The sequence below is a fragment of the Enhydra lutris genome, unplaced genomic scaffold (assembly GCF_002288905.1).
Source record: "Enhydra lutris kenyoni isolate GAN:26980312 unplaced genomic scaffold, ASM228890v2 scaffoldscaffold12, whole genome shotgun sequence".
NCBI classification, from domain to species: Eukaryota; Metazoa; Chordata; class Mammalia; order Carnivora; family Mustelidae; genus Enhydra; species Enhydra lutris.
This window is the reverse complement of record NW_019154096.1, coordinates 48,571,967-48,709,307: the sequence shown is the minus strand read 5'-3', so window position 1 is coordinate 48,709,307 and position 137,341 is coordinate 48,571,967. Positions and strand designations below refer to the sequence as shown.

At 39.8% G+C, this 137,341-nt stretch overlaps 1 protein-coding gene across 3 annotated transcripts; it reads right to left on the bottom strand.

Annotated features, from left to right (window-relative positions):
- Positions 1-42,682: 42,682 nt before the first annotated feature.
- Positions 42,683-102,955, bottom strand: LOC111145332 (ectonucleoside triphosphate diphosphohydrolase 1). 3 transcript variants are annotated; one of them, XM_022500171.1, is made up of 10 exons: positions 102,940-102,955; positions 97,265-97,392; positions 78,042-78,159; positions 75,569-75,719; positions 73,570-73,729; positions 72,435-72,674; positions 70,868-71,125; positions 57,961-58,077; positions 46,527-46,664; positions 42,683-44,427 (listed from the first exon to the last, which is right to left on the bottom strand). In XM_022500171.1, the coding sequence occupies exons 1-10, from the start codon at positions 102,953-102,955 to the stop codon at positions 44,221-44,223; spliced, it is 1,533 nt and encodes a 510-aa protein (XP_022355879.1). In that variant the 3' UTR covers positions 42,683-44,220. The 3 variants fall into 3 exon arrangements, with proteins under 3 accessions (XP_022355879.1, XP_022355880.1, XP_022355878.1); XM_022500172.1 differs by having other exon boundaries at positions 70,868-71,005; XM_022500170.1 differs by lacking the exon at positions 102,940-102,955 and adding an exon at positions 102,778-102,829.
- Between the last annotated feature and the right edge of the window lie 34,386 nt (positions 102,956-137,341).

The following is a 137,341-nucleotide window of genomic DNA, read 5'->3' as shown; positions in this document are numbered from 1 at the left end:
GGTACCTGTCATCAAGCAATATTGAAAAAAATTAGTCCCTTACAAACAAAACATTTCATATAGGTTTAGAGAAGGGAGAGGTGACTATAGGCTTTAGTGATTGGAGATTTCTTACAGGGTTGAATTAGGGCTTGAAGTGAGACTGGATTTAGATCAGTAGTTCTTAGCCAGGGGTGATTTTTGCCCTTCAAGAAATATTTGGTTATTTGGAGTTACATTTGGTTATCACAACTTGGGGTTGAGGGTGCTACTGGCATTTAGTGGATAAGGCCAGACATACTGCTAAGCATCCTGTAATGCACAAGACAGCTCCCCACAAGAAAGAATTATTCAGCCCCTAACTAACTGAGTTAGTGCTCAGTTGAGAAACCATGATTAGACGGTCAAAGAGCCTAAGGAAAGGCACAAACACAGAAAGAGGAATGAACTTCTGTATTTGTGGGATTCTGAGGAGATCTGCTGGACTGAGACACAATTTCCAGGTGGGCTCCATGGTGAAAGGTATGATTTAATATACAGGATAAGGCTGTCTAAAATACAGATTTGAAATTTATCCTGTAATGATGGTATTTACTAAAGATTCTATAACAGTGACATTTAGAAAGGGATAAATGGGGGAGAATCTGAGGGCAAAGGGGACACATTATCAAAGACCATCACAGTTACCCAGTGTTGAAGTAGTAGGTGGAGAGCACTGTGGTAGGAACTAAAAAGACCTAGATTTACAGTTGTTTCAACAGCTAAGGTTAACAATGGGATTTGAGGGCTTAAGGAAAGGAAGGAGACCTAAGTGACTTTTCTTTTGATCTCAAGCTACTTTCCAGTGCTCTAATCACTGAATTTCATGATCTATCCCTCTTTAATACATCAGCAGTGTCATTGCAGGTGCTATCCCTGTTCTGTGACTAACCATCTCTTTCTCTACCTACTCCTTTATCCAGTGAGTAGAAAACTTACAGAACATTTTAACTAAGGAGGTGGTACAGACTAAAAATGTACAGGGTTTCAAGAGGGACTCAGAACTTGGCAAGTAAAGTTTTAATGTTAAGACTGGTTTTCTGCCCTTGAAAACATCCGCTCCTACCACCGACCCAGTGTTTGTTTAGATGGAAAATTGATCTCTTTATACACTAAATTACTAGTGATTTGGGTAAAATATTTGGGGAAAGAAATCTTAGTAGTTCTTATTCTCTTTATTTATTTATTTTCAAAGATACTATTTGTTTATTTATTTATTTGAGAGAGAATGAATGAAAGAGAGCAGAGCACAAGCCTGGGGAGGGGCAGAAGGAGAGGGAAGAGCAGACTCTGAGCAAGGAACCTAGTCACAGGATCATGACCTGAACTCAAAGGCAGACACTCAATTGACTGAGCCACCCAGGAGCCTCTTATCCTTTTTTAAAAGTATAGCTACTTGGGGAGCACCTGGGTGACTCCACTCTTGATTTCAGCTCAGGTCATGATCTCAGGGTCCTAAGATCGAGGCCTGCCTCAAGGCTCCACGCTCAGTGGGAAATAGATTCTCTCTCCCTCTCCCTTTTCCCCTCCCCACCCTGTACGCACACATACTCTCAAATAAGTAAATCTAAAACAAAAGTATAGCTGTTTATGTAGGATAGAACAGTTAAGGAGATTTTTTGTTTTTATGTTACAGCTTGGAAGTTGGACACCATTGAAATGGGAGTACTTTGGATTCTGTTTTATCTTTTTCAACTACTGAGGTGTATAACTTTGAATAAATAATTTTATAATAATTAACTTTAGCTTCCTTTTCTGTAGAATGGGAAAAATATGTGCATTTAAGCATAGGTATGTGATGAGATCTAGCAAGGTAGGTAAAAATTTATTCAAAAATATGTATCCTTTATGTGTGTGTGTGTGTGTGTGTGTACACACTGTTTATGAATGCAAATTACCACCAAATTTCATTTACATAGGGGTCTGTAATAAGATTATGATGTGGGGAATTTTTAAAAAAATAGAATCAAGGTGCCCTAGGAGACTCAAAGTGTTTGCCCTCAGCTCAGGTCATGATATCAGGGTCCTGCAATTGAGCCCCACACTGGGCTCCCTGCTTATCAAGGAATCTGCTTCTCCCTCTCACTCTGCCCCTCCCACCTGACCATATACTTTCTCTCTTTTTCAAATAAATAAATAAAACCTTTAAAAAATAAAAATAGAATCAAGCTCAGAGTCCTAAGAAAAAAAGCACAGAAATCAGGAAGAAACTCTAAAAAGCTTAAATTTCCACCATGGAGTAGAGGCTTCATCTTTTTTAGTTCCTGCTCATTGCCTATAGAGTACACTGTTCTCTTTAAAAAGCTCAAAGCCCAAGTGTAAAATTCACCCCCCCCCCACTTTTGCCTTTGGCTCCTAAACAAAAAGTTACCTATACTATCCTGCCTCTTTTGCCCCAAATATAGAATATGCCTTAAAGGAGAAGCAACAAGACTTAGCTTCAAGTCTTGACTTTACCAGTGGTACACTGGGATACTAAGCAACTCCAACTCTTGGCCTCATTTTTTTCATTTCTTAATTGGGTATAAATAATACATACCTCTATATGTCTATCATATAGAGTCATATGAAGCACAAAAGAGATAATGAAAATTTCTGAAAAAATTCAAAGTCTAGGAATGTAAATTGTTATTACTACGACCTTATAATTATCACCAGAATGTTGTTAAGCTCTGGTTCCAGAAAGGCTAATCAGTATTAGTAAAATTACTTCATTTATCTGTACTTTCATTTACTTTTCTACAACTTTCTGTTTAATTTCTCCTAGAATCACTGTATTTATTTGTTATTTATTTGATGTGTACAGATACTATTTCAGTTAGGTAAGATATTGTTACATGTCATTTTTAGTGGGGTTTATGGCTCAGGGAAATATTTGTTCATATGTTTTTATGGCCCCATCCTAATCTTTTATTAGCATAGAGTTTATTGAACATACACTATATACCTACTACCATACCAAGTGCTTTGTGAGGGTAAGACTTACCAGAAGAAATTTAGAGACTAAGACATAATAAGAGCTTGCTGAACTCTGTGGTTCAATGAGTTAATAGAAATGGCAGTTCAGAGAAGAAAGAACTCAAAGGAGATTTTTTTTTTAGGGCAGAGTATAACTAATTATATTTTTTATTGTGCCATTGTTTGTTTCCTGTTTTTATTTTTAAAAATTTCAGAACTTCAGAAAAGTAGGAATAATACAGTAAATATTTTGTAACCTTTGCCCTAGAATCTAATTTGCCACATTTGCTTGATCTTCATATGTGTACGTTTGCACTTATCCCACTTTTTTTTAACCACTTGATTTAGTTGCAGAGGCCATAATAGTACACTCCTGAATACTTCAACATGTATCTCCTAAAGACAAGATAATTTCCTTTTTAACCACATATAATCATCAAACTTTGGAAATTATACATTGACACAATATTCTTATAATCCATATCCAGGTTTCCCAATATAATTATGATGGAGTTGTTTTTGATCCCAGAAGGGTCATGTGTATATTTAGTTGTCTCTCCAGTCTCTATCTACAATAGTCTTTATTTGGTCTTTCATTATATTGTCATTTATTCAGAGTCTAGACCAGTGTTTGGCAAAATATGGCCCATGGGCTGACCCAACTGTTTCTATAAATAAAGTTTTTTTTTTACAAATAGCTGTACTCTTGATGCACAGACTGCCTGTAGCTGCTTTTGCGCTGCAGTGGCAGAGTTCTATGGTTGCAACAGAAACTGTGTGATCCACAAGCCTCAAATGTTTACTATCTGACCTTGGAAGTTTGTTGATCCCTAATCTAGGCAGTTTGTTATGTATGACCCTCTTTTTGAGTTTGCTGATCATTTCCTTAATTATATTCAGGTTAAACTTGTTTTGTTTTGTTTTTTTTTTGGCAACAGCGCTCCTTTGGTATTGTTATCTCCTTCTCAGTATACATCAGGAGGTACATGAGGTCAATTTGTCCTATTCTTTGCGATTTTAAGTCGTGAGGGTGTTTTGTAATAAAGGATGACTTTATGAAAGAAATGATGTTTTAAACTAATCCGCAAGGATAGGGTAGTATTTCAATAGGTGGAGATATTTTTCTAGTAGACATTGTCTATAGCCTTCTTCTGTTCCTGCTTTTATTAATCCTAAATTAGTATTTTCATCCATTCACATGGCTGGCATGATTGATAGCTCAACAACTTACTGCTCTGTTGGTAGCAGTCAGAACATTATAGGTTTTCTCCATACACTCTCTACCTTTTATTTCTTTGTTTAATTTTGCAGTGGTAATTGGCTTTTATCTTACATTGTGGCCAAGAATTCTGTAAGCAAGTTTTTTTGGATTTGTGTAGAGTACTCTAAAGATTTCTGTCTTCTCTTGGAGTGTAATAAAATTTTATCTGTCTGAAAACCAGAATCCCAAAAGTACTGTGTTCCAGAAGCAAATCTTGGGAATGTATATAGATTCACTTACTTTTCTTTTAAAAATAAAAGTAGCTGAACAGATAATTTAAATGAAGTACTAGTTTATTTAGATACCATCATTTATGTCATTATGGAAGCATTAGTTGTGGAAATAAATGGATTGAAAAAAGTGCGTGTTACAGTAATATATGTAATAATGTTGCAATATTAGCAGACGGTCCGATATTGCTAGCATATGGTTCCTTTGTATTGTTAGTACAAAAAGTACAGCTTCCAGCTGGATATCAAAACAAAGATGAACATATTTATGGAATTATTGTAGTATAATTGAATGCCATTCGTAATAGTAGAATTAGATGTGCTGTTGAGGAAAGGATAAATGTCAGAAGTATTCAAGGGCATCTTATTCCACAAGTGAAGAATTCCATCAAAGAAATGATCTTTTAAAAAAGTCACAAGCAAAAATCTAAGAGTTAATGAGTTATTTAAAGGTAAAAATGAGGCCTTTTTATTTGTAAGTAAAGCCTTTTACTATGCTAGAAATCATTTTCTAATTTTTAAAGAGAAAGAAACCTAGTCCAACATCATTGCTTTGTTATTGGATTATGGTAGCATTTGGATTGTATTTAAGATCTTGAGAAACTATATTTTTCAACTTCAGATAAATTATCAGAATCAAATTTCTGTTCTTACAAAGCAAAGGACTAGAACATATTTATCACTCCTTTTTTGAAGGATAGTTTTGCCGGATATAGAATGATACAGAATTCTTGCTTGGCTATATATTTTTTTTCCACATTTGAATGTCATCCTATTACCTCTGACCTTCATTATTCTTAATGACAAGTCAGCTGTTAATCATGTATAATCAGTACGTTAAATAGTGATTTTATGAAACCAAACTTATTCAACATTTATTTAATATTTATGGAGTATCTGGTGTGGCAGGCATTGTACTGTGAGGAAAGACAGACATGGTCAATCTCACAGTTTATGATGAAGAGAGAAACATGATTTGCCCAAAAAAAAAAAAAAATCACATAATCATGTGTATAGTTACAAACTGTTAAGTGCCAGGAAGGAAGGTGAAGGGTATGTCTAATGGGAATGGGTGATAACAGAGACATTCCTGAGAACTAGTACTGGAGCTGCAAGCTGAGGGTGACTAAAGGAGTGAAATGGGAGAAGGAATAGTATGGAACATTGCAAGGACTAAGGAAAGGAAACAGTGTGCATCCAGAGCCTGGAGAAGAAAAGGATGGTACAGAAATGAAGCTGGAGGAGTAAGCAGGGAATTAAAGTGCTCATTTTAAGAAATCTTCATGTGTTATAATTGGGATTTATCAAAAATAACTTGGGAATAAATTATATGACTAGGAGTTATTTTTAATACCAGATTTCTCTTTGTTATTCATAAAAAGTCATCATAGATAAATCAAAATATTTAAAGTTAATGAGCTATAGTTCTTAATTCAAGATTAATCAGAAATTAAAACAAGACGTATCCAAAATAATCATGTTGAGAAAATGATTTGTTTCCTACTTACTAAAAACACCGTAGGTTTTGGGCACCTGGGTGGCTCAGTTGGGTAACTGGCTGCCTTCTGCTGAGGTCACAGTCCCAAGGTATTGGGATCAAGCCCCACATCGGGCTCCCTGCTCAGCAGAGAACCTGCTTCTCTCTCTCTCCCTCTCTCTGCCTGCCACTCTGTCTACTTGTGCATTCTATCTCTATCCCTCCGTCAAATAAATAAATAAAATCTTTTTTAAAAAACCACTGTAGGTTTTCATATTTTACTTTTATTATTCCCACATTTAATACCTTTTACCGCTTTTTACTTAAAATATAATCGGTGACAGTGATGCAAAATTCATAAACTATTTTCCTTCTCTTACTGTTGCCCAAGAAAAACAAAGACAATATCATTTTGGGCATTGGAAGTTTATCAGGAAGGAATGCTGCCTTATTTACTGTAGAAGTGCTGTACCTATGTAAAACCTTCCATTGTTTTTGTGTTTTTTGAGGGAGGAAGCAGTAAATTAAAATTCATGCATGATAGCACTCAAAAAGCAACTAACCAACAAGTGAAGCTTTATTTATTAAAAAAAAATAGTCTCTTTATTTACCATCTTGAGTTATTAAAATATTTGTATTATAATTTAGTTGTTTATTTTCATTGCAGGTGGAGGACTGTGACGCCAATTGGACATCCTCTACCTGGAACGCGATTTATTGCTTTTAAAGTTCCTTTAAAGGGAGTATGTATATCATTTTCTCATCTGTCTTATAAGGAGAATTGGGACTAATGTGATCCATGTTTACTTAATATTATGCTTTTTTTTTTTCATAAAAATATGTGAAATTTCCAGCAAATGTTTGACAATATGGAAGGAACAGTTAATTTTTCATACATGTAATTATCAGTTGTTCACGCTAGTGTAAGGGAGTAGTTTTGGACTAATTTTTTAATAACAGCTTTATTGGTATTTAATTCACCTATTGACATTTACCTATTTAAAGTACACAGTGGTTTTTAGTATGTTCATGGAGTTGGGCAGCAGTCACTACAAATTTAAAACATTTTCATCACCCTTACTTCCTCCCAAATGCATAGTAGCAGTCCCTCCCCTTTCTCCCTCATTCCCACCCCCTGCCTCCTAGACAACCACTAGTCTCCTTTCTGTCTTCATAGATTTGACTGTTCTGGACATTTGCTGTGGATGGAATGATAATATCTATGACTAGCTTCTTTAGCATAATGTTTTCAAGGTTTACCGATGTTAGTGTGTATCATACCTTATTTCTTTCTGTTGCCAAGTTGAATTAATTTTTTAAGGGTTCAACTTGCTTTATTGAAAGCATTTAACAAGATTAAATACCTTTTTGAGAGAAAATATCTTGAATCCTAATGTTATTTTTGCTTTTTATATTTTGATCTACTTAAAAGTTATAATCCAAAAATAAAGATGGATAACTTTCGAGTAACCACCCCCCCCGCGAAAAAATCAGCATTCCTTTACTAATTTGTGAAACCCTTTGCATAGAATTTCCTAAAAAAATCAAAAGATACTTGAAACCCATGCCATATTTTACATGGCCTCAGATCTGTGGCAGCTTTAGTTTCTCCTACTTGCTCTGACATTGGGAATGTGTGAGCGCACAGTTCAGAATCTTTTATACCGGCCTCCTAATTTAACTCAGATTTTTCCCTTTCACAGGTCTTTTAGTTTTTTAATATATTGAAAAGTAATTTAAAGTTACTTTTTAAATATATTTAATATAATTAATACTTTAATACACATACCATAAAATTCACCTTTTTAAAGTATCTTAGTAGCTTTTAATATAGTCATAGAGTTGTGTAATCAATGACACTAATTTCAGATCATTTTCATCCCCTCAAAAAGAAACCCTGTACTCATTGGTAGCCACTCCCCATTTCCCCTCCCCTGGCCCCTGGCAGCCATTAATCTACTTTCTGTGTAGATTTACCTGTTCTGGACATTTCATTTAATAGAATCATTAAGTCTGTGACCTTTTGTGACTAGCTACTTTCACTTAGCATGTTTCAAGATTCATTCATGTAGCATACAGTTCATTTCTTTTTATTCCCAAGTTGAATTAATTTTTTAAACTTGAACATTTTTAAACTTATTTATATTCGGCTTTGTAGTGCATTATGTTAACTGAGTTTTTTCTTATTAATCATATAATACAAAAATCAAATCTGTTATACCATCAGCACATACCACTGAGAGCAATAACAAATACACCAGAAGAATGCTGGTAACATCTATAAATGTTGACCAAAATTAATTCTCACTCTACTTTATATAAATATGGAAACTAAGAACCTTCATATCTGGGAGAAAGTGAACATTTAATCAAATGAGTCAGACTGGTATCATGAGCTGGATAAAAGTAAAAATTTCTGGGTTAAAATCTTAACTGCCATCTAGCCTGTGATGTTGGGCAAGTAATTTAACTTTTCAAAGCCTCAGTTCAAATGAGAACTCTACTACAAAACTATTTTTCACTCATGGTTAATAACTTTATTTTAAAGTGAATCTGGTGTAAGAAAATTCCAGTGGATCCAAGCAGGATAGTCCCTTTTTAAAGTGTTCTGAGTCCTTGGTGACAAGGACATATATAAAATCACTGAAGCAGATGATGTAAATATGTTTAGGCTCTTCTCACAGCTCCAGTTCATTATGAGATTTGCCAGTGTTCTTAAAGCTATGACACTTTTCACTGATTCTTTTTGTCTTCTTATGTTTTTTCTCTTCCTTCTTTATTTTATGTTAGGTATATTTTATCTGTATTTCATAACCTTACTGTTCATTTTTCATTATAGGCAGTTAATCAGAGGCTTACTCCAACCCAGAAGTTTACACCAAAAGATTTGATAAGTGCAATAAAAGCACTAAATGTGGAACTTGGATTAATTATCGATCTAACATACACCACAAGATATTATGAAGTTAAGGTAAAGTTACAAGTGTATTTTGTTATCATAGATACATCTTGAAATAGAAAAGATTTTTTAATATTGCATTTTAAAGAAAGCAACTCTATGGTTATTTTAATACAAATTTCAGAATTTCCCATGTGGAATTTATTAGAGATCTTCTTAATCCTTCACATAATCATATAGTACCTTTTTTTCCTAAAATCATGGATTATGCAGAGAGGAAAAAAATGGAATATTTTTCTTCTAAGAGAACAAATATATAGAGTAAATTGAGTGTACATAGAAATAAAAAAGGAAAAGCACAAAAGGGAAGAAGGAAACTGAGGGAAAGAGTAGCATGGTGGAAAAGAAAGCAACAGAAAAAAGAGAAAAGAAAAAACATGAGATACATATTATTGTACAACAGTGTTTTTTGAACTTTTTTTTGCAGCAAAATCTTCAATTAAATCTTGATCTAAAGCCCATTATAAAAAGCAGATAAACAGGGAATTGTGCTGGCTGAAGCAGGAGATTAGGATCCACTAGGCCTCATCATCCTCCAGTCCTCCCCTCCCTGTCCCAAGTCTTAGTGACATGACTTAGCTAAGGGCTGTGGAGAGCAAGAGAATTTTAAAACTTTGTTACAGAGGAAAATAACTCTTGAGCCTTGCAATTCGATTGGATTGGTGCCATCAAAGATGTCATCTGTCATTCCTGCCCTGATTAGGTGACATATAGTCTTTGATATCTTCAATGTACATGTAACTAAACACACCATCATTTCTTTACTTCCATACCACTGCTTCCCAAAAATACAAATTTGCAGTCTCTTCAGCTGCCCTGTTTCACCTGAGAGCACCATTACTGAGCGTATTGGGTTTAAATCGTTTGAGTCCTCTGTCTTCAAACCCTGTAGATTTTTTTCCTTCTAAAATGTATCTCATTTTCTCCAGATCTTTTACCTTATTATTCAACAGCTAGCCTTTTTTATATATCTTTGACTAGTTGTGCCTAAACATAATTTTCATGCCCATTCCAGGTCCTTCCTAAAAAAAAAAAAAAAATATCAGGTCTCTCTGCCCTCCCCACTGTTTGAATGCATCACATCTAAACTCCTCTCTCTGTTTTTCAAGGCCCAATTTAATCTCACCCCCTTCTCATCAGGCTCTTCTCTGTTTCACAAAAAACCATCTCTTCACTATCTCATGAACATTCTTGATTCTGCGTCTTAAGTCATTCCAGAAACTTGGAATTTTTTCCTCTCTCTCCCTGTCCAAAACTCTACCTATTCTTCAAGGCCTAACATTTACAGCTTTTGCTGGACTATTATGTGTATTTTTTTGGCATATAACTGTTCAAAGGTCATTATCCTTATTTTTCCAAAACTATTACCTTCTCCTAGGATCTGACCATAAACATTTATACTCATCACCTTGATATTCTATAAATGAATATTGTTAGTTGATTAATTGATTTTACTTAATTGATTAATTGATTTTACTTAAATGATTAAATTATCCCTTCCCTTTGTAGGGTCTCCACTTTAGACTCCCTTGCAAACTTAAGAATGAGTCAGGAAAATATTAAAATAGGCTTACTACATAACCTAAGCTGATATCTAGAATTGTAACACCAAGTATGGAGTTAACACTTTATCTTTTTTAAGATCTTTTATTTATTCGTTTGAAAGAGAGAGCACATGCAGGCAGAGAAGCAGAGGGAGAGGGAGAAGCAGACTCCCCACTGAGCTGGGAGCCCAATGTGGGGCTCAATCCCAGGACCTGGAGATCATGACCTGAGCCAAAGACAGATGCCTAACTATCTGAGCCACCTAGGTGCCCCTGGAGTTAACACTTCAAGCTAGTATATTAGGTTGACACTGTGCCTGCTTTATCACTTGAATCCTTATCATTGGCCTCTAGGAATTAGGCTTATTTTATAGCCTCTTTTTATGTAGACTACAAAAGAGTTCCACACAAATAGGGGCACGTAGATGGCTCAGTCTGTTGAGCATCTGACTCTTGATTTAGATCTCAGGGTCATGAGCTTAAGCCCTATGTCAGGCTCCATGCTTAGCAGGGAGTCTACTTGAGAGTCTCTTTCTCCCTCTGCCCCTGCCTCCACTTCTACACAATGCTCACTGTCTCTTTCTCTCTCAGAATAAATAAATAAAATCTTTAATAAAAAACAAAAGAGTTCTGCACAAATTGATCTGAAGTGTGCCTTCAGTATAATCATTGTACCTGATCTAAAAAATACTGAATGGTAAGTTTCATTAGGTTGAAGAATATGTTTTTTTAATGACATAACTGTTGCATTCTATTTTCCTTTGTTTCTAGGATTTACCTAAAAGCATTCATTATAAAAAACTTTATACTGTTGGACTCGAAGTCCCTGACAATGCTACTATTCTGCAGTTCAAAAAGTGGGTCAGAAAGTTCCTGTGGGAAAATGCAGAAAATGGTAATTAATAACCTTTAATGTAATCAAAATGTTTCTATTTAATTAATAAATATTATTTTAATAGAAATTATTGTAGATCACTTAAAGATGATATAATATACATATTTCACTTAAATACTTCTAGTTAAAAGGACATTATCAAAGATTTTCTTTAGATTATAATCTATGCATGCCCCTCACTTAAAAAAAACTTGGTTTGGGGGCGCCTGGGTGGCTCAGTGGGTTAAGCCGCTGCCTTCGGCTCAGGTCATGATCCCAGGTCCTGGGTTCAAGCCCCACATCGGGCTTTCTGCTCAAGCAGGGAGCCTGCTTCCTCCTCTCTCTCTGCCTGCCTCTCTGCCTACTTGTGATTTCTGTCTGTCAAATAAATAAATAAAATCTTAAAAAAACAAAAACAAAAAAAACTTGGTTTGAAAAAGTAAAGCATACAGAAAAGGTACATGGAGGGATGATTCTTTGCTTTACAGGTGGATTTCCTACAGCATTCCTTAAATGCTGACAGCCCAGGACAGACAAAAATATAACTCAGTATTTTAAAATTGACTTAGAAATAGCTTTTGAGAGATTATGTAGCATCGGGGCACCAGGGTGGCTAGTCATTAAAGGTCTGCCTTCAGCTCAGCTTAAGATCTCAGTGTTCTAGGATCAAGTCCCATATCAGACTCCTTGCCTGGTGGGAAGCCTGCTTCTCCCTCTCCTATTCCCCCTGCTTCTGTTCTCTCTCCCACTGTGTCTCTCTCTGTCAAATAAATAAATAAATAACCTTTAAAAAAAAAAGAATATGTAGCATAAAGGAAGGTACATCTTAGTCTTTTTGATGTACAGTTTGGCTTCATACAGAAAAGAAAGATAAAGTCTTATGTAAACCTTTTAACTCCATGAATGTATTTTGGGGGATGTCTTACCTAAATAAATTTAATAATAAATAATAGAATTATAAGTAACAGAATAATAAATTTATTCTATAAATAGAAGTATATATAAACATGTGAACAAGAATATTCACTGATATGTTTAAAATATTGATATCTTGGAAGGACCCTAAAGGATCACTAAACATGAAGTTGATTAAATTATAGCATTTACATACACATGGAATAATAGGCAGTTGTTAAAAACCAAGTAAAAGAGAAGTATTCAGTGATTTGGCAAAATGCTTGTGAGGTATTTTTAAGTGACAGTGTCACTACATAATTATATTTATAAATAATAAATATGAGTAAGCACTCAGAAAGATAAACGTCACAGTGTTAATAGTGGCATCTGATTGTGATTTTTGTCTTCATATTTGTACTTCCTATGTTTTAGGTGTTATTTTTTATAATGGACATGTATTTTATAGTTTTAAAAGGCTGCTTTAAAAAACAAAGTGTTATCCAGGTGTTCTTAATGCTTAGTGGTCAAGGACTTACCTTTACCTCTGGTAGAGGCTTCCCCTTAGACTGGAAGACCTCAGAGGTGATCTGAGGTGATCTGACCACATGAGCATCTTCACTCTAGTGATTTCCTGTTTGGGTTACAAGAGCTACTAAACTTAAACATTTGTAAACTAGACTATACCTAGGATTAGTCCCAGTGGCTAATAAATACTGCTTATAGATAGCATGTCTATAGAATAGATTTCTCTGATGACATCTACACTCTTCAGATTTCTTGTTCTCTTACTCTCACTAGATCAAATGATCTCTGGACGCCTTCCTTTCTCTCCCTGCCTATTAGTCTTCCAGGGTTTTTTGTTATGTCTCTTACCCTCCCTGCCCCACTGGCTGACAAAATCAATTCTGTTTTCCCTTTTAGTTTTCTTAACTTCTCTCTTCTCATTGTCCTTTTCCTGTACCTGAGCTAAGTAATTACAATAAAAATCAATTTTCCTTTACTTTCCTGCGTCAGTCTCCTGAATTAAACAATTTTTTTATACCCAGAAATGTAAAAAAAGGGCAAGGAACCCATTTTGGGGGTAAATGAACAGAAAGAAAAGGATGAGATTGGTACTGCCTGCCTAGTTTCTTGGACTTAGGGAAGAATTTCAGGTGACAAGACCTACTTCTTGGAAAGTGGCTTATTTCTGATGTATTGCTAATGGCTCCTTTTTAACCAACTGTTCTGTTAGAGCCTGAGAAGTAGAATTGGTTTCACGGTTTCAGGGTGATTGCAGTGGTTACAATGCCAGCTGCCCACAGCAGCCTTATTCTGAATCTACAGGTTTTACTTTTTATTGTATCTGTCCCAGCAAATCAAAAAATAGCTTCATAAGCTTATTTTCCCCAAAGACTAGGCAGAGGGGAGAGGGGCTAATTGCTGTTAAACTGTTTATCTTAGGAAAACAGACTTAATGAGTCAAAACATTGTTCCTTCTAGATACTACTGAGCAGAATAAAGTTACATTTTAGTCTATGATACCAAAAGTTTGTGATGCGTTGGGTACTAGAACATTGATATGATCTTAAGTTCTTGATTTTAAAAACCAAGTGGAGAAAAAAAATCTGTAAAAAGAAGACTTCCTATATAGACTGAAAAGATACTATTAACATAACAAAAATTCAACTGAGTAAATTAAAGATCAAATTGGTTTTATTCAGTGATTCATGAAATGGGCAGCATCCCATCTAGCAAATAAAAAGGAGCTCCATCCAGAAAAGAAAAGATTTTTAAAGGCAGAGAGGAAATTATTGGTAAAGAACACATTGTTTTAGGTTAAGGTCACCCTCCTATGGGGAACGCAAAGGGTCTATTAGATTATCTCCTTGAGCTGCCCAGGAAATTCCAAGTTGGCTGGTTAAAAGTCACATTTCTGGGAGAAGCTGAAGCTACACTTAAGTTAGGTATTAAGTCTTGGTGGGGTTTAGTTAAGTGATTCCAGTTTGGGCCTGCTCTCTCCTTTTTAACAATACATATCCCTTTTTTATCTTTATTCCAAAAGTTAGTCTCTAGTAGATCTTTAAGAAATACTTTCTAAATTCTAATGCAAAAATACTCATCCCTAGTTTAATCCAACAGTCCTCCTTCTCTTCTCTTGCATGTTAGAGAGAATACCTCCACAGTGTTATCTGGGTGCCACCGTGGTTTGTCGGTTAAGAGTTTCAGTTGGGTTCTTACTGCTGCTTTGCAGTCCTCTCCCTATCCCCAACCAATTCACTCATCTGCTTCTGAATTTTGCCTACAACACATTCCTTCCTCAGTTCATATAGCATAGCTCCCCACTTCTCAAGAAAAACAGAGGTCTCTTTCTTACTTTCACCTGTATCCATACTCGCATATTCTTCCTTTCTTCTGCTTTCCTAAGAAAAGCAGACCAGACCTCTACCTCTCCTCCAATCCTGCCTTCTTCAGGACATTTTCTTTATTTATTCTCAACTCTGTAATACCAACATATAAACAATCATGGCTCTCTCCTATGTCTTAAAATAATCCTCTCTTTTCCCTCTTGCAACCTTAATTCTTTCTTTCATGCTCTGTTTCCCTCCTCTGCTGATTACACTTTTGGAAGAGTTGTCCCTGTTCATTGTGCCCATTCCATTACTGTTCACTAAAGAGATTCTTATTGACCACCCATAATCTGATTTCTATAGCTCTCTAATTATAGTTCAATTGGAAGATTGTAGAAATTGAAAGAATAGTTTTCTATCCCTATCTTGCTTAAATCTCTGTAAGCTTAACCTCTGCTGTTCATTCCTTCCTTAAAATTTTCCTTTTGGCTTCTTTGATATTGTTTTCCTCAATTTTTTCCTACCTAAGTGTTTTTCAGTTTTCTAGCTAATATTTTTTTTTTAAGTTTTCTTTTCTTTACTAATAATCCCCCTCCCCTGCTTCCTCTCTGCCTTTTGTCCTGCTCAAATCCTTGATGCCTACTCTTCTTAAGAATCTGTCCTGCTTTTGGCAACTGCAAAGCTGGGGAGATCCTGGATGTCAGATCTCATTGTCCTCCCAGTCCTTCCACTCCTTCTCTAATCCCCTCAATACAATGGTTTGATTTAAAAAAAAAAAAAAAGTCTTTTCACTTTACTTTGTCTCATCTTTTCCTATTTTTAACTTTGGCCCCCTAAATCAGTATCTCTAGCACAAACCTTTCTCCTGAACTCCATGTCAGTGTTCAGGGTTCATCTGGCACCAATAAACTGAACACATCAAAAACTGAACTCTTAGTCTTCCTTCTCCTGCCCCTACCTCCCCAGATCTACTCTTGCCCTCTCTGATCTGGGTTATTTTGATGGCCTCCTGCATAGATTTCTTGTCTCTCCTTCCACCAGTCATTCCTCCAGACTTCCACAAATTTATCTGTCTAAAATGCATATCTGGGGCATGTGGGTGGCTCGGTTAAGCAACTGCCTTTAGCTCAGGTCATGATCTTGAGGTCCTGGGATTGAGCCCCGCATCGGGTTCCCTGCTCATGCGGCAGCCTGCTTCTCCCTCTTCCTCTGCAGCCTTCCTGCCTGTGATCTTTCTCTCTGTGTCTCTCTCAAATGAATAAATAAAAAGAAATAAAATAAAATGCACATCTGATTATGTCATTTTCTTGCTTAAAATCCTTCAGTGGTATCCCATCTAATAAGCACCAGATTCCTTAACATGATGCTTCATTACTTGATTCTTGGCGTCCTTTCTTTCTTTTTTTTTTTTTTTTTAAAGATTTTATTTATTTATTTGTCGGAGAGAGAGAGAGGGAGAGAGAGCAAGCACAGGCAGACAGAATGGCAGGCAGAGGCAGAGGGAGAAGCAGGCTCCCTGCTGAGCAAGGAGCCCGATGTGGGACTCGATCCCAGGACGCTGGGATCATGACCTGAGCCGAAGGCAGCTGCTTAACCCACTGAGCCACCCAGGCGTCCCACTTGGCGTCCTTTCTAAAAACCTCTTTTTTATATAAGTTTATGTATTTTTTCAGTAACTGCTGCACCCAGCGTGGGGCTCGTGCTCATGACCCCAAAATCAAGAGTTGCACACTCTTCTGACCGAGCCAGTCAGGTGCCCCTCTAAAAGCCTCTTATATTTGTTTCCCATATGTCTCACATGTCTATTTCCCACACAAGTCCTATCTATCCTCCTAGTGTTTGTACACTCAACTCCTTTATTGAAATGTTTTCCATCTTGTTCTTGGTGAACTTCCTCTCATTTCTCTGGATTATCTCAGTGTTTCTCTCAAACTACCTCTGAAACCTCTGTCCCAGTGCAAATTTTTTTTTTTTAAGATTTTTTTTTTTTTTTTTTTTTTTTTTTGAGAGAGAGACAGTGAGAGAGAGCATGAGCAAGGAGAAGGTCAGAGGGAGAAGCAGACTCCCCATGGAGCTGGGAGCCCGATGCGGGACTCGATCCCGGGACTCCGGGATCATGACCTGAGCCGAAGGCAGTCGTTCAACCAACTGAGCCTCCCAGGCGTCCCCCAGTGCAAATTTAAGGGCTCTTTCTTATGCACTCACATAACACGTTGGTGTGCATTCATCATGTATTATGTATTATGGCAAATGCTTTGTTTACTTATGGCTCTTCCCATACTAGACTCTGAACTCATTGAGGTGCCAGATAGATTCAGCTGGAATTACCTGAGCTATCATTGCTCAAATGAAAACCTCACCCTTGTGTATGTGTGTGTCTGTGTGTGTATAAAGCCATATGGAGATGTTTGAAAAAATATGTACGTATTGAGAAAAGTATTTCAGAAAATGATCATTCTTCATATAAAAAGGCCATAAATCAGTTCTGTTATTTTTTACAAAAATGAATTCCATTTCATTCAGACCGCAAAATAATGAAAATAGATTTCTAAAATCTCTTACTATAAATTGATTCTAAATATGTTCACCCTAAAATTTATAGTATTTGAAAATAATTTGAAGACTTGGAAATGTGGGTGCCAGTTGAAAATTCAGTGCCAGTTGAAAACAATGTCCTAACAAACACTAAATGAATGCTTCCTGAATCTTTCTTCACACATGGTCCTGAAGAAAGGTCCCAAATCAGCTCTTTTGAGAAGTTCTGGCAATTGGCAGGCTAGGAAAGGTGAATGAATACAAGTAAAGAAAAAACATCTAGAGCATGAATCTTACTGAAAAATTTCCTCAGAATTGGTACCCAGAAGATGAATATGGCTGTCAAAATCCATCTTCTCTAAGGAAGTACTCAAACTTTAACCTCACTATAGGGAAATTTTTTAAGATAGGTCATTTCCACCATGCAAAAAAAGGTTCCTGGCCCATCCACAAAGATCAGTAGATTGATCTTACTTCTAATTATTCAACTGTGGTTTTAAATAATGTGCCTTAAAGGAGAAATGACGTCATAGGTGTTTATATTAACCAGAAAGTATTAGTACATTTCACTGAATGCAGAGGCAATTAAGATCAAAGAAGTAAGTTTAAAATTATTTCTTTCTGAATAATGTTTGAAGCCTGTTATTCATGATCATGACACAAACTTTGTCCTTCGTATGGTTATCCTTAAAAATTCACCTTTTGATACAGTAGGGTCAACATAAAAAGCCTGTTTATTTTCTGTATCTTTGATAGTGTCCTTTTAGCATAATAGATTTAAATTTAATGACTAAGAATTCTAGTGGTAGAATTTTTATAAAAATTCTAAATTACTTATAAAACATGTTATACTTTTCCATCTTAAATTTTTTCATACTTTTTAATATTTCTTCACATTTTATAGATAAACTGATTGGAGTTCATTGTACCAATGGAATTAACAGAACAGGATACCTTATATGTAGGTAAGAATGATATAGGTGCTAAATTTTCAAGTCTGTCTTTTTGGGAAGAAAATTTTAAAGTTCAGCCTTACCTATATTGTAAAATTAAAATGATATTTTTAATTCAGGTACCTTATCGATGTTGAAGGCTGGGATCCAGATGCAGCAATTCAAGGTATTTTTAGAAAGTTTAGCTAAAAGCAAGGACCAATGTTATGAAAATATCTAGTGCCATTTAAATGAATTAAAATATAGAAAATAATGATTTATTTCTTTTTTATTTAGTTATTGCCTTTCTGTTAATACCTTTTCATCTTAATACATTTTTAATTAGATTTTTCATATAGCCATTTATTTTAAAAAATGAAAAAAGAAAACACAGGAACATTAAAAATTAAGGTTGTGATGTTTTTATATAAAATAAATATTTTTTGGATCTCATCACTGGTACCACAATAAATCATTTTATTGTATAATCTGTTAGTTGGTGAACAAAATCCAAGGATCTTGTCACAAAATTTACCTCATTAATTTTATTTGACCAACATTAATCCTTCATTGATTATTCTTAGCTTTTGGTGAGGCCCGTGGTCATCGAATAGATGGATGTGTGTACTTAAAGGATCTCAAAACTCGACCCATGAGAAGGTAAATTTTAAACTGGACTGTGAGTTGTATCTTATCCAAGGATCTTATTCCTTTAGTAGATTTCTTTCTTATCCTTTGTAGGTTTCTTAAATTAAAAACCTTTGTTATAATTCATACTGTAAAATATAAAAACCAAAAGAAAACTAATATATATATCGTTAGGACACTCTGCTGGCTCTAACTGATTTTTGTGTTAAATATATTCAGAAGTTTTAGGAAACTTTTAAAGAATGTTGATCATAGTTAATTAAAATCCACTCTTGTTACCCTGTCAAAAAATTCAGACTTTGTCATCTCCTAAATTTAGCATCAGAGGGCATGGACTAAATTATTTTGAACTGGAAAAGCTTTAAGTATACAGGTATTATCAGTCAGTCGCCCTTACCATATCAGAGGATCCTTGAGATGCCGCTCCTAAACCGGTAGTTTTTGATTTGGCAATATAGTAGATATAGGTGGAATATGTTTTAAAAAGACAGATTCCTAGGGCCCCCCATATAAAGCTACTAATTTAGTAGGTTTGGTGTGGTGTTTAGGGAGAGAAATGTCAGAAACTTGATTTTTAAATCTCCTCATAATTGGGGGCTAGTGTGCTAAATCATATAAATCGACTAAGTAATTCGTGGACTGCCAACCTGAGTAAACTGAAATATGTACCCTTTAGTAAGTAAATGATTTGACTTCCTTGACAGAACTTTTGATCATCCTCTATTATAATAGTTTGAGATTGCCTTTTAGAAATAGCAACTCAGGAACACCAGAGCCCAACTCTTAGTTTCAGCTGAGGTCGTGATCTCAGGGTCATGAAATAGAGCTTTGTGTGGGGCTCTGTGCTGAGTGTGGAGTCTGCTGGTTTCTCTCTCCTTCCTCTGCCCCTCCCTGCCTAATGGGCGCTCACACTCTCTCTCTCTCTCTCTCAAATAAATAAAGAAGGGACTCTTAGAAAAAATAGAAATAGCAGTTTATTTTAATAGTAATATGCAGTTGCTTCTTGAGATGTATACTGATTCGTGATACTAAGACTATGTATCGTCATAGAGAAGCATATTTTTCTTTGGCAAGAAATCCTATGCCCACTTTATTTAAAAACTACATCAAGCAGAACGTGTGGGTGGCTCAGTCGATAAGCATCTGACTTTTGATCTCAGCTCTGGGCTTGATCTTGGGGTCGTGAGTTTAGGCCCCACATTGGGCAGAGCCTACTTAAAACAAACAAACAAACAAAGAAAAAAACCCACTTCAAGCAGGGACACCTGGATGGCTTAGTTGGTTAAGCCTTCGGTTCAGGTCATGATCTTGGGGTCCCAGGATCGAGCCCTGTATCAGGCTCCATGCCTAGTGGGGAGTCTGCTTTTCCCACTTCCTCTGCCTCTTCCACCCCAGCTCATGTTATTTCTCTCTCTCTTTGTCTCAAATAAAGAAAATCTTGAAAGAAAAACTGCATCAAGCAAGTTACTCGGACAAAAAATTTAAGACGGGCCAGGATACAGCTTGCTTGTTTATTCACTTTGAGAGTGAAATTTAGTAATTCAATAAATGTTTATCAAATAATCTGATATATTCTAGGCACCATTCTAGATGCTGGTGATATAGCAGCTAACAGAACAGACTAAAATATAGAGCTTACATTCTAGTTGGAGGCAAACAATAAACAATTTAAATAAGTAAGATATGTAGCTTGTGATTCAGAGTTAATTACTGTGGAAGACAGTAAACCTGGAAAGGGGAATAGAGGATGTTGAGATGATGGGGAAGGTTAAGATTTAGAAGGATCACCAAGGAAAGCCTCACTAAAAAGGTGACGTGTGACTAAAGCCCTGAAGGAAGAAAGAGAGCAATCCATGTGATTAGGTTTGACATTTGACCCTACCCAGCGTGGACTCTGTTGTCAGCCATCTTCAGTGTCCTTACCAGGAGCCTAGATTCATTCATTCTGTTGACTTTCCATTCTGCCAGTATGGTAATTCCCAATTTGGAGAATTTTCAACAGCTTCCCTTCCTGAGCTGGTAAGTATCATAGTCAAACTATGTTCAGCTTAGCTATGAATTAAAATTATTTAACACTGCTTTACTGCTGATGTTTGTTAAACTAGACAGATTAAAGAAAATTAACTCGAGAGAAAATGCAAAGGTAAGAAAAGGGGCAGTTAGAGCCCACTCATTAGAGAAATTTGGCAAGAAATGGAAAGAGGATGAAAATCAATAGGAAACTGTAGGATCTGTTTGCTCATTACTATGACCACACGACAAATGTGATACCCTAACCATTCCATTTTATATATACTACATTGTATATATACTACAATTAGTTGACATTTGGGCTGTTTCTACCTTTAAAAAATATATATGTTTTATTATTGTTAACATATAATGTATTATTTGTTTCAGAGGTACAGGTCTGTGATTCATCAGTCTCACACAATACATACCGCTTACCACAACACATACCTTCCCCAATGTCCATCACCCAGCCACCCTATCCCTCCCACCACCCCTCCACTCTAGCAACACTCAGTTTGTTTTCTGAGATTAAGAATCTCTTATGGTTTGTCTCTCTCTCTCTGGTTTCTTCTTGTTTCATTTTTTCCTCTCTTCCCCTGTGATCCTCTGCCTTGTTTCTCAAATTCCATATATCAGTGAGATCATATGATAATTTTTTTTCTCTGATTGATTTATTTCACTTAGCATTAATATCCTCTAGTTCCATCCACATCATTGCAAATGCCAAGATTTCAGTTTTTTGATGGCTGCATAATGTTCTATTGTATATATATGCCACATCTTTATCCATTCATCTTTCTATGGACATCTGGGCTCTTCCCATAGTTTGGCTATTGTGGATGTGGCTACTTATAAACATTGGGGTGCAGGTGCCCCTTCAGATCACTACATTTGTATCTTTGGGGTAAATACCAATAGTGCAATTGCTGGGTTGTAGTGTGGCTCTATTTTGAATTTTTTGAGGAGCCTCCATACTGTCTTCTATAGTGGCTGCACCAGCTTGCATTCCTGCCAACAGTGCAGGAGGGTTCCCCTTTCTCCACATCCTCGCCAACACCTGTCATTTCCTGACTTTAGCTCCACCTTTTTTTAAACTTCACTTTTTATTTTTTTGTGATAATTATTTTTTAATTCAATTAATTAACATATAATGTATTATTAGTTTTAGAGGTAGAGTCATTGATTCATCAGTCTTATATAATACCCAGTGCTCATTACATCACGTGTGCTCCTAAATGTCCATCGCTTAGTTTACCCATCCCTCTACCCCCATTTCCACCATTTTGCTATTGTGAATAGTGTTGCTGTGAATATGTGTGTATTTGTATTTATTTGAGGAGCTGTCTTCAATTTTGGATTAATGAGTATGAGAGAACAGTGATTCTCAAATGTGGCTATTTGGGGGTCACTTGGGGGCTTGTATAGAAGTGTAGACTTCTTTGGCTCACCTATACCTAGTGAATCAGACTGTCTGAAGAGGGGCCTCGGAATTTTTTATGTGTTTTTTTTTAATGCATTCAGAATGATTTCTGTTGCTAATAGTTCACATTTGGGAATCACTGTAATAACAAACCAGGTTTCAGAATTGAAATTAATAGGATAAACTGCTGAGCTGAAACCAATATGATGAGATTTATGGAGAAAGAAGTATAATCCTACAATTGTTGATTTTTTTTTTTTTAATTGCACTGACAAGATGTGGAAGTAGTTCAGATGAAAATAGCAGGAATTTTACTTGATGTAGTATGATGCAGCTGATTAAAAACTAATCTACTTTAAAGGTCAGCATTTAAAGTTTCAGATCACAGTCAAAGGAGTTAATAATTTTACTATACATACGGTTTTGCCACGTTTCAAGTATTGAGTTCAGTTATGTGTACACATTTTAAATCACTGAGAAACCAAGATAAGTGATAACTGAGCCCCAGCTCTCCTTTAACATAGCACTGGGACAGTTAAATTCTCTCAGAAATAAATTAGTAATAGATTTTTCAGGTGCCCTTTGCCTCCCAAGTGCAATGAACAAAATTTTCATTGACCTTGATTATTACTTTTATAGAAATGAATTCCCAGCATGCAAGAAGGGAGTGTGGGAAATGTTAAATGGGACATAAATATGTCAGGTGTTTATTTTTGAAGCATACAAGTAGAGATGTAGCTCCAGAGCCTAAAGTTAGAGCCAAGGGCAGCAAGACTTTAACAATTTATAAAATTTAATATTTGTATAATATTTTAATATGTAACTATATTGAGGAATACTTTTATATTATAATTTCAATATTTATATTTTAATTTTATATTTATAAATTTTATTTATACCAATTTTATATTTGTTTAATTTTATATTATAATTTTAATATATAATATAACTTTATTGAGGAGTACTTTTCAAATACTTGTATATATTTAAGGTATACAACATTGTGATTTGATATATGTATATATTCTGGAATGATTACTAAGATCAAAATAATTAACATCTCTACCACCTCGCTTAACTCTTTTTTTGGGGTAAGAATGCTTAAGATCTCAACATCTTTGAAGTTTACAGTACCATATTATTAACTCTATTCACCATGCTGTACATTAAATCCTTGGAACTTATGCTGCTTATAATTGACAGTTTGTACTGCGTTTTCCTTGTTCCCCCTGCCACTATCCCTACTGGCAACCACAATTCTATTCTTTGAAATGAGTTGGGGTTTTTTTAGATTCTGCAGAAAGTATTTGTCGTTCTCTGCTTGGCTTATTTCACTTGGCATAATGCCCTTCAGATTCATCCATGTTGCAAATAGCAAGATTTCCTTCCTCCTTGTGGCCAAGTAATATTCTGTGTGTGTGTGTGTGTGTGTGTGTGTGTGTGTGTGTATGTTTGCCACCTTTTCTTTATACTCACACATTAAAAGACTTTTAGGTTGTTTTCATATCTTGCGTATTGTGAGTAATGCTGCAGTGAACATGGGAGTGCAGAGATCGCTTCAAAATGATGATCTCAATTCCTTTGGGTAAATACCAAGGAGTAGGATTGCTGGATTATATGGTAGTTCTATTTTTAGTTCGTCCAGGAACCAACATACTGTTTTCTGTAATGGTTGTACCAATTTACGTTCCCATTACAGTGAACAAACAACTACACTGATAAGATTTGCAGGGGTTCTCCAGCTTTCCTTTACCTCTGTGGGGTGAAATCCCTCCAAGGGGATCCCTCCTGGCACTGAGCTGCTCTGAACTGGGGGAAGGGGTGATTCAGGTATAATGCTTGGTTTTCTGAGCTCCACAAGGTTTCTTCCGCTTCCTCATTGTGGTCCAGAGCTTTCTTGGGCTGTTTTTATTAGTTTGTAGTTTGTTATTGCTTTGTTGTTTTGGGGAGAGATGAACATTGGCAGCTCCTATCCCTCCATCTTGCACGTGTAATACCTCTATACAATATTAACTTTAAGGATGAAAGACTGTTTACAGCTTAGATGGTTATATGTTAGAATTTTTATGTGTGTTATTATAAAGGGATTTTCGTGTAAAATTGGACATAGTAGTCACCATACTTGATACTTACTTTTGCCAAGAATTTCTTACTGAACTATTTATATTTAAAAATTTATAAGAAGGACGCCTAGGTGGCTTAGTTGGTTAGACATCACACACTTGATTTCAGCTCAGGTCATGATTTCGGGGTTGTGGAATCAAGCCCCACTTCAGGTTTTACACTGGGCATGGAGCCTGCCTGAGATCTTCTACCTCACTCTTGGCCCCTCCCCCCATTTTCTCTCCCTCTCAAAATAAATAAATAAATAATTTATTAGTTTAATTGTGCTTCTAATTATTGAAAAATAAAAGTAGGGGTGCCTGGATGGCTCAGCTAAGCATCTGCCTTCGGCTCAGGTCATGATCCCAGGATCCAGGGATCAAGTCCCACATCAGGCTCCCTGCTCACTGGGGAGTCTGCTTCTCCCTCTGCCTCTCCCCCTGCTTGTGTGCTTTCCCTCTCTCTGTCAAATAAATAAATATTTTAAAATAAAACAAAAGGCTATTAAAAGAGAGGAATTTTTTATTGGCCAGTTCATAAAGTAGGAGAGTTCTTAGACCCAAGATTTCAGAGCAGGAGAAAAATGATAGCACCAGACCTTCTGCTTTCAACCATGACAGAGTAACAGGAACCAGATTTACTCTCCCACCTAAGTAACAAACAACTAAACAACTTAAAAAGTAGAGAAAATATATGAAAAGATAATTTTCAAGAAATTGGATAGCAGGGATAAAGGACAATTATCTCCGAGAAATGGTGAACCATGGACATCGATGACCCAGGATTACTCCAGTTTACTGCCTTAGAGTTTCCAGGCCATGGCACAGGAAAGAGGGAGTCATGGCTGAGCCAGATGGATACCGTAAGTTAAGGAGAAAGAATGATCAGAGAGACTGACCCAGCTAGTGCTGGAGAGGAGAGAGCTGCACAGAGAGAGAAGTCTCTAGATCAGTAGAGAGGCACCCTGCATATAAGGAAACTGTAACTACTGGAAGATTAGAGGGAATGTTTTTCACACAGAGCCAGGAGTAGTGCCTTTTCCCACCAGCCAGATTGGAAAACAGACTAGTTGATAGGATACTGGGTAGTACTTAGAAGGGTCTTATTTCACTGGTGGGGAATACTTAGCCCTGGACTGAACACTACTCTTAGTTTACCTAATAATTCTTAAAATCAACATGTAAGAGGATCAAATTATTTCCAAACAACTTAACTGCCTCCTAAAACAAATCTCAAGAATATTTAAGTCAATACCAAAATACACAGCACAATGAATTTGGTTTTTTTCCCCCTAATTTTTCTCAGTTTCTGTTCTGAAAATGTGGGAGGTTGCACAGTATAATGAAAATAATATTAGATTGAGGGGCATCTGGTTGGCTCCATGGGTTAAGCCTCTGCCTTCAGCTCAGGTCATGATCTCAGGGTCCTGGGATCAAGCCCTGCATTGGGCTCTCTGCTCAGCGGGGAGCCTGCTTCCCTCTCTCTCTCTGCCTGCCTCTCTGCCTACTTGTGATCTCTGTCAAAAAAATAAAATCTTAGGGACGCCCAGGTGGCTCAGCTGGTTAAGCGGCTGCCTTCGGCTTGGGTCATGATTCCAGGGTCCTGGGATCGAGCCCCACATCGGGCTCCCTGCTCAGCATAGAGCCTGCTTCTCTCTCTCCCCCTCTCCCTGCCGCTCTGCTTACTTGTGCTCTCTCTCTAGCTCTCTGTCAAATAAATAAATAAAATATTTAAAAAATAAAATAAAATAAAATCTTTAAAAAAAAAAGCTGAAAAATATTCCATTGTGTGTATTTACTATATTTTCTTTGTCTATTAACTTATTGATGGACATTTTTAGGTTGTTTCCGTATCTGATGTATTGGGAATAATGCTTCAGTAAACATAGGAGTGTAGGTACCTCTTCCAGATCCTGATTTTCAATACCCAGGTGCCCCTACTTACTTGAAATTCTTAACACACGTTTGAGCACACATTTTGTGAAGTATTGCATATGTTAATTGGCTTAATTATAACAATTATTTCACAATGTATATGTATATCAAAACATCAAAATGTATACCTTAAATATACAGAATTTTAAAAATACCTAGAAGCATTCCATTGATTTCTACATCTTGTACAAACTACCATTCCATTCTCTTGATACATTATCCAGTTTTTTAAAAACACTTGTCCAGGATCACTGCCTCCATTTCTTTACCTTCTTATTCTCTGCCTAAATGTATCCAGTTTGTTTTTACCACTTAATTAAAATTTCCTTGTCAGAGGTCAGCAACAACCTAGCCACATCCTATAGCTTTTCTTTGCAATATCTGGCATCATTAACCACTCTCTACATATACTTTAAATTTTTTTTTAAAGATTTTATTTATTTACTTGACAGACAGAGATCACAAGTAGGCAGAGAGGCAGGCAGAGAGAGAAGGGGAAAAGCAGGCTCCCCACTGAGCAGAGACCCCGATGCGGGACTCGATCCTAGGACCCTGGGATCATGACCTGAGCTGAAAGCAGCAGCTTAACCCACTGAGTCACCCAGGTGCCCCATACTTTAAATTTTTTATTTTGCACACAGTACTATCCAGGTTTGCCTCCTAATGAGGCAAATGAGAATATATGAGAATATAGCTCCATTCACCTTAGTTGTCTCCTCTTCGTCCTTCCTGTTGTAGATGTTTGATAAGACTGTCTTTGGCTTTTATTCCTGTAATCCCATTTTCTTGTCACTTCAGCTCTTATTTTTACCGTACGACCCCCAAATCTTTCTCACAACTGAACTTCATACAAAATCTCACACTTATGTAGGGAACATTTTCTTTTCAAATTATAGGTGTTTTGGCAAGTTTATATAATAGCTCATGAAAAGAATGACTTTTGTATTTTTTTTTTGAAGACCATGTCTGTTTTTTTTTTTTTAATTTTTTTTTTAAGATTTTATTTATTTGACAGAGAGAGAGAGAGATCACAAGTAGGTGGAGAGGCAGGCAGAGAGAGAGAGAGAGAGGAGGAAGCAGGCTCCCCACTGAGCAGAGAGCCCGGTAGGGGGCTTGATCCCAGGACTCTGGGATCATGACCTAAGCTGAAGGCAGAGGCTTTAACCCACTGAGCCACCCAGGTGCCCCAAAGACCACGTCTGTTTTATAATGCACTAAAGCATTATCGTCTTTCAGAGTTTAAGAGGCTAAATAAAATTTAACCAAAAATTGAATTAGGCCTGTGAGCTAGGAATTTCCTCCTTAGTACTTATTCAAGTACCCTGGGAGGAAGACTTACTGGATATTCATTTCTCACTTTTTACAGGAGCTATTCAATTAAATTTTCTCTCGTGTTTTTCTTCCATTTGAAGCCTTTTCCATGTGCTTGTTTATAGCCTTTACCTGAGGAAATGTTATTACCAATAGATAGCATATGTACCAGAACAACAGTAGCATCCTTTTTACTAGAATTTAGAAAAATAATTTTTGAACTCAATATTAATATTCTCCTAAGGTATAATGATGGTCATTTATAGACACTGAGATATAATTCTTCCTGCCTTCTTCTCTGCCCTCTATCCCTGAAAAGATTGCCTTTGTAGCATGTTCAGATAGTCATTTTTCTACTTTTTGAAACTAAACAACATTGTAACAGTATAAAAAATCTTAAGTGTCCTTTAGCATAAATTCAGTGAGGCATTCCTAGAGAATATCTTCCACTTTATTTTATCTTCTCCAATAAAGATACAGTATTCATTTAGCATCTCTGATATACTGCTCAGGAATTCTGTTAAGCATTTCTGTATGCCAGGCATAGTGCTAAACAGCTGTAGAGGCTGGGAAGAGGCCTTGCCCTCAAGGAGACAGGTGAGTAAAGCCAGCAGATACAACAAAGTGTTAAATGTTATGATACAGAACACACTACTCATCCTTTTCCATTCCACAAGTATTTATGGAGTACCTACTGTGTCACAGCACTCTGCTTGACTGAGAATTCAGCAGTGAATAAGACAGACTAGTTCCCTTTCCTCATGAAGCTTTTAAGTCTCTGTGCAGTCTCACAAGGCCATATATGAGGGAATTTTGCACTGATATTTTCTCTACTTGGAATGGTCTGTCCTTGCCTAACTGATTTCTTTGTTCAAATGTCACCACCTCAGAGAGTCAGTCTTTCCTGTCTTAATATTGTCCCCCTCTCCCAGTTACTGTCTATTATACTACCTTGGAGTTCCTACAAAGTGCTTATTACTATCAGAAATTATATAATTTATGTACTTGTTTATGGTCTGCCTCTCCTTTGAGAGCAGGGACTTGCCTGATTTTGATCATTACCATTATCTTTAAGTGTTTGAATGGTGCCTGGTGCATTTTGGACACGTAACAAGTATTTGCTGCATGGAAGAGTCAATGATTGGATGTATGGTACTGGGGAAAGGCATTAACAAGGTAATTTCAGATAGTGGAAGTGGGTAATCTGAGGAGGTATACAGAAGGGGAGAGTTAGGGAGTTCTGGTGTCTGACATTATTCCCACTCCCCCTTTACCTCACCCTTCATCATAAGTGCCTATGCCTAAAGCCCTTAATTTTTATGATTTCTTGGCCACAGGAGATACTGTTTACATCCTCAAAGTTGGAAATCCGAACATCCTAAAATTTTGCTTGACTGATGACCTCTCCCTTATGGTTCTTAAGCTTTATTCTTTTCACTAAGGCAAAATGGCAAAATATCCACAGATTTTTCTGTGATGCAAATGGTGTGCAGTTTTGCTTTTTTTTCTTCCTTTTTTTGTGCTCAGCTTATGTGTTTAAAAGCATATGATCTTATTTTTGATAGAATCTTTAAAAATTTATTGATATTTTTCCTCTAGTAATCTTGGAATGGATGTCTGGGATTCTGATGAAGATGCAAATCTCCCACCTAATTCTATGGAAGAATCTGGAGATTGGTCCCCAAATGAAGACTTTCATGGGTAAAAGCAACATAATTGTAGATGAATATTTTATGATAGTTTAGATACATATTAATGATGATAGAGTAGGGGAGAAAATCCATGGGATTGGGTGTCAGGAAGTCTGCATTCAAATCTTGATTCTGCCACTTCTAAATTGTAGGTAATACAGAGCCAATGACATAACGTTTTCAGGCCAGTGTTGTTTAATGTATAACATAAAGCATTGGACAAGATGAGTTAGCCTTTCTTAAGTTGTATTTTAAGGACATATGAAACTAGTATTTTATGAGGTATTATTAATTTTACAGGAATAAAAAGTGTTAAGTCAAATAAATTTTGGAAATGCAGGCTGATGTCACCATGAATACTAGCTTATTAGAAGCCCTTCAAATTCCTGAAGTAAAGAAATTTATTAAGTTTTATTGAACCCAGCATTTCCCTAACTTATTCAAGCACAAAACTGCTTTCCCCCCTGACAGAACTAGCATTAACATGATATGGAAGACTAATGTTATCCAAGCTATTTGGCAAATATTGAATTAGGTAATCTCTGTGATCCCTTCAAAATTTAAAATGCTATGATTCTAAGTAATAATTTGTATTTATTCTACCAATATATCAGGAAGTGGATTAAGGTTATCAAATGTTACTAGAATTTCCTCTGACTTACATATATATATAGATATATATGTATATCTTTTATATACATATATATATCATATATATTTATAAATTGATAGGAGAGAATTTAAATTTTCTTACAACCTTTTTTTCTCTATCTTTCCAAAAAAATTACACTCTTTTCTTGGCATTTTTTTTTAAAGATTTTATTTATTTATTTGACAAAGAGAGAGAGAGAGAGAGAGATCACAAGTAGGCAGAGAGGGAGGAAAAAGGCTCCCCACGGAGAGGAGAGCCCGACGTAGGGCTCGATCCCAGGACCCCGGGATCATGACCTGAGCTGAAGGCAGAGGCTCAACCCACTGAGCCACCCAGGCGCCCCTGGCATTTTTTTTTTTTTATAATCACAGGATACACAATACTATTTTAAATCAAGAGGAATATTTGGCACTTGAATTTTTTTTTTAAAGATTTTATTTATTTATTTGACAGAGAGCAAGAGAGATCACAAGTAGGCAGAGAGGCAGGCAGAAAGAGAAATGGAAGCAGGCTCCCTGCTAAGAAGAGCGCGTGATATGTGGCTGGATCCCAGGACCCTGAGACCATGACCTGAGCTGAAGGCAGGGGCTTAACCCATTGAGCCACCCAGGCGCCCCTTGGCACTTGAATTTTTAAACTGAAATATGTAGCAAGAAATTGATATGATCTACTGTGAACTGACTTAATACAAGCTGGACTAGACAGTAGTCTCCCGTTCTCCTCCTTTTTTCAGCTTCAGATCTCACCCCAAAACATGAAGCATTTTGCCACCTGAGTGGTACAGCTTTTTCTCTCTGCCCTACCTGCCTAGAAGGAGTCCTGACTTGAGCAGGGCCAGGCACTGGGGTAGGCGTTAGCTAACATCACAGGATATGCGTGAGCCGCGTGAAGAGCTGTACAGAGCTCTTCTGTTTACCCTGGCAGCGCCTGTCTGCTCTGACACAGGCTCTTCCTGCACATAATGTCTATACCCCCATTCCAAGGAAGCATTTGTTTATCTTCAGTGAATAAAATCCTTGTGAAAGTCTCTCAGAATTTGGTGCCAGTAATTTTGTTTTTAGACACTGAAGGGTTTCGTTGTTAATCTTTGTTTAGGTTGTGTTTTGTTTTTATGAAACTTTCCTTTTCTTGTTGCTAGGAAACAAAGTTGTAACTTTTTAGTCAATTATAGTATCTCATCCTGGGTTTTTAAATACTTATTTCTATTTTAAATGCTATCTGTTCCTCTTCTCGACCCTTTCAAATTGGTGTGTTTTCCATGTTATGGAAGTTTGGCAGTTCCTTATGAAACTAAAATTGGATTTAGCATACAACCCAGCATTTGCACTCTTGAGCATTTATCCTAGAGAACTGAAAACTTGTTCACACAGAAATGACATGAATGCTCATAGCAGCTTATTTATAAAACTAAAAAACTGGAAATAATCAAAATGTATTATTTATACCAAATTATTTTATACCATAAGCTCCATTAGTAGTTCTTAGGAGTAATTATATAAAAATCAATATATATTTTCTTACTTCTTCCCACATGAAGTCGGTACAATAATCTAGCGTGTCATCAGCCAGTAATTTGTAGGATTACTTCTTTAACCCATCAGATAGATTATGATAAAAGTGAACTGGTTATGACATTTCTGTAAATGAAAAAATGTGAAATGTGTTGTGGTCTAGTTTTTAGGGGAAAAAATTACTGTTTAACACCAACACACTTTTGTTTGGAAATCTACAAGTTAATAGTTACAGGAGAGAGTTTGGGGCTCATAAGCACAAACAAAGGAGAAAAATGAAAATGTGGCACAATTCAGTTCGGGGGGAGGGGGGGGACATCACAACAATTTATGTCCTGTTGAGCTGAACAAAGGGAGGTTTTGCTAATGGCATAGATTTATCCTTTATTATTCAAATACTTAGTATTTATAGCCTGTTTTCCCCCCCAGCAGGACTGGGAAAAGGTCAAGGCTTCTTAATGACCAGCACCCTCGAAGTGATGTACAGATAAAGGATTATGATTATGTCAACAATGGACGTTTCCAGAGGCATGGGGATTTGTATAAACACAGGTGTAGTGACAGCATGCCAGAAGAAAGACACGTGAGAAATTGGGATTTGGGTAACAAAGGACCAGGACCAAGATGTTCATTCTTTGCTAATCACCAGTGTTATGATGTCTCTCAAGAGGAAACAGATTTCAATAACAAGATACATGGAACCAGACCGAGACCATTTCATGATCTCCAGCCTCACAGTGACTGCCATGAACCAGATGCTGGAGGTGATTTTGATTTTGTTAGCAAAGTTGATGGACAAAGGAGACATTCCATTCAGAATCATCAGGCCTATAGCAACTGTTGGGAAAATTTTCCAACAAAAGATTATGGTTTTATCAACAGAAGCTGGGGACAAAAACGACGGCCTTTCTATAACCACCATGAGTACCCACTTCGTGGTGATTTTCAGGACCAATTACTTGTACAGACTTCTCATTTTCTCAACAGGGGTGGTGGTTTTCAAAGGCAAAAACCCTTCTACCAGAACTATTTTCATGATGAAATGAATTTGGAAGATTTAGAATATACCGATGTCATATCAGAGCACACACGAGGATCTCTACATGACCATTCCAACAATGATTTCTCAGAGAAAATGTCATTGAAAAAATATGTTAATAGAGGTCATGGACAAAGACTACCACCTTTTCCAAAGTTTAAAAAGCAAAGGCATTTAAGAAATTTTGATTTCAACAGTGGAACAAAACCATGGCATATATCTTCCTGTAACCACCCACGTAATGATCCACAAGAACAGGTTCTTTTGGAAGACTTGGATTTTGAACAGGAAACATCCTCACAAAGACCACGGTCTTTTCGGGACTCCCCACTTCCTGATAACATAAATCCTGACTGGCATTTAGATAAGTGAGTCATTTTGTTTTGCACAGTAAGAAACGGTACTTGACTCCAACAAAACACTCAGACTTCTTTCAGATTAGGTATTTGTATAAAAGTTGTATAAATTTATCACCCAAAGCTAAAATTCAGATTTGTTCTTATATAGATTCAGTTTGTGATGAAGGTTTATTTCTGATGCTGTGAATTATAAATTTACCTTTATTTCCTACAATTGCAGTAAATATACAAATTAGATTTAAATGGTTTAGCTTTTCACTGTAAGCTAGTAGTAAAAAACAAAACAAAAAACAAGAAACCGATTTCTCAGAGAAAATGTAAAATACATTTTACAGTATAGTACTGTAAATGTATTTTCTTTTATGATTTTTGAATAACATTTTCTTTTCTCTAGCTTATTGTAAGAATACAGTATATAACACATGTAGCATAGGACCACATGTTAGTCAACTGTTTATGTTACCAGTAAGGCTTCTGGTAAACAGCAGGCTGTTCCTAGTTAAGTTTAGGGGAGTCAAAAGTTACGCGTGCATTTTTGACTACACAGGGATCAGCGCCCCTAACCTCCAGTTGTTCAGGGGTCAACTGAATTCCTTCTAGCTGTCCTACAAATTATTTTTTCTTTAATTTTAATTCCAATATGGTTAACATACAGTGTTAAATTAGTTTCAGGTATACAATAAAGTGCTTCAGCAATTCTGTATATTACTCAGTACTCATCAAGATAAGTTTAGTTTTTTTAATCCCCAACACCGATTTTACCCTGCCCCCCACCCACCGCCTTCCTGGTAACCATCCCTTTGTTCCGTTTTTTGGTTTGTCTTTGTTTGTTTGCTACAGATTACTTTTTTTTTTTTTTAAGATTTTGTTTATTTATTAGACAGAGATCACAAGCAGGCAGAGAGGCAGGCAGAGAGCGCGGGGGAAGCAGGCTCCCTGCTGAGCAGAGAGCCAGATGTGGGCTCGATCCCGGGATCATGACCTGAGCTGAAGGCAGAGGCTTTAACCCACTGAGCCACCCAGGCGCCCCTACAAATTACTTTTTAAAACACACACGCAGTAGTCCTCTCTCTGCCATGCAGTAATCACCTCTCGGTGCCGTTAGTTGGGAGCGTCTTCAGGAGAGCAGGGACTGCAGTGAAACTGAAGCGCAAGGCAGGAAGAGGGGAGGCCTGCCATCTGAAAGGGAAAGAACGAGATAAGGAAGGATAGGAAAAGGGATAGAAATAAAAGGACAATCCAGGAAAATAGAGCACTGTGCTGGGATAGAGAATAAGACCACAAAAGAGGGGAAGGTTTGAGAAAGGAGATGAAGAGTGGAGAGTTACTATGTGCCTTCCCTTTCAATTCAGAATGTTTCCTCCAGTTGTACATTATTCTACACGTACCTGGAGAGATGTGAATTTTACCTGTGGGCTATGGGCTGTCCTGGTTTTATTCAGAAACTTCTTTTTTTCCTCTTCTACCTTTCCTACCAGCAGCTTCCCTGCCTTCCTCACTTTCCTCACGTCGCAGGGCCTATGGCACTGAGAACTGCAGAGACAATGTGGTCAGAGGCAAATACTGATTTAGCCACAAAACCATCCTTTTCAGTCCTATCCCTGATTGCTACCAGTGACATGTAAACATATTAGAAAACAAGCATTTCGTGAATCCACACGTATGCAGGGTTTATATACCACCTTGGCAGATCCTGGCCACTGCCTTTAGAAGTGATTGTCACTTCTCCCTTGTGGTTTGGGGATTCTAAAACCAATCAGTTCATCTTCACCTGGGTTACCAGTGGCTACTAGTTGGTACTAGTTAAGCTAGAACTTTGTTTCATTTCCTTTGTAATAACTTCACTCTATTCCATGATTATTATGTCTTCTATTGGACAGGGTAAAAGACAAGATTGGTCAATAGAAATCTCTCACTCTGGGGTGCCTGGGTGGCTCAGTGGGTTAAAGCCTCTGCCTTCGGCTCTGGTCATGATCTCAGGGTCCTGGGATCCAGCCCTGCAGCGTTGGGCTTTCTGCTCAGCAGGGAGCCTGCTTCCCTTCCTCTCTCTCTGCCTGCCTCTCTGCCTACTTGTGATCTCTGTCTCTCCATCAAATAAATAAATAAAATCTTAAAAAAAAAAAAATCTCTCGTTCCTCTTAGGACAGCTTCTCTGTTACTGATGATGCTCTGGATTAGGAGGATTATAGTATTCAAAAGAGGGCGTGTTTGGCTTTCTTTTTCTTGTTCTTGTCACTCAGTACCAGATTTGGGGTCAGGATTATAAGCATCCTATGTGAAAGAATAGCAGTTTCAGTATAAAAGGATATTCCATACTGATTTATATTTAACTACTCAACAGAAATCAGATTGGAGTTTTTGTTTTAAATTACCTAGTTTTTCTTAATTTACTAATTAGCCATTGACAGGATGAACTTGGCTCAAAGGTATTCGATCAAATGGAGACACCTAAAGGAAAAATTGAAATAGACCAAAAGAGACCTTGGTTTGAGGGGGAGAAGGGCAGATGACATCCAAGACAGGATTTCACCTGACTCTTCCTTTCCACTTACCCATTACTGACAGGCCCAAGTATAACAGCATATTAACAACTTGGAGAAGGGACTATAGTAGGAAAAGAAATAAGAATTCTTTACAAACACTATCAAATATTTACATTAAAAATATGCTGGAATTATCCCACAAATGTATATTTTAGTAGAGGTTAATTGGAAGATTTGAAATTTTTAATTGTATACCTGAAACATACATGAAAAGCAAAACTTACAATTTAGAACAGGTGAGTTGTTAGCCTTCAGCTTCTCAGTGTCAAAGAAATATTCTAAAAGAGACTGTCTATAAGCTACATAACCCACTGATTTGCTGCTATACTGAAATGATTCTGCTAATCTAATGGTCCTAATTCTCTCTGCAGGGTAAAGAGGGCCCTACCTCCTTTCATGGGAGATGCATTCTTACTTTTACCATGTTGCATCATGCAGGGATTCTCCTCCCCCCTTCACCATTTGACTGTTGGTGAAAGGGTATACTCACTTCTTCTAGCACAATGCCCCCCATAAAGTCTGAATCCTGTTCTGTGATTATAATTAACCACTTGCTTCTGCAACACTGGCAAAATGATGACAAGTGTTGAATGTTCTGTAATGGGCACATGGGTGTGTATTTTTCTATTGTTGTTTATGTTTGAAAACTCTAATAATAAAAAATTAAAAATAACTGTTTCTGTTACATTATTAGACTGGTGTATCCAGAAGATAACCAAAGAATACATTCTTCACATGGATTTAACCGCAGGAGACAGAACAGACTGACAGCATATTCTTCACAGGAACTCCCATCTTCATGTGTATTCCAAGAAGATGGTTCAGTTGACTATTGTGGAGGCAGAAATCCAAGAGATATGGAACAGCACAAAAGGTCATATTTTTAAGCTACTGATTATAATTAGAGTATGCCTGTCAATTGCAGAGCTGGAGAGGGAGCATTATGACTTACCATTAGAAAAAACTGCAATTGGTGCTGACTAGTTCACTTTAACAACCGCCCACCACTTATCTATATTTGCCCCCTTTGCATTATTACTGGGCCAGAAATCATTTCATAATAAAATAAGTTGTATGTCAAAAGGTAACATATGTTACTACAAAATTAGCCATCTATATCTTTCAATTTTTTGTAAGAGTATTTATAAAGGAACTATAGAATATATATAATTACTGCTTTTTCAGAACTGGAAATTTGATTTATTGAGGCTCTGTTTTTAGTTATATATGCTTATGAATTGCATTTCTGGTTGCAAACTTTATAAAAATTAATTTCTTTGTGATTTTTTATTCCTTTTATGAGTAGTTATTGTGGGCATACAGCAAGAGATTATAGCTTCCACCTCGCTGATTAAGCTACAAAATTATAGAGTTCAAAAACCCATCAGAACTAAATTTTTAAGTCAATAACTCTCTTATCACTGGTAGTGACAGGAGAAGGAAAAATCCATTGTAGACAGGAATAAGGAACCACCTGAACTTTAAAGAATTTTTAAAGTTTCCACGTAGGCTTGCATTATGGATCACTTACCAGCTTTCCCATGGGTTTCTACCAAAAGCACAGGGGTAGTACACTGGCAGAAGAGCTGGGAGAAATCCCTCTGAGGCACACCAGGTCTTCACTGAGTGCTAGGCACTGGCTCCCCAAAGGCAGACAGAAATCTCCTGAGGCACAGAAAACTGGCTGAAAAGGAAACCCTTGAGGAATGTTGTGGAAAAGTAAGAGGAAGCTTTGAAAATTGCCCTTGAGCTGGCCACTGGAACAGGCTGCCAGGTGACGTATGGCAGTCCGGCGGAAGATGACCATTTACCTGAGAGCCAGTAGAAAGAACTCCAGGGGATGCTAAAGTAGTCTAGGTCTTTGATACTCCAAGTGGGCCTGACAGCAGCACTGGCACTACCAGGCAGCCTGTTGGAAATGGAGAACCTAAGCCTCACCTCAGACCTACAGAGTCATTTTTTATTAATTAGAATTAATTTCTATTTCAACAAGATTCCTAGATGAGTTATATACACATTAAATTTTGATAAGCATGACCATTTTTTAAAAGATTTTATTTATTTATTTGAGAGAGAATAAGCAAGAGAGAGAGAGCATGAGTAGAGTGAGGAGGGAGGAGTAGAGAGAGAAGGAAGCAGACTCCCCACTGAGCAGGGAGCCCAATGTGGGGCTCAGTCCCAGGACCCTGAGATCATGATCTGACCTGAAGGCAGACACTTAATGCACTGAGCCACCCAGGTGCTCTGATAAGGATAACTTTTTAAGGTGTATTTTCATCCTTAAAATTCTACTTAAATAGTATGTGTGTGATCAATCGCTGGGTGGTGAGCTATACAGAAACTAAATGCATGGTCCAAGAAGGAAACATTCAATGTAAGTAATGCAAGGAGGTGTCATTGAGGAACCAGGAGTTGAGCTGGCCCTGAAGAGCTGGAGGAACATACAGGTCATGTTAAGAGATAATGAAATAAGAATACTGAACCATAAGTAGTGGTATGGACCAGCTTTCCTGCAGTGGAAAGGGAGGTTAACTAGGACTGTTACCTCCGTTCCTGCTAAAATACCCCTGAGGCCAACTTTTCAGAAAGAAGGAAGTCACTTAACTTTCTCTGAGGAGCTTAAGCTGGATGCTGAATAGAAAGGTCTGAGGTCTAATGCAGGCCTAGGCCAAGGGCTGCTGTAGCACAGGGAAGCAGCAGTTTATTCTGACTTGGAGATGTGAACTTGGCCTGTCCTGGCCAAGGCTATAAGAGGCATCTTGTTCCCTCTTCCTCTCTGGTGTCCCTGCCATTCATTTTTTGTAAGAGATGCAAGATACAGGAGCAGGCCTGAACTAAACCTACTGCCTGAAGGCTTCACTGCAGGCATTCCAGCTGAGCTTTGAAGGTAGAGTTGGGCAAAGGTGCTCAAGTTGAGCAAATAACCTGAACAGAGTTGGGTGAAGAAGCAGTCTACCCTGTCTGGATTGTAGGTAACATCAGAGGGGTGGAGTGGGATGTAAGCCCAGAGAGAGCTCACAGGCATGGTTCAAAAAGCTTTAATGTCTGTTGGAGAGTTTGACCTTATTTTGTAGGCAATGGAAAGCTACTGGCAATTTTAGTTAGGGAGCAATGTGGTAAAGCTTTTTTTTTTTTTTTTTTTTTTTTTTTTTAAGATTTATTCGAGAGAGAGAGGGGAAAAGAGAGAGCAGAGGGAGAGAGACAAGCAGATTCTGCATTGAGCATGGAGCCTGATGTGGGGCTCCATCTCACACCCTGAGATCATGACCTGAGCCAAAATCAAGAGTTGGACTTTTCAGAGACTGGGAGCTACCCAGATGCCCCAAAGACTGTTTTTTATAAAGCTTATTTTGGCATTAATAGATTGGAGACACAGCTGCCATTCCTGGTGTCAGATCTTCACTGGGCAGATAACAATAAGATTAGAAAGAGGAATCAAAATGAAAACTGTTGCAAAGGCAAAATGGGCAGGTGATGTTGATGAAGTCCTAGTTACTTGACACAGTGGTGGCACTGAGGCATTAATTATGATACAATTCAGGAGGCGGGGCAGGTTTAGGAGGAAAAATAGAGTTTGGTTTAGGTCATTCTAAATACACACTGTTCCCCACCTAGCTCCCAGGGTTGCCTCCCCTTTCTTCTTAGAACTTCATTATAAGGAGTGGTGCGGTTTCTTAGGTGACCGTATCTCTTTTGTCATTGACTGATCCATGTTCTCTGGTGAGCTTTGCTATTCACTATACATTCAAAAGGGATATAAAAACAAAAAGTTAACCCAGGTCCTGATGAGGGTATGCCATCACTGTATCACCAGTTTAAATTTAGACTTTTAAAACAGATAAATCCAAAAGGTATAGCAATGCTTCTATCACATGTACAGTCTTAAATGCCACTTTTCTAGAGAAGGTTCATGGAGATACTCCTTTACCATTATTAAAAAACCCATTCTCCCTGTGATAAAACCAAATGTACTCAGTTCTATTAGATTCATGTACAAAATAAAAACTTGGGTAGTTAACTACACATTGTCCTAAACGCATAAAATAAAGAAAATAAACAGATGTTCTCTTAGGAAATCTAGAATAGAGAGCCTTTTTTAGAATATGAAGTCAGTTTGCGAGCTGCTACAGCATCCTGATTAAGGCTCTGGAAAGAAGTTGCAGACTGATGACATCTTGGAAGTAATGACAGTTTAAATAAAGAATATTCTCTGGCAAGATAAGTAGACTGTAATGGATAGAAAACACCCTTTATGTTTTAGTTAATGAGACACTGTGGTAGGTTCAATCATTGTGCCCAGTGCTTCACTCCTCTTCTGTATTAAATGAGTCATCCATGTCCTTCGCCATATGACCTAGCCATTCCTCCAGTGTTTCTCCAACTTGCTAATTGTTGGGCTTGGTCATATGACTTATTTTGGTCAGTAGGATGTAGATGAGAGTGACAGAAGCCTGTCCCGGCCAAGGCTGTAAGAGGCATCCTGTTCCCTCTTCCTCTCTGGTGTCCCTGCCATTCATTTTTTGTAAGCGATGCAAGATACAGAAGGCCTGAACTAAACCTATTGCCTGAAGGAGAGCTACCCAGCTGACGCAGATCCATGAACATGAAAATCAAAGTTGATTTTGGCTTACCACTTAGAGTTTATTACCACTAAACTTAGCGTTTATTACCACTCTAAGGTTGTTACAATAAATTTAAAAGATAAAACTCACAAACAGAAAAGAAACATGGTTAGTGAGCACAACTAACCATAAGCAACTGTCCTATTCTAACAAGATAGCAACTGTTAGAATCGGAACCAGAGAGGGATCAAACCCATCTGGGTGAAATTCAGCTCATCTTTCAAACTGACAATAAATAAGAATATATTTTTTTTTAAGATTTTATTTGTTTATTTGACAGAGAGAGATCACAAGTAGACAGAGAGGCAGGCAGAGAGAGAGAGAGAGAGAGGGAAGCAGGCTCCCTGCTGAGCAGAGAGCCCGATGCGGGACTCGATCCCAGGACCCTGAGATCATGACCTGAGCCGAAGGCAGCGGCTTAACCCACTGAGCCACCCAGGCACCCAATAAGAATATATTTTGATAGTAATTTTAATATAATAATATGGTAATCTTTGTGAGCTATTAAAAAATATTTAGTTTAATATTCAAATTTACAATTTGATTATGGAATATAATCATCAAAATTATCTTGTATCATCTTTGAATCCAGATTACATTTTCCAAAAGTCTTTCATCAGGTGTCTTGGCCTGAATAACAGTCATCTCTGCCTTCACAAACAAGGCAACAAAACCTGAGGAATAAAGTGAAATTCTGAGCTGAGATCTTAAAGAAGAACAATGTCTAAGAATATTTTAACTTCATATATAACAAATAATAGCAAGATGTTACAGTATCTATGGCTGGTTTTTTTTTTTTAAGTTTCCCCTCACTAGAAAGACTGTACTGCCTGTATCTTTCTAGGTTTGAATGTATTTTTAGGCTTGAATGTATTTTTAGACACGTGCTATCCAATGCAGTAGACTAGTTATACATGGTTCTCCATCACTTGAAATGTAGCTAGTGCTGATTAAGATGTGCTGTAACTGCAATATATATAACAGCTTTCAAAACTTAAAATGAAAAACAAATATTAATAATAGTTCTTATGTGAACTACATGTTGAAATGATAATACCTTGGATATGGTCACTTTCTTAAACTCTTCTTAGCTCTGTGGTTTGATTGCACCTTCTTTTACTTGTTGACTGATACAACATTAGAATGAAGTATACTTTTTTTTTAAAAGATTTTATTTATTTGAGAGAGTGTGAGCGAGTGAGAGAGCAAGCGAGCATGAGCAGGGGCAGAAGGAGAGGGAGAAGCAGACTCCCCGATGAGCAGGGAACCTGACATGGGGCTTGATCCCAGGACCCTGAAATCATGACCTGAGCCGAAGGCAGACACTTAACTGACTAAGCCACTCAGGTGCCCCAGAATGAAGTATACTTTTAAAAATGTCTACTTTGCATTTTATATTTCTTATTAATTTAAGAATTGGGTAAGGTGAAAATTTCTCTCTCTCTCTCTCTCTCTCACACACACACACACACACAGCCTACTTGCATAACTTCATTCTTTTGTTTACAGAAGTAACCATTTCTGATGTTTTCCCATTATGAGTTCATAGAATAAATTTCCCACCTTCTAAGGAATGGTGGAACCCAGTTTAGGTGAATGGCCAGGAAGGAGTGGTAATCATTTATAACCAATTATGTTGGTTATAAATTATGGTTATGTTATAACCAATGGCCAATTCAATATTGAAATCAATTGACAGTGACCCATTTTATTTGGCCCTTCTCATCTAGAATTGCCCAAAGCAGATTCCTGAACCTGCCACAAAATCATGTTTCCCTGCAAAGGAAATGAGATCAGGTTGTGCCAGCTGATCTCCATGAGTTGAGACTTAAAACAAGTGGAATTTGACTCCAAATACCTTAATGGATTTTTTTTTTCTTGGACCCAGGCTGTAAGACAAAAAAAGGAATAAGAAAAGATTTCAGTTTATTGGAGGAAACTGGTGAATTCTAATTCCAGCTTGTTGATGGGCAGTGTTTAGAAAAGACAAAACAATAAACTCGGGTCAGAAGACATGAATTTGCATATCTGCTGTACCATCTACTAGTTTGTGTGACCCTTATTTATAAAATGGAAATAGTACTTATAACCCTCATGGGGTTTTTTAGAATCAAAATAGAGAATGTGCGTGACAGTGCTTTGTATATGTAGACATAAGAAAGGAGCTGTTGCTGGCTCTATTTTATGACCTTTTATTTTCATTTTTATTTGATGCAGAATTGCTGTGCAGGGAGCAAGCACTATAATTAAGAAGCCAGGTATATGGGGAATCCTTGATTAGTATCATACACCATATACGTTACCATGCATAGTACGTGAACAGGATATCAGTGTTGCCATGACAGCCTTTGTGGACTTAAAGCAATATTAAGTCACAAGTCCATCAGAGAACAGGTCATCTGTCTACTTCCCTCTCTCCCATGCCAGTCAGCCCTGTATTCATACAGAGTTAAGTGTGAGTTTAGAGGTTACAAGGAGACAGTCTAGTATATTTGGGAGAGAAAATAATGGTTAAGTGCACTGCAGGCTTTTAGGTCAGCTACTTGGGCAAGTGACTTAACCTCTCTGAGCCTCAGTTTCTGGTTCAATAAAGTGGGAGTGGTAATAGCTTCCTTCAGACTGTTGTAAGGATTAAGTGAGAAAATGAATGTAGTGCACTTGAGCAGAGCATGGGACATAACAAATGCTCAATAAATACTAAGTTTAACAATATAACCACTAGCACTAGTAGAAAGAGTTTAAACATATTCAAACTTGGCTTCTCCTTCCTAATCCAAGTGCAAGTTCAATTGTGAGTGGCAGAAAAGAAAAACTTCGCATCCACAGTTTGTAAGCTTGTATTCACCTGGTTGTAAAAAAAATGACTTGGTTATTCAAGAGATATAAGGACATTTGGTTTCCAGTTTGTAGGAAAGCTTTTCCTTCCTCACCCCAGCCCCACCCTGCATTAGTTCAGCAGTCAGTCCCCAAATCCAGAGATGGGGAGCTTGGGACAACTTCAGAGTAACACATCACCACTCCACCTGCTCACAGCAGTCATTAAAGGAAGAAAGTACAGGGTCTCTTCATGTTTCTGTGACAAGGTCCATAGCTGCTGCTTCTCCCACAAAATAGTCCATGGAATAAGTAAATAGAGCCCATACTTGTGTGACAGGGGTGGCAACCACACTTTCAGATCTGGTTCCTGGCATACTTTGATGAGCAAATACCATGACAGAAGAAAGGAGTGTTGTAGTTCTCTCACTACATTAAACCCTGGGACAAAAAGATATGGCATGGCTTTTAAAACTCAATGGGCATCTTTGTGGAACAACTGATTAGCTTATTTGGCTGTTAACTGAAAGGTTGGTGGTTTGAACCTACCCAGGGATGGCCTTGTCTCCAGCTAATTTCTTGATGGGGAAAATATTCTGGAATTAGTGGTGATGGTTGCACAACAATGCAAATGTGCGAAATGCAGCTGAATTGTACATATTAAAATGGTGGACTTTATATGTATTACTACAATAAAAATAAAACCCCAGTAGATGCATTGAAGGATGTATTTTCCAAACTCTTCATTGTAATTGTATTTTTCTTCCTGACGTGTATACCTACCATGTAGTATGCCCTGATTGCTGAATGCTTAGATATTACATCAGCTTTTTAAAAAATCTCTGGTCTGGGGGGTCCCACTCCATAGAATTTTGGCATCACTGAAGAATATATAACTCATCCACAACCCTGTTTTGGATTGGAATATCATATTAATGATATAAGCACATAAATTCTCTTGCAAGACTCTTTGGCCCTGGCACATATTTGTTTAGTCTAGAAATTCTCCTGTGCAAACAACAGGATGGGAATGAGATGGGTGTCTGCCCTCTCCAAAGGCATTGTATGGCATTCTTCATAAATGGGCAACAGGAGAAAGAAAGGGTCTGTATCAGTACAACTGAACGAGTTCCTGAGATCTTCTCTTGGCCTGTGCAGCTTACCAGCCCAGGACTCAGGACTCTTTTGAGTTCTTCAGGACAAAGTCATGATTGGGGTTTTGTTTTTTTGTTGTTTTTTTTTTTTATAAAGCAAAGATCATGAAAGGTAACAGGTCTTTAAGACCCATACAAGCACAGGGTACAAAAGAGAGAAGTGGAGTTGGGAAGGAATCACAAAAGAGACGATGTCTTCTGGGTAGTCCTTGAGGCAGAAGGTGGTGAATACCTTCCATGGAAAAGCTTCAGCAAAAGCCAAGGAAGCTTCGTGCTGGTCAAGACTGGCCTTGGTGAGCAAGGAAGGATGACCTTGTACACCACTGTGGAGGAAGGTGCTCCTTGGGCAAGTTTTTTTCTCACTCCAGCCAGCAGGTTTCAGCTGCTCCTGCTATACCATGTCTTTCCAGAAGTATGAAGGCTTGTGAAAGATAAACACGCCTATGATGATCACTGCAACCAGGATCACTGAGAAGAGAGCCATGAGGAAGACATAGGTGGAGTGGGTCAGAGGTGTGGACAACGGCTGCTCAGCTGGGATCATGTTGGTCAGGTTCAGCATGTAGCCCAGAGTCCACCCGACATTGCTGCTCTGGATCTGCAAACAGTGGGGATAGGCTGTTGTTTCTGGTTTGAAGATGAAATGAGCTTTCATGCAATCCCATCCATAACACAGCATCAGGAAGTGGAGAGCACCACGTTCAATTCTCTAGCTGGATTACTTTTACATTCTAAGTTGGGAATATGTTTGTGGGGAAAATGGAGCCTGAGCAAGTGATGAAGGAGAGTTTGGAGTCTCACTGCTCTATTCCTGAAATTCAGAGAAATTTGGTGAATAACTGTCTAGTGCCTCTGCCTAGAAGAACTTACTTCAAACAACCTTTGGAGATTTGCATTCCTCTTAAGCGAATGTGGAGGGAAGGGTGTGGAAGGCAGGATGGTGACAGAAAGCAGGCAAAGGATAAGACAATGATTGTTCCTGGTCTCTTACATCTACGTCACCCAGGAATCTCATCCTTAAGTAACTAGGACATCTTTATGATTCAATGAAGGAAGACAGAAATAATCCCAGCAAGTCAGTGTTACTTTATGGAAGTTGGAATACTGTACACATGTTCAGAAGGGATTCTTCCTAAATGTTAAGACATGCTCTGGCCCTGCCATCTTCCTAGGAGTATTTTCCAGTCACCTCCAAACATACTGGAGTGTAGATAGTCTGTGAATAATAAATAATTTTGAAAATGTTTTTATTACATGAGTTGTACATGGTCAAGGTAGAAAAATTAGGACATAAGGATAATCCTAAAAAGGAAAATAAAAACCAGCTATATTTCACCACTCAGAAGTCGCTGCTATTATCTTTTTGTGACACATGCTTCCAGGCTTCTCTGTGCATGTCTTTTGCCTTACAAAACATGGAATTAAGTTATATGTAGACTTCTTCACTTAACAATACCTTTCTAAACATCATCTCATGTCTCAAAGGATCATCACTGACATGAACTGCCTTCTAGGTTTATTTTTACTCACTTTATCCAATTATATATCCTAGAAATGAAGTAATTGGATAAAATGACACGCATATTCTAAGGCTTTTAGCACATATTGCCACAACAGTCTCCCCAAAGGTTGTGCCAGTTTACGTTCCGACCAGTTTCTGTGTGGAAATGCTCCTCTCCCCTAAACCTTTACCAGTCAGTACTGGGAACTAACAATTTGTGAAGGGTCCACTTCCCTTTATGGGGCGCAGGAACCTTGTCTGACTGCATGTATCAAGGAAGTTTCCAGAGTTAGAGGAGTTACCACCAATGGTTTAGAAACACTAGATCATTCACTGAAGTCTAAAGAATACAAATCACTCGCAAATTTGACACAGACATATCCTTCAGACGGACAAAAAAATTGTGATGAAATTAAAGAAGACTAGGAATTAAATCAAGGGAAAGATGAGCATTTGAATTAGCAAGGTCAATATCGACATGAGTGTAATGAAAATAGCATCCTTTAGGCTGCTACACCCCGGAGCCTCAATGTTTTGCTTTGCTTGAAGTCACCATATTTAAAAAAGGGAGTTAATTGTCTTTGCCATTAGTGGGTATGGGTTTAAAAGGCAGGGAAGCACGGCTCTTGATACTTTTGAAGCAGGAATTGCCTATCAATGTGAATGTTTCTCTATGCCTGGATACCTGCAGGTGGCGCTATGGTAAAGAACAGCAGTGAGGTTGCTTCTGTAAGGCTCTGGCTAAGCCTGCTAAGCAAAGACCCCCGTTGACAATCACTCATCTTCTTTATGCTAAGCTTTCAGATTAGTCAACCTTGAAGCGACAACCAACAAGACCTGCAGTCCTTATAAGAAGCCATAATATCATTCCAGATCATGGAAGGGGCCTTTGGGATGGATGTTGAAATCAGCAAACAGAAACACTGAGACTACTGAAACACAGTTACATTTAAGATCTCACTGTTTGTTTTATAAGGAATTAGTCACTGTTGCATGAGCAGAAAGAAGAGGCTGAGAATGCCCATAGCTCTCCTCCATCAATGGGCTGGTCAACACAGCAGGGCTTGATACAAAATGTCAGCTTGGGTTAGAAGTGAAATGGTAGAACAGGACATCACACTGACTTCTACCTCTTTCAAGACCAAAGCTGCCTCAGTCACCCAATCTCCCCACAACCTAACAAGTCCCCAAATTACCTTGCCCATGAAATGAATGTTCTTCCAGGAATCAGCCGTGAAACCATAGCCACTCACAAGGAGAGAGAGGATGTAGGTTCCAGAAAAGCAGTATTCACTCAGGTACTTCTCCTTCACATTACCAAAATGTGTCTTCAACTGGAAGTGAAGTGAAAGAAATATCACACGTGTACAACAGGCACCTCCCCACGGCCCTTTTCACCATTTGAGACGATCGAGACAGGAGAAAGGCCCACCTCAACCAGGCCTGAGCGTTGTCTTCTTTAGAGAGACCTGGGGATGGCGCTGCACTCCTTCAGTGGGTGCAGGGTATAGTTCAGAGTCTGTTAAGGAAACTTTTCCTCCACTGGGTTCTGTGGGATATTAACAAGTGCTCCAGGAAAACAATGGTTTCCATGATCTAGTAAGTTCCAAAACACAGACTTTCAGTATACCTCTTCACCCCTTCAGAAACTTCCGTTTCACAATCACGTTAACATTTTAAAAACTGAAAAATCTTGCATGAAAGAAATCCACCAGTCTGTTTAATCAGACTTTTCTATGTTCTTGACCAGAGTCTGAGTTCAGAGTGTCTGAAGGAATTAGTGCATCTGAAGCATGTTAAGGAAAGAGTGTCATAAAAAGTCTTGCCACTCGTGGGGCACCTGGGGAGTTCAATTGGTTAAGCGGCTGCCTTTGGCTCAGGTCATGATCTCAGGGTCCTGGGACTGAGCACCACATAGGGCTCCCTGCTCAGTGGGGAGTCTGCTTCTCCTTCTCCCTCTGTCCCTACCCCACTCATGCTTTTTCTGTCTCTCTCAAATAAATAAAATCTTAAAAAAAAAAAAAAAAAAAAAGCCTTGCCACTCGGTTTGGTACCTGGACTAACAGTGTTGGGTTCTCCCAGGAGCTTATTAGTCCTCACCCCAGAACTACCAATATAGAATGTGTTGTTTAATGTGATCCCCAGGTTATCACATGCATAGTAAAGTTTGAGAAACCCTACAATGCAGTTTAGGACATGTTTTGCTCAGCACTGCTAACAGTGCCAACATCTCACCTTCTGTCCTCAAGCCCTTACCTGACCTCTTTTGTTGCTTATGAGTCATGCAAAGGGGTCCTTTTGAGTCCATGTGTTTGCTCACCCCACTTCCAAATGAAGGCTGCCTGCTGACTTTTACCTCTCCTTTTGTAAATATATGCCCAGATGTCCACAGCTTGCTCTGCTCCTTGCTGGCCCTCAGAGAACAACAGACGAGAACATCTGTAGCTCAGCCCTGAGTTTTGTCTGCTGCCCTATTCCTCAGCTCTTGAAAATAGGCATTCCCTCCTGGACACCCTGGGCAGAGAGAGAACTAATACTTGTTAAACATATATCAAGTACTAGGAATCTGGCCAGATGCCTTATATATAGGACTCCCGGGCTACCTGCCCGCCCACCACCACCACCCCACTTTTGCCCAGATTTCTCTCTCTCCCCAAGCAACCCCTCATCTCTAAACTCCCTAACTGCTAGCTGGGGTCTGTTTCTCGCTTGGTTTCTGCCAGCCCCCAATCTCTAAAAGGCTAAGTCCACACCTAGCCGGCCTTGGCCTGCTCTGGTGGAATTCTCTGAATGACCCAACATGGAACTTGTGTTTTTCTCATAGTCCTAGAAACAAACTACTCTTCGATCAGCTCCTCTGTATGGGACATTCTCCCAAGACCTTGGTGTGACATCAGTGCCTATCCAGATCCTGCCCCCATCTTAAAGTAACTGCACTCTTTTTTTTCCTTCATGGAAAGACTTATCCAATTTGATGTAGTCTCAGCAGGCCCATTAAACAAAAAACTGGTATGGAATTCCAAGAATCCACTTGGGCCAAACTGGAAAGTGCTGCAACCCACAGGTCTTTAAAAGCTGGCCTATCCCTTGGGGTAATGCCATTTTGGTCTAATTTTCCTGAATTCTACAAATTCCTACCCCCTCCTCCTGGAAAGATGTACATTGCCATGCAGTCTAATCTGCTGAGGATTAATTAATTAATATAATTAATTATGATAGTATGCTTGATTAATATAATAATCAACATAATAATAAATATAATACATTATATATTAAATATAATATATTTATTACATATAAATATGTAATAATAATTAATATAATTAATATACAATATATTATAACATAATTAACATAATTAATTAATTATAATAGTAGCCAAAAAATATGGAACCCAAAAGCATCTACCTGGTTCATCAGTCCAGATCTGATCATGTTTTTGCTTGTGGACTCAACACTATGTTCTCTCCAAATGCAAGGATGGTTTGCCTTTCTCTATCCTAACCCTCTCTCTGCCAGTCTCTCCTCTCTCTTTTCTATTCCTAGGGCAGTGGGATAGTACCAGCTTCTCTTCTCCTTGCCCATTGCCCCTTATCACTCCCCCCAGATGAAGGGGCATGGCAAGTCTTCAAGAATGTGATGCTTTTCCCTAGAAAGAATAATAGTCCATAAGTTTGAATGTCAGGACCCAGAATATACGGAGAAATCCTAGTTAGTAGTATACACAGAATCTTACAGCGTCAGTCTCGTAGGCTGACCAGAGTTCTTGAATGCACATATTTTCTAAGTGGAAAAGTGATTATTCTGGTTGTCAAAATTAGAGGGTTGCCAACCTTCTTTTTTTTTTTAATTTTTTTTTTATAAACATATATTTTTATCCCCAGGGGTACAGGTCTGTGAGTCGCCAGGTTTACACACTTCACAGCACTCACCATAGCACATAACCTCCCCAATGTCCATAACCCCACCCTCCCTCTCCCAACCCCCCTCCCCCCATTAACCCTCAGTTTGTTTTGTGAGATTAAGAGTCACTTATGGTTTGTCTCCCTCCCAATCCCATCTTGTTTCATTTACTCTTCTCCTACCCCCTTAACCCCCCATGTTGCATCTCCTCTCCCTCATATCAGGGAGATCATATGATGGTTGTCTTTCTCCGATCGACTTATTTCGCTAAGCATGATACCCTCTAGTTCCATCCACGTCATCACAAATGGCAAGATTTCATTTCTTTTGATGGCTGCATAGTATTCCATTGTATATATATACCACATCTTCTTTATCCATTCATCTGTTGATGGACATCTAGGTTCTTCCCATAGTTTGGCTATTGCAGACATTGCTGCTATAAACATTCGGGTGCACGTGCCCCTTCGGATCACTACGTTTGTATCTTTAGGGTAAATACCCAGCAGTGCAATTGCTGGGTCATAGGGTAGTTCTATTTTCAACATTTTGAGGAACCTCCATGCTGTTTTCCAGAGTGGTTGCACCAGCTTGCTTTCCCACCAACAGTGTAGGAGGGTTCCCCTTTCTCCGCATCCTTGCCAGCATCTGTTGTTTCCTGACTTGTTAATTTTAGCCATTCTGACTGGTGTGAGGTGATATCTCATTGTGGTTTTGATTTGTATTTCCCTGATGCCGAGTGATATGGAGCACTTTTTCATGTGTCTGTTGGCCATCTGGATGTCTTCTTTGCAGAAATGTCTCTTCATGTCTTCTGCCCATTTCTTGATTGCATTATTTGTTCTTTTGGTGTTGAGTTTGCTAAGTTCTTTATAGATTTTGGACACTAGCCCTTTATCTGATATGTCGTTTGCAAATATCTTCTCCCATTCTGTCAGTTGTCTTTTGGTTTTGTTAACTGTTTCCTTTGCTGTGCAAAAGCTTTTGATCTTGATAAAATCCCAATAGTTCATTTTTGCCCTTGCTTCCCTTGGCTTTGGTGATGTTCCTAGGAAGATGTTGCTGCGGCTGAGGTCGAAGAGGTTGCTGCCTGTGTTCTCCTCAAGGATTTGGATGGATTCCTTTCTCACATTGAGGTCCTTCATCCATTTTGAGTCTATTTTCGTGTGTGGTGTAAGGAAATGATCCAATTTCATTTTTCTGCATGTGGCTGTCCAATTTTCCCAACACCATTTATTGAAGAGGCTGTCTTTTTTCCATTGGACATTCTTTCCTGCTTTGTTGAAGATTAGTTGACCATAGAGTTGAGGGTCTATTTCTGGGCTCTCTATTCTGTTCCATTGATCTATGTGTCTGTTTTTGTGCCAGTACCATGCTGTCTTGATGATGACAGCTTTGTAATAGAGCTTGAAGTCCAGAATTGTGATGCCACCAACTTTGGCTTTCTTTTTCAATATTCCTTTGGCTATTCGAGGTCTTTTCTGGTTCCATATAAATTTTAGGATTATTTGTTCCATTTCTTTGAAAAAAATGGATGGTACTTTGATAGGAATTGCATTAAATGTGTACATTGCTTTAGGTAGCATAGACATTTTCACAATATTTATTCTTCCAATCCAGGAGCATGGAACATTTTTCCATTGCTTTGTGTCTTCCTCAATTTCTTTCATGAGTACTTTATAGTTTTCTGGGTATAGATTCTTAGCCTCTTTGGTTAGGTTTATTCCTAGGTATCTTATAGTTTTGGGTGCAGTGGTAAATGGGATGGACTCCTTAATTTCTCTTTCTTCTGTCTTGTTGTTGGTGTAGAAAAATGCAACTGATTTCTGTGCATTGATTTTATATCCTGACACTTTACTGAATTCCTGTACAAGTTCTAGCAGTTTTGGAGTGGAGTCTTTTGGGTTTTCCACATATAGTATCATATCATCTGCGAAGAGTGATAGTTTGACTTCTTCTTTGCCGATTTGGATGCCTTTAATTTCCTTTTGTTGTCTGATTGCTGAGGCTAGGACTTCTAGTACTATGTTGAATAGCAGTGGTGATAACGGACATCCCTTCCGTGTTCCTGACCTTAGCGGAAAAGCTTTCAGTTTTTCTCCATTGAGAATGATATTTGCAGTGGGTTTTTCATAGATGGCTTTGATAATATTGAGGTATGTGCCCTCTATCCCTACACTTTGAAGAGTTTTGATCAGGAAGGGATGCTGTACTTTGTCAAATGCTTTTTCAGCATCTATGGAGAGTATCATATGGTTCTTGTTCTTTCTTTTATTAATGTGTTGTATCACACTGATTGATTTGCGGATGTTGAACCAACCTTGCAGCCCTGGAATAAATCCCACTCGGTCGTGGTGAATAATCCTTTTAATGTACTGTTGAATCCTATTGGCTAGTATTTTGGTGAGAATTTTCGCATCTGTGTTCATCAAGGATATTGGTCTGTAGTTCTCTTTTTTGATGGGATCCTTGTCTGGTTTTGGGATCAAGGTGATGCTGGCCTCATAAGATGAGTTTGGAAGTTTTCCTTCCATTTATATTTTTTGGAACAGTTTCAGGAGAATAGGAATTAGTTCTTCTTTAAATGTTTGGTAGAATTCCCCTGGGAAGCCGTCTGGCCCTGGGCTTTTGTTTGGAGATTTTTGATGACTGTTTCAATCTCCTTACTGGTTATGGGTCTGTTCAGGCTTTCTATTTCTTCCTGGTTCAGTTGTGGTAGTTTATATGTCTCTAGGAATGCATCCATTTCTTCCAAATTGTCAAATTTGTTGGCGTAGAGTTGCTCATAGTATGTTCTTATAGTTGTCTGTATTTCTTTGGTGTTAGTTGTGTTCTCTCCTCTTTCATTCATGATTTTATTTATTTGGGTCCTTTCTCTTTTCTTTTTGATAAGTCTGGCCAGGGGTTTATCAATCTTATTAATTCTTTCAAAGAACCAGTTCCTAGTTTCATTGATTTGTTCTATTGTTTTTTTTGTTTGTTTGTTTGTTTGTTTCTATTTCATTGATTTCTGCCCTGATCTTTATGATTTCTCTTCTCCTGCTGGGTTTAGGGTTTCTTTCTTGTTCTTTCTCCAGCTCCTTTAGGTGTAGGGTTAGGTTGTGTACCTGAGACCTTTCTTGTTTCTTGAGAAAGGCTTGTACCGCTATATATTTTCCTCTCAGGACTGCCTTTGTTGTGTCCCACAGATTTTGAACCGTTGTGTTTTCATTATCATTTGTTTCCATGAATTTTTTCAATTCTTCTTTAATTTCCTGGTTGACCCATTCATTCTTTAGAAGGATGCTGTTTAGTCTCCATTTATTTGGGTTCTTTCCAAATTTCCTCTTGTGATTGAGCTCTAGCTTCAGAGCATTGTGGTCTGAAAATATGCAGGGAATGATCCCAATCTTTTGATACCGGTTGAGACCTGATTTAGGACCGAGGATATGATCTATTCTGGAGAATGTTCCATGTGCACTAGAGAAGAATGTGTATTCTGTTGCTTTGGGATGAAATGTTCTGAATATATCTGTGATGTCCATCTGGTCCAGTGTGTCATTTAAGGCCTTTATTTCCTTGTTGATCTTTTGCTTGGATGATCTGTCCATTTCAGTGAGGGGAGTGTTAAAGTCCCCTACTATTATTGTATTATTGTTGATGTATTTCTTTGATTTTGTTATTAATTGGTTTATATAGTTGGCTGCTCCGTTAGGGGCATAGATATTTAAAATTGTTAGATCTTCTTGTTGGACAGAGCCTTTGAGTATGATATAGTGTCCTTCCTTATCTCTTATTATAGTATTTGGCTTAAAATCTAGTTGATCTGATATAAGGATTGCCACTCCTGCTTTCTTCTGATGTCCATTAGCATGGTAAATTCTTTTCTACACCCTCACTTTAAATCTGGAGGTGTCTTCGGGTTTAAGATGAGTTTCTTGTAGGCAACATATAGATGGGTTTTGTTTTTTTAATCCATTCTGATACCCTGTGTCTTTTGATTGGGGCATTTAGCCCATTTACATTCAGGGTAACTATTGAGAGATATGAATTTAGTGCCATTGTATTGCCTGTAAGGTGACTGTTATTGTATATTGTCTCTGTTCCTTTCTGATCTACTACTTTTAGGGTCTCTCTTTGCTTAGAGGACCCCTTTCAATATTTCCTGTAGAGCTGGTTTGGTGTTTGCAAATTCTTTCAGTTTTTGTTTGTCCTGGAAGCTTTTAATCTCTCCATTTTTAATGATAGCCTAGCTGGATATAGTATTCTTGGCTGCATGTTTTTCTCATTTAGTACTCTGAATATATCATGCCAGTTCTTTCTGGCCTGCCAGGTCTCTGTGGATAAGTCTGCTGCCAATCTAATATTTTTACCATTGTATGTTACAGACTTCTTTTCCCGGGCTGCTTTCAGGATTTTCTCTTTGTCACTAAGACTTGTAAATTTTACTATTAGGTGACGGGGTGTGGACCTATTCTTATTGATTTTGAGGGGGGTTCTCTGAACCTCCTGGATTTTGATGCTTGTTCCCTTTGCCATATTGGGGAAATTCTCTCCAATAATTCTCTCCAATATACCTTCTGCTCCCCTCTCTCTTTCTTCTTCTTCTGGAATCCCAATTATTCTAATGTTGTTTCATCTTATGGTGTCACTTATCTCGCGAATTCTCCCCTCATGGTCCAGTAGCTGTTTGTCCCTCTTTTGCTCAGCTTCTTTATTCTCTGTCATTTGGTCTTCTATATCGCCAATTCTTTCTTCTGCCTCATTTATCCTAGCAGTGAGAGCCTCCATTTTTTTATTGCACCTCATTAATAGCTTTTTTGATTTCAACTTGGTTAGATTTTAGTTCTTTTATTTCTCCAGAAAGGGCTTTTATATCTCCCGAGAGGGTTTCTCCAATATCTTCCATGCCTTTTTCGATCCCGGCTAGAACCTTGAGAATCGTCATTCTGAACTCTAGATCTGACACATTACCAATGTCTGTATTGATTAGGTCCCTAGCCTTTGGTACTGCCTCTTGTTCTTTTTTTTTTTTGTGGTGAATTTTTCCGCCTTGTCATTTTGTCCAGATAAGAGTATATGAAGGAGCAAGTAAAATACTAAAAGGGTGGCAACAACCCCAGGAAAATATGCTTTAACCAAATCAGAAGAGATCCCACATCGTGAGTGGGGAGAAAGGGGATAAAAAGAGGCTCAGAAAGAAAAAAAATATTAAAAAAAGAAAACAAATAAAGAGGGGCGCCTGGGTGGCTCAGTGGGTTAAGCCGCTGCCTAGGCTCAGGTCATGGTCTCAGGGTCCTGGGATCGAGCCCCGCATCGGGCTCTCTGCTCAGCGGGAAGCCTGCTTCCTCCTCTCTCTCTGCCTGCCTCTCTGCCTGCTTGTGATCTCTCTCTGTCAAATAAATAAATAAAATCTTTAAAAAAAAAAAAAAGAAAGAAAACAAATAAAGAAAAAATATAAAAAAGAAAATATATATATATATTAGATAAGCTAGTTAAAAAACGTTAAAAAAAGAAAAGGGTAAAAGTTAAAAAAATTTGGCAGAAGAAGAGAAAAAAAATTGAAAAAGGAAAAAAAATTAATTTAGCCTTGCTAAAATTCTTTAGCAAGGCTAAAGAATCATGGGGAGAAAGCCATGAGTTCCGTGCTTTGCTTTCTCCTCCTCTGGAATTCCGCTGCTCTCCTTGGTATTGAAACTGCAGTCCTTGGTAGGTGAACTTGGTCCTGGCTGGGTTTCTTGTTGATCTTCTGGGGGAGGGGCCTGTCGTAGTGATTCTCAAGTGTCTTTGCCCCAGGCGGAATTGCACCGCCCTTACCCGGGTCCAGGCTGAGTAATCTGCTCGGGTTTGCTTTCGGGAGCTTTTGTTCCCTGAGCGCTTTCCGTAGAGTTCCGGAGGACGGGAATGAAGATGGCGGCCTCCCAGTCTCTGGCCCGGAGGAGCCGAGATCCCGGGGCCCCACTCCTCAGTGCGCCCTCAGAGAACAGCGCCCAATTACTCCTGTCACCCTGGCCTCCTGCCGCGCTCCGAGCTCACCGAGCCTGCGACCGGTTCAAGGTAACCCCGAGCTGAGAGCTCACTCCTCAGCTCTGTCCCTGTAGCTGGCTTCCCCGTTCTAATACCTGTAAGCTCTGCGACACTCAGACACCCCCAATCTTTCTGTGACCCTGCGGAACCTGAGGCCATGCTGACCCTGTGTGGGCTTCACCCCGGTTAAGCCTCTGGAGCGATGTCCCTCAGCGGAACAGACTTTTAAAAGTCCTGATTTTGTGCTCCGTTGCTCCGCTGCTTGCTGGGAGCCGGCCCCTCCCCCCGCAGTCTATCTTCCCGTCGCTTTGTATTCACTTCTCCACCAGTCCTACCTTTCAGAAAGTGGTTGATTTTCTGTTTCTAGAATTGCTGTTCTTCTTCTCTTCGATCTCCCGTTGGATTTGTAGGTGTTTGCAATCTTTAGATAAGCTATCTAGCTGATCTCCTGCTACCTGAAGTAGTCTCAGCCTGCTACTTCTCCGCCATCTTGACTCCTCCCTGACCTTCTAATTAACCAATCAGAAGACAAGCATGATATGTCCCTTTCACTCTCCTAACCTCTCCTCAGAGACCCAAGGATTGGGGGCATCCCCAAGGATTTGGAGGACATCAACAGGTGTAGTTTGCATTTTATTTCTCCTGCCAAAGCAGGGACAGGCAGCATGATACAATATGTATAAAGTATCTAGCTCAATTTTCAGCAATAAGATATGTCTAACAATTGTCAGTTCTCTCTTGGCCAAAGGTGTCTAGAAGGGACATTCCCAAACTCCAGTCAACAGGAGTAGCAGGAAAAGAGTTGCCCTAAAGAGTGTACTTGAAACCTATTCATTCCATATGGACAGACAAGGCAGTTGGGGAAAATGAACCCTAGGTCATAACTCCCACCTCAACATCAAGGCTCTGGGTGAGGTTCTATGTCTCACTCTACAACTCCTCCCATCCCCTGCCAAAGATTACAGAATTTCTTTCAGGTGCAGGCCTTAATGAGTCTACTTCCAGGACCTCTGAGCAGCAACTCGTGGCTTATCGGAGTAGACCTACAAGTCTGCATATAGGCATTGCCAACCTAATATAACCTGATGAAATTAAAAACAAACAAGCAAACGAAAAACACACACACACACAAAAAAAAAAAACAAATGAGGGTAAGGAGAAAAGATGTGATAGAGCTTTCACACTGAACAAGAAGTAATTTTTCTCCCCCCAGGGACATCTGGGTGGCTCAGTCAGTGAAATGTCCAACTCTTAATTTCACGTCAGGTCTTGATCTCAGGGTCATGGGTTTGGGCCCTGCACTGGGCTCCATGCTGGGCACAAAGCCTACTTTAAAAAAAAATTTTTTTTTTCCAAAAATCAGCCTAAATCTACCTCTGTCACAGGCATGCATTGGGGTTGTTTCAAGTTGCCTCAACTCCAAGATGCTCACCTTCCTCCACAGATCACTACCAGCTGCAAATGAGGCATTTAAAGGGGCTCTTTCGAAAAGCCCAGAGTCCTCTTCCTTCTTGTTCTAACTCAGACAAAATATGGAGGAATAAGTCCATACCTCCGGCTCTTGCACAACCTTCCTTCCTCTGTCAGCGCCGAGGCAAGCATCCATTTCTAGTTAATTACACCTACTCAGAATGAAAGTACCACTCAAGTGTGCAACCCTGTCAACTTAAAACAGCTGCTGCTGGGCACCACCCTTAGCTGATCTGTTTTGATTAGAGTAGACCCCATACCTCTCTCCTCCCTGGAAACTTTTACCAGGTAGTACTAGATCTTCAATGACTCAGTGCCTCAGACAAGAAACATCTGTGCTTCAAATTTAAGATTAAGTAGGAGTTACCTGGGACCTAGGCACGAGAAAGGGTCTTGCCACAATGGTGTTTATAGCAGATTCTGTGAACTGCTGGTCTTCCTTGCTAATAAAACTCTGACTTGGGGTGTGGGGAGAGGAATGTGTGACAGTGTACCCAGCACCAGAGCGTAGCTCACGCTGGGTCTAAGGGTCTAAGCCAGTCCTAAAATCCCGCACCCTGCTTTCGCAGCCAGTCCCAGCTAATGAGATGTCAGGCAAAGACTGCTAAGGAGTTTCTGGGGTAACTGATGCTTTCTTGTAAAATGCAACAGATGTATCTGGCTCTACCCTTCTTCTGACCTTAAACATGAGTGATCTCTGAAGCCACATCTTGTGTCTGTGAAGAAAGGAGGCCTAATGACAGAACTGAAGAAGGAACGGCTGAGACCGAGTCAAGCTGCTGACCTCACACCAGCAGCCTCGGACTGCAAGGCTTGCTCGGTATCAGGTGAGAAAAGTAAGGCCGTGGGATGCCTGGGTGGCTCAGTTGGTTAGATGACTGCCTTCGGCTCAGGTCATGATCCCGGAGTCCCGGGATTAAGTCCCGCATCGGGCTCCCAGCTCCACGGGGAGTCTGCTTCTTTCTCTGACCTTCTCCTCGCTCACGCTCTCTTTCACTGTCTCTCTCTCAAATAAATAAATAAAATCTTAAAAAAAAAAAAAAAGTAAGGCCGTGCTGGCTTCAGCCGGTATATGCCCAGTTATCAAGAAATGCCCATGCATGCACTCCGGGATGAGTGTGCCCTCTGGGATCCTCTAACGTCTTTGCTGGGTCTCCGTTAGGGTAGCAGGACTTGATGAGCAGACTCCCATCCTCTGTGCCATCAAAGGCACAGAGAAATACCAAACAGTTGCCGTTTCTCATCACTTACCTCCTCCCAAGGCTGAGAACAGAACTTTTCCATAGTGTCCGTCATCTTTTCCTGTGAGGGGGTTTCCTCTGATGTAAAGTTTAAAAATTCCATGACATAGTAATAAGCCGAAAACGCCTGCAAGAAAAAATGCAGTTTTGCACTGTGTCCAACACAGAGGGACACTGATTCACTCTCCAGAAGGGTGAACCCCTGGCGAAGGTGCCTGGAAACCTCTGTTGAGTACATTAATGAATCAAGTAATATTCCAGATCCAAAAGTTGTTTCATTCCTAGAAGAGGTGTTACTTTGTTGTTGTCGCTTTACTGCTGACATGCATTTCTGAGCCACCTGGTAACTAACTGTCTCTATAATTTTAATGGAAGAGTCAGGAAGAAAGAAAAATGAGGGGAGAATAAAAGAAAGGTTAAAAAAAATCCCATCTTTTAAAAACTGTATTATATAGGGACTTTCAATAAATAAAAACTGGGAACGTCTATACAAAGATACTAAGAGTTGTCTCTGAATGGCAATTGTAAGGTGTTTTTTCCTTTTTATTTCTGCTTTTTTGGCCTATTTCTAAAATGTCCATGTACTTCTTTCTTTAAATAGTCAACCTTTATTTAACGTATATTTATTAAAGTCTATCATGGACTAAGCATAACTGAAAGGTTTTTAAAAATCATGATCATACGTGAGAACTACGGAAAAGAGTACAAATGAGTAGAAAGGAAAATACTCAATTAAAATTCACAGGATAGGTGCTAGGAAGTGTTTTCTACAATACTGAATTCCATGTCTTCCCTTTCCACTCCTTTTTCTCACCCTTCAGTTGAACTTTTGTCCCCCTCCTCCACTAACCTACCCATTCCAGTGGCCACTTAAAAACAAAGTAGATCGGGGCGCCTGGGTGGCTCAGTGGGTTAAGCCTCTCCCTTCGGCTCAGGTCATGATCTCAGGGTCCTGGGATTGAGCCCCGCATAGGGCTCTCTGCTGGGCAGGGAGCCTGCTTCCCCCTCTCTCTGTGCCTGCCTCTCTGCCTACTTGTGCTCTTTCTCTGTTAAATAAATAAATAAATCTTAAAAAAAAAAAAAAAGAAGATTAAAAAAAAAAGTGGATCACATTAGTCCTCGACTTAAAGCCTTCAATGACTCCTAAATATACATAGAATAAAGTCCAAACTCAACCAGGTCTCTCAAAGCCAGGTAAGCTCCAACCCTTCCCACTTTGCCAATACCACCTCCTACCACTGCCACCTGCACACGCCACCCCCCAGGCCTTCCAGTCACTGCCGAGCTTTGCCTCCCTGCGGTGGCACACCTGCTCTTCCCGCTGTAGGGATTCCCTTCACCTTGACTCATGTTTTCTAATCATCCCCCTGGACTAGGACAGTGTCTTATTCCCTTTCACGGGACTCTGCTGCTTTCTTCCCTGTGGTTGCCACAGTCTAATTTGCTTTTGTTTGTGTTTCTGGTCTTCCAACTGCTTGCCCTCTAGAAGGCCAGTGCCACGATGGCAGCTGAATCTGCTTGCCCCGGCATGGCACCTGGCACATGGAGGGGAGCGCTAAAGATGTGTAAGTGGCAGGAAACCGCTCTCGAATTCCTAGAGCACGGCCTTGAAGGTAAAAGACGCTAGGTGGATCTCTGTTGACTGAGAAACTGGATAAAACCAGAGACTGGATAGCTCCAGTATACATAGCCAATGCCCAGAAATGTTTCCCCCTATTAATTAAAACTACTCAAGAGTATTTTTCTCTAGTGAACTGACTGTGGGGCAAGAAGGAGAGGAGGACTTTTTAGGGTGTACTTTTAAATGTTTTATTTTTGTTGTGTAAGAGCATTTAACATGAGATCTACCCTCTTAAATTTTTAAATGTGCAATACAGTATTGTTAACTATATATAAGGACAATATTGTACGGCCGATCTCTAGAACTGAATCATCTAGAGTAACTGAAACTTTATACCTGTTAATGAGCAATTCCCCACTCCTCCTGTCCTTAGCCACCATTCTATTCACTGAACACATGGAGTGTTTTTGCATTTGTCTTTAATTTCTCTCATCGGTGTTTTGTAGTTTTCAGTGTATAAGTATTTCTCCTCCATAGTTAAGGTTATTACTAAATATTTTATTCCTTTTGAGGTTCTTGCAAATGAGATTTTCCTTTCAGATAGTTCCTTGTTAATGTATAGAAAAGCAACTGGTTTTTGGATGTTGATTTTGTACCCTGCAACTTTACTAAATTCATTTATTCTAATGGGTTTCTTATTTTTCTTTTTTTAATTGAAGTATAGTTGACACACTATTTTATATCAGTTATAGGTGTACAACAGTGATTCAGTGTGTCTGTATATTATGTTAGGCCCGCCACAAGTGTAGCTCTCATCCGTCACCGTACAACACTAACACAATACTATTGACTAGATTCCCTATGCTGTACTTTTGTCCCCGTGACTTACTCATTCCATAACTAGAAGCCTGTATCTCCCATCCTGCTTCAGCCATTTTGCCCATCTCCCGCCCTCCCTCCCCTCTCACAAACACCAGTTTGTTTTCTGTATTGATGAGCCAAACAGGTTTCTTTTGCTGTGTGTGTAGACTTTAGGGTTTTCTTTATGTACAATCTTGTCATCTGTAAACAGAGACAATTTTTACTTCTTTCTTTCCGATGTGGATTCCTTTTATTTCTTCTTGCCTAATGGCTCTGGTGAGTTCTTCCAGTACTGTGCTGAATAGAAATGGTGCGATTGGGCACCCCTACCTGGCTCTTGATCTCAGAGGAAAAGCTTACAATTCTTACCACTGAGTATGATGTTGGCTGTGTGGTTTTATACCTGACTTTTATTGTACTGATGCAATTTCTGTTTCTACTTTGTCGAAACTTTTTATCATAAATGAGTGTTCGACTTTATCAGATGCTTTTTCTGCATCTATGGAGGTGTTTTCATCCTTCATTCTGTTAATGTGCTGTATCACACTAATTGATTTTTATGTATGGAGCCATCATGGCATCCCAGGGATAAATCCCACTTAGTCATGGTATATTATTCTTTTAATGGACTATTGAATTCAGCTTGCCAGTGTTTTGTTGAAGATTGTGGTTGTTCCAAAGTGTGTTCTTTCATTTCCACATACTTGTGAATTTTCTGGTTTCCTTCTGCTATTGACTTCTGGGTTCGACTGTGTAGAAAAGATACCTGGTATAATTTCTGTCTTCTTACATTTGTGAGACTTGTTTTATGACCTAAGATGTGACCTGTCTTAGAGAATATTCCATGTGCACTTGAGAAGTTTATATAGTCTGCTGTTCTTGGGTGGAATGTTCTGCATGTGTCTGTTAGGTCTATTTGTTTTATAGTGTGGTTCAAATCTGTGATTGTTCTATCCTGTATTGACAGTGAGGCACTGAAATCTCCTACCATTATGGCATTGCTATCTCTTCCTCCCAGCAGTTCTGTCAATGTTTGCTTCAAAGATTCAGGTGCTCTGATTTGGGCATATATACTTATAATTAATGTATCTTCTGGATGAATTATCCCTTTATCATTCTATAATGTCCTTCTTAGCCTCATGTGACATTTCATAACTTACAGCATATTTTGTCTGATATAAATATGACCACCCTTGTTTTCTTTTGGTTGGAACTTGCATGGAATATCTTCCATCACTTCACCTTTGGCCCATGTGAGTTCCTTAAATCTAAAGTAAGTTTCTTATGTGATATATAGTTGGATCTTTAAACTTTTTGTATAGTTCGATTTTTTTTATAACAAGCATGTCTTAAATTTTATAATAAATATTTCTTTAAATTTCATTTAGGGACATTTCAAAAGACTTTTTGATATTACTCCTTGAGCTTATTCTACCAGCAAAGGGCTTAATGACTTAAGAATCTAGAAATTCACTTGCTTTTGCTAAGGTGTGACATGTGTTTTTTAAAGAAATAAAAATTATTTTAAAAAACTTTAACAAACAGGGGCACCTGGGTGACTTAGTTAAGCATATGCCTTCAGCTCAGGTCATGATCTCAGGGTCCTGGGATGGAGCCCCACATCGGGTTCTCCACTTAGTGGCATATCTGCTTCTCCCTCTCCCTCTGTGATCGCTCTTAAATAAATAAAATCTTTAACAAAAAATTAAGAGAAAATTTGTGTAGGCAGATACAGCAAAATACTGGACTGTCAGTGGGATACATAGCTTGTTAGCACGAACTCCTGGTCTATGCCACCGCCTACCCACAAAGCTCTGCATACCATGGACTCTTGAAAATTCTTCCCTGACCTACAGATGTTTCCCTTTAACATCTCAGAATCCTGCTCTTCTTTTTCAACATACAAAAATTGCCCTCTTCTTTTCCTTCAAAATACATGTGTTAAAAATTCTTATTCAAAGGTAACACATGTTTATTGTATAGAATTTAATTAGTACAAGTTAAAAATAAAAGTTACTCCTTCATCTAACCATCCCCTAGAGAAAAATACTTTTAATAATTTACTGCTTAATCCCTGCATCTATATATATGTAAAACATTAAAAAATATATATATATATTTACCTAAATATCATATTATACACATTGTTTTATAATCCTGCTTGGTTTCACTTAATAATACAATATGGGCAAGTTTCCCTGTAGATTTTAGTTTACCCATTTAAATGACTATAAAATATTATTATTTATGGATATATCATGATTTATGTAATCTCCTATACATGAATATTTAGGCTTTCTAATATTTCACTATTATAAATAATGCTACAATGTATTTGTATCTTTGTACCTTTCCTTGAGATGATTTCCTTGGGGTAAAATGATTGGTCAGAAGGCAAATATATTTTGCGAGTAGAAATATGCACTAAAAGACATGAACAAGAGTGTTCATAAAAGAGTACATAATATCCTCAAACTGGAAACAACTAAAATGTCCATTAACTATAGAATGGGTAGATAAATTTTAGTGTGTCCATGCAAAGGAATACTCCATTGCAATGAAGGAAAGAGCTACTGTTAAACACGACAACATATATAAATCTTAGATAATACTGAGTGAAAGAAGTCAGACAAAAAAGAATACATATTTTGAATCCCAAAACTGGCAACGCGAATCTATCATGATAGAAGTCGGAGTAGTAGTTATCTTGAGGGGGCTTATCAACTGGGAGAGTGGATAAGGGAACAAATATCCTGTATCTTCACCCAGTTGATGGACTCCAGGTGTTTTCCTTATAAACTATCAAGCTGTGGCCTTAAAATGTGCACACTTTACTACAAGTGTATTAGACCTAAATTTTTAAAATATCTATACATATCTCATGAGATCTTTTTTTTTTAAGATATACTTGTTTATTTTAGAGAGACATAAAAAGAGTGAGGGGAGAGCAGAGGGAGAGAATCCTCAAGCAGACTCCCCGCTGAGTGTGGAGCCTGACGTGGGGCTCGATCTCGTGAAGCATGAGGTCATTACCTGAGCTGAAACTAATCAGACCTACTGAGCCACCCAGGTGCCCCCTTATAAGATCTTCTTTCAAAAAGGTTGGATCACTTTATAACTGTAGGAGGTAATTTTTCCCTGAAGCTTAAAATATGTTCTATTTCCTGTGAGTCCCACAAATGTTCCTTTATATGCCCCTTAAACAGTGTTATTCATTTATTCTAAAACCCAAAATCATTTCTTTCTAAACCCCTGAACCACATCTGCATCTTCAGTCTTCCTAAAATCACCACCATTTTCCTGTACTGTAGAAATCTCTGGGTTTACAGATCATAAACCTCAAACAAAGGCATCTAATGATCACAAAGGTGATCGGTAGGCTTAGGGGGAAAACCTTCTAAAATACCAGAGGCAAGTCTCCTGGCTGCCCACATGGAAAAACCCATTGAACTCCTTTCAGGTCTCTGAACACACTTCATGCTTTCTCACCTTCAGGCTTCTGTGCATGCTGGACATCTCACTAGAATATTCCAAATACTGACATTCTTTTACTGAGAATATACAATATTCCAGGCATTCTAGCAATAATATATCTAGCAGGCCTAAAAATGAAAAGATGAAATGTACACCACCCGTGCCTTCCAGGCCCTCAGGATGTAGCTGGGGAGACAGATATATCAACTTATAAAGACAATACCCATTCTTGCCAGCCAAATTTTGTGCAACTTTTTTTTTTAGATTTTTATTTATTTATTTGACAGAGATCACAAGTAGGCAGGAAGGCAGAGAGTTGGGGGGAGGGGGAAACAGGCTCCCTGCTGAGCAGAGAACCCGATGTGGGGCTCGATCCCAGGACCCTGGGATCATGACCTGAGCTGAAGGCAGAGGCTTTAACCCACTGAGCCACCCAGGCACCCAATTTTGTGCAACTTTTAACCTACGCAGAATGCAACACATGCATTCCTGTTCAATTTAACTGAGCTGGTTTCAGTATGACATCTATTCTCTCTCAAATTTTTTCTTATTTTTGTGGTATCAATTACCCACTCTCCTCCCTGCTCCCCCAGCTTTAGAGCATATCCAAGGGAGCTGTTTACTTTGACATGGCTTCTAAAACTATGCTCATTAAAATCACCAGTAACCTCCTAATTGGCAAAATCAACAGCCATTTTTTTTTTTTATTCCCCCTCTTCTTTCTTTTGGCTGCACATCATGCATGCATTCATTCAACAACTATTGTCTGAACAACAACTATGTTCCAAGCAGTGACGGAAGCAGATGAAAATCCCTCCCCTCTAGTGGAAGATAGTGCAACTCAAACAAGTAACAGAGGGTATGATGGTCGGGTAAATAAGTCCTATAAAAATAAAGCCTTTTGTTACATACTCTACATACATAAGCCTTTATTCAGACTAGAGAAGCCCACAGAGTAAGCATAGTTCATTAATTTCTTCCAATCCAGATACACTTTATTTCAGGGGTCATTTTTTTCATAAGAACTGTTGCTTAGTAATACAACTGACACTCCTATCTTTATCACGTCTCCAGGGAAACAAATCTGAAAAAATAACCCAAAGCCAAGTTTGTAAGGGAAGAAAGGGGGTTTGTCAAATAATTTTTCCAAAGATCCAATCCAAAACGTATTGCTAGCACTTTGGAATAAAGATTAAATGAAGCACCCATAGTCACAGAAGGGATACGTATTACAGTCTAGTCACAAGTTTTGCCCCAAACTGACCACCTGACAGGCACCCCCCCTCCCCCATCTAACCTGATTACTCATGCTAACTCACTTCTCTAGCATGGCCTGCCTGCTTTTATTGTTAGATATTAGGTTCACTCTGCCCTGGCAGGAAGCATCTTAGAGGCAGGCATAGATCAGTTTCAGGGTCATTTGTCTCTGGCACATGTGTCTACATTTGCTTTCCATACTTCTAAGGAGACTGGCCTCTAACATTTGTTGGTGGCATTCAGTCCCAGCCATTGCCCTGCTTGGGCTCATGGCTCTACTTTAATCTCTGCTTTCTTTTCTTTTCTTTCTTTTTTTTTTTAATCATTTTTTTTATTTATTTTCAGCATAACAGTATTCATTGTTTTTGTACCACACCCAGTGCTCCATGCAATCCGTGCCCTCTCTAATACCCACCACCTGGTTCCCCCAACCTCCCACCCCCCCACCTCTTCAAACCCTTCAGATTGTTTTTCAGAGTCCATAGTCTCTCATTGTTCACCTCCCCTTCCAATTTCCCCCAACTCCCTTCTCCTAACACCCCATGTCCTCCATGCTATTTGTTATGCTCCACAAATAAGTGAAACCATATGATAATTAACTCTCTCTGCTTGACTTATTTCACTCAGCATAATCTCTTCCAGTCCTGTCCATGTTGCTACAAAAGTAGCATCCTTTCTGGTGGAGGCATAATACTCCATAGTGTATATAGACCACATCTTCCTTATCCATTCGTACCTTTTGTTCTAGATTAAGGGCTCTTAACATGGGGCTTAACAAGGTCCATCTCAAGGAATCATGATGTCTTTTATATTGTACGCAAAAACTTCAGAACGCCTTTACATGTCTATTTTCCTGTTCAATCAACTGTTAGCTTTCCATACATTCTCCAGAAAGTCTTGTGATCCCTTAAAGAGCTAAGAATGACTGGTCTACTGCAGACATTACACTAAGTGAAAAAAGATAAGTATATGATTCCACTTATATGAAATACCTGGAATAGTCAAATTCATAGCGACTCAAAGTAGAATGGTGATTGCCAGGGGCTGAGGGGAAAGAGGAGTGGGGAATTAGCGTTTTGTTTAATGGGTGGAGTTTCTGTTTGGGAAGACAAAAACGTCTTGGAGTTAGATGGTGGAAATGGATGTGCAACAATGTAAAAGTATGTAATGCCACAGAACTGTACTCTTATAAGTAGTTAAAATGATAAATTTTCTATTATGCATGTTTTACCACACACACACACACACACACACACACACACACACACACACACAAACACACAAGAATGGCTGGCCCAGACAATATTTTGCTTCCAGCTGTTGCTTTGACTGTGCAGGTTATGGTTTAGAGTCCTCTCTCAAAGTAGAATCAAATGAACAACATGCAACTGTAGAATAATGCCATTATATAAGGAATAGAAAAACAAAATAAATACAAATATGCCCTTCTAACGTCTGAATCAAATTTAAAGTAATGTTTTTAAACTCTCTTTTATAGATTTTTAAAAATTTCTCAGATAATAATGTTATTTTCATTTCGTATTCCATATAAAATAGACTATAGAAATGACTAATTTCTCTGCAGCCACAGTAGAGAGTAAGTCATAGAATTAGAATCAAGAGCGGATCCTGCTTGCTGTCTGAGCTGGGAAAGTGTCCGTTTATCTTTCTTTCTTGGACAGTTGTGCTCCAGAGTAAGGTCATCTCTTTCTCTTCCTCTGCTCCAGAACCAGCCCATTCATACTCATATTCATATTTATTTTTTCATTTTATCTGTCAGTCTTTCTCAAAGTGTTCCATGTGTCGAGGCCTGATGGTTTTCCTGTCTGTATATGCTCTTCAGAAACCCACTCACTTGAGTTTAATATCTAATCTGGCCTCTTAAATCCCTTGGAAAGGTCTCTTCTAGGGTGGAATATTCCTTACACTAACATGCATTAGAATTTAACCAAGAAAAATTAAGTGTTAAAGGGATGGGTTGGTGAGGTTTAGGATGAATATTTTTTTTCTTGATTTATTTATATTATGTAATGAAAAAGAAACCTTAGCCCTATTCAGAATGCTTCTATTCTTTTTTTTTTTTTAGGATTTTTATTTATTTGACAGAGAGGGTAAGAAAGAAAGAGCACAAGCAGGGGGAGCAACAGGCAGAGGGAGAAGCAGGCTCCCGGTTGAGCAGGGAGCCCAACATGGGACTCAGTCCCAGGACCACAGGATCATGGCCCAAGCTGAAAGCAGACGCTTAACCGACTGAGCCACCCAGGCGCTCCCAAAGGTGATTCTCAAGGGAAATGCTGACTCAGTTCTAAGAATCCATGACCTTGCCTTTAGGTACTGGGGAGATGCCCTATGCCGTATACTACTGAGATCAAAATCTGTGATCAGCTTTTTAATTTCCAAATTAGGGATTAATCTTACTATATAAACCTTTACTTGATTGGTGTCTATAACCTGTGGGCCCATATTTAAGCAGCAACTGAGAATAGTAACACTCTAGGCCATCGTTAGAGAACATAGAGCCTCAAAAGTTCAGCTCCTCATCTTCCAGTTTCCAGCTTAGATAATTAATATTTATGGAAGACGACCTGAAAGATGTATGTCTCCCCTTTTCCAGCCACTCTGAATTCTTTCTTTCTATCAAGTTGAGCATCTATCAAAGACCTCTCCTGCCTTAGTCCATCACAGAATTGCTATGACTGAGTTGGCTTTTTAATATTATGCCTCTAGGTTACAGTTGCTATAAGAAATTGCTATTTTAAGAAATATGGTCGAAGATATTGTCTAATAAAAGCTCCTTTGTAAAATATCCTTGAGAATCAATTTCAGAATATCTCTGCTTTGCCCTGGGACTGGGTATGCTACACGTAATGAAAACTATATTTGATTATGTCTTATTTTTTCCCCTTGGCTACTAGGAAGCTCAGAGCTAAATACACACACACATACACATGCAAGTATATGTATACCTATGGAAACAAACAAGTTTTTAATGTTCTTTAATTCCAGTTCGCTCTTGAATTTGTTTTATATTCTTTCTTGTTTATATAAGTGATATGATGAGATCTTTTAAAATTTTCCTAAATTACCTCATAAATAATTCCCTGCAGATGTTCCCTGTTCCTTTTGGGTGTTTCTAATTTGCCTACAAATTGGATTCTGCGTAGCAACCAATGTAGCCAAACTAAGACAAATGACAGCTTTTTATACTCTATTTACAGAGTAACAATTAAATCACCAGTGCTGAATGCAACTGTGGCAAATAGTCCCTCCCTAAAAAGCTGTGGCTTGGGAACACCTAGGCTAACTGGTCCTGGAAATAATTGGAATGCAACTGCATTTTTGTGTTGCAAATAGTTATGCTTCCAGACACAGGACTGGGTGGTGGGAACTTCTGCAGGTATAACAGCCTAGAGGAAGGACTGTTAGCAGAAAGAACTCACCTTACTAAGGACCCACCTTGTGCTAGGGTATGTTAGCTTTCTGCTATTGGCAGTGATATGCTGGAGGTGGCTCTTTCCCACTCACAAGAGCTAGCTGTTAAAATTTGAAGAGTTTTGTGAGCCCGCTGATGTTATGTCGATTAAACTAGACCATGGTAGGAGTACTTATACCACATAAACTGGCAAATGTCACAAAGCAGCCCCTACATCCCCAGAGAGCTGATTGGTAGACACTTACCAGTCTGCTACCACCGATTGGCTTATCACTCACAACTAGCAATGAGATAGGCACTTCTGTCCTCATTCTATAAATGAGGAAATAGGCTCAAAAAATCTTTAGACTTTAGGGAGAAATTACAGAGGAAAAAACAAGTTTTGTAACAGAAACTGACAAAGCAGGAATAGGTACAGGTATCATGCTAACCCTAAGGGCTATATTCAGAGGAAAAAGATCCTATTCAGGGGAAAGCAATGAGCTAATCCAAGAAGATTGTCAAGCTAAGGTTCAGAAGGCTGTGAGGAGACCAATTTCAGTGAGGGACTAAGAGACCAAACAAAGGCATCCCAGGGGAGCTCAAGCCTCCTTCACTCCTTCCAACTCCACCTCTCCCTACCTAGGTTGGAGGAATCACTTTCAAAGGCAAGAAATTCCACTACTGCCATCCTCAACAGAAAGGGTTTGCTCAAGCTTGAAGACAGGAATTGGGCTATGTTTCCCAGGAAGTGAAATGTTAAAAAGTCAATACACAACAGTATTTTTCCTTTCCTTCAGAGGTACTTCCTATCAGGGACTAGAATGAAAAGCGCCCTTGGCTGTCCCAGCACCCCTAGCCACCTTCCTCCCTTTCATGGCCCCCTCTTCTATCATCCAACAGATTCAAGGCAAGGGCATGGCCCAAAAAAGTCCAATATGGGCAACCAGTGCCAGCTTAGGTAAAGGGCATCCAGGTGAGGTTCTAGTTGGTTCTGAACTTAGGTTTAGAGCTAAATAGTCACCAAGTATTACTCTGCCAGGCATTGTCCTGGCATGTTATTTCCCTCAGGAACCTCGAGGTGAGGAGTAACTGTGGTCTGGGCCATGGTAAAGGTAAGCCTGGATCGACGGTGCCGCCCATTGTTGTTTTCCCAGAGATGATAGGAATGAAGAGCTCATATAGTTCTCAAGTGGCAAAGCCAGATTTTAAACCAGGTACAATTACTACAAGGCCTGTACTCTATTCAGGGATCTCTTTCTGTGACAATGGGCTGAGCCAGGAGACTTGGGAGAAACCTCTCCTTCTGGGGTCCCATAGGAAAGTTGAACCTCCCTTACACATGCTGTTTTCTGAAAAAAGGAGAAAGAGTGTGAAGGCAGACAAAAGCCTTTGTTTCTATGTATGATATCTTAAGTAATTAAAAAGATAATGCATATATGTTATTTAGTCTGTAACTGGCTCTTGATTGGTGGTAGAGAATTTTGCAATATTCTGCTAAACTATGATTACAATAATGCTTTGTCTCCAGGGCCAAAATATGAAATTTGAATTATGAGTAGATTAAAGGGTACCTCATCTACCTCTGCTCAAATATTTTATCTTATTCTAGAGTAATTAAGAAGGAAGTGGAGCTGGGATTCAAAGAGCCCCCCAGCTGTTCAAAATGTAATGCAAATGATGCTATCCTCAATATTTCCTTGGGATTTCTTGAGTTTTTAACTTCAGTTTATAGAGGAAAGCCTTTAGCTGAGACCTCTAACTGCCGCCTTTCCTTCTTCTGACATTAAGAAGCCAGATCACTGACATTGAGCAGCAGATCCCAGTGAGTGTGCCAACCCAACAGCCCGCTCCTTCTTCTAGCTTACAGATTCCTGACTTCACCCATGTAGAAGAAAACACTATGTATAGGAAAGACTCCCCAGTTCCAAGGATGAACGGTCATTAGTCTAAACCAAACACAGTAATCCATTCCCTTTTATCACAGATTGGTTTAGAAGTGTGTATTTCACCAAATTCTGGCCAATGGCATCTGAAAAAGACATTTGTTGGTACTTCTGCAAAACTGGACAGAAATGTAATCAACAGAAACTTCCTTCTTTCTTTTTTTGCATGTGAAACAGTAGCTGCCATCTTAGCACCACAAATAAAGGTCAAGAACATAATGGAAAAGCTGATCCCAAATCCTGACATTGTTAAACCAAAGAACTAACCTGAATTATCTACCTAAAGACTTGTTATCATATGGGAAAAAAAATAAATCCTACTATTTAAACCCTTCATAGGCACCTACTCCACAACTTGCAACCCAAATCGTCCTAACCAATATACCTTATTATTTTACAAACTTACCCCAAAATCCCCGTGAAGTGACGGCAAGAAGATCCCATTGAAGGAACAGTGGGAGTAAGGGCAGTAACTGGTGTTGAAGAGTTGAAGGATGCTTTGCTGGCATTGTTGATAATTTCCAGTGCCCTGGATTTGAAACTGATCGAATGGAAGAGTCCTCTCATATCTCTTGGTGCAGGGGCTACTGTAGAGGTCACTTACGTTCATTACTGTCTCATATCCAGGGTGAAAGCATGGGTCTCTGAGGGTTCCGTTTGTACCCTGAATGGAAAAATCACTTGAAGACATCATGTGCAAACGTGCTGGGTGCAAAAAGCACCTCTCTGACTTCCTTAATGTGTAGGAATTTTATAATATCTTAGCATTGGCATCAATATGCCCCTGCCATGCCTTTTTCACCCTTGGGAACAGTCAGATTTGTATACTAGGTACCAGAAATGGTATCAGATGTGAATGAACTTTTGCTATTCATAGAAAGCTGATAGAGCTCAAGCTGGCAGAAATGCCATTAGTTTGAAATGTCCCCTAGTGCTTAGTTAGTACAAATGAAATACATAGGTCAGAAGCAGATTCACAAGAAAAACTCTCAATACTCTCACAAGTCTGAGCCTTGGATAGTTCTCCAGGAGAAGTCTGCCCATGCCCCCCCACACCAACCTCCAAGCAAAAAATCAGAAGCAACATGCCTTGAAATTACCTTAGATCATTTAAGCCAGGAGTATCAAAATGACTTTTAACCTACAATGATATGTTCAAAGGAAGAAAGGGGGCTTGGCTTGTGTGAAGAAAGGGGGCTCCCTGGTGGAGCCTTGGGGCTCAGTAGGCATCTCTCAGCATCCCCTACTCCAGTGGGAGTTACCTATTGACAGTGCTTCTGAGAACCAGAGCAGGAGCTTTGGAGGAGAACAGAGAACTGGTTATCCTTCCAGTGGAGACAGGGAACAGCTGGGTGTGACAGCCTTGTTCTGTGTGTGTTTGTCAGGGTGTGCCTGGTACTCACATGATTTTGAGTATGTTTAACTTTCCTTGTCTTCAGAAGACAAAAAGCGTCTGGGGACAAGACGCGAAGTGTTGATGGATAAACTCTCATGTTTTCTCTAAGTGAAACTTAGAGGTTGTTTCTAACAACCCGTTTTCTATCGCTGTAGGAAATGGAGACTTAAAAAGTGCTAAGAGCTGTACCCCTGGGGCTAATAATACATTATATGTTAATAAAAAATATAGATTTAAACAAAAAAAATGCTAAGAGCTTGTAAATTACACATCCCTCTCAACAATACTTGAACATGTAATTTTCACTGTCAAGGCCACAGGGCTGAGAAATTATTTGCAAGAAAGGATTTGAGTCGTGTCCTTGGAGAAAGTGCAGTAAACAAACACAGGAGATGATGTCTGGATGGGACGATTCACAGGGGTCGACCAGATGTAGTTAGATATCCTGCTTGAGAAGGTTTGGAAAGTACAGTAACCAAGTTCAGACCAATTACTGAAGTAGAAAGAGACAACAACAGGATGTGGGGGCCGGTGGCCCAGATGTGGGGAGGGTGGGTCTGGATTCAGTTATACTTGCCTGAATGTCCTTGGCCAGTTTCTGCCTGAGTGCTTGATCCTTCCCATAGCACAAGAAGCTGTGCGTGTATACGCTGTAGTCCCTGCCATAGAGGCGGAAGTGCAGAGCATTGCTTGGAGACTCAATCTCCTTGTCTTGCGGCACAAAAGTGATTTGTGTAGAGGCTCCCCCAAGGTCTAAAGCCCCGTAGGTTTCAAGAGCACTGTCTTCATTTGGCCTCAGGTTGAGCCAACTCGTTTTCTGAAAGAGAGTACAGTCAACAGTGGTATCAGTCTCTGAACACCTGTTTCACACTATATCTTAGACTCGGGGACTTTCTGGGGTGAGGGAAAGGGGCATAAGGTGACACAAAGCTCACTGGACGCTCCTCAGTCTGCATCACATCAACAAGGAACATCAGCAAAGCAGGAAAAGAGGGGCTTCAAAGATAGAGCTCAGACTGCAGCAACACAGACGTGGCATAGCCCGTGTTTACAATCAAGGAGTCTGAACTGAAAAGACTCAAGTTCAAATCTCCACTTATTTGCTCATTAGCCATGTGACCCTGAGCAGATAACTACCTTCTCTGGGGCTCAATCTGAGACTTGAAAATGAAAGAATTCCTCATGTACTTGTTCTGAAGGTGAAATCAGACAGTACATGAAAAGTGCTTATGGGGTGCCTGGGTGGCTCAGTGGGCTAAGCCTCTGCTTTCAGCTCAGGTCATGACCTCAGGGTCCTGGGATCAAGCCCCACATTGGGCTCTCTGCTCAGCAGGGCGCCTGTTTCTCCCACCCCTCTGCCCACTTGTAATCTCTGTCTGTCAAATAAATAAATAAAATCTTAAAAAAAAAAAAAAAGAAAAGTGCTTAGCACAGTACAAGACACATAGCACTAGGCAAATATTAACTATTCTTATTTTTAATGATAGATATTTAATTTCCTCTCTGCCTCCCTAAGGTGAAGATATGATTTCCTTATTCTCCAAAAGGAAAAGTTCTTGTAATAAAATTCTTGCCAATGTGGGGATAAATTAACGTGTCCATTCACCCAGCATTCATTCTGGCTACAGATCCCTACACTGCCTAAGACCGCAATGGCATTGACACCCCCCCACCGCCTAGGGGAGCCACCTCCCTGGGTGCGAGATGATCACCTGAGTGAATTTGCCCAGCAGGTAGTTGATGGTAATCCAGCCATAGGCACCTTCCTCCTGGCCGGTGATGATTCTGGCACCCTGGAAGTCAAAGTAGTAGTTGCTGAGGCTCCTCGCCACCGCAGCCAGGACCTTGTCTGCCAACTGCTCATTTTCTATCCTGCGCAAAGGAAGAGCTGCGTTTACCGGTTCTGCTTGAATAACTACAAGTACTCCTTTTAGTTACAGCTTCCAGCAGTTCTCCTAGGAAGCGAATCCTAACTCCCTGGAATAAACGAAGGGATGGAGATCCCCACACACGGCTGTCTGAGGAGCCCTCCTTTTGGGTGAGGCAGAACTAGTATTTTGGCCCTCCTCTCTAAATCCGGATCCTTCCGGTCCCTACATAGACTGCTCTTCCTAAAAATACCTTTTTTTTGTTGTTGCTCCTAAATATTATCAAAGTAATTTTCATTTTTGTGGTGGTGGTGGCTGGATGTTGTTTAATCACTATACCTGGAGATGACAAATGCTACATTAGCCATCACTGGTGGCTTCCAGCTGGTTCCGGAGTCAGGCTCTGCTTGAGGTTTTTAATTATGGCTGTAGCAGATACCAGGTGGCAAATGTCCTGAGACAGATACCCAACCTCCACTGGGGGGCCAGACTGGGAAAAAAAATCTTCCAGTGGTGTCCTAGTGAAAATGGGATGCAATTACTCCCAACATTGAGAGGCTCTGGGCCAGAGGATGCCACCTTCCAACCAGCACTGAACCCTCTCAACACTCATCTGAATAGCTTCACACCCTACGCCTCGCTTCCTTGTCCCCAGTTTTCCTCCCCTTCTCCCACTCCCAATCCACCTCTCTCCCAGTGTGACCAACAGCTTCCCATTATCTCTTAGACGAACACCAAATTCCCAGCCTGGCCCACAAGCCACAAGCCTGGCCCACAAGCCAGGATTCTGAGTGGAATTCCAAAGAGGCAGGGTCCCTGCCTCTTTGGAATTCCACTCAGAATCCTGGCTTTACAACTTACCAGGCATGTGACTGACCTGGGGGTGACTTACTCAACATTTGTAAGTCATGGCTTCCTTATCTATTATTATTAATAATAGTTAATAATGCCTCTTCATAGAGTTGTGATGACTAAGCACAGGTCTAACAACATAGCAAAAGCTCAACAAATACAAGCTGCTTCATCATTTTTTTATTATTATTTTTTACTATATGTAGCCTATGTTCTATCTATGCAGAACTATTTATAGTCCTCTGAATATGCCCTGGTCTCTCACTCATCCCTGCCTTTGCACGTCTACTAGAATACAAGCTTCAGGAAGACAGGGACTTTGTTCTCTTCACTCCTGTATCCCCAGCACTTGGAACAGTGTCTGCCACAAAGCAGATGTGGAAGAAACATAGGTAATGGAATGTGTGACATCTTCTCCGCCTCTAATATGCCCTTTGCCCGCCCTCCAACTCATCTTTGTGATTCAGATCATGTGTACTCTTCTCCCATTCTGAGCAGGGCCAAGTAAGCTCCCAAAGTATCTCTGAGCACTCCTCTGTTAAAGAACTGATGACCTGTATCGAAACTCTCATCTCCCATATGGGTACTAAGCGGTGACCAAAGAAGATGTGCTACTTGTGATTATTTGGGTCTTGCGACATCCGTGGCTCTCCTCTGGTCTTTCTCCTCCCAGATACTGGATGGCTCACTTGGTAGCCTCAAATCCCAGAGAACACAGGCTCAACATTTCTCTTTGTGCCCCAGCCCCCTTGAATTCTCTGCAGGGAGATGGGCAGGAGGACTTTTTCTTTTACAGACTTGAACTCCCACCATTACACATACTAAGAGTTTGGGAGTTGTACCCACTTACTGAGATTTTCTTCCTGCAGTGTGGACATGTAGGATGTTTAGAAGGTGGGGTGTTAGGGAAGCGTGGTGCTATCCCGTAACTTCAGAGGCTCTCACACTACCAGCCTAACCCCCGACACTGTGTCCCCACGTGCTACAATACCTGAGCAAACGCATGCCTGCCGTTGCTCCCAAGTAAACAGGGGTCTCTTGGTGCCGGGACTTTGGAACCACTTGAGTGGCTCTTACCATGCATGCCGTCAGATAAATGTCTATTTCACTTAATTTTTGAGCATATCTTGAGATTCCAGGACCTAAGGAAAGATGTAGAAGCAAATGACAATCTTTTTTTAAAAGTACAGGACACACCTGGGCAATATTAGAGCAAAACAGTGGCATTTTATGAGAAAACCAAAGAAGACAATTTCTTGATATAATGTAGGTTAGGTTGCTATACTTTGAGGGTAACTCTCTGAACCTGGCCTTGGTAGGATCTATTTTCAGACCTCAGGCTGGGTCTGTCCACTGTTCAGTAATTTTGCCGCTGGATGGCGCAATTTTCACATTCAATTGCATAATCTCCCTAATAGGTTCTCACATTTTTAAGGGGGAATAACTAGAATTTAAATAAAAAATTGAATTAAAAAAATTAAATGGGGCTCTTATAGTAACCCTATAGATCTGCTTTTTGATGTTTTTTCTACAAAACTGTAACTAACACCACTAATTCCTAGAAGACCTAAAAGGAGAAATAAGGAATTTAGAAAAATTAAAATAAACACCAGGCACACTGACTTTTACTGAAAAGACAGTAACTGCTGCTAACTAGCTATGTGATCATGGACAGTCCCCTGAAATTTCTGAAGCAGAGTTTCTTCCTTTATTAGAATAAACAGGTATAGAATCCATGTCTCCTTGGCAATTTTTCCTCTCTGAAAACCTGGTTTCCCTAGTAAAACTGTTTTTCCGATTCCAGAGCAAAACTAACTGTTGCTAAGAAGTTTTGGGGTTTTTTTTGTAAGTTATGCTTAACAATCTCAGCTCTCTTTAAAATAAACATCTACACTTTAGTGAAAATGTGCATTAAAGATCTTTGGCCAGATATGTGATCCATATCTTTCACAGATTTTTAAAAAGCCGGTTTAACAGTAATGAAAAGATCAGCTCTAAGTTATCAGGTAACTGTTTTGATTCAAAAATTCTGTCCTTTGAGAATTTTTTCCACTCACCTTTCATCTAAATATTTGACTAGAGAACTCTCTCTCTTTTGAGAGGGGAAAAGTCCTGCACTTCTTTGGCCAGACATATCTGGAATGAGTCTCAGAAAAAAAGATAGCTGCTGGATTTAAAAAAAAAATACCAACACTTCTTAAAAAATGGAAGGCAATGAATTAAATAGAAGCCAAAAAAAAAAAAAAAAGAGGGATTTGGGCTTAAGAAATGCTCAACCTTCTGTCTCACAACGGATGGGTCCAATGTCTAAGGATATCAGGCTCCTGGGTAAAATGACTTGCTCCTTGGAAACATCTCCTCTCTACTGCTTTCTTGGGACACTTTGAAAATTGGGGGACCTCACAGACTATCAAAGTAAAAGTCAGTCTTCTGGGAGCTAAGATACCTGTCTAAGAAATAGTGGGACCCTACCTCAAAAGGCCCAGAGAGATCAAGGTCAGAGAAGACAGTGTGGTACAGTAACACTCGGTGCATGCTGGGGTGTTGAGTGGAGGGAGTGGAAAGGGCTGAACTGACAACTTTAACCTGTTCTGTGAGCTTAGAAGAAAACTAGGGAGGAAAAAAAAATCAATCTGTAATGTGGCGATTCAGAGTAGAAGGAAGCCTGGAGTGCAAGAAAGAGACCTAGACTCTTGTCCTGGGTCTATTGCTACTTGTAAGTCACTAGTCTCCCAGGTTTTTGCTTCCTTCTTTGAAAACAAGATTTAAATGACCTGCAAGCTCCAGCCCTAGGAATCTGTGATTTCTTCCAAGCTGTAGCTTAGAGGAAAAGACTAAGGGCAACAATTCTGTGGACCAACAACATCAACATCACCTGGGAACCTGTAAGAAATGCAAATTCTGGGGCCTGTCCCAGACCTACTGCATCAGAAACTCTGGTGGTGGGACCCAGCATCTGTGTTTTAACAAACCCTCCAGTTGGCTCTACTGCAGATTCAAATTTGAGAGCCACTGGAGAAGTCGCGGGTTCAAAATTGGGCAGATCTCCATTTGAACCCCAGTTCCATCACTTACTAGCTCAAGCAGCCTTAACAAGTGGCACACCCTCTCTCTATGTCAGTGCCCTCATTTTTAAAAAAAATGGGAATAGTAGGACATATCTCCCAGGGAGACCGTGAAGATGAAATCATGCATTTTCCATACTTGGTGCATGACACACAGATGTGTGATGGGAGCCACTATGACATGACAACTTTTACATTTGTTTCTTCTTCAAGGGCTCCATCATTCAGGACTGATTTCAATATTGTTTATGTAATGACAATAAAATAACAGCAGCAGCTGCCCCACTATGTTCTTCACTGAACATCCTTTTTCTCATGTATCCCCCCAACCTGCCATACATGTTCTCACATATGTTCCTCTCATCCCCCCCATCTCCCTCCCCTTTTCCTTCCTCTTACCTTTCAGCTTGCACTCTGTTACCTGGTGCACCACCCCTGTGTCGTTCTCCTTTTCTGCTGGCCACTTATAGATGTACAAACTTGTGTGAGAAGAGCCTGCATCCAGCACAATCCCATACTGAGGGGAAAAACAAGTCAAGAACTTATCAGGATTACATTATGCTTCCCCATACTCAGCTTGCGACAGAAGGAAACAAAGACAAGAGTCTTCAAAAACATGAGGAGACATATTTTTATAAAAGATTTTATTTATTTATTTGACAGACAGAGATCACAGGTAGACAGACAGGCAGGCAGGTGGGTGGGGAGACAGGCTTCCTGCTGAGCAGAGAGCCTGGTGCGGGGCTTGATCCCAGGATCTTGGGATCATGACCTGAGCCGAAGGCAGAGGCTTTAACCCACTGAGCCACCCAGATGCCCCAAGGAGACATATTTTAATTCAAGATGAACATGGGGAGGGGTGGCCTGGTGTTGCCCTGATCATAAGAACTACCAGGACACCAAACTCTCTAGAATCATGGCTCGTAGTGCTGGTGGCATGTTAGAATTTTCCAGGCCTTACCCAGGGTGGGGCCTGAGCCTCACTACTGATCAGAAGCTTCTCAGGTGAGTCTTATGGGCAGCCAGGAATCAGAACCAGATGTTGAAGCAGCTGAGACAACATAGAGGGAATAGAAAGCCATAAATCCAGTAGTTTCCAAACTTGTGTGCACGCTGGAATCATCAAAATCACCTGGAAAGCCTTAAAAGCTACTGATACCCGTGTTCTGCCCCCAGATACGGGATGTAATTGGTCTGGTATGTGGCCTGGGCATTGGAAGAGAGACATGGAAAATACTAAGCATGTATTTTTCATTATGAATATAACTATACACTGTATTTAATACATTTTAAAAGGTAAGTATTTTCATGTTTTGGGCTCTTATGACTGAGAGGAGATGTAAGGAAGAATAAAGGGGAAAAGGTAGGAAGAAAGAAGGCAAAAGACAGTATGAGAAAGAACTCGTTGGTCAGAGGGGAAAGGGGAAAGAGCCAAGTCCCCACATCACATTTCATGAGAATATTAAATTTACTGGGCAGGTGTTGCACGAAACTTTTCGTGAGAGTTCTCTGATTTAACCCTCAGAACAGTCCTGTAGGGTAGGTACTCTGTTTATCTCTGTTATATATGTGAGAAATTAAAGTACAAAGAGGTTAAGTAGTTTACTCAATATACACAGCTAATTGGTGAGAGAGCCTGGGTTTGGATCAGAATTAGACCCAAGATCTTATGCTCCATATACAGAGAAACATAGGAGCAAGGGCAGAACAATAGTTTTTTTTTTTTAAGATTTTATTTATTTATTTGACAGACAGAGATCACAAGTAGGCAGAGAGGCAGGCAGAGAGAGAGGGAGAAGCAGGCTCCCCGCCGAGCAGAGAGCCTGATGCGGGGCTCGATGCCAGGACCCTGGGATCATGACCTGAGCCACCCAGGTGCCCCAGAACAATAGTTTTTAAAGACTTTTAGTGAGGGATAACTATAGCAAAGTGCATCCTAGTGAATTTTGGCATATGTGCACACCCATATACACCACACCACCAAGATCAAGATTCAGAATGTTTTCTACTGCCCCTCTCAGTCCGTTCCTCCTGAGGGTAACCATTGTCTTGATTTCTGTCCGCACGGATGAGTTTTGCCTATCTTTGAGCTGCTGTAAAGGGACTCACACAGCATGCCTCCTCTATATCTAGCTTCTTCTGCTCTGCCCTATCTCTTAGATGCATCCTGACTGTGCACAGCCATAGTTCATCCCTCTTCATTGCTATACAATAGTTCCTATTTCATTATATGCACTATGTTTTTATCCATTCTACTGTTGATGACATTTGAGTTACTTCCAGTTCGGCACTATTGGGAATATAGTCCCCGGGAACATCCTTGCCCATGTCATTCTTTGGATATAAGCTCATTTATTTTGGGTATTTACGTAGGAGTAGACTGCCGAATGCTCTTTTTGATCATTTAATGTTCATCTTTGGTTACACCCCTGAGTTTAATCAGGAAAAATGCCATGGGGCTTGTAAGGAGAGCATGATGGTACCTGTACTTTAATTTATTATCCCTCTGCTAGAGAGAAACATGGAAGAAAGTAAACAAGGAAGCAGAAGGAAGAGAAAAAGGAGGCACGCCTAAAATGTGAGCTAACTTTGTTGCTGTGGACCTCCAAGTGCCACCACACTTTGTTGCTGTGGACCTCCAAGTGCCATCTGCCTCTTGATAATGCTTAAATCAGCAGTCATTCGATATATAGCCTCCCATATTGTCTTATTACCTGTTAAGAACCTAAGATCTTCCAGGGAGGAAAGAAGAATGAGGATTCAAGAGACCTCCCTGGACCACTGGCAATAGCTAAAAGCTGAGTTTGCTGTGATGTCAAGCTTTATTCTGTTTCTCCAGATGAGGAGAATATCAGTGTGCAGCAGAGGGCAGATCCTTGGCCTTCCGCAACCTCCAGTGTTCTCAGCCTAGTTAGGCACAGCAGGACTCCCTATGGCAATGAACATTATGACCTTAAAAAGAAAAAAGCCTGTATACTTGGCGAGAGAGCAAGCTGGATAGACTCCTCCGTAAACAGGCTTGCAGTGAGAGGAAACCAAGAACTGACTTAGGTCGTGACTGTTGCAGGCCCATTGGGGAATGCCTGGCGTCTGGGGCCTTTGGCACCATGGGCAGCCTCCTGGGGTTGAGAGAGGCTGAGAGTTTACACAGCAGAAAATTCTGTTGTTTCCTAGGAGGGTCTGTGAATTCTTGCTGCCAGAAAATGTTCCAACCACAGTGGCCTGTGATAAAATCTGAGGCAGCAGCAGCATTCAAGCAGCCTTTATCTGGGATCAGGACATTCTATTCTTTTTTTACATGAAAGTCACTCTTCCAGCAGAGCAAAGGAACCAGCCTTCCTTCTATCATCCTGTTTCTCGAAGGCCTTAGACAGCGAGGTGGTGGAGAAATGAAAGTTTTTGCTACATTTGGTTTATCAAGTGTTTGAGCAGGAGGTGTGGTGTTTTCTGTCACACAGGAGCTGAGGGCTTTCCACCTTATGTATACAGTGGACTGGAATGCTAACCTGCCGAATTGTGCCAAATATTTTTTCTCTTAGGAAACAGTTTGCAGCTTGAGGGACAGATAAAAGCTTGATTGTGTGAAAATTCTGTTTGGGCATTTTGGAAGTTTGCCTTTCATTGTTGTAAAAGTGTCAGTATATTTAATCATTTTCATAGCTGGCCCATCTTAGAGCTAGAAGTTTATTCCACGTAATCTTCTTATTTGAGAGATGAGAGACTGTGTCCAGTAGAGTTCAAGGATCTACCTAAGAAGTACAGAAGGTGAAGCCTTCAAAGACCCATCTAGAGCCCGGGTAGCCGCCATCTTTTTTTACTTTTCACCGTGCCAACATTTTCCAATGCATTTTCCAGAGAACACTAAGCCTGCAAGGATCTAGGCAAATAAGACTTCCCAGGAGTTTGGGGAATGCTGAGTGATTTCTCGCTCTCTCCTGGGCTCACAAACCCACTAGGTAATGAATGCTTCAGAGAGTGTGGCAGTAGAGAAGCTTGCCTAGCTTTGTTTGAGCCAGCATTCCCCTGACTCCATGACGACAGAATTCTGTTTAAAATAAAAATTTCTACCCAACAGAAAGGCTTTGACCAATGCTGTGCCTTACACCATGCTAACACTCCTATCCAGTGTTTCTCTGTAACTCATTTTAAAAAGCCCTGTGAGTACATTCTACACATTAAAGAAAAATTAAATATATGTGTGGTGATGAAGAGATCTGACATTCCCCTAAGATTATTTCAATATTACTTTCTATTTTAAGAATACTAAAAGTTTACTAAATAACATCTATAAAATGAAGGGGAAGGGAAAAAAAGACATTTAAGATCCTACCAACTACATATCACTGTTACTTTGATTTATCTCCTTCCAGTCTTTCCTAAATACACAAATTTTTATATGGCTGCAATTTTACTGTGTATATAAACTTTATCCTGGCTAGTTTTTGATCATCCACATGATTTTAGCAATCATAACTGATCTTCATAAGTTATGCTGAGTGAACAGAAGCAGTGTTTCAGGAAAAGGAACAGTAAAAATGACCTTGCTTGGTTCACAGAGACACCAGTGTAGGGCCGTTGGTGTAGACCTGGCGATGTGGGTAGCCACAGACCCTGAGCTCACAGAGACTGGAGGCCATGGGGACATGAACCAAGACTCTCCTTAAGGTGGAAGCAATTCTACCTGCACAATGTCATAGGTCCAGGCATCTGAGTAAATCTCTCTAGATGCAGAAAGAAATAGAAAACTTGAGCATCAGATGATCTACTTCTATTCCTGGCTCTGCAAAAGTGGGTTGTTCTCATTCAGATCTCAACCCACTTGTCACCCAACTGTGAGTCTTCTCATTCAGAAAACACTCACCCTGACACTGGCCAGCTCTCAGTTCCCTATAAGACACATAACTTCTGTTCCAGAGCCTCAGCCCAGAATGCCCTTCACCTAAGATCCCAGCCTTCTCTGACCTTTTGAGATTTAATTCTACCCTCGTAATCCATGGCTCAGAGTCCCCATATTTTTGCTCTAAAAACAGGACTTACCATGATGCATAACTACATGTCTATATGGCTATTTGATTAATATCTGTCTTCCCCATAAGGACGTGAACTACATTAGGGCAGGTCTGTTTTGCTTACTATGGTATGTCCAGCACCCACCTTAGGATATCCTACCACATGTTAGGCACAAAGAAGGAATTCAACAGGCAATTGTTGAATGAATGAAGAGGGTTAGAATTGTATGATTTTTGAACTCCTTCCAGTCCCAAAAGAACTTAGAACTCACAGTCTAATATAAAGTAGTACCATCAAGGTTGAGTTCCACCATCACTACTACCACTACCTAAAAAAAAACCCATAAACCAGGGAACATGGGCAACGGTAAGATAATTAACTTCTCTCGGTCACTTCAGACACATTGGTTCTTCAGAATCTTTCTTACAAGTCCCTGTAGCTTTAACTATACTTTTAGCAATGTCATCAGTTTGTCTCAGTGAGTCCTTTTGAATAAACAAAGCTAATCCTTTTGAATTTGACTCTGGTACCCTATAAACTCTATAAACAAATCAGGTCTCCATTAGCTACGGTAATGCTGGCAGGGCCTATAAACAATTAGAGACCATTTTCTGCTTTTCTTTTTTCTTCAATTAGAATTACTAGACTTTCAATACAAACCATAGTTTCATTGCTGTTTGTTAATTGTGGTAAAATACACTGAACATAAATTTACCATTTTAAGTGTACAGTTCTGTGTACAGTTCAGTGGCATTAAGTACATTAACACCTTGTACAACCATCACCACCATCCAGCTCCAGGTATTTTGGGTTTTTTTCTTTTTAAGAATTATTTATTTGAGAGAGAGCACAAACAGGAGGAGCAGAGGGAGAGACAGAATCTTAAGCAGGGTCAGCACTGAGCACAGAACCTGACGTGGGGTTCAGTCCCACGAATATGAGATCACGACCTGAGCCGAAACCGAGAGTCAGCCACTTAACCAACTGTGCCACCCAGGTGTCTCTCCAGGTGTTGTTTTTTAAACAAGACAACATTAAAATCCAGTGAAGTAAAAATAATATAGATATTTTCCAGGAATATTTGAGGTTGAAAATTGGAGCAAGTCCTTCCAAATTCTCCATAAAACAATACAATCACAAATGCTTAATGAAGAATAGCACTTTAGTTCCTTGTGAAAAAGATGTATGGAGACAGGTCACTACCCTTCAGCAGCAGCTAGAAAAACTGGGAGCACTGGCTCAGTGATCTTAACACATTAGCAGCAAAGAGCCTTCCCTAGAATTCATCTCCCTCAAGCAATGTGGACAGCTGGTCTCTACTGAGGGCTTCCGGTGTGCTGGCTACTCTGATAAGGGAGTCACTGGTATCATCCCAGGTAATCCTCACAACCACCTCCATTTGACATATGAGGAAGCTGAGGAATAGAGAGAGAGACTTACTTGCCCAAGTCTCATAGCAAAAAGTAGCAGGTCTGGGATTGAAATCAAAACTATCTGGTCCCTGAGCCAATAGGCTTCCACAGAAGTGGTAGCTGTTAATGAAGGCACGTAGTTTGGTATTGGGTCAGTCTGGTGCCTTCGAGAGAACCTTGTGGGGATCTGTGTGTGTCAGAATGTGCAAGGTTTATGCTAAAAGGAATATCTGACAACTCGCTAAATGCCAGTTTTCACTAATGAGCAGGCAATTAAGGGAGTGATGAACCGAACATATCTGAAAGCTACCTCCCCACCCAGGTCCACCAGGACAAAGGGAGTTTCCCAGGGGACACTTAGGTACAGCTAAATGACTCTTCAGTTCATTAAGGCCTTTTTTTTTTTAAGTACTCATTGCATATCTATAGGATAGTGGTTCCCAGACTTCAGTGGCTTGAGAATGTCCCAGGATGCCTGTTCAATGTGTAGATTCTCAGATCCTGCAACCTGCAACTGAGTAGGGTCTGGGGGTGAGAATAGGGAACGCTGATCTCCAGGGGACTGGGAGGCAGGGGCCTGCCTCCCGCACTGACAAATCCTGCCATCAGGCTGGTTGTCCCATGCTCTTCACATCCAAGGAGGAGGCAGTTTTACGTGTTCAAGATGTTACTCTGTTCACTGAGTCAGCAAACTTCTATGAGGCAACTAGCCAAGTCAGATTGCTGGTTGTAATTTAACATTTATTTTGTGATTATTTGATTGATACGTATCTCTTCCACTAGACTGTAAGTTCCATGAAGGTAAGGACTTTGCCAGTTTTGCTCATTGCTATAGACCGGGGGCCTAAAATAAGAATAGATGGTCAATGACTATTTGTTAAGTGAATAAGTTGAGTGAATGAATAATAAAATGCATAAAAAAACCAGATGAAACCCAGGCCCTATCCTCAATACCTTTACCACCTCAGTAGCTGGGCAAGTAAACAACACATCAGTACAATAAGTAGTTCTTGTATTTTGCTAGATATGGCCTGAGCACGAGGCCACCACCGCTGTAGTAAGGCTAACCCCAAACTAGATCAGGCAGGAAGATGACAGGACTGGATCATCAGGATGGGAGGGCTGACCCAGGTTGGGTTAGACAAGGATGATTAGATGGGAAGAAGGATGAAGTGACAATTTGCGACCAGGCAGACAGGCTGCAAAGATGATAACATATGAGCTACCAGCCACTGAGTGTCCACAGTGGGCCAGGATGCCTGCTCATCACTTCACATTTGCATTTATTTATCCTGCTTGATTCTTGCAGTAATCTATGAGATACCAAGCCTTGAGCAAGAGAAACTCAAAGGCCCTCATTTTGCTTAACTATAAGATGAGGATAATCTTTCATTCCTCACAGCATTCCTGGAAAGAAAAACTGTAAATGATTTATAAACTGCAAGAACTGTATTTGAATGCTAGAATTCCTCAGGACTTGATCCTTACCCTCTTTATGTTTTTACCCCCTTCCTATAATCTTATCCACGTCTAGGGCTTCAATACCTCAAAGGCATTAGAGACATATCTTTAGTCTAGACCTGTACTGTCTAATAAGGCAGCCACTAGCCACATGTGGTTCTTGAGCACTTGAAATGTTAACTGCAGTTGATCCTTGAACAACACAGATTTGAACAGTGCGGGCCCGTTCATACATGGATTTTTTTTTCAATAAATGCAGTAGAGTCCTATAAGTGTATTTTCTCTCCTTACAATTTTCTTAACATTTTCTTTTCTGTAGCTCACTTTATTTTAAGAATACAGTATATAATACATACACAAAATATGTGTGAGTCAACTGTTTACGTTACTGGTAAGGCTTCTTCTGGTCAATACTAGGCAATTAAGTTTTGAGGGAGTCAGAAGTTGTACATGGATTTTTGACTGTGTGGTAGGGGTGGCACTCCTAAGCCCCATGTTGTTCAAGGGCCAATTGTAGTCTGAATTGAGATGTGATTTAAGTTAAAAATCACATTGGAATTTGAAGATAACATGAAAAAAATAATGGAAAATATTTTGTTAATCATTATTTTGATAAAATATTGAGATAATATTTTAGATGTAATGGATTACATTAAATACGTTATTAAAATTAATTTCATCTCTTTCTACTTTTAAAAAATGTGACTTCCTGGGGCGCCTGGGTGGCTCAGTGGGTTAAAGCCTCTGCCTTCGGCTCAGGTCATGATCCCAGGGTCCTGGGATGGAGCCCCATATCGGGCTCTCTGCTCAGCGGGGAGCCTGCTTCTTCCTCTCTCTCTGCCTGCCTCTCTGCCTACTTGTGATCTCTGTCTGTCAAGTAAATAAATAAAATCTTTTTAAAAAAGGTGACTCCTAGAGAAATTAAAATGTGGCTTGCGTGATATTTCTAATGAGCACTGTGGGTCTATACCTCTTCTATGAGGTCCAGATCTGATTATTCAACTGCTGCTTTGACATTTCTCCTTGGATATCCACTACCTCAAAAACAAAAAAAATTTTCTTCAAAAAATTAACTCTACACCTTATCCTCCTTCTACACTACTGTAATAGTCTAGTCTCCTATACCTGCTCTTCCCACCCCTCTCAACTTCATTGCAGCCAGCATGATCATTTCAAAACACAAATCTGATCAATTTACTGTCTTCTCATTGCTCTTAGGATTAAAGTTAAAATCCTCAGCCTGAGTGGCAAGACACTGACTGAACCATCTCCCTCACCATCTTTATCTGTGAGATTCTTGGACTTGCTTTCCTTTTGCCTGGAATACTCTCTGTCCTTCTCTATCTCCGCAAACTTCTAATCACACTTCACGTTTTACGGTAAATGCCGTTTCTTTCAGGCAAGACTGCCCTGGCTCCCAAAACTTTGGTTTTGGTGGCACTTGTCACGACTATAATCAATAATTTGTATCAGCTATTAAATGTGTTTCCTTCCCCAGATAGTAAGCTCAATCATATCTATACTGGCTTCCCAACTCTATAGCTAATATAGAACCTAATATAGATATTTAATAATTGTTAATACATGAATTTGTGAACAAGTGAAGAGCTGCTGAATGAGGTATGGTCATAAAGAGATGATATGTTTTTATTTACTTTAATTCCAGTGTAGTTATATACAATGTTATGTTAGTTTAAGGTGTACAACATAGTGATTCCACAATTCTATACATTACTTAGTTTTCATCACGGTAAGTATACTCCACCTATTTCACCCATTCTCCTCACCTACCTGCCCTCTGGTAACCATCAATTTGTTCTCTATAGTTGAGTCTGTTTTTAGGTTTCTCTTTTTTTGTTTGTTTCTAAAATTCCACATATGAGTGAAAACACATGGTATTTGTCTTTCTCTGACTTATTTCACTTAACATTATATTCTCTAGTTCTGTCCATGTTGTTGCAAATGGCAAGATTTCGTTCTTTTCATGGCTGAATAATATTCCATTGTGTATCTATACCACATCTTCTTTATCCATTCCTCTATCAATGGACAACTGGGCTGCTTCCACAATTTGGTTATTGTAAATAATGCTGCAATAAACAGAGGGGTGCATATATCTTTTTGAATTAATGTTTTCATATTCCTTGGGTAAATACCCAGGAGTAAAATTACTGGATCAGTAACTTTGAGGAAGTTCCATACCCTTTTCCACAGTGGCCGCATCAGTTTGCATTCCCACCACCAGTGCACAACAGTTCCCTTTTCTCCACATCCTCACCAACACTTACTGTTTCTTGTGTTTTTGATTCTAGCCATTCTGACAGGTGTGTGGTAATATCTCATTGTGGTTTTGATTTGCTTTTCCCTGATGCCGAGTGCTGTTGAGCATCTTTTCATGTGTCTGTTGGCCATCTGGATGTCTTCTTTGGAGAAACGTCTGTTCATGTCTTCTGCCCATTTTTTATTTGGGTTATTTGTTTTTTTGTATTGTTCGTATAAGTTCTTTATATGTTTTGAATACTGGCTATGCCATTTGAAAATATAATCTGCCACTCAGTAGTTTGTTTTTAAGTTTTGTTGATCATTTTCCTTGCTGTGCAGAAGCTAATAGATTATTTTTGCTTTTGTTTCCCTGCCTCAGGAGACATATCTAGTAAAATGTTACTACAGCTGACATCAAAGAAATTACTACCTGTGCTCTTCTAGGATTTTTATGGTTTTAGGTCTCACATTTAGGTCCTTAAACCATTTTTAGTTTATTTTTGTGTATGGTGTAAAATTGTCCAGTTTCATTCTTTTGCATACAACTGTCCAGTTTTTCCCAACACCATTTGTTGAAGAGACTGTCTTTTTCCCATTGCGCAGTCTTGCTACATTTGTCAAAGATTAACGGACCACGTAATTGTGTTCTAGTGATCTGTGCCTTTATTTTTGTGCCAGTACCATACTGCTTATAGTACTACAGCTTTGTAGTATATCTTGAAATCTGGGATTGTGGTATCTCCAGTTTTGTTCTTCTTTTTCAAGACTGCTTTGGCTAGGAGCACCTGGGTGGTTCAGTGGGTTAAGCCTCTGCCTCCCACCCAGTCATGATCTCAGGGTCCTGGGATTGAGCCCCACGTTGAGCTCTCTGCTCGCTGGGGAGACTTCTTCCCCCTTTCTCTCTACCTACTTGTGATCTTGCGCTCTATCAAATAAAAAAAAAAAGACTGTTTTGGCTATTTGAGGTCTTTATGAATCTATATATATTTTAGGATTATTTATTCTAGTTCTGTGAAAAATGCTCTTGGTATTTTGATAGGCATTGCATTAAATCCACAGATTCCCTTGGATAGTATGAACATTTTAACAATATTGGTTCTCCCAGTCCATGAGCATGGAATATCTTTCATTTGTTTATGTCATCCTCAATTTCTTTCATCAGTGTTTTATAGTTTTCAGAGTACAGGTCTTTCACTTCCTTGGTTAAGTTTACTCCTAGGCATTTTATTCTTTTTGGTACAATTGTAAATGGGATTGTTTTCTTTCTTTTTTTTATTTTAAGATTTTATTTCTTTATTTGAAAGAGAGAGACCAAGCAAGAGAGGGAGAGCACCAGTGGGGGCAGCAGTGGGGGTGGGGTGCAGAAAGAGAGAAGGAGAAACAGACTCCCTGATGAGCAGGGAGCCTGACACGGGGCTCCATCCCAGGATCCCAGGATCATGACCTGAGCTGAAGACAGATGCTTAACTGACTGAGCCACCCCAGCACCCCCATGGGATTGTTTTCTTACATTATTTTTCTGTTATTTCATTATAGATGTATAGTGTATAGATATACAGTGGATTTCTATATTTTGATTTTGTATCCTCTGACCTTACTAAATTCATTTATCAGTTTTGGTAGTTTTTTGGTGGAGTCTTTAAGGTTTTCTATATATAGTACCATGTCTTCTGCAAACAGTGAAAGTTTTACTTCTTCCTCACCAATTTGGATGCCTTTTATTTCTATTTCTTGTCTGATTGCTGTGGCCAGGACTTCCTATGTAGAATAAAAGTGGTAAGAGTAGACATTTTGTTTTGTTCCTGATCTTAGAGGAAAAGCTTTCAGTTTTTCACCATTATGATGTTAGCTATGGGTTTGTTTTTTTTTTAATATATGTGTCCTTTGTTACACTGAGGTATATTTCCTTTCATCCTTTCTCTTATTAATGTGATGTATCATGTTGATTGATTTCCAAATATTGAACCACCTTTGCATCTCAGGAATAAATCCCACTTGATCATGGTGAATGTTTTTTTTTAAATTTATTGTTGGATTTGGTTTGCTGATATTTTGTTGAGGATTTTTATATCTATGTTCATCAGAGTTATTGGCCTGTAGTTCTCTTTTTTTATAGTGTCTTTATCTGGTTTTGGTATCAGGGTAATGCTGGCCTCAGAGAATGAAATTGGAAGTTTTCCTTCCGCGTCTATTTTTTTGGAATAGTTTAAGAAGACTAGGTATTAACTCTCCTTTAAAAGTTTGGTAGAATTCACAAAGGAAGCCATCTGGTCCTGAATTTTTGTTTTTTGGTAGTTTTTTTGATTACTGATTCAATTTCATTGCTGATAATAGGTCTACTCTGTGTTTCTATTTCTTCCTGATTCAGATTTGGGAGGTTATATGTTTCTAAGAATTCATCCATGTCTTCTAGATGATCCAGTTTGTTGGCATATAATTTTTCAAAATAGTCTCATAATCTTCTTTGTATTTCATGGTATTGGTTGCTATTTTTCCTCTTTCATTTCTAATTTTGTTTATTTGAGTCACCTCTTTTTTTTTTTATGAGTCTGGCCAAAGGTTTATCAATTTGGTTTATCTTCTCAAAGAACCAGCTCCTGGTTTCATTGATCTGTCCTATTGTCTATTTAGTTTCTACTTCATTTATTTCTGCTCTAATCTTTATTATTTCCTTCCTTCTAGTGGTCTAGGGTTTTGTTTGTTTTTCTTCTTCTAGCTCCTTTAGGTGTAAGGTTAGTTTGTGTAAGATTTTTCTTGCTTCTTGAGGTAGGCCTGCATTGCTATGAACTTCCCTCTTAGAACAGCTTAGCTGCATCCCAAAGATTTTGGACCATAATGTTTTCATTTGCATTTATCTACATGTATTTTTTTTAATTTCCTCTTTGATTTCTTGGTTGGCCTGTTCATTGTTTAGTAGTTGTTATTTAATCTCCATGCTCTTTCCAGATTATTGCTTGTGGTTGATTTCTAGTTTCCCAGTGTTGTAGTCAGAAAAGATGCGTGGCATGACTTCAGTCTTCCCGGATTTGTTAGGGCTTGTTTTGTGGCCAGTATGTGATCTGTTTGGAAGAATCTTCCATGTGCACTTGAAAAGAATATGTATTCTGCTGTTTCAGGATGGAATGTTGTGAAAATATCTGTTAGATTATTTTGGTCTAATGTGTCATTCACAGTCACTGCTTCCTTGCTGATTTTTGGTTTGGATGATCTATCCATTGATGTAACTGGAGTGTTAAAATCCCCTACTTCTATCATGTTACTATTAATTACTTCCTTTATATGTGTTATTAGCTACTTTATGTATTTGGGTGCTCCCATGTTGGGTGCATATTTACAATTGTTATATCTTCTTGTTGGATTGTTCCCTTTATGATTATATAGTGTCCTTCTTTGTCTCTTGTTACAGTCTTTATTTTAAAATCGATTTTGTACAATGTAAGTATTGCTATCCCAGCTTTCTTTTCACTTTGATTTACATGATAAATGCTTTTCCATCCCCTCACTTTCAATCTGCATATGTCTTTAGGTCTGATATGAGTTTCTTGTAGGCAAGATTGTTTTGATTGTAGCATTTAGTCCATGTACATTCAAACGAATTATTGATAGGTATGTACTTACTGACATTTTGTTACTTGCTTTGTGGTTGTTTTGCTCTTCTCTGTTCTTTTCTTCTCTTGCTGTTTCCTCTCATGGTTTTCTACTTTCTTTAGTGGTATACTTGGATTCCTTTCTCTTTATTTTTTGTGTATCTATTACTGGTTTTTTATTTGTGGTTACCATTAGCTTTATATATAACATCTTATGCATATAGCAGTCTATGTTAAATTGATGGTTGCTTAAGTTTGAATCCATTCTTTATTCCTTTCTCCCCCACATTTTAAGTATATGGTGTCATACTTTATATCCTTTTATTTCGTGAATCCCTTGACTGATTTTTATATTTATACTTATTTTTCTGCTTTTGTGCTTCCTTAGTTTTCTTACTCCTGCTTATAGTCTTTTCCTTCCACTCAAGAGGCCCTTTTAACATTTCTGGTAGTGGTCATGAATTCTTTTAACTTTTGTTTGTCTGGGAAACTATCTCTCCTTCTATTTTGAATGATAGCCTTGCTGGATAGAGTATTCTTGGCTGCAGGTTTTTTTCTTTCATCAGTGTAAATGTATTATGCCACTGTCTTTTGGCCTGCAAAGTTTTTGCTAAAGAATTAGCTACAGGTTTATGGGACTTCCCTTATAAGTAATTATTTTCTCTTACTGCTTTTAAAATTCTCTTTATCATTACTTTTTGCCATTTTAACTACTATATGTCTTGGTGTAGACCTCCTTGGGTTATTTTGTTGGAGGCTTTCTGTGCCTCCTGGATCTGGATTTCTTTTTTTTTTTTTTTTAAGATTTTATTTTTATTTATTTATTTGACAGACAGATCACAAGTAGGCAGAGAGGCAGGCAGAGAGAGGGGGGAAAGCAGGTTCCCTGCTGAGCAAGAGAGCCCAATGCGGGCTCGATCCCAGGACCCGGAGATCATGACCTGAGCTGAAGGCAGAGGCTTTAACCCACTGAGCCACCCAGGCGCCCCTGGATCTGGATTTCTGTTTCCTTCTCCTGATTCAGGAAGTTTTCAGCTATTATTTCTTCAAATCAATTTTCTGTTCCCTTTTCCCTCTCTTCTCTTTCTGGGACCCCTATTATGTGAATGTTTTTATGCTTGATGGTGTCACTGAGTTCCCTGTTTTTAAATTTTTAATTATTTCTTTCTTAGCTCCTGTTCAGCTTGATGCTTTCCATTACTCTGTGCTCCAGTCACTGATCCATTCTTCTTCTTCCTCCAGTCTACTATTTATTCCATCTAATGTAGTTTTAATTTGAGTTATTGAGTACTTCATCTCTGGTTCACTTTTGTTTTCCTTTTTTCCCCCAAAGATTTTATTTATTTATTGAAAGAGAGAGAGAGAGAGAGAGAGAACAGGGGGAGGGACAGAGGGAGAAGGAGAGAGAGAGAATCCCAAACTGATTCTGAGCTGAGCACAGAGCCTGATACAGGGCTTGATATCACAACACTATGATCACAACCTGAGCCAAAACCAAGAGCTGGTTGTTCAATCACTTGAGCCACCCAGGTGCCTATCTTTTTGGTTTTCTATCTCTTTGTTAAGAGTGTCACTCTCTTCTCAAGTCCAGTGAGTATCTTTATGACCATTACTTCAAATTCTCTACAAGCATATTACTTATCTCTATTTGTTAGCTCTCTTGCAGTGATTTTGTCCTGTCCTTTCATTTGGGATATATTCCTCTGTCTCCTCACTTTGTCTAACTCTCTGCATCTGTTTCTCTGTGTTAAGAAAGATAGCTATGTCTCATTTACTTGACAGTAATGGCCTTATGAAGAAGTCCTGTAGTGCCTTACTGCACAGTGTCCCCTGTTTACCAGAACCTGGCACTTCAGGGGTATCTCCTATGTGTGATGTGTGTGTCCCGCTGTTGTGGCTGAGCCACTTTTGCCTTCAGTCCAGCTGTCTGTGATGGCTCTCTTTGCCTGTTATAGGCAGGGTCTGATACCTGTGTTGTTAGTGGGCCAGTCTTGGGCCACTTTCAGCTTGAGTTGAGTCAGACCAGGAGTTTGCCAGAGATGCAGTAACACCAAACTATAGGGCATTTTGTGTGTGTGTTGTCTTTTGAGAGGCTTTCATAGGTGGCCAGGACCTGCAGTCATACCAGACATCAGCTGCCAGCCCACTGCTGGCACTACAATCAGACTGGTCTGTGTGGTGTGTGTAGTGTGGTCTCTTCCACTGTCCCCAGGACAGGAGTCACTTTGGAGTGGTGCTGGTCTGTCAGGGCTGGTTGCATACTGTCGGGCTTGGGGCACCACTTTGGATAGGCTTTGGCCAAGGGCATACTGGAGGGGACAGGTTCATGGGAGAATGCAGGAATGCGGGGGCGGGGGGGCACACAGTGCTAGCAAGGTTTGCTTAGGGCTGTTGTGAAAGGGGACCTGTAGCCACCAGAACCAAGGCTGGCTGGATTGGAGGGAGTGGATCTCAAGAAGCACTTGGCGGCATTGTGGGTGGTATTAGTAAGGTCTGTAGTGAAAGAAGACCTGGAGTGAGGCCTGGTTGGTACCAGCAGGTCCACAGGAGAACACAGGGTGGGGCAGGCTGTTAGCAAGTTAGGTAGTGTTGTTGGAGAAGTGCTGGGTCACAGGTATCATGTGTTTATGCTGGACGGTGGAGGAAGGAAATGGCATCCTCTAGCTCCTTTGTTCCTGGAGAAGTCTCCCAGTGATCCCTGCCCCTCCAAGCACATGCTCTGAGATTAGTAAACAAATCTCCCTCCTGCACACCCCAGGTGCTTTTCAAACTGCTGCTTCTATGCTGTGTCTCCACAGGGCTGTTTAAGGGTGCTGCTTTCCTCTCACCTTCCTGACTCTTCCAGAACTGAGCCCACTAATTTTCAAATTTCCAGGTATTAATCCCTGCTGATTTTAAGAACTCAGGAAATTAAGCCTCTCTGGTTTCATGCAGAATCCCTGTGCACCTGAGGTACTTGGTGTGATGGTCTTTTCCTCTCCCCTTTCCATGCCTGTATCGTTCCTCCCCACTATAGACAGGTCCATTTAACTTCCAAATGTGTCTCCACCCTTCTTATTCTCTTTGAGATGGCCTCTTTCCTACATTTAGCTCTGAAGAGTCTCTTCTGTCAGTCTTCCAAATCGTTTTCTGGGTTATTTACACTGATGTGGATACTATCGTGTTCCAAGGAATGAGGTGAACTTAGGGTCCTCCTACTCCACTATCTTCCCTGGAAGTTCAATGTTACAGGTTTTTATTTTTTTTTTAATTTAAAAAAATTATTTATTTATTTGACAGAGAGAGAGATCATAAGTAGGCAGAGAGGCAGGCAGAGAGAGAGGAGGAAGCAGGCTCCCTGCTGAGCAGAGAGCCTGATGTGGGGCTCAATCCCAGGATCCTGAGATCATGACCTGAGCCAAAGGCAGAGGCTTGAACCCACTGAGCCACCCAGGCCCCACGATGTTATAGGTTTTTAAAACAAATGTACCAGGTACAAATATTGAAATAAGTATTATCCTTTAAATCATCATTTATGAAAGGAAATAAATTTATTTCAACAAACTACTCAAAGCCCGTTAGTAGCTCGTGATATCTGGAATGATCCTGGTACTGGTTTACAAACCACACAAGAAAAAGTCTCATTTCTTTTTCCTTATTTTGGATTTTATAATGTTTTATCATATACCTTATTCCTCAAACTTAGTTTTAAATGATTTCGAGGATATTATCAAAGAGTATGCTCTAAAGCAGCAATGTCCAATTGAGCTTTCTGCCCCAGTGGAAATGTTCTAAGTCTGCATTGTCCAGTTTAGTATCCACCAGGCACCTGAGGCTATTGAGTGAGTGCTTGGAATGTGGCTACTGCAGTTATGGAACAAAATTATATTATATTATATTATTTTATTTTATTTTAATTAACCCAAGTTGAAATAGCTACATATGGCTAGTGACTATCAAATTAAGTATACATAGCTTAAAGCCATCACCAAAGACAAGTTCCTAAAATATTTTTGTCCTTAATATTTGCCAATAATCTTATTAAAATTAGTATATGATCTTAATAAATGACTAGTTTGCATATATAAAGTGATCTTTGTATAAAATAAACCAGTGATATTGCTATGAAGATCCATTTCATATGCCACTATCTACTCTTCAAATACTCATACCTCCTATTTAAAGACCTGTTCCATTTTCTGGGGCCAACACAAGACAAAATCACAACAGAGTCAATGATGACCGCTACAAATGCAGGAAAGTCATCATGACCAGAAGTATTCACTGGGAACACAGAGCTCAAGTCTGTCATGGATTTTGCCTCCTAGGCAGTCCCCTTCTCCAATGATGCAATAATGAACATGTAAAAAGGTCAAATCAAGAAGAAGGCAATCATGTACTTTTGGAGCTGGTAAACAAATAGCAGAACCAAGATGTCACGAGGCTTCAACTGTGAGTGAAGTTTTGCCAAGAGAGCCAACATCACTCAATATTAAAAGGCAAGAGACCATTGACAATGAGATAATATCAGCCTTCTGAGCTGACAAAGGGGTTGCTGTGCACAGCAATACTGAGTTGAGTTCATGTCACAAAGGAATGCCAATGTAACATCCAGACCTCTACTATATAGCGACTGATTTGGGTGGGTGGCAAAAGCTTTAGAAGCCTGGCATATGCATCCATCATTCCAGTCTCATAGTTTGGTGTCTTCAAATACAAGAAAATAAACTTCTGCACATGTATTCCAGAGCCTCCATGGTCAAATTAACTTCTAGACATGTCATCGTCTACGTGTACATTTGTGCCAATATGTACAACATTAGCAAATTGGTATATTCTGGGCCCTTTTAGATTTATTTACTTATACATTTATTTAATTTCAATGAAAGTTTAAAATGTTGTATTTACAACATAAACTTAAATTTTTCACATGCTTTTTAACTAAGATTGAATAAAATAGTGACATTACAAGCTATTTGTAACATATTCATGTCTTTGAAATTTTACATTGGTGAATTTGGAAGGAAGTAGAAATATATCACAGCAAAGTTAATGACCCTAATTATTTTTAATGATATTAACTAGCTCTTCAAATGTGGAAATTTTGAAGAAATATGTCTACCCATGAATTAATTTCAAATCACTATATTTGATACATGTATGTGGTTCTTTGTGTTTTTTTTTATTGACTTTGCTGCTTTCTTTAATATTCTGAAAAAGAGGAAAAATTTTTCTCCATAATCTTTGACTTCCAAACTACTTTATGTAATGCTTTCTAATAAATTTAATTATTTTGGTATAGTAATGATGATTGAGTAAGAAGATCAAAGAGTGCAGTGTTGTGACAGAGCCACAGTGAAACAATAAATAAGAAGTAGAGATAACACGAGGCGCCTGGGTGGCTCTGTGGATTAAGGCTCTGCCTTCGGCTCAGGTCATGATCTCAGGGTTCTGGGATCGAGTCCCGCATTGGGCTCTCTGCTTGGCAGGGAGCCTGCTTCCTCCTCTGTCTCTGCTTGCCTCTTTGCCTACTTGTGATCTCTCTCTGTCAAATAAATAATAAAATCTTTAAAAAAAAAAAAAAAGAAGTAGAGATAACACCAAGTCATAGAATATCAGCACAAAATAGCATCACATAATATCTGGATGTAGTGAATAAAGTATTTGTTTCTCTCAAAGTACTAATAATTATTGCTGAACAAGCATAAAGATAATTATCTTCCTACCACCAATTGACTCAAGACATTCCCTCTTCCCCCGTGAGCATCACTCCATTTTACCTCCCTAATCCAGTGGATATTGACTTGCTCCTGGGCTGCCAGAATCTCCACCCCTCCTGTATGCTCTGATTTACCATACCCTTCCCCTTCCCCCACAGCACCCCAGCCAGACCCCCTCAGATTTGAGTTACCTTAACATTTTCTGGCAATGGTTTGTTCTGGGTCAACCCCACAGCAATCAAAGCAATCACAGCTATGATACAGGAGAAGCCAAGGATGATCAGTATATTTCTGGAACAAAAATTCTTCAGTTCAGACTCTGAAACCAAAAGCAGAAAAGAAAATATCAACAAAAAATAAAAAAAATATTGATTTTCCTCCAGTTTTGGTAAGGTCTTGTGCTAGCTATCTGGAGACATCAAAGACAGATAAAAGTTCATCTTTATTATAGGGAAATAATTCAAGAACAAAAGGATTTGCCTGTTCTGTGATAAGGGCCAAGACTGTTAGTGGTTGTGGTAAGGAGAATGGACAGAATTAGGTCAATGACCAGATAAGGAATGAGGACAGGGAAGAATCCCAAATTGGCTGTTTAATAGGTCATGCTGGTCTGTGAAGGTACAAACAACAACAAAAAAGCAAGGATTGCCCTCATTTTTAAAATCTACCACAAAATGTTTAAGATGTTCAAAAATATTAAGAAAATATCATCAAACGTCCAAGTCCCAACAGTCCATGCCATTTTCTGGATTGACACACCCCTCGCATTTCACCCACACTTAAATGTTGTAATTTGTAATGGTGTAGAGGCTGTGAAGTTTTGAACATTTCTTCATTTACATTATCTCATCTATTGTTAGTCTGAGCCTGTCGTGGGACATAATAAAGCTCCAAAGAGAATCATATAAAAGGCACAAGTTACTTTGGTCATCACAAACAGAGCATATAGCAGAAGTGAACAAGAAATGGAAAGCTGCCCGACTCCTCCATTCTGACAACTCACTCCCTTCCTCTCTCAACTTCCCAAACCATCCCTAAACTTTTTTTCTTAGGCTTTGGAAAAGAAGGGTAAGATAAAGCAATAAAGAAACACACAGAATGAGATGGGCTCTGCAGAATAGATTGCACTTCTCTAAAGACAGGGCATGGGATTAAAACAGCTAAAAGAGGAGCCCGACTGACTCTCCCCCTCTGGGTCTCCCACTTGAACAGCAGCAGGCACCATATGCTGAAACAGGAGCGCCTTCCCAAGCTCTTGAGCAGAAGCTTGGACTTAATCCAAAGGACTGTAACTGTATGGGTCTCCAGTCTGCTCATCAACCTCTAGAATCTTAAACTAGTCTTTACTTATCAGACCACACAGTACAAAACTTAAAAGCTTTAGCAATCCCATTAGCTCCTGCTTCCAAGCATAGGAACAATAGATGAAATATACAACAATTCCTCTCCTTCTCCCCTCCCAAAAGAACCTCAGTTTTGTTCAGATGATTGCCACTCCCCAAGCAGTCCACATACCTCATGAGAAAAGGATACACTCCACCCCTTAGGCTCAGGATCAAGCCTTATTGTTGTGCATAATCTCATTCCCTCATCAAAGATTAGTTCAACAATGCATGTATACCCCAAAATGGCCCCTGAGACCCTGGAGGAAGTCTGCTGGAGCAAGTCTAGGAAAAGAATGGCAGCACTCTTGTCTTCCTCAGACATTACCCTGCCTGGATAAGATGACATTCAATGATGGCAGAACAGAGAGATGGACAACACTTGAGTCTTTCACAGCATTTTGAACTGCTAAAAGAATAATCCCTGCTCCAAACTTCCCGTGCGACTTATGCTTTGACCCCGTTAGAGTCAGGATTTTAATACTCTGAAGCCAAAATATCCTGATATAACTGGAGTGGCAGAAGTCTCCTGTTTGATGCCAGGGCTCTGGAATCTGAAAAAGAACCCCCTAGGCACTACCTGCCTCAGTTCCCAAAGTGATGGTATTGACAAACATAGCTTATTACAAGCAGCACTTGGCATGAACGATTACAAATCTAATACCCAAGGGCAGCACACTGCAGCGGTTTCTATTTAAACTGAATTCTGAAAGCTTGGCTCCCTCAAGCTGTTCCCCCCAAAATCTATTTAGTTATTTAGTTTTCATATATGACAATTTTGCTCTCATTTTCCTTCCACATCTATTTGGGCACTAATCTTAGTAGTGACAAAGACCAAAAAGGTCCCTGCTCTTTGGAGTTCACAATCTGGCTGGGGAGATAAATAACCCAGAACTGAAGTCATAAACCAGCAACTCCAGGTCATGATATATACTAAGAAGAAATTTAAACTAAGGGATATTACACAGTTTAATGGGAATTAGAACCAAGGAATGGGATATGCAGCAGAGTTGGGGTGGGAGGATTCAACTAAGGGTCAGGAAAGCCTCTCCAAGAAGGCAACATTTGACTGAGACCTGGATGATGAGAAAATACCAGCCATGAGAAGGAGTAAGAACATTCCAGAAAGAGGGAACAGCAGCTGCAAAAGCCCTGAGGTGGGAAACAGCCTGACATGACTCTCTCTTCCATTTCCTAATGAGATTATTTACTTACATTATTATTCCTGGACAGGTAGAGAGATACTTTTCCACATTTGCCCAGCTTTTGCAATGACATCCATATTTTCAGACTATATTGAAGATTTTCATCATATTCTTATGACAGATATGACAAGAAAAAGAACTTAGATCAGCGAGAAACTTTTGGAATTTCTCATACACAATTTTAAAAACTTTATTACAAAAAAAATGAAATAATAATGACTAAATTTGTTTTTCATGTAACTGGCTAGATTACCAGAGAGGAGCAATTAAAATATTACCATGTTTTCTATGGCTTAAGGCAGGTAGTTTTCAAAAGCCCTTATCTCCTCTTAGGATGTGGTACTAGCCATACCACTAGATGTGGGGATCCACGGGGGACATAGCTGGGATGTGCTCATAAAAAGGGAACCCACTTAGGTTACTGCCCCCTCTTCTCTGGCCCCCAGAACTCTTTCAGATGCTGTGACTGCTACAGTCAAATTGCTATGGAAAATTCACAGTGACTCTCTCTCCCCCACTTCCCTGAAAGCCCTTCATTTACCTGGTGGATAACAGAAATTCAGTTTCTATCACACAATGTGAAATGGCATTTCAAAAAACAATTTCAAGGAACACTTTTTATCAAAATATGTAATGGCAAAGTGTTGTGTTTGCTTTCCTTTGAATTGTCTCACTGTACTAAAGAATTCAAGACTACCGCTTCCCTCCCATTTTTTCCTTTTCATATGACAAGCGAGAAAATGTTTCTATTTAAGGTGAAAGTCAGGTAGAAAGTTCAGCTCTTCACTTGAGAGACAAAACTGAAGGAAACCCAAGCTTTGTAAAAACAGATTGATTTCAAGCCAATTAGCTATGTCAGAGGAAAAGAACAAAAAAGAAAAAATGATCTTTCGATTCTTACACAAACAGCCCTCCTGACATCTACAGCTAGCATCCTATTAAAAGGAAGATCAAAATTCTGCCAAACAGAGAAATCCCAGCCATCTCACTTCATGATACCAAAGATGTAATATCTTAAAATTTTACTACATTAATAAAAAGATTTGGAGGGTTGAATGGTGTGGTAGGTTTTGGGCAAAAATCACGAAAATTTTACTCTGCAGATCCTGTATGACTCACTAGTTTCAGACCATTTCCAGTTTGATCAGTTACATCTGGGCTTAGCTTGGCTTGTCACACAGAGAAGAGCAAACACAGACAAGTGCTGGAGGGTAAACAGCAATAGAGTACTGTGGTCCTTCCTGTGAGCCTTCACAAAGGCCAGTGATGGGACAGTCACTGAAGTTAGGGATTGGTTCTAATCTGGCCTCATCTGGTCCCAAATCCCGGCATCAAAGTCCCTGCACCAACTTTCCTATCTTGTTCCTTCCCTTCCCTCAAGTAGTTGTTCTTGGTGACACACATTTAGATTGTTCTAACACTCTGGGGCTTTAAGATCCTTTCTCAATTTCTCAGTTCATTCCAGACATCTTTGACCCACCCTCTTCTATGGTGATATCACCCCCTCCAGTCACCTCCACCTCTGTACAACAGCCCTTTCTCGGACCTCACCCTTTCCAATGCCCTTCCCTATAAGAATCCACTCTTCCTGTGGCTGCAGAAATCTCCCATAACTGACATTCCCAGGGCTTTTCCAGATCAAGAATCCAAGATAGCTTCCTACAGGCTGCCAGATGAAAGCCACACTGATCTAGACCTCTCAGCCCTCTGGAAATATAAGCCCTTCCAATCTCACCATTCCAATAAGCAGATGTTTTTCTCCAAGATCATACTACCTGACATGATGACCACTAGAGTGTAAGTACCCTTGGTCATTGCTGACTTGGTCATTGCTGTGTTCCCAGTTGAATGAATAAATGAATTTTGGATTTTGATTTTTCCAGAGAAGTCTGAGATTTCTCTATCACTTAGAAGTCTGTTCCCCTCTTTCTCCACCACATCCTTTTCCTTGTCTCCTTTATATTTTTTTAAAGATTTTATTTATTTATTTTACAGACAGAGATCATGAGTAGGCAGAGAGGCAGGCAGAGAGAGGAGGAAGCAGGCTCCCCGCCGAGCAGAGAGCCTAATGCGGGGCTCGATCCCAGGATCTGGGATCATGACCTGAGCCAAAGGCAGAGGCTTTAACCTACTGAGCCACCCAGGCGCCCCCCTTGTCTCCTTTAAAATCAAGCTCAATAAGAGGTTATGTTCCCTCCATAAGCTTCAAAGCTCAATTGTTCCACTAGTTCTCTCTTTGTGTGCTGCTTCTAGATACTTCATGACTTGACCCACTTCAGTTGGGGAGTTTCATAGTTATTGTCAAGGAGGGGCTTTGCTTCACTCATTCTTTCAATTAGTCACTCAACAATTATCTAGGGAATACATTATACTGTTCACTAGTCCTGTCCTAGGCTCTGAGCTATAGTAGTGAACAAAACAGATACGCATCCCCATCCTCATGGTACTTATATCATAGTTTGGAAGAAAAGACAATAAGCAAGATAAGTAAAATTTATGGCATGTTACATCATAAGTGTTAAGGAGGGGGGAAAAGCAGGAAAGGTAAAGAAGAAGGATAAGTTGAATAAGAAAGGCCTCTCTGAGATGGTGATATTGATGAAAGTCAAGGGGGGTAAAAAAGAAAGCATGCATAACTGTTGGGCAAGAGCATTAAAGGCAACCAGACTACATGTGCAAAGGCCCTAAGGTGGGACAGTACCTGGCCATGAGGTCATTACTCATGGAGAGTGATGCAGGGGAGAATGATAAAAGATGGTCAGGTGGGTAACCGGGTTGCTTTCTTATAGGACCTTGCAGGTTCCAGCAAGGGCATTGCCTTACTCTAAGTGATCTGACTTATTTCTAATCATTTGTATAGTCTACACTCAGTAGCATAGGGGCGTTTGAAGTCCCTGGAGTCAGTGGGGGGTGAGGAGTGCGCCTTTTAGGCAGCATACACCTGTCTGTTGTCATGAGGTGCTGAGGCTACCTCACTGAGGTCAGGTCATAGGACAATCAAACAACCAAGTGTAGACAGAGCCTGATTCTGTTGGAGCAGAGCCTGTGCCAAGAACAGGGCTGGTAAGATGTATCCAGGAGTAATAAACACCACTACATGGGAGGTCTTCTCTATACCTTCTGGTCTTGATAGATCAGTACCAAAGAATCTTTGCTGAGAGAACATCATGAGGGGTCACCGAGCCAACCAGGATCCATGAGCAGAAAGTTCAACTCCAGGGACTTCTGAAGTGTGGGTCAAGCTAGAGCAGAGTCCAGACAATCTCACCTTTGCTTAACCTCTGTAATCCTCCATTTCTCCATGTGCAAATGGGAGTCATAATAGTACCTACTTCATAGGGTTGCTAGGTAAGATCCAGTGAGCTAACAATACATAGCAGCCGATACTTCAAGAGCCCTCACTGTAGTCCACATTTTGCTCTTAGCACGTTTTTTTAAAAGATTTTATTTATTCATTTGAGAGAGAGAGCACAAGCAGGGAGAGCAGCAGAGAGAGGGGGAGAAGGAGACTCCCCTCTAAGCAGTGAGCCCAATGCGGGGCTTGATCCCAGGACCCTGGCATCATGACATGAGCTGAAGGCAGATGTTCAACAGACTGAGCCACCCAGGCACCCTGTACCGTTAGAACTTTAAATATAACCATTCATTTAACCCTCCTGGGAGGTAGATGTACTTTTATCGTCTGTATCAACTTCCTAGAGCTACCACAACAAACTACCACAAACTTGGTGACTTAAAATAACAGAAATTTATTCTCTCATGATTTTGGAAGTCCAGAATCAAGGTGTCAACAGGGCCAAAGTCTCTGGAAATGATTCCTTTCTTGCCTTGTCTGGCTTCTGCTGGCTCCTGGCATTCTTTGGCTTGTGGCTGCATCTCTCTAATCACTGTCTGCACAGGGCCTTTCTCCCTATGTCTGTGTATGTCATGTTTCCTCTTTTCTCTCATCAGGATGTTAGTCATAGAATTTAGGGCCCATCTGAAATCCAGAATGATCTTAAGACCTTTAATTACATTGGTAAAGACCCTTTTCTAAATAAGGTCAGAATTACGGGTACTATTATCATCATCATCATTGTCATTTTACAGATGAGGAAACTCAGTCACAGGTTAAGGAAGTTGCTCAGAGTTATACTGATGTAAAAGTAAGCACAGAGGCCAGGCTTTTAAACCACTGCCCTATCTTGGACCACATGACTGAAGCTTAGTACAGTGCTTGGCACACAGTAACAGCACGGTATGTGGGACCCAATCCCAACATCCATAAGTGAAAAGTGACCTTGACTTTGGGGATTTGGCTGGAGGGTTTGTCAGGACTGTTGTCACAGATGATACCAGACAGTGTTTTATCTTTTAAAATAGAGTCTTCAGTCCATGATAGTCAGAAGCTTGGAGCTAAGTAACAGAAACTGAGATTGTAATTCCCCAAGAGGTTAAGGGACTTGCTCAAAGTCATACATCTTGCAAACAGCAGAGAGGAACTCAATCCAGATCTCTCACACCCGCTTCACTGCCTCAGCCATTGCTCTGGATTAGGGACATGTAGAAATGACTCAGCTTTGTTCCTAGACTCAGTGCAAAAGAATTCACCCCAAGTTCTGTTCAAATGGAAAGATCTTACTCCATCTCACACCCCCCCCCCATATTTTTCCAATTAATAAATCCAGAGCTGAGTTTGAGGACAAAGCAGTTTAATTTGGTGGGGTTTTTTTCCTGCCTGTGTTTTTAAGTCAAGGAAGTCAGTACAATGTCAATAAATACACAAATACTAAAAATAAGCTGCAAGGCCTCAATGATAACCAGGTAGTTAAAGGGCAAAAGGCAAATGAGAGGGAGGGAAAACACAATTGAATCAGGCTTTGGGGACACGTGCAAGAAGACAGAATAAGAGGGGAAGGGAAAGGTGGAAGATGAAATGGAAAGAGAGGTAGAGATGGATAACTGAGTGGATTACCCACATCTTGTCCCACTGATCTCTTGAACCACAGACTTCAGAGGATGTCATTTGCTTTTATTTGATATTTTAGTCCTAGTCTTTGAAATGTTAATTAGATTGTTAATCTCAGTTCACAGCTCTTTAGAAAAGGAGTGCATTTATTTTAACAAAGTAGCCTAGCTGATCCTGAGTGAACCCCTTCAGAGATTTAGCTTTGGGTGGGAGGAGCCCATCTAGAGACACCAGGCAGTGGAAATGGTAGTAGGTACAGAACAAGCTCTTCCTCCAAATCAGATTCTGCCAACCCCATGCTCCCCACCCCACAGCTCTTGCTGTGAGCTATGCTCTTTTCAGATTAGCAGCAAGTAACTGACTTTCACTTGGTATGCTTGACTCTAAAAACGTTAATGACTGCAGAAATCAAATGCCCATAGGGGCTCTGTGTGTGGGAAATAAGGAAGCAAAGGAGTCCCCTTCCTCACTCTCCTTCCCCTTACTTTGTCCCACCATACCATCTACCTCCTCATCCATATCCCTTCTGGCCTCTCCTGCATTATTATGCCCACAGACGGCATAGAGCACAATAAGTCTTTGTGGTCATCATGGAATTCCATATTCAAGTATAGGGCTGGCAAGGAGGAGGGCTGTTTCCAGCAAAATGATATCACTGAGACTGCAGACAGGAATTCCCTGTGTCCCAGCCAACAAGCATAACAATCTCGTGTATTGATGGTCTCTGCAATAAGTACATTGCTTTCACTAAATGAATCCTCTTCCACATCTGAATTGAAGAATTACACCCTTGGGACTCTACCCTTTCTCAAAGCAGCTGCATTTGTCAATAAGCTTGGGTTCTTTGTAGCCAGTCAGACAGACTTAAGAAAATCTGTACTGGCCATATATCACTAGTTTGGGGGTCACAGTCAAGGTTGGGTAAATTGACTCACCCAGGTTGCCTAGACTTATAGTCCCCTGTGTTCTATACCTGCCATTCATAAATGCTCTCATTTCTACCTCCACATCTTTGCACCCATGAGAGGTATTTAATATAAAACATTAAAATATTTCTGCAGCAAAATATGCCATAAACATAGTAAAACATTACAAACTAAGGAAAATGTTCACAACTATGAACCATTTGGTTACCTTAATATATAGAGTCATTAAAATCATTAAGAATATGATCAACCAGGGCGCCTGGGTGGCTCAGTGGGTTAAAGCCTCTGCCTTAGGCTCAGGTCATGGTCCCAGGGTCCTGAGACTGAGCCCCATATCGGGCTCTCCACTCAGTGGGGAGCCTGCTTCCTCCTCTCTCTCTGCCTACCTCTCTGCCTACTTGTGATCTCTGTCAAATAAATAAATAAAAAATCTTAAAAAAATTAAAAAAAAAAAAGGATATGATCAACCTACCTAATAGAAAAATACCTGAATAGGCAATTTGAAGAGCAATATATATTCTTAACATATTAAGTGTCTTCTAATTGCCCTTAATTAAAGAAATGTAAATGAAAAAATGAGATTGCTTTTATCACTTACCAAAGATAGCAAAGTTTTTTTTTTACTTTGATAAATGTATAACATTACTACATACTTATTAGAATGGCCAAAATTAAAAACAACAACAACTACAACAACAACAAAATGTTGGCAAGGATGTGGAGTAACTGGAACTCTCATATGTTGCTACTGCCCATGCAAAATGGCACACCCACTTTGGAAAGAGTTTGGCAGCCTCTCATGAAGTCAAGCATACACTTGCCATATGACCAGGCAATCCCACTCATAGGCATTTATCCAAGGAAAATTAAGACATATGCCTACCCAAAACTCAAAATAACCCAAGTGCCCATCAACTAGTGAATATACCTAAATAATGACACAGCCATATGGAATTCTAGTTAGCAGCAAAAAAGGAATAAACTACTGAGAATTACAACAACATGGATGAATCTCAAAAGCATATGCTAAGTGAAAGAAACCAGACTCAAAAGGCTATATACTGTATGATTTCATTTACATGATGTTCTAGAAAAAGCAAAACTAAGGATAGAAATGAGATCAGTGGGTCGAGGTTCAGAGACAGAGGACTGACTACCAAAGATCACAACGGTACTTTCAGAGATGATAGAAATACTCTATATTTTGATTGTGATGGTAGTTAAATGACTATATACATTTGTTAAAATCCATAGAACTATGCATCTAAGGAAGGTGACTTTTCAGGAAGGAAATTCAGTAAAGAAATTCTATTTAACCATAATGCTGTGGGGGAAACAGGCATTTCCTACATGTTGGTGGGAGTAAAAATTCATACAACCTCTTTAGTGGGTGGACATTTTGTAATACCTATGAAAGAGTAAAGTACATATATCCTTTGGCCCAAGAATTCTTCTTCTAAAGATTTAACCTGCTGATAATACTTATGAATGTACAAAAAGATCCATGTATAGGGATGTTTGGTGCCTCATTATTTGTAATAGCAAGACTAAAAATGACTAAAGGTCCATTAATTAGGGTCTGGATATATAATCCTAATACACTATAGGTAATATTATGCAGGCATGAAAAGGATTTTGATCTATGAATGTTGATGCAGACTGTCTTTGAAATATTTTATATGTGAAAAGCAAAAATGTGAAACAATGTGTACAGTGTGTTCTCATTGGGTGGAGGAATACGGATTCCCTAGGACTCAGGACTCAGCATATGGTCATATTCACAAATAAGATTTATAACAGTGAAAGGATATGAAGCCTCAGCAATGAGGGGGAAAAAAGCGTGGTAATAAGTCTGGAGGAAACCAGGCACAAGCTTCCAGGGGTCTTCTCCCAATGGAGACCACAGGACATACTTAATTCCCCCGGCAGTGAGTTGGGACAACACATGTGAAATACTGTCTATCAGGAAAGTTCACCAGAGACCCAGTGCCCAGGGATTTTACTGAGAACTGGCTACAGAGGCACCTTCCATTCAGCACTCACCAACATTGCAGACTCTCAGAAGGAAAGCAGGTACCCAGCACAAACCATGCACCTGTGCAGTCCAAGCACAGTGACCCATCCCCACCAATCCTCAGAATGGTGAGAACCCTTCTGAAATCCCCAAACATCCAAGGGCTAACTGAGCAAGCAACTGGCTTGCATGTTGATTCCCTTCCACGCTGAGCAATTCTTAAAATATTTTACCACATAACCATCCTTACTCCCTCTTGCTTTTTCCTCCCTTCTTTCTCCTCCTTCCTTTCCCCCTTCCCTCCTTTCTTCCTGATTCTCTGAGTAATTTAAAATTCTTTTTTTTTAATTTATTTATTTGTCAGAGAGGGAGAGAGAGCAGGCAGGGAGAATAGCAGGCAGAGGGAGAAGCAGGCTCCCAGCTGAGCAAGGAGCCTGATGTGGGACTTAATTCCAAGACCCTGGGATCATGACCTGAGCCAAAGGCAGACACTTCACTGGCTGAGCCACCCAGGAATCCTAGAGGAGAACATAGGCAGTAATCTCTTCAATATCAGCCACAGCAACTTCTTTCAAGATATGTCTCCAAAGGCGAAGGAAACAAAAGCCAAAATAAACTTTTGGGACTTCATCAAAATCAAAAGCTTCTGCACAGCAAAGGAAACAGTCAAGAAAACAAAGAGGCAACCCACGGAATGGGAGAAGATATTTGCAAATGACAGTATAGACAAAAGATTGATATCCAGGATCTATAAAGAACTCCTCAAACTCAACACGCACAAAACAAATAATCATATCAAAAAATGGGCAGAAGATATGAACAGACACTTCTCCAATGAAGACATACAAATGGCTATCAGACACATGAAAAAATGTTCATCATCACTAGCCATCAGGGAGATTCAAATTAAAACCACATTGAGATATCACCTTACACCAGTTAGAATGGCCAAAATTAGCAAGACAGGAAACAACGTGTGTTGGAGGGGATGTGGAGAAAGGGGAACCCTCTTACACTGTTGGTGGGAATGCAAGTTGGTGCAGCCTCTTTGGAGAACAGTGTGGAGATTCCTCAAGAAATTAAAAATAGAACTTCCCTATGACCCTGCAATTGCACTACTGGGTATTTACCCCAAAGATACAGATGTAGTGAAAAGAAGGGCCATCTGTCCCCAATGTTTATAGCAGCAATGGCCACAGTTGCCAAACTGTGGAAAGAACCAAGATGCCCTTCAACGGACGAATGTAATTTAAAATTCTTAATAGAAATTCCTAAAAACCCAAAGGCTTTGTTCAAAAGAAGAAAAATTGACAGAGGGTTTCCAGTTTGGAGTAAAGGGGCAAAGACACTGGGAACCCAGAAGGTAAGGAATGGGTAAATAGAAAGTTGTGCATTGGTAGTTTGATGCTGACCTTGCCGATTCTCTGCCCACTCTGCCACCCTGCTACCCACTCACCAACCTGATGAGACCAAGCAGCCATCGCTGGGTCCCCCCCACTTCCACTCGTTCATCCTTCCTAGGTCAATGTAATCTTTTTTCTGTTCTTTGGGGCAGAATCATCAGGTGTCACTTGGCCAGACTTTGGGTAGATTTGGAGCTTTATTTTGAGGGAAATTTGGCATCTCCTCTCAGGTATCTCTGCTGTTATGTAACAACACAGGAGGGAACAGCTCTCTGGATAAGATACAGTCAAGTTTCTAAATGCCCATGGCAACTTTGTCCTAGATCTTTGTCTCTCTTTAACCATGAACACAGAGTATTTGTACTTTAGATACTTAGGTGAAAACTCAACCTTAAGTATCTAGTTCCTGTCAAGAGTATAACAGACACAATTGATATTTGGGAGGGACAATCTAAGAATCCCCTAGATTTTTTTCTTTAGCTTATTTTCTGTACTCATTTAGTGAGGTGGAAGGAAGGAAAGGTTAAGGAAAGGTCCTGGACCTTGGAAAAAGGGGTGTCCTTCTAGAGCAAAACTAGTAAGACCAACACATAACAGATGAGAGCAGCTCCTACCAACTTTGCCCAAGCATTTTTTTTTTTTAAAGATTTTATTTATTTGACAGAGAGAGAGAGAGATCACAAGTAGGCAGAGAGGCAGGCAGAGAGAGAGGGGGAAGCAAGCTCCCTGCTGAGCAGAGACCCCGATGTGGGGCTCGATCCCAGGACTCTGAGATCATGACCCGAGTTGAAGGCAGAGGCTTTAACCCACTGAGCCACCCAGGCACCCCTGCCCAAGCATTTTTAAAAAGGTATGTTCAGTCCTGTTGATGTGGGAAACAACAGCAGAAGAAAAATTATTAAATGTCCTTACTACCTACAGTCCATTGACAAGTCCTTGAACCAGGCAGAACATTCCTCTAGGAACTCAGCTGCCTCAATGTTAATAATTTGCTAAGGGCAAAAGGCAATCTTAGCCCAATCCCCAGGATCCTGTAAATCTACATTAACATATGAAAATTCCTTCGGAAACTTCCTTTATCTCTACCCCCTCTCCCCCAAGATAGTTGGCAATCATCTTCCAAGCATATGACCCACTGATAAACATCTGAAGAATTTCATGACTGAGTTTTTACTGGACAGTAATAAATGACCTTTTCCTAACAATAGCTAGCCCCCTCAGGATTCTGGAAACCTTGTTTCCAAAATACCTGGGAGGCTTCTGCTATCCCTAACTTCCTCCCAACTTGAAACTATATAATGGGCCACTACCCATGACCCCGTTGCAGCTCATTCTCTCCACAGGTCCTGTCCCATGCTTTCATAAAACCACCATTTTGTACCAAAGATGTATCAGGAATTCTTTCTTGGCTATCAGCTTTGAACCCAAACATCTTTCTTACATCACCATGACTTCAGTATTTCCTCAAATCCAGAATATAACTAAGAATGTGGGGTCCTACTCAGTTTTGCACCCTGAGTGAAGAGAGAATGTATAAACATGGTGAGGTGGGGTTATCTGCTTGGAGTAAAAAGGCAACTAGAAGAATTGGACAATGTGGTGTGTGTCTCTAGCATGGTCTAGGGGAAATAATCCCTTGGCCCATGGAATCAAGTACGCCATTTCCCTGAAAGTTCTTTCTCCATAGTAATGAAGGATGTCCTCATTAAGATAACAGATTAACTCCCCTTACTGTGATTTCATGTCCACTAAGCACTCTTGCCATGATTTTTCCAACAGGCTAAAAATGAGCTGATGATTGTTAAACAATAAGTGGGTATTATGCCTTATATACTCATCCTTTGCATGCTTGGTTTTGCAGGATTCTCGTTCTTTTTATTCCAGTAGGTGAAATAGATAGTCTTTCCCTTAAAGACAGAGGCTGCCTGTAGAATACAGATCCAATATGGAGACCCCAAGAGTGATGTGTGCAGCAAATTCCACGCACTTCTTGTTCACACCCAGACCGTCTGCTATCTGACCTGCTCAGACTCACAGAGGTAGGAGGTGTGCAGCCAGACAAGGAAACAGACTTGGAGAGCCAAAGCAGACAAGAGTGATTCCATATGCTTTCTCTTCTTTGGAATTATACTACTGTTCTGAGTGGAAGAGAAATTGTCTCCACCTCAGCAAAAGCTCAGGATACATTAGGGTCCTTGGTGGCTAAAATAGTTCAAATTCTTTATAGAAATTCCTGCAAACCCAAAGGCTCTGGAGAACACATGAGTTGAAGAGGAAAATTTTACTCTACCTTCTGGGGAAGTCTTTGTTGCCTAGAACTGACATCTGGGAATGACACACTGGTAGACCCATCTTTAGGGATGGAATAGTTAAATTAGATAACAAACAGACTATTAGGCCCACCTTCCACCTATTCTCTCAGGACTGGGTGGGGAAAGGCCACTTCCTCTCTTCTTAGAGCTTTACATGAAACTGGTATGTTCACTCCACTCCTCTTGCCTCTGGTTCTCCCCCTCCAGCATCTCCAGTGAGCTGACCCATGTCACAGCAGTTCTTAAAATGTGACCTCCTCTAACTTGTTTTTTTCCCCTCCTTATACTCTGTGTATTCCTAAATTTCACCTCCTCGCAATGCATCCTTCCTTGATCTGCCACACCTGGCTTCTGTCCCAGCAGTCCACTGAATCCACTCACAGAAATATCCAATGGATGCTTTTCGGTATTTTAATTTTCTGTAGATTTTGACACTGCTAACTTCTTATTACATACAGTCTCTCCTTTCTTGGTTCCTGTAACACCAGGCTCTTGTAATAGTCCTATTTCTCTGACCCCTGCTTTGCTAGCTTCTCTTTCTCACCATACCCTTTAAATAGGAATGTTCAATAGTGCTCCATCTTGGAACCCTGGTTCATCTCATTTTATACACATATTTCCAACTCAGTGGTGATAACTCCCTAATCTGTATGAAAATAACTCCTTAATCTCTATGGTAATGATGCTATGATCTATATTTCCAGTCCAGAACTTTCTCTTGAGCTCCAAATCTGTAATTCTAGTCACCTACTGGACATATTTGCTTTGATATTCTATAGCCAAAATCTCTATGTCTAAAAGTTAACTTTCTTTTTCCCACTCTAATTTTTCTGCATAATCTGCTCAGTGAAGCTCACCACCATGTCACCAGTCTCCCTAAACTCCTCCTTTTCCCTCTAGTCAAACTCAAAACAAACAAGCAAACAAAACCCTCTACGTTTTATTGATTCTACCTACTAAATAGCTCTCAAATCCTTTCACTTACCTCTTTTTTATTCCTTGCCCAGAGTCCTATGACAGCATTCAGAAAGGCCCCCACATCTGGGCTCTTCTCCTTCCAGTTCATTCTCTACTTTAGAGCTAACATCATCATCCTAAAACATGCAGACCTGATTCTACAACCCTACCAGTGTGAGCTTCCGATTCTCTGCGCGATGTGTCTCAAAATAAAAGTAAATCTCTTTAACAACAATTTTGAGTCCATGTCCACAGGTACTGTTCAAGGTGTCTGTCTCTACTTTGGCCCTTCTTTTTCATAGCCTCATGCCTTGCACAATGTTTCTGCTTCTTTCTTCTGCCTAAAACACTCTTCCTTCCTCCCTTCTAACTCTACCTAGGAAACTAAGGATGAGAATAGGCAGTTTATGTGTCATTGTTTCCAGAAAGTCTTGCAGAAAGCTTCTTGCCCTTCCTCTAATGATGGATTAAATATAAATACCCTCCTTTGCATCTGTCTCATGGCACATGCCCACAGTGCTGCAATGGCCTTTAACCTGTGTCAGTCTCCTCTATGAGAACAAGTACCTTGAGAACACAGTGTATCTTTTAGATCTCCAGAAACCAGCAAACAGTCTGGCCTATGTCAGTACTCCATACATCAGCTGAATAAATGAATGGATAAGATTGATTCGAATTTTTAGTATACAATGTTTTCCATCAAGAAAAGGGGTATGGGATTTGATAATTTCAGATGTGTTTTAACTTCTCGACTCCATGGTTCTATTTTTAGTGAGTTGCCAGGAAACTTCAACTTCAGTCTGCATGTACTGTAGGAAACAAAAGGACAAATGTTTGTGTAGTAAATCCCAAATCTGGATTAGGGCTTAGTCATAAACTCCATGGAATATTTTCTCATTGAATTACAAAGAATAATAGCCCCAAATGATAGGTTTATAATAGAAGGAACTCCACATTTAGCTAGTTCTTTCTAAGCAAGCACGGTTAACCCTACATTGTCTCTGCGAATGAGTCATTCTGATTAAGGAGATATGATTAAGTAGTAATGCATCTTCTTAGTATATAATAATCTCATAGAATGGAGTCTCTACCCTGCCTCTTACTAGCTGTTTGACTGGGGAAGTTACTTAACTTTCTAAGTCTTCATTTTCTAGACTAAAATTTTTTTAAAAATCTATCACTGACTTTGGGAAGCTGATGTGCTCTGTATGAAGTAATGAGCTCTGTATGAAAAGAGTGAATAGAGTGATCCCAGATCACCCTGTGGCCTCAGGTACCACTGTCCATATGTGGGAAATAATCTAACTTCTATTTAGTCCAGACACATTGACTTGACTTTACAGCCGCCTCCTGGCCCTTTCAGCTTGATGACTCATAGACACCTCAAACCTATTCGAACCAAACAGAATGCATGCTTCCTCCCCTTCCCCCAAACCTGGTCCTCTTCTAGTTTCCCATAGCTCAACATCCGCAGCTCAGTGAACATCTCTACGACTCAAACAGTTGTGATACCAAGAACAATAGCATCATCCTCAATTTCTTCTTCCCCTTCACCCTTCACATCCAAGCAACCCACTCATTCAGGAAATGTTTCTGAAACCTCGTGTATTGTCCTGGGTCTTGCTTCCCAAAGATTCTGATGCCCACCCATCCCCCTCCACCACAGTGCCGCCTCCCTGGTCCAACCACCACCACCTCCCACAGCAGGCTCCTAACTGGTCTCCGTGCATCCACTCTTGCCTCTCAACAACTTAATTTCCACACTAGAGTCAGAGTGATCTTTTCAAAGTGCTTGTATGACCACATCGCCCACTAGATACTTCAAACACTGCAGAGCTTCCCATTACTTTTGAATAAAAGGCAAAGCCCTTCTTGCACGCCACAGTTTCCACCCACAAGCTCCAGGGCTTCCAGCCTCTCTTACTACCACCCTCCCCTCACTCCACCTCCCTCCAGCCTCACTGCACCCTTGGCCCCTGCCGCAACCGCCAAGCACAATTTTTTTCCTCTGCCTGGAACATTCTCGTCCCACCCCCTTTGTTTAGCTATTTTTTACTCAGCCTTCTGAAAGTCACTTCCTCAAGGATGCCTCAGAGACCCCTTCTATGAACTCCACACTAGCTGGCACTCTGCATGGCACTCAAAACCTTTTTTTTTTTTAGAAGATTTTATTTATTTATTTGACAGAGAGAGATCACAAGTAGGCAGAGAGACAGGCAGAGAGAGGGGGGTAAGCAGTCTCCCCGCTGAGCAGAGAGGCTGATGCGATGAGGGGTTCCATCCCAGGACCATGAGACCATGACATGAGCCGGAGGCAGAGATTTAACCCATTGAGCCATCCAGACTGTAAACTTTTTCTATCACTTAAAGTAATTAATTAATCTCCACGCTTGGGTCTTCCATCACACCAGCCTCAATTCTGGCTATATATTAGATTCATTGGAGAACTCTGTGAAAACAACTCCTGAGTTCCACCCCAGACTAATTAAATCAGAATTGCAGGAGGTGAGGCCTGGAAGTTGTTGTCCTTTAATGGCCTCCTGGCGCGTCCAATGTGCAGCCAAGGTTTCAAACTTCTAAGCAACAAATCTACTTCTATAGAACTCTTGAACGCTGGGTATTTAACCTTTGCCATATCCTTCTCCACTGAAAGAGGTGTGTGTCCATGTAGTCCAGGCCATTGCCAGACATTTGTAATTGCTAGGAAGCTCTTACCTCAATCCAGGTTTTATTTTATTCTCCCACCCATTGACCTCAGCTTTAAGCTACAGCACAATGCAGTATGTTTACTTCTTCTACATTAACAAATTTCCTTCCAAATCCTCAAAGATAGCCAATATTCAAATCCCATCCCCCAGTTTCCCATTCTTGAGGATAAATAGCCCCATTTCCATTAACCATTCTTTACATATTGTGATAGACAGATCTCATGTTGTCCTAATTACCCACCACTAGATGCCCTTCAGTTTGTTAATGTTGCTCTCAAAACACACTACTCTGAACTGAGGATAATACTGCAGAGAGAGTGAAGTTATTACATCCTTAATCTGGAAAGTTAACTTTAATTGATACCACCAAATATGACCAGTTGTTTTAGATACTCATACTGAGAATCGTGGCCCAGTAAAACCTACAAATCTTTTTCAAATAATCTCCAAGTCAAGATTCTCTCCATGTGTGTATCATTTAAATGGCAGCCTTGGGGTGCCTGGGTGGCTCAGTGGGTTAAAACCTCTGCCTTCAGCTCGGGTCGTGGTCTTAAGGTCCTGGGATCAGGCCCCACATCGGGCTCTCTGCTTGGCGGGGAGCCTGCTTCCCCTTCTCTCTCTGCCTGCCTCTCTGCCTACTTGTGTTCTCTCTTTCTCAAAATAAAATAAATAAAAAAAATTTTTTAAATGGCAGCCTTATGGCTCCAGCCCATCTTTCCAGTCTGATAATACTTAAATCTTTTATGTAATATATTGCACTCTCACTAAAAACCATGAGTTTTTTGGCCAATTTGTTAAATGTGCTTCCAGTGGTTTCATCCAAATCATTGATAAAATGTGCCAAATAAGACTGGGATAAGGACAGAACCTGGTGGTACATTCCCCTATAACCTTGCCTCAAGGTGGATCCCAAACCATTTGTCGACATGATTTAGCCATGATTCACATTAACGTCAGCCCTCTAAGTTCATTCTTATCCAGTCCGTGTTTCTCCAGCTCATCTTTAAACACATCATGAAAGACTTTGTTATATATCTTTCTTAGCCTGTTGTGTTACACATTTTTCTCGTAATGAAGTATTTACAAATGATATAATACCTGGAATTTGCTTTAAAGTATTCCAATACCAAATAAAATAAAATAAAATAAAATAAAATAAATAAAGTAGTCCAATACCAACAATAGAAAGACCTGGTAAAGAGGAGAGTAATAGGAAAAACAAAAATCTCAGAATATTAATAGTTGTTAAAAATGGGTAATGGCTATATAGAGGTGTATCATGTCATTCTTTTTTATTTTGTTTGAAATTTTCTATAAAAAGCATGATGAACCTCTTGCTGAAATAAAATACACTATTTCTATGAATTTGAGAGACTGCCAAAAGTTATTAACTCTGGCACCCTCCTACACATTTTTCAAATTGGGATAATTGATATAACTTGACTTAATAAATCCATGCCAGTTTCAAGTGATTGGGGCTTTCTTTTCGAGGTGCTAACAAATCTTCCATATTTATTTTAAGACTTTTCCAAGAATCAACCTCATGTGGAGTTTCCTGAGCCCATCCTCTCCAATATTTTGTAACTTAGATCACTAACTCTTAGAACTTAAAGACCATCATGTCTGTAAAGTTCTTTAAACTCCTTTAGGAAAGTAATGGACTCTCTTAATAACTTCCTGTCTGAGAATGGGAGAAGATATTTGCAAATGACATATCAGATAAAGGGCTAGTGTCCAAAATCTATAAAGAACTTAGCAAACTCAACACCCAAAGAACAAATAATCCAATCAAGAAATGGGCAGAGGACATGAACAGACATTTCTGCAAAGAAGACATCCAGATGGCCAACAGACACATGAAAAAGTGCTCCATATCACTCGGCATCAGGGAAATACAAATCAAAACCACAATGAGATATCACCTCACACCAGTCAGAATGGCTAAAATTAACAAGTCAGGAAATGACAGATGCTGGCGAGGATGCAGAGAAAGGGGAACCCTCCTACACTGTTGGTGGGAATGCAAGCTGGTGCAACCACTCTGGAAAACAGCATGGAGGTTCCTCAAAATGTTGAAAATAGAACTACCCTATGACCCAGCAATTGCACTGCTGGGTATTTACCCTAAAGATACAAACGTAGTGATCCGAAGGGGCACGTGCACCCGAATGTTTATAGCAGCAATGTCTACAATAGCCAAACTATGGAAAGAACCTAGATGTCCATCAACAGACGAATGGATGAAGAAGATGTGGTATATATACACAATGGAATACTATGCAGCCATCAAAAGAAATGAAATCTTGCCATTTGCGACGACGTGGATGGAACTAGAGGGTATCATGCTTAGCGAAATAAGTCAATCGGAGAAAGACAACTATCATATGATCTCCCTGATATGAGGGAGAGGAGATGCAACATGGTGGGTTAAGGGGGTAGGAGAAGAGTAAATGAAACAAGATGGGATTGGGAGGGAGACAAACCATAAGTGACTCTTAATCTCACAAAACAAACTGAGGGTTGATGGGGGGAGGGGGGTTTGGAGAGGGGGGGTGGGGTTATGGACATTGGGGAGGGTATGTGCTATGGTGAGTGCTGTGAAGTGTGTAAACCTGGCGATTCACAGACCTGTACCCCTGGGGATAAAAATATGTTTATAAAAAATAAAAATAGTAAAAAAAAAAAAAAAAAAAAACTTCCTGTCTGTTTCAATGACTTCTTAATAATGCATGTTTTACTTTGAATTGATTGAACTGCATTTTTCTAGATTGAAGCAGAATAGTTCAAAAGTCCCAATTCCTTTGCATAATCCATTACGGTTGTGAATCCCTCTTCCTGTTCATGTCTTGCACTGAACTGTAATCAAAATAATTTTTTTTTGTTATCTTTAGCATTTTTTCCTGCATGCCTCATCTCCAAGTGATACTTAGCCCAAGGGATGCTGCTTTTAAAAGAATCTCCTAGCTTCTAGATGTTCTTCTCAATTACTTGCCATCTTTTTTCTCAACTGTACAAATCCTTATGGGGAAACTTTATTTTATAAAAGCCATAGAAATTTTTAGAAAACAGAGAAATACATAAAATAGAATTAAACTCCCCCGTAATTTCAAAGTTCCTTCTCAACGGTCCCTCTGTTCAGATAAGTGTTTTAAATGCCTTTCACTTTTCTTACCCATTAAGATTACTTATGGTCACACAATCAGATTTCTCACGTAGTTGGTTAATCCACTTTTAGACTCTTACCCTTTCTGTGCCATATTCTTTGGTACATCTGACCATGAGATCTCACCTATCATCTTTCTGATTTTTTTCTTTAATCTGCGTTCTTAAAAATTGAGGCCATATGTCTGGTTGCCTTATGTTTTCCTCCTTCAGGATTATTAATGCCTAAATGAACTAGTCATTTCTCCTACTTCTAAACCACATCTTTCTTTTGAACCAGAGTTAAATCAAGGAAGAAGGGCACTAAAATCTTCCTCTAACTTGGAGGAAGTATCTGCAAGGAATATCAAGAATTTTCCACATGTTCTATTTTTGGAAAATAAGATTTCCAGTAAATGTTTCAGAATTTCATAATTGAAAGGGGTTGGGTGGGGATAATGGAGTAAAGTGTTGCCAACATCTCTTGTGACCTTCTTCATGCCAGGCACTGTACCAGGCACATCATAAAATTTTTTTTTTTTTCCTCACTGAATACCCTCTTTAAAAATATTATTTTAGGGTGCCTGGGTGGCTCAGTGGGTTAAGCCGCTGCCTTCAGCTCAGGTCATGATCTCAGGGTCCTGGGATCGAGTCCCGCGTCGGACTCTCTGCTCAGCAGGAAGCCTGCTTCCCTCTCTCTCTCTCTCTCTGCCTGCCTCTCTACTTGTGATCTCTCTCTGTCAAATAAATAAATAAAATCTTTAAATATATATATATTATTTTATTTTATTTTAAATTCAATTAATTAACACATAGTGTATTATTAGTTTCAGAGGTAGAGTTCAGTGATTCATCAATTGTATATAACACCCTCATTAACAGTCCTCATTATATCACGTGCCTCCTTAGTGCCCATGACCCAGTTACCCCATTCCCCACCCCCACCCTCCAGCAACCCTCTGTTTCCTATAATTAAGTCTCTTATGGTTTGTCTCCCTCTCTGATTTCACCTTATTTTATTTTTCCCTCCCTTCCCCTATGATCCTCTGTTTTGTTTAACTCCACAAATGAATGAAATCATATAATTTTTTTCTCTAATTGACTTATTTCACTTAGCACAATACCCTCTAGCTCTATCCACATCTTTGCAAATGGCAAGATTTCTTTTTTTTTTTTTTTTGATGGCTATTAATAGTCCATTGTATATATACCACCACATCTTCTTTATTCATTCATGTGTTGATGGTCTTCTGGGCTCTTCCCATAGTTTAGTTAAGATGGACATTCCTGCAGTAAACATTGGGGTGCACATGCCCCTTTGGATCACTATGTTTGTATCTTTTCGGTAAATACCTAGTGGCGCGATTGCTGAGTCATAGGGTAGCTAGTCTATTTTCTACTTTTTGAGAAACCTCCATACTATTTTCTAGAGTGGCTGCACCAGCTTGCATTTCCACCAGCAATGTAAGAGGGTTCCCCTTTCTCTGCATCCTTGCCAACATCTGTCATTTCCTGACTTGTTAACTTTAGCCATTCTGTCTGGTGTGAGGTGGTATCTCATGGTGGTTTTGATTTGTATTTCCCTGATGCAGAGGGATGTTGAGCCTTTTTTCACGTGTCTGTTGGGCATTTGGATGTCTTCCTTGGAGAAATGTCTGTTCATGTCTTCTCTCATTTAATACTCTCAAAGGAACTAACTATAAGTTAAGTACTGTTTTACTTCCTGTTTTACAGATAAGGAAAATGCAAATGAGATAGGTTAAGCAACTTCTCCAAGATCGGGTGGTAGAGTATCTTTCAAATGTTAACTAGCATATCCAATTTGCAAAGTCCTCCTTTAGTTGAAAAACTCCATTCATAGTTTATTTTGCTTCTGTCCTTGCTTTGTAATTTGTATTAAAACACTTCCTCCAAAGCCTCCACTTGCCTGCAGTTGTTTATCTGACACTCATACAACAATGTCCTTTTCACTCGCCCTCCTTTATATCCTCACCCAAAGCCCTGCATCGAGATGCCAATCTCATGCTCCTGTATTTTCTTACAGACAAACAATATCTTAACATTCCCTCCATCTCCTAAAACACTTAACTTTGAGTAAGAAATAGAATTCATTGCCTCCACCCAATTAGGAGACCCATCCTTGTGACATGTGGACCTTAGTGTTTATGTACAGTAGAAGAAGCAATAATTTCAATAGGTTAAACTTCAATTTGAAAAAAAGATGACCAGGGGCGCCTGGCTGGCTCAGTGGGTTAAAGCCTCTGCCTTCGGCTCAGGTCATGATCCCAGGATCCTGGGATCGAGCCCCACATCGGGCTCTCTGCTCCACTGGGAGCCTGCTTCCTCCTCTCTCTCTCTCTCTGCCTGCCTTTCTGCCTACTTGTGATCTCTGTCTGTCAAATAAATAAATAAAATCTTAAAAAAAAAAAAAGAAAGAAAGAAAAAAAGATGACCAAAATAAAGGCTGGAATTCTAGAATCAAAGTTCCTTAAAAGTTGTATCAGTGAGTCATAGATTTATTCTCCTTTTTCTCTCTCAGCTCTTCCTGAAAATTAATGCAGCTAATTATGCTTTACATTAGAAGGGGTAAAATCCATAGCCCGAGACCTTTCCGTGCATCATTCTAATGATGGTAGCTCATTATCTAAATGGAAAAGCAATAGCAAAGCAACACCTAGAGGTTACTAGATCTAGGATCTTGAATAAGTCACATCCTCAGCGTTTGGTTCCTCAACTATAAAAGGAGGATTAACAGTAATACCAACTTGATGGGGCTGCTAAAAGGATTGAATAATGTGTACGAAACTGGCTATATGAACATAAATCCAATGATTATGATTATTAGGATAATGATGATTATAGTTTGCAAGGCCAAAACTTCATTTTTAATCAATGTAGAAAATCAGATATGCAAATGTGCAATACCCAAGTAACCAGAGGCGTTTCTTTCTTTTTTTCCTTTTTTTTTTTTTTAAGATTTTATTTATTTAATTGAGAGAGAAAGAGAAGAGAGAGCACACATGTTGGGGGGAGGGTGTGTAGGAGGAGGAGCAAAGGATCCCCACTGAGCAGGGATCCCAGTTTTTGTCATGGGGCTCAATCCCAGGGCCCCAGAATCATGACCTGAGCAGAAGGCAGATGCTTAACAAACAGACACCCAGGTGTCCCCAGAGGTTTTCTTTCTCTTTTCTTTCTTTTTTTTTTTTTTTACAGCTGTAAATGGTGTTGGAAATTTTTTAAATTTCCCAGATTTCCAGGGTTCTTCTTTTCCTCATGATAGAAAAGTCTAGGATGAGACGATTCCTGTCACTTCGGTATTTGCTGATACTTTCCCCCACTAAATTTGCTGTTTTAGGAGCCAGGTTTTGCTGCTGACTGTGGGTGCTGGGAACCAAATCAAGGACTGAACCTAGCTTGGTGACTCTCAGTCCTGAGTTACCCTATTCCTTGGGGAGCAACATCAGCTTGGGTTCTAGAATCAGGGTTCACCTTCTCAGGCAAAGAAGGGGGATGCTATAGGGAGGTTGGCAAAACCCACACCTGTTTCCTCCACTGCTGATCCTGCCCTTCCTCTAGGCTTGTCTTTCAGGCTCCTTTCAGGGCAATATGCAAGTCCTGGGGCTCAAAATACCCTCTACTCCACAGCTTCTCACTGATTTCCCATTCAGGGGAGTAAAGAAGCAACACTTCTGGTGGCCTTAAAAGTAGAAGGGAGTTGTGTGGTTCTCCACACCTTAAAATGAAATGTTCCCCAAACCTGACTGCGGCAAAGCTGCACAGAAAGAACATGTGTTTGGAGGCAATATGGGAAGGGAGCAGGGGGCATACTGTCCCTTGGGGTGGGTTGGAACAAAGGGCACTGAGCCACAATTTGCAAGAACATAAGGCTCAGGAGGTAGAAGAGAGGCCCATAAATGAAACCCTCAGATACCACATCTACTTTACCAGCACCCAGTTTTACCAGGTACCCACGTTGTCTCCTCCCTGCCTGCTTGGGTAGAAAGAGCAGCACCCCAAGACTCTAGACCAAATAAGCTGTCATCCTCACAGTCATCATCTGTCATGTGCTTGCTGGGTACCAGGCAGGGTGCTAAACACTACATGCATTATCCGTGAAATCCTCACAATGCTATAGAGGTCATTAGCCCAGTTTGCATTTGAGGAACCTGGGGCTCAGAATGTTTAGTAATGGGCTCATGGTCACACAGTAAGTGCAGAGCTGAGATGTGGACACAAGCGCGTCTGACGCTGGGAATGCTATGCTCTTAGTTATTAGGAGGAACTGACACTCATATAACTCTTCCCTTTTCTACTTTCCCCTACCCTCCCCCACCTATCCACCTACTCACTTCCTTCCGTCAAGTGTGGCCATTTTACATAGCCATCTTCTAAGGAGGTCACCACAGGTAGTTTCTGCCTCTTAAGTTTCTATGTTGGGTTTTATGGCTGCCTTTCATATGTCCTGTGACCTCAAGATCTTGGCCACAACAGATTGCTCCAGCAATTGTGGCTTAAGCCAAAGCCAGGGTTGGGCTTGCATTACCTCCTTTAATCCTCTTGACAAACCAATACAATATTAATTGCATTGTACTGGTGGGAACGCTGATTCAGAGAAGTTATCTGCCTGAAGTGATACAGCTAGTAAGAGCAGAACTAGGATTAGAAGATTGGTTCATCCAAATGCTTGAACATTCAGCTCTGCATCTTTTTCTTGGGAGACCAGTAGAGTTGGCCTGGAATAAGAGACTCTCTTGAATGCAATTTGTGACAAGAGAAGGGAGATACAGACCGAGTACAGAATCAAAGAAGAGCTGAGTTCTGGCAATGGAACAGTGATCAGAGGGGTTGACTTCCAAAGTAGCTGTCTAGTCATGCTAGTTATGTGATGCCCTCATCAGAGGGGCCCCACCAGTGCTGGGCGGCCATAGAAGCTGTTACCTTTGTTTTCTGACTTCTCCAAATGGGCCTGTCAACCCCTATCACCTCAAATAGCTTAACCCAGTCCTTGTCACCTGTGCCTCACACATACACACTCCCTTGGGCTTAAACTCACAGCAAGCCACCCCATGACTATCTTGGCCTGTTGGAATGGAGTGGTGAGAGCCTTGGAGCGTTGCAGGCTCTGATGCTTGGATCCTACCCCCACTATGACCTCCAGCTTTACTTCTTTCCCCAACCAGTAACTCTTCCCCTCCTTCACTGCCTGGCAACTCCAGGGGAAGGAGTCTTAGGCCTAAGTGTGCTTTCCAACAAGCCCTGAGTGTTTGGGGTGTACATCAAATGTTTTCTGGGATAACAGCAAGTCAAATGCAGTGTGCAACTCAGAAGACCGTACAAGTACAGAACTTCCATGTCCTGGGTCCTCCAAGGCCTTGGAGTGACTAGGGAATGAAGGTCTTCCAGGTCTTCACACTCTTTCCTTAGGCCCACTGTCTACAAGAGACATCTGAGCTCACAGAAATCCCCTTGTCTCGTGGGTAGACAGAGCAACAAGCTGCTGATAAGTGTCAGTACTGGAAACACTGGCAATAAGCCACATAGGACATTTTTAGTGTCCCCATAAAGTCTGTGTATTCTGAGGAACTTATATCCACGAGCAGCTGATGCTGTAATGTCACACATAGAAGGCTGTTCCAGGAAAGATCCAGGAGTATAAAAAGCTGGATTTCCTGGCTTCATTGTCTTCCCTTTGAAACCCTGTCTTATGAGGACAGTTTGGCAGAAGGTCAAATTACTACCCTGATCTTTACACACACACACACACACACACACAGAGAGAGAGAGAGAGAGAGAGAGAGAGAGAACAAGAAAATCATTTGATTATATTAAGCATCCCATCACATTCCTCCCTCAGGAGGCAGAATATAGTAATCAAAAACAGACAAAAAGAAAAAAATGATGATACACCGGTTTTTTATACAGATCTACTTCTTTCCACCTCTCTTTCAGGGCCTCCAGCTGTTCTGCTGGGTCACCAACTGCCCCAGCTCCAAATTTGTTCCTGCTTTTCATACTCAGTAAAATCTAGAAGCTGAGTTCCCAAGGCAACCACAAATATTTGTTATTCTTTCTGTCCTGTGATTTCCCCTAAAATAAGCTCAGATATTTTTCCTACCATCAAAATGCTATGAAGAATGTAAAAGGATATTGGTTTTTTATGCATACCTGTGAAATAAAGAAGTTGTAATGCTACTTAGGCAAAATGTCGAGGAATGCTGTCAGAGTCCTAAAGTAGAAGATTATATAAAAGCTGGGGTGTCAGATTATTCTACCTTTAAAATGGAACAAGCAAAGGAAGGCATGGGAGAGAAGGATTCGAACAAGCAGGTACATACATATATGCTCACATGCACCCAAACAAGTAGAATTTGTTTTCCTTTTTAGAAAGGCAATAGCAGAGTGCCTATTTGATCTGAGGTCTTATCAGCATTTAGCCTCCTTCCTTCGAAATGCCAGGTTAATGTGCCACCCAAGGACTCCCAGAAACATCCATTTGAAGGTGACAGAACTTGAAACCAATTAACAAGCAAGCTTTGCTTTCTGTTCTCGTGTGACTCTGGAGTGGAAGAACTTTCAGAATCATGGATAAAGTCTCCATTTATGACTCCATCATAGTAATGCCCCACTACACAATTCACTGTGGCTTAGGGGGCTTCTAATTTAAAGGACATCCTGCAAGTGGTAGCGTCACCATAGCAACAATGATAGAAATCTCCACGTTTCAATGGTCTCAACAACAGTTTGCAAACAGAGTTATGTCCCCTCTCTTTTTGGTCCTCAGAGAAACTCCCTAGGACACAGAGGACACACACACACACACACGCATGCGCGTACACACAATCCCATTTTACAGGTACGTGAAAGCTGAGGCTAAAGAGCAAGGAACTTGCCGGACCTGTCCACGGCCACGTGTCCAATTCAACCAAGCCTTCTACTTCCAGTCTCTTGCCTTTTTGACCTAGATATTCTTTATGCCTCCACCTCACCATCTGCACTATCATCCAAGAATCCTGAAGCTGCAGAATTTGTGATACAGAAGACGAGGAGTCAAGAAAACAGACCTAGACCTTTAGAGCATCAGTTCATAAACAGACAAAATAATGGAACGACTGTGGGGGGAAAAAGAGAAAACAGGAAGAGCTGAGATGAACTAATGCAGGATGCAGTCACTAAGGCAACAGGGGAAGTTCTCACTCCTTCCTTTACATCCTCACTGCTCATGACTGCCTGTCCTAAGTCTTATGACTTCTCCCAAATGGCCCTTTAATGATCCTTTCCTCCAATATTGGATAGTCTCTTAAAAGACTTTGGCTAACCTTCCTAATGGACCAGGAGCAAGTTTCCCATTTTTTTTAGAACTACCATTTAGTACCAGTCACATTCATGTCACTGCTTCCTTATACGACATAGTCTCTGAATCCTTTCCCATTCTGGACATACCCACTCACCCAGTTCGTCAACATCTTACTTCCAGGGTTTCCAGGTCATTCCAACAGGCCAAGATAGTGATAGGGTGGCTTGCTGTGAGTTTAAGTCCAAGGGAGTGTGTATGTGTGAGGCACAGGTGACCAGGACTGGGTCAAGTTATTTGAGGTGATAGGGGTTGACAGGCCCATTTGGAGAAGTGAGAAAACAAAGATAACAGTTTCTATGCGGAAAGGGAATGTACCACCCACAGTGATTTCCAGTTCTTCATTCAATGAATCAACAAAAAGTAAACAAGTAAGTATTGAATCATGAGGGAACTTTTTTGGGGTGATAGAAAAGACAGAAACTTTTTTGCTCTATAGCTTGATGAGGGCAAAAAGTATTGTAGGGATAAATGAGATAGTGAAAGTCAAGCACTTAGTACAGGGCCTAGCACAATGTAAGTCCTTTATGGACCACTGCAGATCAATACCTTCATGGCACTCTCTCTGCAGTACTATCTTCCATTCAGAGCAGTGTGTTCTGAGGGAGACATTAACAAACTGGAGGGCAGAAGCTTGAAAGGAGAGAAAGAAACTCCTACTCACAGAACTTCTATCAGCAATTTGTCCCTCTCTGTGCCTGTCCAGCTTTGCCCTGCTCTGGTGAAGACATTACAGGTTTATCTTCTGACGATCAACTCTACCTAATTCCTACAGCATGTGAAAATCTATGATTGCTTCCAGGCCTTGGATCAAGTGTCCTGGAAGGAATTTAACCCCACCTTTGGGAGAAACTGGGAAAACCTTAGCTAAATCCATCCCAGAATATAAGAGTCTGTCTGGCTATCCAGGTCCTGGTCCTTGTTTCATCTCCACTCTAGGACTAGAGTCAGACCACAAATATTGACCAAATTGGTGTGACCTCCTCTACTGGTTTCAGTCCACTCCTCTCATGTAAGATCTGAATTCAACTTCTAGTGACTCTCAGACAGACCTCCTGCCCAATGACTTGGCAACAGACAAGAATGTACTTCCCAGATGCCCCTGCAGCTGTACCCCACATCTTGGATCAAAGCCCTTGACTATAACCATGGCCTGGATCAAACATGAGTTTATTTATCTCCCTTGGATGCAATGATCTGGACTACCTAGGACAACTTCCTTTTACTCTCCCCCATCTACAGAGAGCTTCTGGCACATCTCCTATCTGTGGATGTTCCATTTCATACACTAACAGTGAGGAATGAATGAATGAAAAATAGTACAAAGAGCAAACATATGAGCTCATAAAGCAAAGCAGTCTGTTGAAGATTTAGTATAGGGGCAAACAGGCCTAAAAACTTTAATACAGGTAAAAAACTTTAAAACTAAAAACTTTAATAATCACTATTATTTTATAATTTCATTTATCCATTCATTATGTACTCATTCATATATTCATACCTGCACTGATTTGTGTAACAATTAATTGTCTGGAATGTGCTTGATACTGGATATGTAGATATGAATAATACCTAATCCCTGCTCTTAAAAAAACTATAAGAATTAATGTTCAGAATATCAGTGTCATCATCTTGATCTATCAAATAAAACTTTTATTTATTTATTTATTTTTAAAGATTTTATTCTTTCAGACAGAGAGAGGAGTGTGAGAGAAAGCACAAGCCAGGGCAAAAGAGGGAGGTGGGGAGGGGCAGAGGGAGAAGCAGACTTCCTACTGAGCAGGGAACCCCCGGGCTCTCATTCCAGGACTCTGGGATCACAACCTGAGATGAAGGTAGACGATTAACTGACTGAGCCACTGTGGTGCCCCTCAAATAAAACTTTTTATGCTTGGTATGCTCTGTTAAAAGAAAGAGAAAGATGTAATACACCTCAGTAGCTTATATTAAATATTTCCATTCAATAATATTTGCTATAATTAGCACAAGATATAATGTGTGCACTTCAATTCTCTAGCACTGTCAGCCTTTAGTCTGGCGTTTCTAGGACCACATCACACCATTGGTCCTCCAAGTCATATGGCATTGGCTCCACTTCTTCAGCTTTAAAATGAGAAAATCAGGGGTACCTTGGTCGCTCAGTCATTAAGCATCTGCCTTTGGCTCATGTCATGATCCCCAGGCCTAGGATGGAGCCCTGCATTGGGCTCCCTGCTCTGCAGGAAGCCTGTTCTCCCTCTCCCACTCCCCCTGCTTATGTTCCCTCTCTTGCTGTGTCTCTCTGTCAAATTAAGAAATAAAATCTTTTTTAAAAAAAAGACACATTAATAAAGTGACAGTACCCCCACTCAAGGCTCAGGCTTTCAAAGTACATCTGGACTCTGTATTAAGTTATAGACAGTGCACTTAAAGTGAGGCCTTGACAGCCAGGAGCTTTCTAAAAATGTTAGCCAATGGGAGCTTGACAAAACAGTGAAATACAGTAGGAAAGCCAAGGCCTCTTCAGCTGGGGGATGGCAGATATGGAAGAGTCTTGATAATATCCTTTCAAATATCTGAGGGATTCAGAACTGTCCATCTCTATGGCTCAGAGGAAAGAACTATTGCGAATGGCAGAAGGAAGATGCAGGGGCGCCTCTGCCTTCTGTTCGGGTCATGATCTTGGGGTCCTGGGATCGAGCCCCACATCAGGCTCTCTGCTCAACGGGAGCCTGCTTCCCCCTCCCTCTCTCTGCCTGCCTCACTGCCTACCTGTGATCTCTTCTGTCAAATAAATAAATAAAATCTTAAAAAAAAAAAAAAAAGAAGGAAGATGCAGGGAAGAAGAAATATTTCCATTAAGCTTTAAAAAGAGCAAATCTTTCAAACAGAGCTATCTAATATAGTAAAACAACTGTCTCTGGGGGTTGGGGAAAGTAAAGTATAGGAGGATAAGAAGAAACTTTAGGACTCAAGAGAGAATGCAACTTTGATCAAGAAGCTGGACTGTGGATTTGGCTGATTTGTGGTAACTTTTTCAGACATCCGTTGTAAGAAAAATAAAACAATGATATGCTCTTTAAGACACATTAACCATAAAATGAAAATAATATCAACCTGACAGAAGAGTGTAAAGATAAAAACAGTATGTGGGAAAAGTCTTCTTTCAACAGGAAGACTGAAATGAAAACAGACAAACCCAGAGAAAACAGAGAAGAAACCTCCAATTACTGTCCTCATAGAGATGAGAGAATATGTCATCTATGAGACCAAAAGTGTGTACAGTTTTGTTTAAATTAAACATGAGAAAATAAAAACCAGTTTTTAAATATTTAAACATTTATAATAACCAAAAAAGGAAATTAACAAATTTCTTTGAAATTTGAAAGATAAAGTTGAGAAAATGTCCTAAAAGATAGAGTCAGCTGTCAAAGAGTATGGGGAGAAAACACAAGAAATTAAAATTATTAATACAAGAAAGACAGCATCTGACTCATATACCTCCCAGGAAGAATGATCAGAGAAAACCATGGAAAGGAAATTATCCAAGAAACCATATGAGAAAATTTCCCAGAACTGAAGGATCTGAGTTGCCAGATGGGAGGGGCTAAGTGCCCAACACAATAGATGAAAATAAACACACACCAAAGTACATCACCATACATGTTTAGTACCTAAGGGATAAAGAAAAAATCCTAAATACTTCCTAGAAAACAGAGGATGGGGTGGGAATAACAAGTGACATAAAAATAATTGGGAATAGAATAGCATCAGACTTCAAAAATCCAAAAGACACAAAGGCCTCAACATTTTTACTCCAATGCACCTTTTCTCAGGAAGTTACTGAAGGATGTGCTCCACCCAAATGAGGTAGTGAACCTAGGAAAAGGAAGAGATGTAGTACAAACGGAGAATCAACACAAGAGAAAGGTCAGGGGAAGCCCAGGAGTACAGCTATTCAGCAGTCCAGGAGAGCAACCAGCTTAGATGGGGATGGGACAACAGATTCAGAAAGGAGGTTTTAAAAAAGGAACAGACAAGAAAAGAAGGACAAAAAGAAAAATTATTGACTATGTAGGAAATTATATCAAAAGGATTGCAAAAAGAATTAGTAATATAGAGACAAAGAAAACTAAACAGATAAAGAAATGAGGCCTTATTAATGCCAGTAAAAATAAAAAATCATATAGGAAAGAAAATCTAAGGCACTAACAATGCTTACCTAGTCTGCTAGAGGAAACATTGGATATTCATTTAACCAAAACTTGCAATATCACTATACAGGGATGGTGTGGAGAGGGCACCCCTGCAGGAATGTAAGAAAACAAAGTATTCAGCTATCAAAATAAGTAACAGAAAACATCTAAATTAGCAGTGTAAGCACAAATACCAGAAGAAATTCTGAATCTCTTTTCTTAAATCCTTTCTCTTCCCATCCCTTTGTTAATGTTGGTGTTTCTGGGTCCAATTCTTAATCCTCTTCTTAATCCAATTCTTAATCCTCGAAACTTTCCTGGGAGATTTTTTTTTTAATTTTTTTAAGACTTTATTTATTTGACAGATAGAGATCACAGTAGGCAGAGAGGCAGGCAGAGAGAGAGAGAGAAGGAAGCAGGCTCCCTGCCGAGCAGAGAGCCCGATGCGGGGCTCGATCCCAGAACCCTGAGATCATGACCTAGAGCTGAAGGCAGAGGCTTAACCCACTGAGCCACCCAGGTGCCCCGATTTATTTTTTTTTAAAGATTTTATTTATTTATTTGACAGACAAAGATCACAAGTAGGCAGAGAGGCAGGCAGAGAGAGAGGAAGGGAAGCAGACTCCCTGCTGAGCAGAGAGCCCGATGTGGGACCTGATCCCAGGACCCTGGGATCATGACCTGAGCCGAAGGCAGAAGCTTTAACCCACTGAACCACCCAGGTGCCCCGTCCTGGGAGATTTATTCATGTCCATACTTTCAACCGCTGATTCCATGCTCCAGCTCCAACTCTCGTTATCTCTGGATTTCAGCCAGATCTTTTCAAGCTCTCGATCCAAATTTCCAGCAACCGACAGAATATGTCTGCCTTGATGTCATAAACATCACGTGTTTAGCATGTGCCAGAATGAACTTGCTATCTCTTTCTTCCCCTACCAAATCTACCCTCCTTCCCCCTTCCCAGCCTTACTTTATAAACATTTATTAACCCAATTATTCAAATTTAAATGTTAGGATAAGTCTTGATATCTCCCTCTCCTTTTCTCCCAACAAACCACCTAGCCCTCTACTTCAGACTCTACCTCAGAAATATTGTCTAAATCTAGCTCCTCACATCCTTCCCCTGCCCTCACACCTTGCAGCATCAATGCCTTAGTAAAATCCCCATCATTTCTCACCTACTAAACTATGGCAGAAACCCAATACGAGTCTCCCCCAATGTTCACCAACTTCTTGTTTCATTGCCTAGACTACTGTCACGGTGATCTTACAAAGCCAAGTATTATGACCATGAGCATGATGGTAACATAAGTGAAAATATTTTGCCACACTCTCTCACATTCTTGTGAAAATCTCTAACTACTCCCTAAAAGAAATGGGTTTTCCCCCCCAAATGAAATGCAAATGCATTAGAATTAAAACATGATACTAATCGGGGCACCTGGGTGGCTCAGTCAGTTTAAGCATCTGCCTTATCTCAGGTCATGATCCCAGGGTCCTGCTCCCTGCTCAACAGGGAGCCTGCATCAGGATCATCTCTTCTGAGACATGGGAGCATAATGGGATAAGTAATCAGAGGCCTTAGCTGGCCCTCCCAAGACCCATTAACTTGGAAAAACAAATGGGCACTATGAGAGAAGAACAGCAGAGTGTGGGACGCCTGGGTGGCTCAGTTGGTTAAGCAGCTGCCTTCGGCTCAGGTCATGATCCCAGCGTCCTGGGATCAAGTCCCACATCGGGCTCCTTGCTCATCGGGGAGCCTGCTTCTCCCTCTGCCTCTGCCTGCCATTCTGTCTGCCTGTGCTTGCTCTCTCTCCCTCTCTCTCTCTGACAAATAAATAAATAAAATCTTTAAAAAAAAAAAAAAAAAAAAAAGAACAGCAGAGTGTAATGGGAGAGGCGGAGGAATTCTTTGGGAAGCCCCAGGTGTGTTGTTTTGTCTTGTTTTGTTTTGTTTGTTTGAGTTCAGTTTTGCATCTGTGAGTTGGCAGCCATATGTCTATCATGAGTGTAAAGAGACCTTAGAATTGATCTCCATAAAAAGGCATTACTTAGCTCACTCTCCACCACAACATAAATTTGCTCTCAGTGGGGAAGGGATAAGAGCAAGAAAATGGGTCCTGAGATGGGTCCTTCCTAGATGTCTTTGTGCCTCTGGACAACAATATTGGGAGAATTCTGACAACTGTAGACTATCCTCTCAAACGTGACTATATGGCAACAGGACTTTTGACTTCTACCCTGGATCTGAGTGAGCTTATTTTGGCTAAAGGATTGAAATATCTTCCCACACATAAAAGGGGATCTAGTACTTTGTGACTGCATTCTTCCAGGATCCAAAGGGAATCTGATGGAGCCAAGTGTAGACCAGGCATTCCAAGCATCTCTAACATTGGACTGGATGAATTTCCCCTAACACATCTTTAAATTCTTTTTAGAATAAGTGAAAAATACACACATTCATTTGTACACACATACAAAAGGAATCTCCTTTTTTTAAGGGTAAGGCCTTAGGTTAAATAAATTTTGCAGTAAAGTAGAAAGAATAATGAAGGAAAAGCTTGTCTCTGAAATAGATATGACGCAGGAAAGAGAAAGAAATTCTCTTTGTTTATTTTTTAGTTAGCTGCAAGAGGTTGTTGCTATGAGAAGAGAATGGACTAAGATAAAAGATTTCATGGTAACCAAAAACATTGCAGTTGAATGAAAGTTTATATGGGAGATAATTAAGGATAATTGAAATAGTGATATAGAACACAGTCTCAGGAAAATATTCTGAGGATACAAAGAAATACAAATGAATACAAATACAAATGATACAAATAAAGGGGGGAGAGGGAAAGGTAGATAGTGTTCAGAGATAGAGATCCAAATAATAAGTCCTTGAAGGAAAAAATGAACAAAGCAGTAACGCTGATCACAGTTATGACAAGAGAAATATTTCTTGCTCCTAAAGAAGTCTTGAATTTGGAAATCAAGAGGGTTTACCACATGCTAGGCAAAATCTATGAAAGGAAGTCTATACTCAGTTATCTTACTTTAAGAAGTGTAAATGTCAGGAAGAGAGAACAGAAAAAGTTTGGGCTGAAAAACAGCTGTCAGACTTCTTTTCAGCATCAGACATCTCAAGACAATGGAGGACTATCTCCAATTACTTGAGGGGGATAAGATTTCTGTATTTAGACAAGTTGTCACTCTCCTACCACATGGATGCCCTTTCTAAAAAATTACTTTGGTATGCCTACTAGACTGTGAAGCAAAATTAAAAACTCAAAGATGGGATTTAAAGGCATAGTGAGGAAAGAACTATACTGAAACCAATTAAATACATGGAAGGATGAGTATAATTATTAATATCTAAATATAAAGAAACACCTATGAAATAAATGACTAATAGAGTTTTCACTATTGAAATTATTAATATTATCAGATTAAATAATTAAAATAAGAAAAAAGGACCCAGGGAAGCAAAAGCTCTTAAACTCTTCTCTTTCATGACACAGTCAAAATTACTCTGGTTTTTACTTTGATATGAAGATAAACTTAATCTCAGGAATGTTCTTCTTTTCAGATAGCCACAGATAAAAATATGGGTAAAAGCAAATAAGCAAAAGTGCAGAGTCTGTACTGCAAAAAGCATAATATGAGAAAACATTAAACACGAGGGAGAATAAAACAAGAATGGCAAGTAAAATAAATGTGAACTACTATATTTAAATTCCTGCATGAAAACAGACTCAACTTGGATTTTATAAGAGGACACATGGAAAATAAAATGAAAATTCCAGCTGATTTCTTTGCAGAAATTGACAAGCTGACCCTAAAATTCATAAGGAAATTCAAGGGACCCAAAATAGTATAAACAATCTTGAAAAAGAAACAGAACTGAAAGACTCACACTTTCTGATTTCAAAACTTACTACAAAGTTAAAGTAATCGAGACAGTGTGGACCTGACACAGAGATGGACATACAAATCAACAGAATAAAGCTGAGAGTCCTCACATTTATAGTCAATTGATTTTCAAAAAAAAATGCCAAGAAAATTCACTGGGGAATAAGAACAGTTTTTCCAACAAATTGTGCTGGGACAACTGGATATTCACATGAAGTTGGGTCCCTACCTCATACCACATGGAAAAATTACTCAAAATGGATCAAAGACCTAAATGCAAGGGCTAAAACTACAAAACTGTTTGGAAAAAAAAAGTAAGTGCAAGTCTTCATGACAGGATTAGGCAAAGGTTTCTTCTCCAAAGAAGATATACAAATACCCGTTAAACACGTGAATAGATATTCACAATCATTAGCCATCAAGGAAATGCAAATCTAGGCCATGAGATGCCTCTTCGAACTCAAGGGGATGAGTATAATCAAAGATCAATTTTAAAAGGTTTAGGTAAGGATGGTTACACTACTGGTGGGAATGTAAAATGATGCAGCTACTTTGGGAAACAGTCTGGCAGTTCCTCAAATGGGTAAGCATAGATATATGACCCACCAATTCCATTTCCAGGTATATATCCAAGAGAAATTAAGAACAGAGGTCCACACAAAAACTAGTACCTGAGTGCTCAAAGTAGCATTATTTATAATGTCAAAAAGTAGAAACACCCCAAATATCCGTCAACTGCTGAATGGATAAAATGTAGTTTATCCATACAGTGGAATATGTGATATGAAATGTTCAGAATAGGCAAAACTATAGCAGAAAGTAGACTGGTGTTTGCCAGGGGCTGTGGAGAAGAAAGGGTGCATAAGGAGGGAATAGCAGTGACTGCTAATGAATATAGGGTTTTTTTGGGGGGGGTGACAAATGTTCTAAAATTGATTGTGGTGATGAGTGCACCATTCTGTGAATATCCCCCCCCCACTTTTCTACTTGGAAAAGTAGATTTTAAGTGGGTGAATTATGTGGTATGTGAATTATATTTCAAAATAATAATGTCAACAACTATGGGCTCAAATCTCAACTTCAACACTTACTAATGGAGAGACTTTAGGTAAGTCACTTAACCACTCCTTCTTCAGTTTCTCATTTTAAGACAGGGACAGTAAACAGTACAAACCTCAAACGCTTATTTGAGAACTGAGTTAACAGCTGTTAAGAGCAGGAGGTGGCCCGATACACACTAAACCTGTAGATTAACTAAAGCTACCACCATCTCCGTTTATTAAAAACATCATGCACTAGTTTCCTATGGCTGCCATAACAAATTACCACAAACTTGGTGGCTTAAAGCAAAATACACATTTACTGTCTTATTACAGTTCTACAGGTCTAAAATCAGTTACACTGGGCTGAAATCAAGGTGTTGACAGGGCCGCTCTTTCTTTTTTTTTTTTTTTTTTTAAGATTTTATTTTATTTATTTATTTGACAGAGAGAGATCACAAGCAGGAGAGAGGCAGGGAGAGAGAGAGGAGGAAGCAGGCTCCCCGCATGGGAGGCGATGCGATGCGGCTCGATCCCAGGAGCCTGGGATCATGATCTGAGCCGAAGGCAGAGGCTTTAACCCACTGAGCCACCCAGGCGCCCCTAGGCCCCTAGGGCCGCTCTTTCTTTTCTATCCTTTTCTAAACTACGTTCCATGCATTCCTTGGTTTGTGGCCCCCTCCCCCATATTCAAAGCCAGCAGAGTAGCATCTTGCTTCAGTGGTTACATTGCCCTGTGTGTCAAATCTCCCACTCCCTCCCTCTTACAAAGACATTCGTGATTGCATTTAGGGCCCATCTCGATAATTCAGGCTAATCTCCCCAGTTCAAGATCCTTAATGTCATCACATCCGCCAAGATTTTTTTTCAATATAAGATAACATACATGAATTCTAGCTAGGGATTAGAAGCTGTAATCTTTGCAGCCTTGGTTACCATATTGACCAAAAAAGAAGAAAAAGAAAGTAAATCTACGAAAAAGCTCTATTTCTATGAAAGAAATGTTTCTGAGCTCACCAAAATAAAGCAATAAAAAGAAAACGTTAAGCAAACGATGGTATCAGCAACGTTTTTACAATATTACAATAATTACAATATGTGAGTACTGCACTATTAATTTCTGTTAACTAATCCTGTTCACAGGAAACAAGCGTTGTTTAGGTCCCTCCCTATTCTGCCTTTTCAGCACAAAGCGTAAAAATTTATTTTGCTGATGACACATTCCTTCAGATATCTTTTTGTGCATGTGTCTGAGTCTTTCTTTAGCCACTTAAGCAATATTGTTTCAATTTTATGGTTCAACAGTTCTGACCCCACCTCTTAAACCCTGCCAACCTGACTGAGGCAGGGCCTGGTTCTGGCATCCTGGCCTACCATGGTTAGTTGGAAGGGAAAGGCTTGGTCATTCTCACTCACACCCATTCCGAACTTCCTAAAGTTAGGTAGCCACTCATGGCTCAGCTGCCTCAGAAGTCATCTGAGAACTTCATCTCACCTATTTTTCTCTTTCCAAACATTGGATTACTCCTTCTCTGCATCTACTTCACCTTCCTTCCATATTCCTAATTTTCCATCCTGCCCCCCACTTTTCTAATAAGCCACAATAAAAATAGGCCACAATAAGCAACAATAAAAGCCACATTAAATAATAATAATATTATAAGCCACAATAAAATAACTAATAAGCCACAAAAAAATAACTCACTTCTCTTTTTTTCCCCCTTGAACTGAAAATAATGTAAGGGTTGGTCACTGGTACCAAAATAAGCCCTGAGACTAAGGCATGCAGTGATCCTATAATACAGCTCATTGAAATGTGACGATTACCATCACCTGGGAGCTTGTTAGACATGCAGGATCCCAAGCCCCACCCCCAGGGCTGCTGGATCAGAATATGCATCTTAACAAGATTCCCAATGTAGCGCATGTACATTAGAGTTTGAGAAATACTGCCTTAGAACACACATACATTCATTCACCAAGACAGAGCTAGTGCCCCTGCTCTTCTGTGCTTCCATCAAACCATCAAGAGGTTTGATGATTCTTTACCACAAGGGCTTCCCATTCTCCCTCCAAAGACTTGCAAAGAACAGACCCTATATGATTTTCCTCAGGCCTCACCTTCACCCTGCACAGGCTTGAACCCAGCACTGCTCAACCCCATGGCAGGTAGAATTTCATGTTAATGCCCCTAGGCACAATCACTGGTTTTAAAGTGCAAAGGCAACCAAAAAGACAACACAAAGAAGAAAATACTCTTAAAATGTGGTATAGCCAAGTAAAAGTAGGACCAATCACCATCATTTGTAAAACCTCTTTATCACATGTGCCTAATGACCATGGAAGACAATCATGATTAAGGAAATCATTTAATATGCAGTTGATTACTTTGCAAAGGTTTATTAAATTACATGGCAGGTAATCCCAACCCTACACTTTGGACTTCTGCCTTCAAATCTCTAGGATGGACATGAAAACAGGTTTCCTGCTTGGAACTTAAAAAAGGTAAAAGAACTTTTTATTTTTAAATATAGGCTGTAGTTTTGGTAAAAGAGAGAAAAAAGGTCTTTAAGCTCTGCTGGGACTTGATAGGAGCTTGTTGTGCATCAGACTACTCATCTTTCTAGATCCAAATGAAGTTCCCATCCTTTGAGAAGTTTTCCCAGAAATCATCACTCCCTATTCTGTTTCTCAAGCCATTTTCTTTAGACTTCTATTACAGCTCTTAGGGATGTAAGAGAATTTATTCATTAGGAATCCAGGCTTTGTAGCATAAATATGTGGGTCTAGATTTCCTCTCTACTGAAGGAAA

Coding starts and splice junctions, on each gene's coding strand:
- LOC111145332 (XM_022500170.1), bottom strand. CDS start 102,829: ATGATGTTCTCTCAGCAAAGATTCTTTGGTACTGATCTATCAAGACCA. Junction 73,730..75,568: donor GCAGGCATGCGTTTGCTCAG/GTATTGTAGCAC, acceptor TCCTTTGCGCAG/GATAGAAAATGAGCAGTTGG. Junction 58,078..70,867: donor CACTTCACGGGGATTTTGGG/GTAAGTTTGTAA, acceptor TTTTTCTTGCAG/GCGTTTTCGGCTTATTACTA.